Here is a 121,896-nt window from a genome sequence, read left to right as displayed (position 1 = left end):
CGGATGGAGCCCACCTGCTTGCTCAGTGTGCGTTCCCCACAATATAAACCGTTGACGTCACTGTAACGTCGGGGGAGATGAGCAGGAGAAATTACAGATCGGGGGGGGGGGGGGGTCAGGCAGAATATACAGTAGGGTTGAAAATCGGCAGTCGAAACTTTGCAAGTATTTAAACTTTATTACACGAAGATCGTCAATAATTCAAACACCATAAGTTATCCAGGATACAGTACAATTAAAACAGCGTTTAACATACACAAATGGTCGTACATTATTGTATGTAATGTAATGTAATGTAATGTAATGTAATGAAATGAACACATTTTTTTTTAGTGGGCGTTTCATCCGGCAATGACGTCATGCTACAGGAAGTACACAGCTCACAAGATGGGTCTTGTTCATTGAGAGATTGAAACAGTTTGGATGTTACTGTTGTTCAATTTTAAGTATACTAAGCATGCTGCAAGGTAAGCAATATCTATGTCGTTCTGACCAATTCAATGAAGGAACCACGTTATCGTTAGTTTATTTTTCGACCCCTGACAAATATTTCGTCATTTTGTTTCTTCGCCAGTGTTAACGTGAAAGGATATTACATTTAGATACATAACGGATTTCAAATCTAACGTGTAGCATCACAAGTGTAGATAAACGCGTCGCATATTTGCCCTGCTACACTACTACAATTGCAACGACTAGTTACATGTTAATATCAAAACGTTAACAATAAGCATAACACAATCCTCGTCTGTGTTCATGTGCGATTAAGTCTAATTTAAGCAACGAATAAGCTTAAATAGGCAATCGCTTTGCTAACTGTGGCATTCGATGTTCAAAACCGATTGATTATGGAATGCTAGTAATGCCGTGGAACTCAGAAGGATGGATGAGGGAGTGTATGTTCATGTGTTCTTCAAAAACTTTGTTTGAAAAATGGACTTGGAATTGACAAAAAAGTGACACCAGGAGATGTGAATTTATTCTCCTAGTATTTTTGACTTTTAAAATATATCTGGTTTTCTCACACAATATAAGATGGTAGAATGTTTCTTCTTTTCAGTGTGTGACCAATACCCATCTCATAGTGTCTCCCTCTTGTTTTTTAGGTCTGATGCATGATTGACAAGCATTCCTCAGTATGGCAGAGGTGCTGGGACAGAGGTGTTTATTGGGCCTTGGCGTACTGTTGGCTTGGCTTGTTCTTTTCCATCTGCTTGTTAACATCTGGCTGCTGTGCGTGTTCACCAGCCTGCTTGTGGTACTTGGGGGCTGGCTGGGCTCACAGGCCATCCTGGAATCCAACAGCGTGATTCACATGGAGAGGTTTTTCACTCTGGAACAGGTAAAAATAATCACTTAAATACTCCAAATAAGTAAGTGTGATACATTTGATTTGTTTTAAAGGTGACCTCAGCAATATATCCCATTGGCCCTCTTCTCTGATGAATCCCAATGCAAGTTAATAAAAAGCAAAACTGACAGTGAGTTTACATTACAAGCAAGGTTATACATTAAATGGACAGTGTATAGAATGTTTGATTCTGTACTGTTCATTCGTTTTAAAAACCCACAATTAAAATCAATAATATGCAAAAAAAAGTTCTATCACATCAATGTACATTTTTAAAAAATATCATTGTAGATCCAATAATTGCTAATTATATTACATGCACAGGAGGCTGACATGTTTTGCTGGCATCTCTCTGATGCCCAAAGGAGACAAATCACTCAGAAATTTGCTGGATCAATGATTACAGCATGTGTTGCAATGCACTTCATCAGTTGAGGGAATACCAGAAGACATATGTGATGACATTTTGCTTTCACTTCTGCTAAAGACATTGGTGGTAGGCTTGTGAAGTGTGCTCTCTGATGCACTGTCATGCACACGCTTTGAATTTAGGTTGTTGCATTCTGTTTGTTCACCACGAGATAGCATTAAAATATTCTGCACACTTAAATGCTGGTCAGGTAACCTCGGGTCAGTTGACAGGTCACAGGCCCCCTAAAATTCAACGACGCTTGCTTGAGTGGGCCAGTACAAATTTCATGAATAAATATGATGGAAGCAACAAGTTATTTTTGTCAATATTTAATATTCAATTCAGTTATGAAGGCATCAAACCTTCTGGAATGTGGCCAAAATATTCAGTTTGCTTTATGAGACCAATGAGACATTTTCCTCCTACATTCATTAGGGGGGGTGGGGGGGCATTTAACACAGTGTTTTTGTGATTTATACTCAGGCTTGGTTGTTTTTGTGAGATACTGTAAGGATTCTTTCAGGCCACTCTACTCAATCGTCCAAACACATTTGAATGTGAAGGAAGATTGTTGTTGGATGCGCTCAATGGCCAGAAAGACTGATGGCTTTGAAAAATTACACACCTCTTGTGCTGTGGAAGTCTTTTGCGGATCATGGCTGCCAATGACAAAAATGAAAAAAATAAATGATACTAGGGCATCTGATCTTTATTTGGGGTTAATCATAGGCAGTTTGAATGGTGCCATATTTGTGCTGACTCCCATTTAATGTGTTGATGTAATCAATTAGTTTTGAACATAGCCAGTAGCTCAGTTTAACAACATTTTTAGTGAAATGGGGTGCATCTAGTTTTTTTTTTATTTTTTTTATCTTGTGTGTGTTTTTTTAAAAATATATCACACAAACCTGTTTTGACACTTAAGGCCTTATATACTACACCTCCAATTTCTCTCACTTGTTGCTCATTTTCAGATTCTTTCCACTGAGGAGGATGAGCATCTCTTGGACCAAGAAATCCACAATTCAGTGAGGAAGATTATCAGGGACTTTGTTTCTTCTTGGTACAAGACTGTTTCCTCTGAGAGTGGCTTTGAAAATGAGGTTCAAGAGGCTATGATTTCTATGGGCATGGAGCTGAAGATCCGTGCAAAGCAATTAGACAGAAAGGTACTATCGGTATTTTGTGAGACAGTCACTATAGCTGGGTAATGGATATACTTGGCTTATATGCAAAAATGTTATACATATTGTGCAAACGTAATAAGAGTATGCATTTCTGCCATTTAATTTCACGCCTGTAACTCACCATAGTTCTGTCAAATGTAATCTAATACCCAAATACAGAATGCATTGAATTCTGTGGCAATAATATTGATGGCTATGAAACTGAAATGCACCATTTGTTTAATTTAGACTGTAAATTATTGTCTGTAGTTAACAATTATTTTGTAACTATAATTGTTAAGAAAACAACAACACCCAGGTGGCAACTAGCTGGTTGATAAATGGGATTGAAGATGTATGGCTAGATCAATAGGCCATTCACATTTATTGATCTTTTGTGTTGCTGCAGAGACTGAGCCAGAGGATCTTGGAAATGTTTGGCTGCCATCTGCAGGATTACCTTCGAGCCAAGGAGCTGGTTGCCCAGCGGCAGGGGTCTCCAACTACAAAAGTGAATAGTGAGAGGGAAAGGTTGTGGCAGGCCTATTCCAGGGTTACCACACCTCATTGTGTTATGACCAGCGAGACAGTGGAAGTCAATTACACAAGAACTCTGGTGGACTTATTGCTGCATGTTTTAGTACCCCCGCCTCACTTGGAAACAGGCACAGGACGATTTGTTGTTGGAGAACTCATCACCTGCAATGTCTTGCTCCCTCTTTTTGATAAAATGTCTGACCCCGACTGGTTGAATCTTTTCATGATAGACATATTTGGCAGTTCTAATAAATCAAGGGAGATGATTAGAGAAGAGACGCAGGATTTGTCAGTACCGCTTCCCTGTGCCGAATTAGAGCTCACTTTACCACAAGAGACTACTAACGCCCAGCAAAGCAATGCTGATGTCCCTCCTCCAAAAGCTCAAACAGAAAGGGAACATTCTGTAGACATGATCTTGCCTGAACTCTCTATGCACGATGGGACGGATTCAGAGGAGGTCTATTGTCAACAGAACAATATTGAAGATACAAGTCAGACCTTAAGAAATTCTTTGAGTGGAATCAACTCGAATTCCTTTTATCAAGAAAATGATTCCGACTTGGAATCTCCATTAGGCAACTACAAACTGAGTTCCATCGACTCCTTGGTCATGACAGAAGAGGATGCCTTGTGTGACCAACCTAAGGAATGTGGAATTGAAAGCAACAATGGTCAAGACTTGGAGGGTCTTTGTTCCAATCAATTAGATGTTTTCTGCCCAATAGTCTTGTTGAATTCAGACACATCAGAGCACTCAAATTGCTCATTGGAAAGAATGAAAAATCCCTCAGTCAGCAGGCTTCAGAACTTGGAAAGTGAAGGTAGCTTCTCTTTAGAAAGCCAAGCAAAGGAGCTTCCTCTGGGTGTTGAACCAATGAGGAACACCAATGAACCAACTGTCATAAGCCCATTGCATGGTTCGTCCCCCTTGCCTTCATTCAGTTTTGAGCCTCTAAGCAGCCCCGATGGACCGATCATTATCCAAAACCTTCGTATTACTGGCACAATCACAGCTAAGGAACACCGTGGGACTGGCTCACACCCGTACACACTTTACACCATCAAGGTAAGAACGGCATTTAAAACAGCAGCAGCAACAACAACAACACGTTGTCAGTGTTCAGATGTGATGAAATACAGTCTGTCATTCATTATGGTTTAATTGCAACAAACCTTTTTAGATGAAACATGTTGAGGAAAAAAAAAACAAGTCAAATTACCGGTAACTGCCAAATATTTACAAAGACTTATACATGATAGGAACAGATTGCCCTCCAGTGCAAATGTATTCTGCACTTACTGTATAACCTACATGGAGTTCCCAAAAGTACAAGGTGTGACAGAGACATTGCCAAAGTAATGAAGGCTGAATTCTGTCAGCCAGTCAAAAAGACACACAAGTTAAAACAAAAACAAAAAAAAACTCAAATTGCCCGTAACTGCCAAATATTTACAAAGACTGATAGGAACAGATTGCCCTCCAGTGTAGGTGTCGTCAGGACTTACTGTATAACCTACATGGAGGTCCCACAACTACAAGGTGTGACCAGAGACATTGCCAAAGTAATGAAGGCTGAATCCTGTCAGCCAGTCAAAATTTTAAAACATCAAGCCTGAAACACCTGAAGCGAAGCCAATGCACATATTTCACATCAGAAAATAATTCATGGCGTACCACATAGCAAAACAATTCAGAGAAAGTGAATAGCCGTATGTGTATGTGTCTGCGTGTGTGTATGTATATATATATATATGTATATATGTTCAATCTATCTATCTATCTATCTATCTATCTATCTATCTATCTATCTATCTATCTATCTATCTATCTATCTATCTATCTATCTATCTATCTATCTATCTATCTATCTATCTATCTATCTATCTATCTATCTATCTATCTATCTATCTATCTATCTATCTATCTATCTATCTATCTATCTATCTATCTATCTATCTATCTATCTATCTATCTATCTATCTATCTATCTCTATCTCTCTGCCCCTATCTATGTATGTTCAATCAATATATATATATATTAGAAAATAACTAAAACTAATCAGGAATACACTCTACACATTGTTAATGTGGTAAATTCTAACTGCAAACGTCTGGTTTTTAATGCAATATCTACGTACGTGTATAAAGGCTCATTTCCAGCAACCGTCCCTCCAGTGCTCCATTGTGTTTGCTAATTTGGTTAGAAGGCTAATGCATGATTAGGAAACCCTTGAAAACCCTTGTGCAATTGTGTTTTCACAGAAAACAAGACTAAATTGTCTGGGTGACCCTGAACTATACAGTATATAGATTTATGTCAAGCTGTATTTTTTATTGATGTCTTTCAGTATGAGACAGCGATGTGTTGTGATAACCCAGAGCGTATCCAGTCATTCTCAGAGGATGGAGACACATTGCACTCAAGTTTTGAAAGTCCATCTTCCATTCACCCAGTGGCCTACCATATGGTCAACAGACGATACAGTGAATTTCTTAACCTACAAGCACGCGTGGAAGAGAGAACAGAACTAAAGAAACTCATCAAAGGTAGGTTTAGAAGATTATTCGATTTTGAATTAGGCCTTCTAATCAAAATGTACAGTATGTGCCCACATGTATATTATTCCCTATTTATACTGTTTTGAAGGTGTAAAAGGTCCAAAGAAAATATTCCCGGACATGCCCTTTGGAAACATGGACAGTGACAAGATAGAGGCCAGAAAAGGAATGCTGGAAACCTTTCTAAAGGTGTGTTAGTCATTTATATTTCATTAAATCGAGCCCAATGTAATGCTTATTTGTTTTTCCTAAAAAAACAACAACAACTACATGTTTTGGATTTCCCCCAGCATCTTTGTACTATTCCCGAAATAGCCAACAGTGAACAGATGCAGGAGTTTCTGGCACTTAATACCGATGCCCGGATTGCCTTCGTCAAGAAACCTTTTATAGTTTCCCGCATTGACAAGGTTTGTTTGCATTGGCCTTAACTGAAGAGTTGCTGTGCACACTATAAAAATGCATGCAGTACACACATTAAGTTACACTCATTTAAAGATAATGTTCTGTAGTCTGGCTAGACCAGTGGTTCTTAACTGGGGGTGGGGGTGCGAGAATACTTCCTAGGGGGTGCGAGGATACCCTGGGGGAAATTTACAATTTTTCGGGGATAATGGTCGGGTAACCGAAAAAAGTGAAAAATTCTGGAAATCAAGAAGTCATTGTGTTAATTGGCATTAGGGATAATGCTAATTAAGCCTTATAGCTGTAAAGTAAACCAATTATTATTATAATAATCATTTAGGGTTAGGGTTAGGGGTGCGAGAACTGGTTGGTGAATTGAATGGGGTGCGAACAAGGAAAAAGGTTAAGAACCACTGGGAATAGACAGTCCAGTACTTCTTTGTAGGGTAGTAATGCTAATTACCGTACTTTTCGGACTATAAGCCGCACCAGCTAAAATTTGGGGATATTTCAGTTTTTTTTCTCATATGAGCCGCACCGGACTATAAGCCGCACGTGCGCACGAGTTATTTATAAAGAAAGACTGTACACAGAAAGCCTTTTTAAAGTTTTAATAACATACTTTAACATGTCTTTCTAAACGCTGCCTGTGACGCAGCAGTAGTACCGTAGCAACACGGAAGTGTGCACGCGAGTTATTTACAAAGAAAGACGGTACACAGAAAGCCTTTTTGAAGTTTTAATAACATACCTTAACATTTCTTTCCGAACACTGCCTGTGACGCGGCAGTAATACCGCAGCAACACAGAAGTAACACAGCACTAATAGGGCTGGATTAAAAAAAAAAAGATACCGGTAAAAGTCACTGAGACGCGGCGGTAATACAGCAGTAACATGGTAGCACAGCCCTAACAGGGCTGGTTAAAAAAACATACCAGTAAAAGTAAATAAAAGAGCCAGTAAAAGAGCCGTCTTCATTTTCCTCCTGTGCACTGAAACCATCAAAGTCTTCCTCCTCAGTGTCCGATTGGAATAGCGTTAGAGATCCTTCGCCACACACTTTCTCAGTCTCTCTTTCGTCGTCGCTTTTATGTATTTCTTCTAGCATTTTCCATGATGAGGGTCTGTTCATGCTAATTTTATTCATGCACGAAGCGCTAAGTTACATTAAACTAGCGAGCTACACGTATAGCGCCAGAGTAGATGTGGCTGGGAAATAAAGAAAAGGATGATGCAACACGATGTCATCAACAATGGGCCAAATCGACTGCCTTTAACTTAAAAGCTGGATAATATGGATTTCTTTTGTCCCCCATAATGACGGTTTGTATATTAAAGCTTCCTTTCAGTAATATCCGTCTTGATCTCGTTCTGTCTCTTCTTTGTGTGAATTATACGGCACTATTTGCCTGGCGGATGGACATGCGATCAACACACCACTTTTGTCCCCAGTGACCATGTCACATATCCCTCCGCCCAGCACAACAGCGGTCTACAGCCTTTTTACGAGTGTATAAAAGTGATCAAGTCATCACAAAAATAACGGAAAAAATCCATAGATAACCCAAACCGAACTATTAAGCTGCAGGGTTCAAAATTTGAGAAAAAAGTTGCAGCTTATAGTCCGAAAAGTACGGTAGTTGCCTTATTTTGCCATTGAAATAATTATCATTAGGTTGACTTGTCGTAGATGCAATATAAGGAGCTTGATGAATGCACATGCTGGAATGATTGCTTGTTTGTAATATTGTGTGTCGATGTAGATTGTGGTGAATGCAATCGTGGACACTCTGAGGACAGCGTTTCCTCGTTCAGAGCCTCAGAGCCCAACTGACGAAAATGAAGGCGACCTGGATGTGGGGAAACTTAATACTGATAAAAAGAGCAAGTATGTGATTTGAGAAAAAAATCCCAAAATAGAAAATGCCTTTAACATAACAAATGTAAATGTTGAGACGTGCATTATAAGATTTGCAACCTTCCTTCCCTGTACAGCAGTGTTTCCCAACCACTGCCGCGGCACACTGGTGTGCCGTGAGAGATATTCAGCTCTGCCATGGGAAATTGTTCAATATTAATTACGGTGCGCATTGTAAATAGGATCGCCAAACCACTGGTTAGTTAGCGTAAGGCGTGGTCAGCCGCTTGCTAATCGCGCATGCGTGGCTAATCGGAGGATCTTGAGATTTCATGTTGTGTCGGTCTGATTGTGCTGCATCGGCACATATGCATCCACTTTGTGGATGAAAGTCAAGCAATAACCCTAATGTTATTTTGCAATGACAAAATGCAGTTGCGGTTTTAATGGTAAGCGATAGTACCCCCACTTCTGAAGGAAGGTATGGCTTCCTTACCACAAGTGAGTTAGAGTATTGCTCTCAATCAGTGAAAGACAAAACCACAAACAGAAACGTGGCAGGGATTTGTCAATTGCTTGAAGCTAAATAAGTATTCAATCAGATCTACTATCCCCTCCCAAAGGTGAAGTCAAGCCCCAGATTTTCTGAACAATATGTTGTATGTTCACTCGACTAAACATGGCATTCTGATTAATATTGCGTTTGTGGAATATGAGTTAAGTAGCAGAATTCACCTGTGTTTATCCACCTCAGGGGTCAGCCGTTTTGCCACTTGCTGTTGACTGAAAATGACATCATAGTTGCCAGAGCCGTGATTGGTTGTGACCTGAGCACGGGCATATGTGATGTCATTTTCAGTCGATAGCAAGTGGCAAAGCGGCTGACCCCTGAGATGGATAAAAAAACTGATTTTAAGTGTTTAATTTATATTCTACAATTAGTTCAACTAGTTATGCTGCACAGGACATATTACAAAGAAACTTTTGGGGATGACTTCTTTAACTCTTCAGACTCTCTTTTTTTTCTGACAGTCTATTATCTCTGGTGTTGCTGTGATCTACAAGCATCATTTCTGTTATGCTCTACTGACATCATTTCACGTCTACCCATACCGCCACCTGCACTTTTTCTTTGAAGTAGTCCAGTAGTTTTTTGCTGCTACGTTTTTGTAGTTAGATAGAGATTACTTTATAGGTCATCTAGAGTTCTGCTCCAAATGAACCCAAATGAAATTACGGCGCAAACCAGCACAAACGATGCACAAACAAACAGCTTCACGCAGGTACAGTTCACTCATGAACGTGAACTTGACGACACTAATATTTACGTTGCTTTTTCAACTCATGAAACACGCAGTTTGATAGTTACATATGACTTTGAATTATTATTAATACTTACATAACACTAACAGTATACAATTTTGTGTACCTGTCAACATAAACTATTATAAGATGAAAAGGGATTTTCTTTTCCTCTTTTTAGGTCACGGCTGAAATTCTCCAGCAAAAGCATCCCATTTATGAATGGCTCTGATATAAGAGCACCTGTCCTGTTTAGCTTGGAACAAACTCATACAGTAAGCCACAAATTATTTTGACTTTTCCACAGTGGCATTTTATTGTTTTGGTAATGTTTTTTTATTTTTATTTGCTGTACACTCACAGGTGTTTAATGGGATGTCTTTGGAGGACCTGCAAAATTTTATCTGTCGAGAAGAGAATCTGTCTGCCACATCTTTGCCAAATTGCAGGGACAGTCCAATTGTTACACAATACAGACAGAACGACTGTACCATCAGGAAGCAAAGACAAGGACTTGGTAAGGGGGTGGGGCTCCCATTGCTAAACACACTGAGGCTTGGATAGGCGGGAGAAAGGATTTGACAACCCCAGTCACAGTCGCACGTGATGACAGACGCTCCATTTAATGAAAACCTATGTCACGCGAGGACCTCTTTGGACACACCTGGCAATGCCATTCCAAAGTACAGTCCATGGGACATTTATGGCCTGCCATTTGTTTGTGGCATGTGGCTGATGCTAAAAATGACATTTTACACACAACACAGCGCTATTTAAAAAAGTAAAAAATGCTTTAAAGATTTAAGTTTGCTTTCATTTTGATTTTGGCAATTTAGTTTGAAGTTTGCTTTTATTTTATTTTTTAAATTTGGTGATTCGGTTGCTGCTTAGTGCAGTGGTGGATCTAATTTAGTGGGCCACCCCAAAATTCAGAAAAATCCTAAAATATTTGCTACATTTAACAGACAGCTATGATGTTAATTTTTTTCTGAAGTAACTATAATATATATGAAAACAATACATCATTTCTTGATGTAGTTGTTTTAACTTGCTTCGATAAATTATTATTAAGGAGGTCAAAGTGATCCTCACATCCATCTATTTGTCTTCAGCACTTGGAGGAAAAGGTTTGAATATCCCTAAAATACATAATCCAGTTCCACAAAACACTATGGAACAATACTTCATCTCCAACGTTTAATCGTTGGAGATGAAGTATTGTAATTGTTACACTAGAGGGCAGTGTTATTGAAGAGATAAAGTAGAGAAACCAACGCTATGTCTGCTGCATGGTTGTAAGCCATCATGCATTGGCATGTTCAATATGAAGCAATGTTGTTATATTTGGATTAGATATCAATAATGGCAAATTATGTTTTGTATGCAGCGGGCACAGGTGCAGCTGAGATGGCATTGGCTGACGTCACTTTGAACATCCTGTGTCTGATCATGAGAGAGCAGTGGAGTTGGCTGTGCACTGAGAACATTCAAAGGACCATCAGGTTGCTGTTTGGGACCCTTATTAACAGGTGATATTAATTGAAGAAACTAATTTTGTAAGAAGCATATTTTTTTAAATCGAGAATAGTCAAACTATACTACCAACAAATAATATACTTGAGTTGCTTCAGCCAAATGAATAAAATAATAATAACCAGTTTCTTTATTTTAACATAACATAATGTACAATTTAGTGACATTAATAAATTGTGTCATCATTCACATCAGAGTTCCAATAAATCAAAAAAATCCACAGTGAGAGTGAGAGTGAGTGAGAGAAGCTAGGGGTTCAAGTGATATTTCTTTGGCTTTGGCTAATAAATTGTATTTGAAAAATGACATCAATTGAATGTGAAAGTAAATTAAAATAAATTGGATTTGAAAAATGACAATTCAATGTGAAAGTAAATGAACATTTTGAAAGTTGACTTGCCCACACTTAGATGTGTTTAGAGAATTATTTTGACTTATCTGCTACATTTATAGCAACTTCCATGCAGAAATTAAGGTTAATCACTGAAAGCAAAATGTTTAGCGTCTCAATGATTGTATATGTGGACAGAAACGTTTTTTTTTTTTTTTTTTTTTTTTTAAATGAGATTAACTCTGTGATACTAACACAGAAAATAACACTTTCAAGCAGGGATGAGCAACTTATAAACATTGGAAGATTCCGCAATATTTCACCAGTGCTTACTGGGCTGTCACATTGGACTTCCTAACCAGATGTATGACAAAAATGTAATTTTAATAAGAACAAAATATGTTTTGAACATTCCAGCTGGAATTTAGACTTGACTTTTACGTTGGATCACTCTTGGCTTTCAGTATAGATGTTTTTTCAAGTTTTTATTTTTTTCTTTCAGCAAAGAGAATTGCTGGAAACTACGTTTGAACTCAGACGGTAGATTTTGCCAGGTCGGGACCTGAAAAAACGTTTTTCCTAGTGGAGATTCCACAGAGAGGGAAGATGTTTACAAGCCAGAGAGACACAGCGGACATTATGGGTGTTGGGAGAGTTTATAGGGTTGATGAAAACTGAATTACTGGCCGCTGCAATGTTTTTCCAAAAATAAGCCAGGTTAGTGGAGGTTGCTTTGATTTTTGATATTTTTATGATCTTCCATTTTAGATTTGTTGTAAAATAAAAACTGCAATGAAACACTGTCTGTACATTACAGCACCAGTGACCTTGAACAAGTTGTCCCGTGATAAACTACCCAAACATTTGTTTCGATAGGTATGTCAAATAGCTGCCAGTAAACTAATATGCCGACAGTGCCGTCCACTTCTGGCCTTCTAGTCTAATAGTGTATGACCTGATGCTCCCTAGGGTGTCGGTACCAAAATATTGTTGCTTCATTTTGATACGGTGTCCGCTATTTTAAATAGTTCCAACGGCCAAGCATGACAGGCCTTGTGCTTTTATTTGACCTCGCCTATATTAGGCAGCAGTCTGTCAGCGCTTCAGTGACAGGTTTGTGTGGCAGGTTTTTCCTCTCATTTATCATATCGTTGGACAGCACACAGGAGCATCTTCTCCCCTACATTTAAGAATGGGTGGGATTTTTCTTCTTAGAATGCTATCAGGAAGGAACACTGGTTGCAGCTGTGGAGACAATCTGGCTTGTTGTTATGATCCTAATTTTACAATAAGGTTTTCAGAGTAACCCCTTTGGCATGGGCTGTGATTACTTAATACAGTTGCCTAAATCTGATTCCAAATCCTGGCACAAACATCAACAAACCTTAAAGTAGTTCACTGGGTTTCAACATGTTGTAGTGGTCCCCCCCCTTCCAATATTTGAGATCTAGTCAGCGATCTAGTTAATTCATAGTAAACTTATTTAGTGTTTCATTTCCAAGTTATGTAGGAAGTATATCAATTTACCCCTCTCTGGCTTTGTGTTGGAATGTGTGTTTGCTTCCTTTACAGTACAATATATTTATCCTCTCTGAAGTTCAAATGGTCCTGCAGTGCCCCCAGTCCTCTTCTGCACCTGTCTCTAAATGACTGAGTGATTCTTTATTTTTACTTCCTAAAATGGCATATTAATGCTCATATAAACACTTCAAATTGGACTGCGAGTCTTTGATGACAACTTGATATCCTAGGTGAGGATGAGTGGAGGATTCAAAGCCTGTCAGCAGTTGTCCTTTGGGAATGACCTCAATCCTTCAGTGCCCCCCCACACACACTGTTTGTGGAGGGATGTTTCTCTGGCATTGAGTTTTTGCTTGAGGTTCAATTGCTGTAAATGAATGTGACATCTTACTGTACTAAGGAGTCAATGACCATAACATTGTTTTTGAACTAAAAACCCCAAAACCCCGTTTCTGAGTATGTGGTTATTCGCCAACACGAGGTAGAAGGCCTATTTTTGTAAGGACTGTTCTATATATTAAGGCCATACAAACATGCGTTTTTTCTATAATTATAGGCAATGTCTAATTTGCTCATTATAGTAATTGGTTATGCTTACTTTTTACACGATGCAAAGGTTTATTCAATTGGGATGGTAAAAAGGTGCTTATTAATGGAGAAGAAAAAAGCAAGGTGTGATACTAATGACCTTAGACACAACACAACTGTGTCTCTTCTAATACCATGTTGACCAGATCAATTTGAAGTAACAGGTCGTTTACTGTTTAGTCAGCTGCAGACTTGGAAAAGTTGAGGAAAAGCCCAGATTCACCCAATTTACCACATCCAAAAATATTTATTACCATGTATCTGTTTTTGATTTACAGTATTAGCAGGCTTCCTAGTGTAGCCATTTGTGTTTGGGTTTGATGAGGCCTGATTTGTTACCTGTCAAATGACTAACGGTCTTCCAGACGGGATTTTAACAGCAGTAGTTCCAAGAGTCTATGATTTTGGACAGTGTTTCAACTGGCACTTCTTACTAAGAGAACCTTTTTTTTTCACCATACGCTAACTCAACATGCTTGTCAGTAAAATGGTAAGTTAAAGATGATTCCCTGGAAATCTGGTCTTTATTATTTGATGAGTTGGTTTTTGCAGTTCAGATGCCGTTTTTTTTTAGGTTTTGTCTCGTTCATTGGTTATATTGGGTCATTAATCTCAGTCCTAATGGCAGCAGGAATTCACTCCCTGGCAATTTTTGTCTGACCAGTAAGCTATACGTAACAAATGTGCAATTGATGACAAGATGCGACGAGAGAATTGGATAAAAAGATGGTTGTTACATAAGATGTGTGATCCATCAGCTTTGTTAGACTGAGGAGGTGTGACATCTCCGTACATGTTGTTCCTCGGCCATACCTAGACACTCTCCTCAATGTGGAAGCACGCTGTCTTTGTGGTTTGTGTCAGGTCAGAGTTAAAGCAATAATCACGAAAGGCATGCTGAGATGAGATTGCCAATTTTAGTCACATTGTACTGTCAGTTGTTTGAATCATACTATATAAATCCCAGATTATTTTAGACATAAACACATACGTAGTAGATTCCGTCAAGGTTTGTTTGAGTTATTGCTCATTATGTTTATAGCATTCTGGAGTCATTTCTTTATGCTGCAACTGATTATAAATATTCAGTGTACAAATTCAATTAGCTTGCTAGTATGTACTGCTGATGTTAGAATAAAGCAAAAATAATTATTTAAAGGCCAATTTATATGCTAGTAAGTGAATTCTTGTTAAGGTTATGAAATACACACAACGCTGTTGTCACAACATGTCACAACAAGTGAATACGACACCTAATTATCGTTAATCGAGTTACATGAAAAGCAAGTAGGACGTAACCAGACACCCCTTGGATGCTTGCAAAACGATCTTGATGAGGGATAAATACTGTGTTGTAAATAAAGACGGGAGCGTTATGAAGTCATGCAGCAGCTCATAGGCCCCCCTCTACTCTCTGGTGTCTGTTTTCGCTACGCACCTGAGTCGGGGCCCTGAGATGTGCCTTCGAAGTTATGGTTCATCTTCTGTCTCCAGAGACATACTTGTGCAATGACATTATGTGTTGGCTTATTTTAGCTCAAACAGAACTGCGTTTTACTTGTCTGTGTTTACCATAAATGGCAGAAGAAATCAAAGGAACAGTTGTTTGTCAGCTCGGCATATCTGTATACTGTAGAGTAGACCATTGGTGTCAAACTCCAGGCCCGGGGGCCAGATACGGCCCGCCACATCATGTTATGTGGCCCGCAAAGACAAATTTTGCATAGACTTTGTATCATTACTAACATTCCAAATTGTCTTCACTTAAAAAAAAAACCAGAGATATTGCTTGCAATTTTATTACTGTTTGTCTTTTTAAAATATTTGAACAGTTTTTACTAGTCTCTGATTTCAAAACTCGTTATTCATCAGTTTGTTTTGTAGCCTACACCATATATAGAAGACGTTGACAATCATAACGGCCCTCCGAGGGAAACTACGATTACGATGCGGCCCGTGACAAAAAATGAGTTTGACACCTCTGCGGACCTCCTTGCCTGAATTGTTGTCCAAACATCTGCCGTGATGGTGTTATGGAGTGTGGAGTTTGGGCAACATGTTTGTGGCTTAAGTGTGTTCCTTCTGTGCTGTGTATTTGTAACTGAGTGGTAAGACAGTTGCTATACCTAAAAATCTCATTTTTATGCAGTTTTGCAGGTCGATTGACAAGCTGTGGTATTTTTCTGTCCATTTTCTCGGCTTACAAATATTTATTTGACAGTTGAGCTGGAAAACCACTCTGGTGGGTTTTGCAGTAGCAATAACGCAGTAGAGACGACGACTCCACCAGACCGCAACATCTGATATAGCATTACTTGGCATTCGTTTGCTTTAATTGGCTGAAAACTGTGCGTGGATTTTCTTGGGCCAATGGGAAATGAATCCCCACAGTGATTGCAATAAGACTCAAGTGGGGATGATAGCACAAATTTAATTTGATGAATGTTATTGTAGTAATGGCAGAGATCTAGTAGCAGCTAGATATTTATAGTGTATATAGTCCATCCATCCATTATCTGTACCGCTTGTCCCCACGGGGGTCGCCGGTGTGCTGGAGCCTATCCCAGCAGTCATCGGGCAGTAGGCGGGGGACACCCTGAACTGGTTGCCAGCCAATCGCAGGGCACACAGAGACGAACAACCATTCACACTCGCACTCACACTCACACCTAGGGACAATTTGGAGTGCTCAATCGGCCTACCAAGCATGTTTTTGGGATGTGGGAGGAAACCGGAGTGCCCGGAGAAAACCCACGCGGGCCCGGGGAGAACATGCAAACTCCACACAGGGAGGGCCGGAGGTGGAATCGAACCCGCACCCTCCTAACTGTGAGGCGGACGTGCTACCCAGTGCGCCACCGAGCCACCCCCAGTGTATATAGTATTAATGTGATATGCCCTGAACCAAGACAGTGTTAATATAAATTTGTGTGTACCGTATGTGATGTTCTGGGCCACAACTTAGATGCCATGTTTATGATTTGAACTTCATGTGAATCAAGGCGCCATGACAGTCCCAATCAAACTGCATGTGTCCACATTCAAACCACAAATGAAATGGAAGGGGCATTTATGACTCAAGCTTTTCACCATGGCCTGATTAAAGGTGGCAATGGTGAACCAGACTGCCTGATTGAGCTGTATGCTTCGCTGGGAGCAGACATCACAGCGAGGTGAAAACCACTTCAGTAGGTGTTAAAGAGGAAGTTAACCCCAAAATGTTCTTTGTAATAATATGTTCCGTGCAGCACAACTAGCCAAAACACAATGTTCTGGTTAATGTTTTGTTTGTCAAATATGAATTTAACAGGCAAAATCAACCTATTTTTAATATCTCGGGAGACAGCCATTTTAACACTTGATATTGACTGGAAATTACATCAGAGTCGCCGGGTCTCAGGTCACAACCAATCACATCTCACTAGTTTTCTGAAGCTGACTCCCTGGTTGTAACCCATGACCTGGCGAAACTGTGATGTAATTTTCAGTCGACAGGAAGTGGCAAAATCTGTCACCGCTGAGATGGAAAAAACGGGTGAATTTTGCTACTTGACTCGTATTCCCAAAACGAAATGTTAATCACAATGCAGTGTTTCGACTAGTGGAGGAACATACAACATATTATAATAAAGACATTTTGGGGGTTTACTTCCCCCTTGAAACTGTTAGTCTTTCAACTGCATTGGCTGGTACGTTCAGTGGACTTTTTATTAGGTACACTTGAACAATCAAATACTTGTACAAGAAGTAGTACCGGTATATCACTAAATTGATGCAATTTACTTTTGAACCACAACAGAATAGCTCATTTGTCAAGCCAAACTGATTAATAATAGGTTATTAAATGTGTTATTTTGATAAAGATATTGTTCGGTCATATTTTATTTTAAATACAAGCCTAATTTTGTGGACAATGAGTCTATAAGTGATTACGCATACACCCTTTAAAATAGCTGTCAAAGTGGAACATTTAGGATGTATAGAAAGCTTGCAGTGCCTTGACTGACTTACAGCTGGCCAATTAACTTACACTTGGGCTTATTGACCGATATGACATTTTGTTTCCACCTTTAAGTAGAGTTGTTTTTACTCAGTACCTGGTGCTACATCTTTTTATTTTTGCCAAGAAAATTAGTGCAGTGTCAGGAGATTCTTTGCAGCTGTATCGCTTTGTTTCGTAGTGAATGCGTGTTTAATATTTTCCTCTCTACTGCATTAAGTATTGTGTCAGATTTAGGGTCTTTTTAGCAATTTAAGTCAATAGAAGTCGACATCAACAGGGTCAATTTTTCATTTTTCCACATAATTATTCTCCAAGCCTTTAAATCTGGAAAGTCAATAAATCTGAGCAAATTACAGCACATCTCACTGTTCTGAAGTGACTGGACGCCTTGCAGGTATGGAATGTTATTCCCATTGGCAAGTGTTTTTGGAGGAGAATTTTGTAACGTGACAGTGTTTTAAGAATGTATTCCAACAATCGTCTCTTTCCTCCATCCATCCATCCATCTTCTTCCGCTTATCCGGGGTCGGTTCGCGGGGGCAGAAGCTTCAGGAGGGACTCCCAGACTTCCCTCTCCCCAGCCACTTCATCCAGCTCAGCCCGGGGGATCCCAAGGCGTTCCCAGGCCAGCTGAGAGACAGTCTCTCCAGCGCGTCCTGGGTCGTCCCCGGGGTCAACTCCCGGTGGGACATGCCCGGAACACCTCCCCAGGGAGGCGTCCAGGAGGCATCCTGATGAGATGCCCGAGCCACCTCATCTGGCTCCTCTCAACGTGGAGGAGTAGCGACTCTACTCCGAGTCTCTCCCGGATGACCGAGCTTCTCACCCTATCTCTAAGGGAGAGCCCGGACACCCTGCGGAGAAAACTCATTTCGGGCGCTTGTATCTGGGATCTCGTTCTTTCGGTCACGACCCATAGCTCGTGACCATAGGTGACAATTTAGCTTGGTTGGGGTCAAGACATTGCATTGAACAATTTTGACCAATGGTAGATCGGAAAGTCACCAGGACCACCCCAACGAGAAGCACTTACTGCTTTGAGAACACAAGTGAGTGCTTCGGTTTGAGTAATCTTGCTGACACATTCGCCTGCTCACCTGGAAATGTCTAAAGGCACATCCATATAGTGCCACTGTGGACACAAACCATGGCGATCATGTCTGTCTGACTGCCCCAACAAGTAGCACTTTACTATTTTCAAATTCAAGCACGTGTTCGAGTTGGGTCAATGCAACGGACTTGGAGATTAGGTCTTGCCAGTTCCCTGATGGGACCAGACCTGCCACGTCAAACTTCTTCCTGCTTCCTTGGGTAGAGAAGTTGTGCAGTCTTCTTAAATACACATTTCAGCCATTGAAACTAAACTCCGCCTTTCACGCATATAAATGTCAAAGGGATGATGTGACGTCAGGAATGTATTGCGGTTAATGAATGGCTATAATCGTTGTCAATTCATGCAATAGCTGTCAGTGGGAACAGCTGTGTTGGATTTGGTGCACAATTTGGGAAGCGCGCGATCGCAGGATTTTTGTTATTTGACTCCATTCCTTCAGCTGTCTTCTGAGAAATTCACTGCCGAGACAACCCCAAAAGGAAGCACTTGTGAAAAGAAAAACATCGGTGTTTCGATTTGAGGTCATCACAAAGTGACTACGTGACTATTTTTCAGGAATGCCAAAGCAGCAGCAAATACCATCCAGGACATTAAATTGAACAATTGTGACCAATGGTACATTGGAAAGTCACCAGGACTACCCCAACGAGAAGCACTTACTGCTTTCAGAAGACAAGTTGAGTGCTTAGGTCTGAGTAATCTTGCTGACATATTAGCATGCTCAACTTGGCTGAGGGCAAGACATTAAATTGAACATTTGTGACCAGTGGTAGAAGGAAGAACTACCCTAACGAGAAGCTTTCAGAACACGGGTGAATGCTTAGGTTTGAGTAATCTTGCTGACAATTTAGCTTGGTTGGGGTCAAGACATTACATTGAACAATTTTACCCAATGGTAGATTGGAAAGTCACCAGGACTACCCCAACGAGAAGCACTTACTGCTTTCAGAACACAAGTGAGTGCTTCGGTTTGAGTAATCTTGCTGACAACTTAGCATGCTCAACTGGGAATTTCTAAAATACCGTTTTTTCCCCCTCATTCTATATGGTCCAGATCACATCCACATAGTGCCACAATGGACACAAATCATGGCGATCATGTCTGTCTGTCTGACTGCCCCAACAAGTAGCACTTACTATTTTCAAATTCAAGCCAGTGTTCGAGTTGGGTCAATGCAACGGACTTGGAGAGCAGGTCTTCCTTCCTATGAGCATTACCAGTTCCCTGATGGACATACCTGCCACGTCAAACTTCTTCGCGGTAGAGAAGTTGTGCAATCTTCTTAAATACAAATTTCAGCCATTGAAACTAAACTCCGCCTTTTGTTTAGTTGTGCAATGGTAGATTGGCAAGTCACCAAGACTACCCCAACAAGAAGCACTTACTGCTTTCAGAGCACGGGTGAATGCTTAGGTTTGAGTAATCTTGCTGACAGTTTAGCCTGCTTGGGGTCAAGACATTACATTGGACAATTTTGACAAATGGTAGATTGGAAAGTCAACAGGACTACCCCAACGAGAAGCACTTACTGATTTCAGAACACAAGTGAGTGCTTAGGTTTGAGTTATCTTGCTGACAATTTGGCTTGGTTGGGGTCAAGACATTGCATTGAAAATTTTTGACCGACGGTAGAAGGGAAAAACCAACAGAAGTACCCCAACGAGAAGCACTTACTGCTTTCAGAACACAGGTGAGTGCTTAGGTTTGAGTAATCTTGCTGACAATTTAGCTTGGTTGGGGTCAAGACACTGCATTGAGCAATTTTGACCAATGGTAGGTAGATTGGAACGTCACCAGGACTACCCCCAACGAGAAGCACTTACTGCTTTCAGAACACAAGGGAGTGCTTCGGTTTGAGTAATCTTGCTGACATATTAGCATGCTCACCTGGAAATTTCTAAAGGCACATCCATACAGTGCCACTATGGACACGAATCATGGCGATCATGTCTGTCTGACTGCCCCAACAAGCAGCACTTACTATTTCCAAATTCAAGCAAGTGTTCGAGTTGGGTCAATGCAACGGACTCGGAGTGCAGGTCTGCCTTCTTATGAGCATTGCCAGTTCCCTGATGGACCATACCTGCCACGTCAAACTTCCTCCTGCTTCCTTGGGTGGAGAAGTTGTGCAGTCTTCTTAAATACAAATTTCAGCCATTGAAACTGAACTCCGCCTTTCACGCATTTAAATGTCAAAGGGATGATGTGACGTCAGGAATGTATTGGGGTTAATGAATGGCTATAATCGTTGTCAATTCATGCGATCGTTATCAGTGGGAACAGCTGTTTTCTGAGAAATCCACTGCCGCGACAACCCCAAAAGGAAGCACTTGTGAAAAGAAAAACATTGGTGTTTCAATTTGAGGTCATCACAAAGTGACTACGTGAGTATTTTTCAGTAATGCAAAAGCAGCAAAAATCATCCAGGAATTGAGTTCCCACCATGTCCCAAGGGCCGGGAACTTGATGTTTGTGCAGCAACAATACCCCAACAAAAGCACTTACTGCAGTAAAAATCCCAGTCAGTACAATTGCTTGGGGTGTGTTAATGACCAAGAACGTCATGCTATTGCAAAGGAATGCTGAAACTCCCGAGAATAGGTTCTGGGACAGGAAGATCGTCAAGGCCTCCATTTGACATGGTCACGATTTGATATCATCAACTTTTTGAAAAGACAGTTTGGAAAGTTCAAAGACTACCCCAATGAGAAGCACTTACTGCTTTCAGAACACAAGCGAGTGCTTCGGTTTGAGTAATCTTGCTGACGTATTAGCATGCTCAACTTGGTTGAGGTCAAGACATTAAACTGAACAATCGTGGTAGAAGGCAGAACCAACAGAACTACCCCAACGAGAAGCACTTACCGCTTTCAGAACACAGGTGAGTGCTTAGGTTCGAGTAATCTTGCTGACAATTTAGCTTGGTTGGGGTCAAGACATTGCATTGAACTTGAATTTGGACCAATGGTAGCTTGGGAAGTCACCAAGACTGCCCCAACGAGAAGCACTTACAGCTTTCAGAAACCAGTTGAGTGCTTGAGTAATCTTGCTGACAATTTAGCTTGGTTGGGGTCAAGACATTGCATTGAACAATTTTGACCAATGGTAGGTAGATTGGAAAGTCACCAGGACTACCCCAACGAGAAGCACTTACTGCTTTGAGAACACAAGTGAGTGCTTAGGTTGAGTGAGTAATCTTGCTGACATATCAGCATGCTCAACTTGGTTGAGGTCAAGACATTAAAGTGACCAATTTTGACCAAGGGTAGAAGGAAAACCAACAGGACTACCCCAACGAGAAGCACTTACTGCTTTCAGAACACAGGTGAGTGCTTAGGTTTGAGTAATCTTGCTGACAATTCAGCTTGGTTGGGGTCAAGACATTGCATTGAACAATTCTGACCAATGGCAGATTGGAAAGTCACCAGGACGACGACCCCAACGAGAAGCACTTACTGCTTGGTTGGGGTCAAGACATTACGTTGATCAATTTTGACCAATGGTCGAAGGAAAAACCAACACAACTCCCCCAACGAGAAGCACTTAACTGCTTTCAGAACACAGGTGAGTGCTTAGGTTTGAGTCATTTTGCTGACTATTTAGCTTGGTTGGGGTCAAGACATTGCATTGAACAATTTTGACCAATGGTAGATCGGAAAGTCACCAGGACCACCCCAACGAGAAGCACTTACTGCTTTGAGAACACAAGTGAGTGCTTCGGTTTGAGTAATCTTGCTGACACATTCGCCTGCTCACCTGGAAATGTCTAAAGGCACATCCATATAGTGCCACTGTGGACACAAACCATGGCGATCATGTCTGTCTGACTGCCCCAACAAGTAGCACTTTACTATTTTCAAATTCAAGCACGTGTTCGAGTTGGGTCAATGCAACGGACTTGGAGATTAGGTCTTGCCAGTTCCCTGATGGGACCAGACCTGCCACGTCAAACTTCTTCCTGCTTCCTTGGGTAGAGAAGTTGTGCAGTCTTCTTAAATACACATTTCAGCCATTGAAACTAAACTCCGCCTTTCACGCATATAAATGTCAAAGGGATGATGTGACGTCAGGAATGTATTGCGGTTAATGAATGGCTATAATCGTTGTCAATTCATGCAATAGCTGTCAGTGGGAACAGCTGTGTTGGATTTGGTGCACAATTTGGGAAGCGCGCGATCGCAGGATTTTTGTTTTTTGACCCCATTCCTTCAGCTGTCTTCTGAGAAATTCACTGCCGAGACAACCCCAAAAGGAAGCACTTGTGAAAAGAAAAACATCGGTGTTTCGATTTGAGGTCATCACAAAGTGACTACGTGACTATTTTTCAGGAATGCCAAAGCAGCAGCAAATACCATCCAGGACATTAAATTGAACAATTGTGACCAATGGTACATTGGAAAGTCACCAGGACTACCCCAACGAGAAGCACTTACTGCTTTCAGAAGACAAGTTGAGTGCTTAGGTCTGAGTAATCTTGCTGACATATTAGCATGCTCAACTTGGCTGAGGGCAAGACATTAAATTGAACATTTGTGACCAGTGGTAGAAGGAAGAACTACCCTAACGAGAAGCTTTCAGAACACGGGTGAATGCTTAGGTTTGAGTAATCTTGCTGACAATTTAGCTTGGTTGGGGTCAAGACATTACATTGAACAATTTTACCCAATGGTAGATTGGAAAGTCACCAGGACTACCCCAAACGAGAAGCACTTACTGCTTTCAGAACACAAGTGAGTGCTTCGGTTTGAGTAATCTTGCTGACAACTTAGCATGCTCAACTGGGAATTTCTAAAATACCGTTTTTTCCCCCTCATTCTATATGGTCCAGATCACATCCACATAGTGCCACAATGGACACAAATCATGGCGATCATGTCTGTCTGTCTGACTGCCCCAACAAGTAGCACTTACTATTTTCAAATTCAAGCCAGTGTTCGAGTTGGGTCAATGCAACGGACTTGGAGAGCAGGTCTTCCTTCCTATGAGCATTACCAGTTCCCTGATGGACATACCTGCCACGTCAAACTTCTTCGCGGTAGAGAAGTTGTGCAATCTTCTTAAATACAAATTTCAGCCATTGAAACTAAACTCCGCCTTTTGTTTAGTTGTGCAATGGTAGATTGGCAAGTCACCAAGACTACCCCAACAAGAAGCACTTAAGTGCTCTGGTCATTTCGTCAAAGAAGGGATAATAGTCCTCTTCTCTTCTTGACTGACAATGAATGTGATAGTTTAATACAATCAGCAAATAACAAAATGCGTATTACAGGTAATATTTTATTTCACAACACTTTGCCATGTTCCTTTCGTCTCTGCTGTTCACTTCAAACACGCTCCATACGAACGCAATGCTCTCGTATCAGACGCTTGCTCGATCACCTGCTCGTTTGCTGTCACAATGTACCCTACACAAATCCGAAACATTTGTTGCGGCTCCGAGTCACGACGAGGGGCAAGTTTTGGTTTCCAAGGGTGTTTTTATTCCTCTTCAACGTCTCTCCCATACAGAGCCGCCTTTTTCACATGTCCGCACGTCACTTTCCTCTCTTTTCATCTGATCGCGGTGGTGCCTTTATGGGCAGTCGGAGAAATCAACGCCAACAAAAAAAAAATACATCCAGCCTAGTTAAGACCATACCAAAGACTATAAAAATGGGACCCATTGCCTCCCTGCGTGTGTGACGATCATTGGGACTTAAAAAAAAAAAAAAAAAAAAAAAAAAGCAAAAAAAAAAAAAAAAAATTGGGTGCGTATTATACATGGGTACAGGCTTTTTTCCAGCATCAACATGCCATTTTTAGGGTGCGTATTATACATGGGGGCGCATTATACACGGAAAAAAACGGTACTGCTGCTGACAGTTTAGCCTGCTTGGGGTCAAGACATTACATTGGACAATTTTGACAAATGGTAGATTGGAAAGTCAACAGGACTACCCCAACGAGAAGCACTTACTGATTTCAGAACACAAGTGAGTGCTTAGGTTTGAGTTATCTTGCTGACAATTTGGCTTGGTTGGGGTCAAGACATTGCATTGAAAATTTTTGACCGACGGTAGAAGGGAAAAACCAACAGAAGTACCCCAACGAGAAGCACTTACTGCTTTCAGAACACAGGTGAGTGCTTAGGTTTGAGTAATCTTGCTGACAATTTAGCTTGGTTGGGGTCAAGACACTGCATTGAGCAATTTTGACCAATGGTAGGTAGATTGGAACGTCACCAGGACTACCCCCAACGAGAAGCACTTACTGCTTTCAGAACACAAGGGAGTGCTTCGGTTTGAGTAATCTTGCTGACATATTAGCATGCTCACCTGGAAATTTCTAAAGGCACATCCATACAGTGCCACTATGGACACGAATCATGGCGATCATGTCTGTCTGACTGCCCCAACAAGCAGCACTTACTATTTCCAAATTCAAGCAAGTGTTCGAGTTGGGTCAATGCAACGGACTCGGAGTGCAGGTCTGCCTTCTTATGAGCATTGCCAGTTCCCTGATGGACCATACCTGCCACGTCAAACTTCCTCCTGCTTCCTTGGGTGGAGAAGTTGTGCAGTCTTCTTAAATACAAATTTCAGCCATTGAAACTGAACTCCGCCTTTCACGCATTTAAATGTCAAAGGGATGATGTGACGTCAGGAATGTATTGGGGTTAATGAATGGCTATAATCGTTGTCAATTCATGCGATCGTTATCAGTGGGAACAGCTGTTTTCTGAGAAATCCACTGCCGCGACAACCCCAAAAGGAAGCACTTGTGAAAAGAAAAACATTGGTGTTTCAATTTGAGGTCATCACAAAGTGACTACGTGAGTATTTTTCAGTAATGCAAAAGCAGCAAAAATCATCCAGGAATTGAGTTCCCACCATGTCCCAAGGGCCGGGAACTTGATGTTTGTGCAGCAACAATACCCCAACAAAAGCACTTACTGCAGTAAAAATCCCAGTCAGTACAATTGCTTGGGGTGTGTTAATGACCAAGAACGTCATGCTATTGCAAAGGAATGCTGAAACTCCCGAGAATAGGTTCTGGGACAGGAAGATCGTCAAGGCCTCCATTTGACATGGTCACGATTTGATATCATCAACTTTTTGAAAAGACAGTTTGGAAAGTTCAAAGACTACCCCAATGAGAAGCACTTACTGCTTTCAGAACACAAGCGAGTGCTTCGGTTTGAGTAATCTTGCTGACGTATTAGCATGCTCAACTTGGTTGAGGTCAAGACATTAAACTGAACAATCGTGGTAGAAGGCAGAACCAACAGAACTACCCCAACGAGAAGCACTTACCGCTTTCAGAACACAGGTGAGTGCTTAGGTTCGAGTAATCTTGCTGACAATTTAGCTTGGTTGGGGTCAAGACATTGCATTGAACTTGAATTTGGACCAATGGTAGCTTGGGAAGTCACCAAGACTGCCCCAACGAGAAGCACTTACAGCTTTCAGAAACCAGTTGAGTGCTTGAGTAATCTTGCTGACAATTTAGCTTGGTTGGGGTCAAGACATTGCATTGAACAATTTTGACCAATGGTAGGTAGATTGGAAAGTCACCAGGACTACCCCAACGAGAAGCACTTACTGCTTTGAGAACACAAGTGAGTGCTTAGGTTGAGTGAGTAATCTTGCTGACATATCAGCATGCTCAACTTGGTTGAGGTCAAGACATTAAAGTGACCAATTTTGACCAAGGGTAGAAGGAAAACCAACAGGACTACCCCAACGAGAAGCACTTACTGCTTTCAGAACACAGGTGAGTGCTTAGGTTTGAGTAATCTTGCTGACAATTCAGCTTGGTTGGGGTCAAGACATTGCATTGAACAATTCTGACCAATGGCAGATTGGAAAGTCACCAGGACGACGACCCCAACGAGAAGCACTTACTGCTTGGTTGGGGTCAAGACATTACGTTGATCAATTTTGACCAATGGTCGAAGGAAAAACCAACACAACTCCCCCAACGAGAAGCACTTAACTGCTTTCAGAACACAGGTGAGTGCTTAGGTTTGAGTCATTTTGCTGACTATCTAGCTTGGTTGGGGTCAAGACATTGCATTGAACAATTTTGACCAATGGTAGATCGGAAAGTCACCAGGACCACCCCAACGAGAAGCACTTACTGCTTTGAGAACACAAGTGAGTGCTTCGGTTTGAGTAATCTTGCTGACACATTCGCCTGCTCACCTGGAAATGTCTAAAGGCACATCCATATAGTGCCACTGTGGACACAAACCATGGCGATCATGTCTGTCTGACTGCCCCAACAAGTAGCACTTTACTATTTTCAAATTCAAGCACGTGTTCGAGTTGGGTCAATGCAACGGACTTGGAGATTAGGTCTTGCCAGTTCCCTGATGGGACCAGACCTGCCACGTCAAACTTCTTCCTGCTTCCTTGGGTAGAGAAGTTGTGCAGTCTTCTTAAATACACATTTCAGCCATTGAAACTAAACTCCGCCTTTCACGCATATAAATGTCAAAGGGATGATGTGACGTCAGGAATGTATTGCGGTTAATGAATGGCTATAATCGTTGTCAATTCATGCAATAGCTGTCAGTGGGAACAGCTGTGTTGGATTTGGTGCACAATTTGGGAAGCGCGCGATCGCAGGATTTTTGTTTTTTGACTCCATTCCTTCAGCTGTCTTCTGAGAAATTCACTGCCGAGACAACCCCAAAAGGAAGCACTTGTGAAAAGAAAAACATCGGTGTTTCGATTTGAGGTCATCACAAAGTGACTACGTGACTATTTTTCAGGAATGCCAAAGCAGCAGCAAATACCATCCAGGACATTAAATTGAACAATTGTGACCAATGGTACATTGGAAAGTCACCAGGACTACCCCAACGAGAAGCACTTACTGCTTTCAGAAGACAAGTTGAGTGCTTAGGTCTGAGTAATCTTGCTGACATATTAGCATGCTCAACTTGGCTGAGGGCAAGACATTAAATTGAACATTTGTGACCAGTGGTAGAAGGAAGAACTACCCTAACGAGAAGCTTTCAGAACACGGGTGAATGCTTAGGTTTGAGTAATCTTGCTGACAATTTAGCTTGGTTGGGGTCAAGACATTACATTGAACAATTTTACCCAATGGTAGATTGGAAAGTCACCAGGACTACCCCAACGAGAAGCACTTACTGCTTTCAGAACACAAGTGAGTGCTTCGGTTTGAGTAATCTTGCTGACAACTTAGCATGCTCAACTGGGAATTTCTAAAATACCGTTTTTTCCCCCTCATTCTATATGGTCCAGATCACATCCACATAGTGCCACAATGGACACAAATCATGGCGATCATGTCTGTCTGTCTGACTGCCCCAACAAGTAGCACTTACTATTTTCAAATTCAAGCCAGTGTTCGAGTTGGGTCAATGCAACGGACTTGGAGAGCAGGTCTTCCTTCCTATGAGCATTACCAGTTCCCTGATGGACATACCTGCCACGTCAAACTTCTTCGCGGTAGAGAAGTTGTGCAATCTTCTTAAATACAAATTTCAGCCATTGAAACTAAACTCCGCCTTTTGTTTAGTTGTGCAATGGTAGATTGGCAAGTCACCAAGACTACCCCAACAAGAAGCACTTACTGCTTTCAGAGCACGGGTGAATGCTTAGGTTTGAGTAATCTTGCTGACAGTTTAGCCTGCTTGGGGTCAAGACATTACATTGGACAATTTTGACAAATGGTAGATTGGAAAGTCAACAGGACTACCCCAACGAGAAGCACTTACTGATTTCAGAACACAAGTGAGTGCTTAGGTTTGAGTAATCTTGCTGACAATTTGGCTTGGTTGGGGTCAAGACATTGCATTGAAAATTTTTGACCGACGGTAGAAGGGAAAAACCAACAGAAGTACCCCAACGAGAAGCACTTACTGCTTTCAGAACACAGGTGAGTGCTTAGGTTTGAGTAATCTTGCTGACAATTTAGCTTGGTTGGGGTCAAGACACTGCATTGAGCAATTTTGACCAATGGTAGGTAGATTGGAACGTCACCAGGACTACCCCCAACGAGAAGCACTTACTGCTTTCAGAACACAAGGGAGTGCTTCGGTTTGAGTAATCTTGCTGACATATTAGCATGCTCACCTGGAAATTTCTAAAGGCACATCCATACAGTGCCACTATGGACACGAATCATGGCGATCATGTCTGTCTGACTGCCCCAACAAGCAGCACTTACTATTTCCAAATTCAAGCAAGTGTTCGAGTTGGGTCAATGCAACGGACTCGGAGTGCAGGTCTGCCTTCTTATGAGCATTGCCAGTTCCCTGATGGACCATACCTGCCACGTCAAACTTCCTCCTGCTTCCTTGGGTGGAGAAGTTGTGCAGTCTTCTTAAATACAAATTTCAGCCATTGAAACTGAACTCCGCCTTTCACGCATTTAAATGTCAAAGGGATGATGTGACGTCAGGAATGTATTGGGGTTAATGAATGGCTATAATCGTTGTCAATTCATGCGATCGTTATCAGTGGGAACAGCTGTTTTCTGAGAAATCCACTGCCGCGACAACCCCAAAAGGAAGCACTTGTGAAAAGAAAAACATTGGTGTTTCAATTTGAGGTCATCACAAAGTGACTACGTGAGTATTTTTCAGTAATGCAAAAGCAGCAAAAATCATCCAGGAATTGAGTTCCCACCATGTCCCAAGGGCCGGGAACTTGATGTTTGTGCAGCAACAATACCCCAACAAAAGCACTTACTGCAGTAAAAATCCCAGTCAGTACAATTGCTTGGGGTGTGTTAATGACCAAGAACGTCATGCTATTGCAAAGGAATGCTGAAACTCCCGAGAATAGGTTCTGGGACAGGAAGATCGTCAAGGCCTCCATTTGACATGGTCACGATTTGATATCATCAACTTTTTGAAAAGACAGTTTGGAAAGTTCAAAGACTACCCCAATGAGAAGCACTTACTGCTTTCAGAACACAAGCGAGTGCTTCGGTTTGAGTAATCTTGCTGACGTATTAGCATGCTCAACTTGGTTGAGGTCAAGACATTAAACTGAACAATCGTGGTAGAAGGCAGAACCAACAGAACTACCCCAACGAGAAGCACTTACCGCTTTCAGAACACAGGTGAGTGCTTAGGTTCGAGTAATCTTGCTGACAATTTAGCTTGGTTGGGGTCAAGACATTGCATTGAACTTGAATTTGGACCAATGGTAGCTTGGGAAGTCACCAAGACTGCCCCAACGAGAAGCACTTACAGCTTTCAGAAACCAGTTGAGTGCTTGAGTAATCTTGCTGACAATTTAGCTTGGTTGGGGTCAAGACATTGCATTGAACAATTTTGACCAATGGTAGGTAGATTGGAAAGTCACCAGGACTACCCCAACGAGAAGCACTTACTGCTTTGAGAACACAAGTGAGTGCTTAGGTTGAGTGAGTAATCTTGCTGACATATCAGCATGCTCAACTTGGTTGAGGTCAAGACAATAAAGTGACCAATTTTGACCAAGGGTAGAAGGAAAACCAACAGGACTACCCCAACGAGAAGCACTTACTGCTTTCAGAACACAGGTGAGTGCTTAGGTTTGAGTAATCTTGCTGACAATTCAGCTTGGTTGGGGTCAAGACATTGCATTGAACAATTCTGACCAATGGCAGATTGGAAAGTCACCAGGACGACGACCCCAACGAGAAGCACTTACTGCTTGGTTGGGGTCAAGACATTACGTTGATCAATTTTGACCAATGGTCGAAGGAAAAACCAACACAACTCCCCCAACGAGAAGCACTTAACTGCTTTCAGAACACAGGTGAGTGCTTAGGTTTGAGTCATTTTGCTGACTATTTAGCTTGGTTGGGGTCAAGACATTGCATTGAACAATTTTGACCAATGGTAGATCGGAAAGTCACCAGGACCACCCCAACGAGAAGCACTTACTGCTTTGAGAACACAAGTGAGTGCTTCGGTTTGAGTAATCTTGCTGACACATTCGCCTGCTCACCTGGAAATGTCTAAAGGCACATCCATATAGTGCCACTGTGGACACAAACCATGGCGATCATGTCTGTCTGACTGCCCCAACAAGTAGCACTTTACTATTTTCAAATTCAAGCACGTGTTCGAGTTGGGTCAATGCAACGGACTTGGAGATTAGGTCTTGCCAGTTCCCTGATGGGACCAGACCTGCCACGTCAAACTTCTTCCTGCTTCCTTGGGTAGAGAAGTTGTGCAGTCTTCTTAAATACACATTTCAGCCATTGAAACTAAACTCCGCCTTTCACGCATATAAATGTCAAAGGGATGATGTGACGTCAGGAATGTATTGCGGTTAATGAATGGCTATAATCGTTGTCAATTCATGCAATAGCTGTCAGTGGGAACAGCTGTGTTGGATTTGGTGCACAATTTGGGAAGCGCGCGATCGCAGGATTTTTGTTTTTTGACCCCATTCCTTCAGCTGTCTTCTGAGAAATTCACTGCCGAGACAACCCCAAAAGGAAGCACTTGTGAAAAGAAAAACATCGGTGTTTCGATTTGAGGTCATCACAAAGTGACTACGTGACTATTTTTCAGGAATGCCAAAGCAGCAGCAAATACCATCCAGGACATTAAATTGAACAATTGTGACCAATGGTACATTGGAAAGTCACCAGGACTACCCCAACGAGAAGCACTTACTGCTTTCAGAAGACAAGTTGAGTGCTTAGGTCTGAGTAATCTTGCTGACATATTAGCATGCTCAACTTGGCTGAGGGCAAGACATTAAATTGAACATTTGTGACCAGTGGTAGAAGGAAGAACTACCCTAACGAGAAGCTTTCAGAACACGGGTGAATGCTTAGGTTTGAGTAATCTTGCTGACAATTTAGCTTGGTTGGGGTCAAGACATTACATTGAACAATTTTACCCAATGGTAGATTGGAAAGTCACCAGGACTACCCCCAACGAGAAGCACTTACTGCTTTCAGAACACAAGTGAGTGCTTCGGTTTGAGTAATCTTGCTGACAACTTAGCATGCTCAACTGGGAATTTCTAAAATACCGTTTTTTCCCCCTCATTCTATATGGTCCAGATCACATCCACATAGTGCCACAATGGACACAAATCATGGCGATCATGTCTGTCTGTCTGACTGCCCCAACAAGTAGCACTTACTATTTTCAAATTCAAGCCAGTGTTCGAGTTGGGTCAATGCAACGGACTTGGAGAGCAGGTCTTCCTTCCTATGAGCATTACCAGTTCCCTGATGGACATACCTGCCACGTCAAACTTCTTCGCGGTAGAGAAGTTGTGCAATCTTCTTAAATACAAATTTCAGCCATTGAAACTAAACTCCGCCTTTTGTTTAGTTGTGCAATGGTAGATTGGCAAGTCACCAAGACTACCCCAACAAGAAGCACTTACTGCTTTCAGAGCACGGGTGAATGCTTAGGTTTGAGTAATCTTGCTGACAGTTTAGCCTGCTTGGGGTCAAGACATTACATTGGACAATTTTGACAAATGGTAGATTGGAAAGTCAACAGGACTACCCCAACGAGAAGCACTTACTGATTTCAGAACACAAGTGAGTGCTTAGGTTTGAGTAATCTTGCTGACAATTTGGCTTGGTTGGGGTCAAGACATTGCATTGAAAATTTTTGACCGACGGTAGAAGGGAAAAACCAACAGAAGTACCCCAACGAGAAGCACTTACTGCTTTCAGAACACAAGTGAGTGCTTAGGTTTGAGTAATCTTGCTGACAATTTAGCTTGGTTGGGGTCAAGACACTGCATTGAGCAATTTTGACCAATGGTAGGTAGATTGGAACGTCACCAGGACTACCCCCAACGAGAAGCACTTACTGCTTTCAGAACACAAGGGAGTGCTTCGGTTTGAGTAATCTTGCTGACATATTAGCATGCTCACCTGGAAATTTCTAAAGGCACATCCATACAGTGCCACTATGGACACGAATCATGGCGATCATGTCTGTCTGACTGCCCCAACAAGCAGCACTTACTATTTCCAAATTCAAGCAAGTGTTCGAGTTGGGTCAATGCAACGGACTCGGAGTGCAGGTCTGCCTTCTTATGAGCATTGCCAGTTCCCTGATGGACCATACCTGCCACGTCAAACTTCCTCCTGCTTCCTTGGGTGGAGAAGTTGTGCAGTCTTCTTAAATACAAATTTCAGCCATTGAAACTGAACTCCGCCTTTCACGCATTTAAATGTCAAAGGGATGATGTGACGTCAGGAATGTATTGGGGTTAATGAATGGCTATAATCGTTGTCAATTCATGCGATCGTTATCAGTGGGAACAGCTGTTTTCTGAGAAATCCACTGCCGCGACAACCCCAAAAGGAAGCACTTGTGAAAAGAAAAACATTGGTGTTTCAATTTGAGGTCATCACAAAGTGACTACGTGAGTATTTTTCAGTAATGCAAAAGCAGCAAAAATCATCCAGGAATTGAGTTCCCACCATGTCCCAAGGGCCGGGAACTTGATGTTTGTGCAGCAACAATACCCCAACAAAAGCACTTACTGCAGTAAAAATCCCAGTCAGTACAATTGCTTGGGGTGTGTTAATGACCAAGAACGTCATGCTATTGCAAAGGAATGCTGAAACTCCCGAGAATAGGTTCTGGGACAGGAAGATCGTCAAGGCCTCCATTTGACATGGTCACGATTTGATATCATCAACTTTTTGAAAAGACAGTTTGGAAAGTTCAAAGACTACCCCAATGAGAAGCACTTACTGCTTTCAGAACACAAGCGAGTGCTTCGGTTTGAGTAATCTTGCTGACGTATTAGCATGCTCAACTTGGTTGAGGTCAAGACATTAAACTGAACAATCGTGGTAGAAGGCAGAACCAACAGAACTACCCCAACGAGAAGCACTTACCGCTTTCAGAACACAGGTGAGTGCTTAGGTTCGAGTAATCTTGCTGACAATTTAGCTTGGTTGGGGTCAAGACATTGCATTGAACTTGAATTTGGACCAATGGTAGCTTGGGAAGTCACCAAGACTGCCCCAACGAGAAGCACTTACAGCTTTCAGAAACCAGTTGAGTGCTTGAGTAATCTTGCTGACAATTTAGCTTGGTTGGGGTCAAGACATTGCATTGAACAATTTTGACCAATGGTAGGTAGATTGGAAAGTCACCAGGACTACCCCAACGAGAAGCACTTACTGCTTTGAGAACACAAGTGAGTGCTTAGGTTGAGTGAGTAATCTTGCTGACATATCAGCATGCTCAACTTGGTTGAGGTCAAGACAATAAAGTGACCAATTTTGACCAAGGGTAGAAGGAAAACCAACAGGACTACCCCAACGAGAAGCACTTACTGCTTTCAGAACACAGGTGAGTGCTTAGGTTTGAGTAATCTTGCTGACAATTCAGCTTGGTTGGGGTCAAGACATTGCATTGAACAATTCTGACCAATGGCAGATTGGAAAGTCACCAGGACGACGACCCCAACGAGAAGCACTTACTGCTTGGTTGGGGTCAAGACATTACGTTGATCAATTTTGACCAATGGTCGAAGGAAAAACCAACACAACTCCCCCAACGAGAAGCACTTAACTGCTTTCAGAACACAGGTGAGTGCTTAGGTTTGAGTCATTTTGCTGACTATTTAGCTTGGTTGGGGTCAAGACATTGCATTGAACAATTTTGACCAATGGTAGATCGGAAAGTCACCAGGACCACCCCAACGAGAAGCACTTACTGCTTTGAGAACACAAGTGAGTGCTTCGGTTTGAGTAATCTTGCTGACACATTCGCCTGCTCACCTGGAAATGTCTAAAGGCACATCCATATAGTGCCACTGTGGACACAAACCATGGCGATCATGTCTGTCTGACTGCCCCAACAAGTAGCACTTTACTATTTTCAAATTCAAGCACGTGTTCGAGTTGGGTCAATGCAACGGACTTGGAGATTAGGTCTTGCCAGTTCCCTGATGGGACCAGACCTGCCACGTCAAACTTCTTCCTGCTTCCTTGGGTAGAGAAGTTGTGCAGTCTTCTTAAATACACATTTCAGCCATTGAAACTAAACTCCGCCTTTCACGCATATAAATGTCAAAGGGATGATGTGACGTCAGGAATGTATTGCGGTTAATGAATGGCTATAATCGTTGTCAATTCATGCAATAGCTGTCAGTGGGAACAGCTGTGTTGGATTTGGTGCACAATTTGGGAAGCGCGCGATCGCAGGATTTTTGTTTTTTGACCCCATTCCTTCAGCTGTCTTCTGAGAAATTCACTGCCGAGACAACCCCAAAAGGAAGCACTTGTGAAAAGAAAAACATCGGTGTTTCGATTTGAGGTCATCACAAAGTGACTACGTGACTATTTTTCAGGAATGCCAAAGCAGCAGCAAATACCATCCAGGACATTAAATTGAACAATTGTGACCAATGGTACATTGGAAAGTCACCAGGACTACCCCAACGAGAAGCACTTACTGCTTTCAGAAGACAAGTTGAGTGCTTAGGTCTGAGTAATCTTGCTGACATATTAGCATGCTCAACTTGGCTGAGGGCAAGACATTAAATTGAACATTTGTGACCAGTGGTAGAAGGAAGAACTACCCTAACGAGAAGCTTTCAGAACACGGGTGAATGCTTAGGTTTGAGTAATCTTGCTGACAATTTAGCTTGGTTGGGGTCAAGACATTACATTGAACAATTTTACCCAATGGTAGATTGGAAAGTCACCAGGACTACCCCCAACGAGAAGCACTTACTGCTTTCAGAACACAAGTGAGTGCTTCGGTTTGAGTAATCTTGCTGACAACTTAGCATGCTCAACTGGGAATTTCTAAAATACCGTTTTTTCCCCCTCATTCTATATGGTCCAGATCACATCCACATAGTGCCACAATGGACACAAATCATGGCGATCATGTCTGTCTGTCTGACTGCCCCAACAAGTAGCACTTACTATTTTCAAATTCAAGCCAGTGTTCGAGTTGGGTCAATGCAACGGACTTGGAGAGCAGGTCTTCCTTCCTATGAGCATTACCAGTTCCCTGATGGACATACCTGCCACGTCAAACTTCTTCGCGGTAGAGAAGTTGTGCAATCTTCTTAAATACAAATTTCAGCCATTGAAACTAAACTCCGCCTTTTGTTTAGTTGTGCAATGGTAGATTGGCAAGTCACCAAGACTACCCCAACAAGAAGCACTTACTGCTTTCAGAGCACGGGTGAATGCTTAGGTTTGAGTAATCTTGCTGACAGTTTAGCCTGCTTGGGGTCAAGACATTACATTGGACAATTTTGACAAATGGTAGATTGGAAAGTCAACAGGACTACCCCAACGAGAAGCACTTACTGATTTCAGAACACAAGTGAGTGCTTAGGTTTGAGTAATCTTGCTGACAATTTGGCTTGGTTGGGGTCAAGACATTGCATTGAAAATTTTTGACCGACGGTAGAAGGGAAAAACCAACAGAAGTACCCCAACGAGAAGCACTTACTGCTTTCAGAACACAGGTGAGTGCTTAGGTTTGAGTAATCTTGCTGACAATTTAGCTTGGTTGGGGTCAAGACACTGCATTGAGCAATTTTGACCAATGGTAGGTAGATTGGAACGTCACCAGGACTACCCCCAACGAGAAGCACTTACTGCTTTCAGAACACAAGGGAGTGCTTCGGTTTGAGTAATCTTGCTGACATATTAGCATGCTCACCTGGAAATTTCTAAAGGCACATCCATACAGTGCCACTATGGACACGAATCATGGCGATCATGTCTGTCTGACTGCCCCAACAAGCAGCACTTACTATTTCCAAATTCAAGCAAGTGTTCGAGTTGGGTCAATGCAACGGACTCGGAGTGCAGGTCTGCCTTCTTATGAGCATTGCCAGTTCCCTGATGGACCATACCTGCCACGTCAAACTTCCTCCTGCTTCCTTGGGTGGAGAAGTTGTGCAGTCTTCTTAAATACAAATTTCAGCCATTGAAACTGAACTCCGCCTTTCACGCATTTAAATGTCAAAGGGATGATGTGACGTCAGGAATGTATTGGGGTTAATGAATGGCTATAATCGTTGTCAATTCATGCGATCGTTATCAGTGGGAACAGCTGTTTTCTGAGAAATCCACTGCCGCGACAACCCCAAAAGGAAGCACTTGTGAAAAGAAAAACATTGGTGTTTCAATTTGAGGTCATCACAAAGTGACTACGTGAGTATTTTTCAGTAATGCAAAAGCAGCAAAAATCATCCAGGAATTGAGTTCCCACCATGTCCCAAGGGCCGGGAACTTGATGTTTGTGCAGCAACAATACCCCAACAAAAGCACTTACTGCAGTAAAAATCCCAGTCAGTACAATTGCTTGGGGTGTGTTAATGACCAAGAACGTCATGCTATTGCAAAGGAATGCTGAAACTCCCGAGAATAGGTTCTGGGACAGGAAGATCGTCAAGGCCTCCATTTGACATGGTCACGATTTGATATCATCAACTTTTTGAAAAGACAGTTTGGAAAGTTCAAAGACTACCCCAATGAGAAGCACTTACTGCTTTCAGAACACAAGCGAGTGCTTCGGTTTGAGTAATCTTGCTGACGTATTAGCATGCTCAACTTGGTTGAGGTCAAGACATTAAACTGAACAATCGTGGTAGAAGGCAGAACCAACAGAACTACCCCAACGAGAAGCACTTACCGCTTTCAGAACACAGGTGAGTGCTTAGGTTCGAGTAATCTTGCTGACAATTTAGCTTGGTTGGGGTCAAGACATTGCATTGAACTTGAATTTGGACCAATGGTAGCTTGGGAAGTCACCAAGACTGCCCCAACGAGAAGCACTTACAGCTTTCAGAAACCAGTTGAGTGCTTGAGTAATCTTGCTGACAATTTAGCTTGGTTGGGGTCAAGACATTGCATTGAACAATTTTGACCAATGGTAGGTAGATTGGAAAGTCACCAGGACTACCCCAACGAGAAGCACTTACTGCTTTGAGAACACAAGTGAGTGCTTAGGTTGAGTGAGTAATCTTGCTGACATATCAGCATGCTCAACTTGGTTGAGGTCAAGACAATAAAGTGACCAATTTTGACCAAGGGTAGAAGGAAAACCAACAGGACTACCCCAACGAGAAGCACTTACTGCTTTCAGAACACAGGTGAGTGCTTAGGTTTGAGTAATCTTGCTGACAATTCAGCTTGGTTGGGGTCAAGACATTGCATTGAACAATTCTGACCAATGGCAGATTGGAAAGTCACCAGGACGACGACCCCAACGAGAAGCACTTACTGCTTGGTTGGGGTCAAGACATTACGTTGATCAATTTTGACCAATGGTCGAAGGAAAAACCAACACAACTCCCCCAACGAGAAGCACTTAACTGCTTTCAGAACACAGGTGAGTGCTTAGGTTTGAGTCATTTTGCTGACTATTTAGCTTGGTTGGGGTCAAGACATTGCATTGAACAATTTTGACCAATGGTAGATCGGAAAGTCACCAGGACCACCCCAACGAGAAGCACTTACTGCTTTGAGAACACAAGTGAGTGCTTCGGTTTGAGTAATCTTGCTGACACATTCGCCTGCTCACCTGGAAATGTCTAAAGGCACATCCATATAGTGCCACTGTGGACACAAACCATGGCGATCATGTCTGTCTGACTGCCCCAACAAGTAGCACTTTACTATTTTCAAATTCAAGCACGTGTTCGAGTTGGGTCAATGCAACGGACTTGGAGATTAGGTCTTGCCAGTTCCCTGATGGGACCAGACCTGCCACGTCAAACTTCTTCCTGCTTCCTTGGGTAGAGAAGTTGTGCAGTCTTCTTAAATACACATTTCAGCCATTGAAACTAAACTCCGCCTTTCACGCATATAAATGTCAAAGGGATGATGTGACGTCAGGAATGTATTGCGGTTAATGAATGGCTATAATCGTTGTCAATTCATGCAATAGCTGTCAGTGGGAACAGCTGTGTTGGATTTGGTGCACAATTTGGGAAGCGCGCGATCGCAGGATTTTTGTTTTTTGACCCCATTCCTTCAGCTGTCTTCTGAGAAATTCACTGCCGAGACAACCCCAAAAGGAAGCACTTGTGAAAAGAAAAACATCGGTGTTTCGATTTGAGGTCATCACAAAGTGACTACGTGACTATTTTTCAGGAATGCCAAAGCAGCAGCAAATACCATCCAGGACATTAAATTGAACAATTGTGACCAATGGTACATTGGAAAGTCACCAGGACTACCCCAACGAGAAGCACTTACTGCTTTCAGAAGACAAGTTGAGTGCTTAGGTCTGAGTAATCTTGCTGACATATTAGCATGCTCAACTTGGCTGAGGGCAAGACATTAAATTGAACATTTGTGACCAGTGGTAGAAGGGAAGAACTACCCTAACGAGAAGCTTTCAGAACACGGGTGAATGCTTAGGTTTGAGTAATCTTGCTGACAATTTAGCTTGGTTGGGGTCAAGACATTACATTGAACAATTTTACCCAATGGTAGATTGGAAAGTCACCAGGACTACCCCCAACGAGAAGCACTTACTGCTTTCAGAACACAAGTGAGTGCTTCGGTTTGAGTAATCTTGCTGACAATTTAGCATGCTCAACTGGGAATTTCTAAAATACCGTTTTTTCCCCCTCATTCTATATGGTCCAGATCACATCCACATAGTGCCACAATGGACACAAATCATGGCGATCATGTCTGTCTGTCTGACTGCCCCAACAAGTAGCACTTACTATTTTCAAATTCAAGCCAGTGTTCGAGTTGGGTCAATGCAACGGACTTGGAGAGCAGGTCTTCCTTCCTATGAGCATTACCAGTTCCCTGATGGACATACCTGCCACGTCAAACTTCTTCGCGGTAGAGAAGTTGTGCAATCTTCTTAAATACAAATTTCAGCCATTGAAACTAAACTCCGCCTTTTGTTTAGTTGTGCAATGGTAGATTGGCAAGTCACCAAGACTACCCCAACAAGAAGCACTTACTGCTTTCAGAGCACGGGTGAATGCTTAGGTTTGAGTAATCTTGCTGACAGTTTAGCCTGCTTGGGGTCAAGACATTACATTGGACAATTTTGACAAATGGTAGATTGGAAAGTCAACAGGACTACCCCAACGAGAAGCACTTACTGATTTCAGAACACAAGTGAGTGCTTAGGTTTGAGTAATCTTGCTGACAATTTGGCTTGGTTGGGGTCAAGACATTGCATTGAAAATTTTTGACCGACGGTAGAAGGGAAAAACCAACAGAAGTACCCCAACGAGAAGCACTTACTGCTTTCAGAACACAAGTGAGTGCTTAGGTTTGAGTAATCTTGCTGACAATTTAGCTTGGTTGGGGTCAAGACACTGCATTGAGCAATTTTGACCAATGGTAGGTAGATTGGAACGTCACCAGGACTACCCCCAACGAGAAGCACTTACTGCTTTCAGAACACAAGGGAGTGCTTCGGTTTGAGTAATCTTGCTGACATATTAGCATGCTCACCTGGAAATTTCTAAAGGCACATCCATACAGTGCCACTATGGACACGAATCATGGCGATCATGTCTGTCTGACTGCCCCAACAAGCAGCACTTACTATTTCCAAATTCAAGCAAGTGTTCGAGTTGGGTCAATGCAACGGACTCGGAGTGCAGGTCTGCCTTCTTATGAGCATTGCCAGTTCCCTGATGGACCATACCTGCCACGTCAAACTTCCTCCTGCTTCCTTGGGTGGAGAAGTTGTGCAGTCTTCTTAAATACAAATTTCAGCCATTGAAACTGAACTCCGCCTTTCACGCATTTAAATGTCAAAGGGATGATGTGACGTCAGGAATGTATTGGGGTTAATGAATGGCTATAATCGTTGTCAATTCATGCGATCGTTATCAGTGGGAACAGCTGTTTTCTGAGAAATCCACTGCCGCGACAACCCCAAAAGGAAGCACTTGTGAAAAGAAAAACATTGGTGTTTCAATTTGAGGTCATCACAAAGTGACTACGTGAGTATTTTTCAGTAATGCAAAAGCAGCAAAAATCATCCAGGAATTGAGTTCCCACCATGTCCCAAGGGCCGGGAACTTGATGTTTGTGCAGCAACAATACCCCAACAAAAGCACTTACTGCAGTAAAAATCCCAGTCAGTACAATTGCTTGGGGTGTGTTAATGACCAAGAACGTCATGCTATTGCAAAGGAATGCTGAAACTCCCGAGAATAGGTTCTGGGACAGGAAGATCGTCAAGGCCTCCATTTGACATGGTCACGATTTGATATCATCAACTTTTTGAAAAGACAGTTTGGAAAGTTCAAAGACTACCCCAATGAGAAGCACTTACTGCTTTCAGAACACAAGCGAGTGCTTCGGTTTGAGTAATCTTGCTGACGTATTAGCATGCTCAACTTGGTTGAGGTCAAGACATTAAACTGAACAATCGTGGTAGAAGGCAGAACCAACAGAACTACCCCAACGAGAAGCACTTACCGCTTTCAGAACACAGGTGAGTGCTTAGGTTCGAGTAATCTTGCTGACAATTTAGCTTGGTTGGGGTCAAGACATTGCATTGAACTTGAATTTGGACCAATGGTAGCTTGGGAAGTCACCAAGACTGCCCCAACGAGAAGCACTTACAGCTTTCAGAAACCAGTTGAGTGCTTGAGTAATCTTGCTGACAATTTAGCTTGGTTGGGGTCAAGACATTGCATTGAACAATTTTGACCAATGGTAGGTAGATTGGAAAGTCACCAGGACTACCCCAACGAGAAGCACTTACTGCTTTGAGAACACAAGTGAGTGCTTAGGTTGAGTGAGTAATCTTGCTGACATATCAGCATGCTCAACTTGGTTGAGGTCAAGACATTAAAGTGACCAATTTTGACCAAGGGTAGAAGGAAAACCAACAGGACTACCCCAACGAGAAGCACTTACTGCTTTCAGAACACAGGTGAGTGCTTAGGTTTGAGTAATCTTGCTGACAATTCAGCTTGGTTGGGGTCAAGACATTGCATTGAACAATTCTGACCAATGGCAGATTGGAAAGTCACCAGGACGACGACCCCAACGAGAAGCACTTACTGCTTGGTTGGGGTCAAGACATTACGTTGATCAATTTTGACCAATGGTCGAAGGAAAAACCAACACAACTCCCCCAACGAGAAGCACTTAACTGCTTTCAGAACACAGGTGAGTGCTTAGGTTTGAGTCATTTTGCTGACTATCTAGCTTGGTTGGGGTCAAGACATTGCATTGAACAATTTTGACCAATGGTAGATCGGAAAGTCACCAGGACCACCCCAACGAGAAGCACTTACTGCTTTGAGAACACAAGTGAGTGCTTCGGTTTGAGTAATCTTGCTGACACATTCGCCTGCTCACCTGGAAATGTCTAAAGGCACATCCATATAGTGCCACTGTGGACACAAACCATGGCGATCATGTCTGTCTGACTGCCCCAACAAGTAGCACTTTACTATTTTCAAATTCAAGCACGTGTTCGAGTTGGGTCAATGCAACGGACTTGGAGATTAGGTCTTGCCAGTTCCCTGATGGGACCAGACCTGCCACGTCAAACTTCTTCCTGCTTCCTTGGGTAGAGAAGTTGTGCAGTCTTCTTAAATACACATTTCAGCCATTGAAACTAAACTCCGCCTTTCACGCATATAAATGTCAAAGGGATGATGTGACGTCAGGAATGTATTGCGGTTAATGAATGGCTATAATCGTTGTCAATTCATGCAATAGCTGTCAGTGGGAACAGCTGTGTTGGATTTGGTGCACAATTTGGGAAGCGCGCGATCGCAGGATTTTTGTTTTTTGACTCCATTCCTTCAGCTGTCTTCTGAGAAATTCACTGCCGAGACAACCCCAAAAGGAAGCACTTGTGAAAAGAAAAACATCGGTGTTTCGATTTGAGGTCATCACAAAGTGACTACGTGACTATTTTTCAGGAATGCCAAAGCAGCAGCAAATACCATCCAGGACATTAAATTGAACAATTGTGACCAATGGTACATTGGAAAGTCACCAGGACTACCCCAACGAGAAGCACTTACTGCTTTCAGAAGACAAGTTGAGTGCTTAGGTCTGAGTAATCTTGCTGACATATTAGCATGCTCAACTTGGCTGAGGGCAAGACATTAAATTGAACATTTGTGACCAGTGGTAGAAGGAAGAACTACCCTAACGAGAAGCTTTCAGAACACGGGTGAATGCTTAGGTTTGAGTAATCTTGCTGACAATTTAGCTTGGTTGGGGTCAAGACATTACATTGAACAATTTTACCCAATGGTAGATTGGAAAGTCACCAGGACTACCCCAAACGAGAAGCACTTACTGCTTTCAGAACACAAGTGAGTGCTTCGGTTTGAGTAATCTTGCTGACAACTTAGCATGCTCAACTGGGAATTTCTAAAATACCGTTTTTTTCCCCCTCATTCTATATGGTCCAGATCACATCCACATAGTGCCACAATGGACACAAATCATGGCGATCATGTCTGTCTGTCTGACTGCCCCAACAAGTAGCACTTACTATTTTCAAATTCAAGCCAGTGTTCGAGTTGGGTCAATGCAACGGACTTGGAGAGCAGGTCTTCCTTCCTATGAGCATTACCAGTTCCCTGATGGACATACCTGCCACGTCAAACTTCTTCGCGGTAGAGAAGTTGTGCAATCTTCTTAAATACAAATTTCAGCCATTGAAACTAAACTCCGCCTTTTGTTTAGTTGTGCAATGGTAGATTGGCAAGTCACCAAGACTACCCCAACAAGAAGCACTTACTGCTTTCAGAGCACGGGTGAATGCTTAGGTTTGAGTAATCTTGCTGACAGTTTAGCCTGCTTGGGGTCAAGACATTACATTGGACAATTTTGACAAATGGTAGATTGGAAAGTCAACAGGACTACCCCAACGAGAAGCACTTACTGATTTCAGAACACAAGTGAGTGCTTAGGTTTGAGTTATCTTGCTGACAATTTGGCTTGGTTGGGGTCAAGACATTGCATTGAAAATTTTTGACCGACGGTAGAAGGGAAAAACCAACAGAAGTACCCCAACGAGAAGCACTTACTGCTTTCAGAACACAGGTGAGTGCTTAGGTTTGAGTAATCTTGCTGACAATTTAGCTTGGTTGGGGTCAAGACACTGCATTGAGCAATTTTGACCAATGGTAGGTAGATTGGAACGTCACCAGGACTACCCCCAACGAGAAGCACTTACTGCTTTCAGAACACAAGGGAGTGCTTCGGTTTGAGTAATCTTGCTGACATATCAGCATGCTCAACTTGGTTGAGGTCAAGACATTAAAGTGACCAATTTTGACCAAGGGTAGAAGGAAAACCAACAGGACTACCCCAACGAGAAGCACTTACTGCTTTCAGAACACAGGTGAGTGCTTAGGTTTGAGTAATCTTGCTGACAATTCAGCTTGGTTGGGGTCAAGACATTGCATTGAACAATTCTGACCAATGGCAGATTGGAAAGTCACCAGGACGACGACCCCAACGAGAAGCACTTACTGCTTGGTTGGGGTCAAGACATTACGTTGATCAATTTTGACCAATGGTCGAAGGAAAAACCAACACAACTCCCCCAACGAGAAGCACTTAACTGCTTTCAGAACACAGGTGAGTGCTTAGGTTTGAGTCATTTTGCTGACTATCTAGCTTGGTTGGGGTCAAGACATTGCATTGAACAATTTTGACCAATGGTAGATCGGAAAGTCACCAGGACCACCCCAACGAGAAGCACTTACTGCTTTGAGAACACAAGTGAGTGCTTCGGTTTGAGTAATCTTGCTGACACATTCGCCTGCTCACCTGGAAATGTCTAAAGGCACATCCATATAGTGCCACTGTGGACACAAACCATGGCGATCATGTCTGTCTGACTGCCCCAACAAGTAGCACTTTAGCCAGTTCCCTGATGGGACCAGACCTGCCACGTCAAACTTCTTCCTGCTTCCTTGGGTAGAGAAGTTGTGCAGTCTTCTTAAATACACATTTCAGCCATTGAAACTAAACTCCGCCTTTCACGCATATAAATGTCAAAGGGATGATGTGACGTCAGGAATGTATTGCGGTTAATGAATGGCTATAATCGTTGTCAATTCATGCAATAGCTGTCAGTGGGAACAGCTGTGTTGGATTTGGTGCACAATTTGGGAAGCGCGCGATCGCAGGATTTTTGTTTTTTGACTCCATTCCTTCAGCTGTCTTCTGAGAAATTCACTGCCGAGACAACCCCAAAAGGAAGCACTTGTGAAAAGAAAAACATCGGTGTTTCGATTTGAGGTCATCACAAAGTGACTACGTGACTATTTTTCAGGAATGCCAAAGCAGCAGCAAATACCATCCAGGACATTAAATTGAACAATTGTGACCAATGGTACATTGGAAAGTCACCAGGACTACCCCAACGAGAAGCACTTACTGCTTTCAGAAGACAAGTTGAGTGCTTAGGTCTGAGTAATCTTGCTGAGGCAAGACATTAAATTGAACATTTGTGACCAGTGGTAGAAGGAAGAACTACCCTAACGAGAAGCTTTCAGAACACGGGTGAATGCTTAGGTTTGAGTAATCTTGCTGACAATTTAGCTTGGTTGGGGTCAAGACATTACATTGAACAATTTTACCCAATGGTAGATTGGAAAGTCACCAGGACTACCCCAAACGAGAAGCACTTACTGCTTTCAGAACACAAGTGAGTGCTTCGGTTTGAGTAATCTTGCTGACAACTTAGCATGCTCAACTGGGAATTTCTAAAATACCGTTTTTTCCCCCTCATTCTATATGGTCCAGATCACATCCACATAGTGCCACAATGGACACAAATCATGGCGATCATGTCTGTCTGTCTGACTGCCCCAACAAGTAGCACTTACTATTTTCAAATTCAAGCCAGTGTTCGAGTTGGGTCAATGCAACGGACTTGGAGAGCAGGTCTTCCTTCCTATGAGCATTACCAGTTCCCTGATGGACATACCTGCCACGTCAAACTTCTTCGCGGTAGAGAAGTTGTGCAATCTTCTTAAATACAAATTTCAGCCATTGAAACTAAACTCCGCCTTTTGTTTAGTTGTGCAATGGTAGATTGGCAAGTCACCAAGACTACCCCAACAAGAAGCACTTACTGCTTTCAGAGCACGGGTGAATGCTTAGGTTTGAGTAATCTTGCTGACAGTTTAGCCTGCTTGGGGTCAAGACATTACATTGGACAATTTTGACAAATGGTAGATTGGAAAGTCAACAGGACTACCCCAACGAGAAGCACTTACTGATTTCAGAACACAAGTGAGTGCTTAGGTTTGAGTTATCTTGCTGACAATTTGGCTTGGTTGGGGTCAAGACATTGCATTGAAAATTTTTGACCGACGGTAGAAGGGAAAAACCAACAGAAGTACCCCAACGAGAAGCACTTACTGCTTTCAGAACACAGGTGAGTGCTTAGGTTTGAGTAATCTTGCTGACAATTTAGCTTGGTTGGGGTCAAGACACTGCATTGAGCAATTTTGACCAATGGTAGGTAGATTGGAACGTCACCAGGACTACCCCCAACGAGAAGCACTTACTGCTTTCAGAACACAAGGGAGTGCTTCGGTTTGAGTAATCTTGCTGACATATTAGCATGCTCACCTGGAAATTTCTAAAGGCACATCCATACAGTGCCACTATGGACACGAATCATGGCGATCATGTCTGTCTGACTGCCCCAACAAGCAGCACTTACTATTTCCAAATTCAAGCAAGTGTTCGAGTTGGGTCAATGCAACGGACTCGGAGTGCAGGTCTGCCTTCTTATGAGCATTGCCAGTTCCCTGATGGACCATACCTGCCACGTCAAACTTCCTCCTGCTTCCTTGGGTGGAGAAGTTGTGCAGTCTTCTTAAATACAAATTTCAGCCATTGAAACTGAACTCCGCCTTTCACGCATTTAAATGTCAAAGGGATGATGTGACGTCAGGAATGTATTGGGGTTAATGAATGGCTATAATCGTTGTCAATTCATGCGATCGTTATCAGTGGGAACAGCTGTTTTCTGAGAAATCCACTGCCGCGACAACCCCAAAAGGAAGCACTTGTGAAAAGAAAAACATTGGTGTTTCAATTTGAGGTCATCACAAAGTGACTACGTGAGTATTTTTCAGTAATGCAAAAGCAGCAAAAATCATCCAGGAATTGAGTTCCCACCATGTCCCAAGGGCCGGGAACTTGATGTTTGTGCAGCAACAATACCCCAACAAAAGCACTTACTGCAGTAAAAATCCCAGTCAGTACAATTGCTTGGGGTGTGTTAATGACCAAGAACGTCATGCTATTGCAAAGGAATGCTGAAACTCCCGAGAATAGGTTCTGGGACAGGAAGATCGTCAAGGCCTCCATTTGACATGGTCACGATTTGATATCATCAACTTTTTGAAAAGACAGTTTGGAAAGTTCAAAGACTACCCCAATGAGAAGCACTTACTGCTTTCAGAACACAAGCGAGTGCTTCGGTTTGAGTAATCTTGCTGACGTATTAGCATGCTCAACTTGGTTGAGGTCAAGACATTAAACTGAACAATCGTGGTAGAAGGCAGAACCAACAGAACTACCCCAACGAGAAGCACTTACCGCTTTCAGAACACAGGTGAGTGCTTAGGTTCGAGTAATCTTGCTGACAATTTAGCTTGGTTGGGGTCAAGACATTGCATTGAACTTGAATTTGGACCAATGGTAGCTTGGGAAGTCACCAAGACTGCCCCAACGAGAAGCACTTACAGCTTTCAGAAACCAGTTGAGTGCTTGAGTAATCTTGGTGACAATTTAGCTTGGTTGGGGTCAAGACATTGCATTGAACAATTTTGACCAATGGTAGGTAGATTGGAAAGTCACCAGGACTACCCCAACGAGAAGCACTTACTGCTTTGAGAACACAAGTGAGTGCTTAGGTTGAGTGAGTAATCTTGCTGACATATCAGCATGCTCAACTTGGTTGAGGTCAAGACATTAAAGTGACCAATTTTGACCAAGGGTAGAAGGAAAACCAACAGGACTACCCCAACGAGAAGCACTTACTGCTTTCAGAACACAGGTGAGTGCTTAGGTTTGAGTAATCTTGCTGACAATTCAGCTTGGTTGGGGTCAAGACATTGCATTGAACAATTCTGACCAATGGCAGATTGGAAAGTCACCAGGACGACGACCCCAACGAGAAGCACTTACTGCTTGGTTGGGGTCAAGACATTACGTTGATCAATTTTGACCAATGGTCGAAGGAAAAACCAACACAACTCCCCCAACGAGAAGCACTTAACTGCTTTCAGAACACAGGTGAGTGCTTAGGTTTGAGTCATTTTGCTGACTATTTAGCTTGGTTGGGGTCAAGACATTGCATTGAACAATTTTGACCAATGGTAGATCGGAAAGTCACCAGGACCACCCCAACGAGAAGCACTTACTGCTTTGAGAACACAAGTGAGTGCTTCGGTTTGAGTAATCTTGCTGACACATTCGCCTGCTCACCTGGAAATGTCTAAAGGCACATCCATATAGTGCCACTGTGGACACAAACCATGGCGATCATGTCTGTCTGACTGCCCCAACAAGTAGCACTTTACTATTTTCAAATTCAAGCACGTGTTCGAGTTGGGTCAATGCAACGGACTTGGAGATTAGGTCTTGCCAGTTCCCTGATGGGACCAGACCTGCCACGTCAAACTTCTTCCTGCTTCCTTGGGTAGAGAAGTTGTGCAGTCTTCTTAAATACACATTTCAGCCATTGAAACTAAACTCCGCCTTTCACGCATATAAATGTCAAAGGGATGATGTGACGTCAGGAATGTATTGCGGTTAATGAATGGCTATAATCGTTGTCAATTCATGCAATAGCTGTCAGTGGGAACAGCTGTGTTGGATTTGGTGCACAATTTGGGAAGCGCGCGATCGCATGATTTTTGTTTTTTGACCCCATTCCTTCAGCTGTCTTCTGAGAAATTCACTGCCGAGACAACCCCAAAAGGAAGCACTTGTGAAAAGAAAAACATCGGTGTTTCGATTTGAGGTCATCACAAAGTGACTACGTGACTATTTTTCAGGAATGCCAAAGCAGCAGCAAATACCATCCAGGACATTAAATTGAACAATTGTGACCAATGGTACATTGGAAAGTCACCAGGACTACCCCAACGAGAAGCACTTACTGCTTTCAGAAGACAAGTTGAGTGCTTAGGTCTGAGTAATCTTGCTGACATATTAGCATGCTCAACTTGGCTGAGGGCAAGACATTAAATTGAACATTTGTGACCAGTGGTAGAAGGAAGAACTACCCTAACGAGAAGCTTTCAGAACACGGGTGAATGCTTAGGTTTGAGTAATCTTGCTGACAATTTAGCTTGGTTGGGGTCAAGACATTACATTGAACAATTTTACCCAATGGTAGATTGGAAAGTCACCAGGACTACCCCAAACGAGAAGCACTTACTGCTTTCAGAACACAAGTGAGTGCTTCGGTTTGAGTAATCTTGCTGACAACTTAGCATGCTCAACTGGGAATTTCTAAAATACCGTTTTTTCCCCCTCATTCTATATGGTCCAGATCACATCCACATAGTGCCACAATGGACACAAATCATGGCGATCATGTCTGTCTGTCTGACTGCCCCAACAAGTAGCACTTACTATTTTCAAATTCAAGCCAGTGTTCGAGTTGGGTCAATGCAACGGACTTGGAGAGCAGGTCTTCCTTCCTATGAGCATTACCAGTTCCCTGATGGACATACCTGCCACGTCAAACTTCTTCGCGGTAGAGAAGTTGTGCAATCTTCTTAAATACAAATTTCAGCCATTGAAACTAAACTCCGCCTTTTGTTTAGTTGTGCAATGGTAGATTGGCAAGTCACCAAGACTACCCCAACAAGAAGCACTTACTGCTTTCAGAGCACGGGTGAATGCTTAGGTTTGAGTAATCTTGCTGACAGTTTAGCCTGCTTGGGGTCAAGACATTACATTGGACAATTTTGACAAATGGTAGATTGGAAAGTCAACAGGACTACCCCAACGAGAAGCACTTACTGATTTCAGAACACAAGTGAGTGCTTAGGTTTGAGTTATCTTGCTGACAATTTGGCTTGGTTGGGGTCAAGACATTGCATTGAAAATTTTTGACCGACGGTAGAAGGGAAAAACCAACAGAAGTACCCCAACGAGAAGCACTTACTGCTTTCAGAACACAGGTGAGTGCTTAGGTTTGAGTAATCTTGCTGACAATTTAGCTTGGTTGGGGTCAAGACACTGCATTGAGCAATTTTGACCAATGGTAGGTAGATTGGAACGTCACCAGGACTACCCCCAACGAGAAGCACTTACTGCTTTCAGAACACAAGGGAGTGCTTCGGTTTGAGTAATCTTGCTGACATATTAGCATGCTCACCTGGAAATTTCTAAAGGCACATCCATACAGTGCCACTATGGACACGAATCATGGCGATCATGTCTGTCTGACTGCCCCAACAAGCAGCACTTACTATTTCCAAATTCAAGCAAGTGTTCGAGTTGGGTCAATGCAACGGACTCGGAGTGCAGGTCTGCCTTCTTATGAGCATTGCCAGTTCCCTGATGGACCATACCTGCCACGTCAAACTTCCTCCTGCTTCCTTGGGTGGAGAAGTTGTGCAGTCTTCTTAAATACAAATTTCAGCCATTGAAACTGAACTCCGCCTTTCACGCATTTAAATGTCAAAGGGATGATGTGACGTCAGGAATGTATTGGGGTTAATGAATGGCTATAATCGTTGTCAATTCATGCGATCGTTATCAGTGGGAACAGCTGTTTTCTGAGAAATCCACTGCCGCGACAACCCCAAAAGGAAGCACTTGTGAAAAGAAAAACATTGGTGTTTCAATTTGAGGTCATCACAAAGTGACTACGTGAGTATTTTTCAGTAATGCAAAAGCAGCAAAAATCATCCAGGAATTGAGTTCCCACCATGTCCCAAGGGCCGGGAACTTGATGTTTGTGCAGCAACAATACCCCAACAAAAGCACTTACTGCAGTAAAAATCCCAGTCAGTACAATTGCTTGGGGTGTGTTAATGACCAAGAACGTCATGCTATTGCAAAGGAATGCTGAAACTCCCGAGAATAGGTTCTGGGACAGGAAGATCGTCAAGGCCTCCATTTGACATGGTCACGATTTGATATCATCAACTTTTTGAAAAGACAGTTTGGAAAGTTCAAAGACTACCCCAATGAGAAGCACTTACTGCTTTCAGAACACAAGCGAGTGCTTCGGTTTGAGTAATCTTGCTGACGTATTAGCATGCTCAACTTGGTTGAGGTCAAGACATTAAACTGAACAATCGTGGTAGAAGGCAGAACCAACAGAACTACCCCAACGAGAAGCACTTACCGCTTTCAGAACACAGGTGAGTGCTTAGGTTCGAGTAATCTTGCTGACAATTTAGCTTGGTTGGGGTCAAGACATTGCATTGAACTTGAATTTGGACCAATGGTAGCTTGGGAAGTCACCAAGACTGCCCCAACGAGAAGCACTTACAGCTTTCAGAAACCAGTTGAGTGCTTGAGTAATCTTGCTGACAATTTAGCTTGGTTGGGGTCAAGACATTGCATTGAACAATTTTGACCAATGGTAGGTAGATTGGAAAGTCACCAGGACTACCCCAACGAGAAGCACTTACTGCTTTGAGAACACAAGTGAGTGCTTAGGTTGAGTGAGTAATCTTGCTGACATATCAGCATGCTCAACTTGGTTGAGGTCAAGACATTAAAGTGACCAATTTTGACCAAGGGTAGAAGGAAAACCAACAGGACTACCCCAACGAGAAGCACTTACTGCTTTCAGAACACAGGTGAGTGCTTAGGTTTGAGTAATCTTGCTGACAATTCAGCTTGGTTGGGGTCAAGACATTGCATTGAACAATTCTGACCAATGGCAGATTGGAAAGTCACCAGGACGACGACCCCAACGAGAAGCACTTACTGCTTGGTTGGGGTCAAGACATTACGTTGATCAATTTTGACCAATGGTCGAAGGAAAAACCAACACAACTCCCCCAACGAGAAGCACTTAACTGCTTTCAGAACACAGGTGAGTGCTTAGGTTTGAGTCATTTTGCTGACTATCTAGCTTGGTTGGGGTCAAGACATTGCATTGAACAATTTTGACCAATGGTAGATCGGAAAGTCACCAGGACCACCCCAACGAGAAGCACTTACTGCTTTGAGAACACAAGTGAGTGCTTCGGTTTGAGTAATCTTGCTGACACATTCGCCTGCTCACCTGGAAATGTCTAAAGGCACATCCATATAGTGCCACTGTGGACACAAACCATGGCGATCATGTCTGTCTGACTGCCCCAACAAGTCAAGACATTGCATTGAACAATTTTGACCAATGGCAGGTAGATTGGAAAGTCACCAGGACTATCCCAACGAGAAGCACTTACTGCTTTGAGAACACAAGTGAGTGCTTAGGTTTGAGTAATCTTGCTGACATATCAGCATGCTCACCTGGAAATTTCTAAAGGCACATCCATATAGTGCCACTATGGACATAAATCATGGCGATCTTGTCTGCCTGACTGCCCCAACAAGCAGCACTTACTATTTTCAAATTCAAGCAAGTGTTTGATTTGGGCAAATGCAACCGACTTAGAGTGCAGGTCTTCCTTCGTATGAGCATTGCCAGTTTTAGTTTGTCAAACTTCTTCCTGTTTCCTTGGGTAGAGAAGTTGTGCAGTCTTCCTAAATACAAATTTCAGCCATTGAAACTAAACTCAGCCTTTCACGCATATAAATGTAAAAGGGATGATGTGATGTCAGGAATGTATTGCTTTTAATGAATGGGCTATAATCGTTGTCAATTCATGCAATCGTTATCAGTGAGAACAGCTGTTTTCTGAGAAATGCACCGCCGCGACGACCCCAAAAGGAAGCACTTCTGGAAATAAAAACATTGGTGTTTCAATTTGAGGTCATCATAAAATGATAATGTGAATATTTTGATGCATGGAAAAGCAGCAAATATCATCCAGGAATTGAGTTCCCGCCATTTCCCAAAGGCCAGGAACTTCATGTTTGTGCAGCAACAATACCCCAACAAAAGCAATTACTGCAGATAAAATACCAGTCAGTACAATTGTTTGGGGTGTGTTAATGACCAAGAACGTCATGCTATTGCAATTGAATGCTGAAACTCCAGAGAATAGGTTTTGGAACAGGAGAATCGTCAAGGCCTCCATTTGATATGGTCATGATTTGATATCATCATCTTTTGAAAAGACTGTTTGGAAAGTCACCAAGACTACCCCAATGAGAAGCACTTACTGCTTTCAGAACACAAATGAGTGCTTAAGTTTGAGTAATCTTTCCTACATCTTAGCATGCTCAACTTGGTTGAGGTCCAAGACATTAAAGTGAACAATTTTGAACAATGGTAGAAGGAAAAACTAACAGAATTGCCCCAACGAGAAGTATTTACTGCTTTGAAAACACAGGTGAGTGCTTAGGTTCGAGTAATCTTGTTGACAATTTGGCTTGGTTGGGGTCAAAACATTGCATTGAACAATTTTGACCAATGGTAGATTGGATAGTCACCAGGACTAACCCAACGAGAAGCACTTACTGCTTTCAGAACACACGTGAATGCTTAGGTTTGACTAACCTTTCGATATATTAGCATGCTCACCTGGGAATTTATACAAATATATATATTTTTTCCTCATTTGATATGGTCTAGGTCACATCCATATAGTGCCAAGTGGGAACCCTGCCCTACTTAAAGTTTCATATCTGTATAGGGATGCAATTAGGCATTGGCCGCATTGCAAATGGATATCCTGGTCTGACATGATTGTTCAGTGTCGCTCAAGTCAGGCTCAATGACAAGGTCACAGCACAATGACCTCGATGACCGTTGTGTTAACCTGTCGTGACGGGAGTTCAACAGACTGGCGTTTGCATGATATCACTTTTTTTTTTTGTCTTTCTTAGCCTGAAAAAAAAAAAAAAAAATACAAATAAACGTATTATTATAAAATATGATTAACCTAAAATCCAGTTTTCTTCAATGTTTCAAACCTGAAACTCTTGTGTATTTTCAAATTTCAGATGGCTGGATGTGAGTGTAGCCAATCTGACCTGTACCAGATATTGGGTCCATTACCTTCAGGTCATCCAGGAGTCTGTATGGCCAGGAGGAGTTTTGCCTACCTCACCTCAAATAGAACGAAGTCAGCAGCAGAAGGACAACACCAAGAATCAAGCCTTGTATTGTCTTATGAATCTTCTGCCAGGTACACAATTTGAGTTTCACTATAGTGGAAGCGCTAAGGTTGAATGAAATCAATCCAAATACTACAAGATAACTGTTGCAACACTGTCTCTTGCATGTTTTCACAGCAATGATGTGTGGATGAGGCTTTTTTGCTTGGCTATGATTTTTATGATTTCATTTCAAGTTGTTTTGTTTACGTATAAACTGATTATTAGATGTGATATTTGGCATTTAGGCACATACCGTATTGGCCCGAATATATGACGGTGTTTTTTGCATTGAAATAAGACTAAAAAGTGGGGGTCGTCTTACATTCGGGTCTAGACGTTATACCCATTCACAATGCTAGATGGCGCCAAATATCTTTAAAGCGAATGCTGAACTTAATTCCCCAGGCCAAAGCGAATCCCTGTCATGAAGAATAAAAATAAAAATAGCAGTAGCACGAAGAAGAAAAATAAAAAATAGCGGTAAGCAGTGTTCCCTCTAATTTTTCAAGTGTCTGTGCAAACACACAAGGTCCCTGTGCACACTGTGGACCACTGTATGGATCACCAGATTAAATAATAAATAAATACATAAATAAATACCTACCTACATACTACATACACACATAGTAAATAAATAAAATATTGTCAATGCGAACTTTAACTTGCTCGGGGGGTCGGATTTTGTTTTGTGTGACAGCTCGTTCCTTTTCTGTCGGTCTTTTGCGCTCTCTTGCAATAATGTACCGATCCCCTGTCCCATCTTGAGTCTTTGTACAATTCCAACAGCTTTCAAATGACATTTCTGCTGAATGTGACGCTTGAGGTAGTCCAACTTCCATTCCTTCCATATTTTTCCCTCCGTAAACTCGCCCGCTACTTTGGCTTCACTCCATGTTTTGCAGAGGAGACCTTTCTCATTCGAAAAAATCTCACCCAGTTTCACCGTTTCCTCTTGTACTTGCACACACTCCGACAGCCATTCAATCTTACAAGAACTGCCGCTTCTCTTATTTATTTTGGCTTGGCCAGTGGATGTGTCGCTGCTCATTCGTTTCGCCACGATTAGCTAATTTAGCATTTGTAGCATAAGTAATTGCCCCTTAATGCCCTTTTTACAAAATGCCATTTTACAACATTTCTCAGACATTTTCAACATTCAAGAGCTTTCATAGATTTATTCTGGAGCTATTTTTGACCACTTTCGGACTAAAAGTCACTCCGGAATATAGGTCGCATTAGCCATAAAATGCACAATAACGTGAAAAAAAACATATATAAGTCGCTCCGGAGTATAAGTCGCATTTTGGGGGAAATTTATTCGACAAAATCCAACACCAATAACAGACATGAACGAGCAACAACAGGCTAAATGATAGGTATGCTAACATGACATAAACACAAACGAAGAGCTGAGAACGGGCCTGACGTAACATTCAGAGTTATTAAAAAAAACTATTACATAAATAACACGTTTATACAACCATCTGTGTCACTCCAATTCATTAAATCCATGGATCGTCCTTTATGTCAACATAAATGCGCGCCGCTGACGGCGGTTGCACTTCAAAATATTCCACAGGCCCATATAACGATATATAAATTATATATCAAATAACTATTATATAAGCAATAATGTTCTCAAACCATCTGTGTCACTCCAAATCATTAAATCCATCGATCGTCCTTTATGTCAACAATGCCGGCCGGGTGCGCGCAGCTGACGGCGCTTGCACTTCAAAATATTCCACAGGCCCATATAACGATATATAGATTAGATATCAAATAACTATTATATAAGCAATAATATTATCAAACCATCTGTGTCACTCCAAATCATTAATCCTTCGATCAAATTCCTCGTCCTATGTCAACAACGCCGCGCGTGCGCCCTGACATCAGCATCGTCGTTATTCCACAGATCTGGTAGATAACTATATTGTAGCGTTAACAAAGTACAAGGAAAGACGCGGGTTTGGTAAATGGCTCTTTATTTAACAAAACAAACTTCCAGGCGTGTGGCGGCGTGGACTTCCATCCCCGGAGGTGGCACTTCCAGCCACGGAGGTGGAAGAGAGCTCCATAGAATAGGACCGGGCGTGCGTAAAAGTCATGTCCGAGCCTCATCCACCGTCCCCGGACAGCCACCGGGCCGAGCACCGGCCCCCGACTTTCATCCACGGATGTGAAAGAGAGCTCCGTAGAGTAGGACCGGATCGCGTAAAAGCCATGTCCGAGCCCCATCCACCGTCCCCGGACAGTCACCCGGCCGAGCGCCAGCCCCCGACTTCCATCCATGGAGGTGAAAGATAAAAACAAAGATAAGTGAAATATCAACATCTGTTATTCTGAAAATTGCAAAACTTTATTTAATGTAAAAAGTGTTAGGGAGCTAATCATTTGATTCCAATTTTGACCTTCTGACCAGGAGGATACCATTTAACACTCGTGTCCAAAAAAGTGTCAAAGGGGGCATTTTCTCCCTTGCGTAACTTTGAATTGCGTTATTCAAACTTTCTTGCTGAAAAACTAATACACTGGTTCATGACCACTAGGCTTACTTTCGTGCTCTCTTAGTAGGCTGCTCCAGTATGTCTTTAGAAAAGATTCTTCATCTGGCATTGTTAAACGTGGTAAAAAGTTCATACGCAGTAATACACAAGTGAAGGAAATAAACAAGTCATTTAAAACAGCACACTTCCCCACCTTGTAAATCAATTGGTGATTGTTTTTTTATAACTTTGTGATCAGTGATAGACCACATAATTCCTGAATGTGTCAAATCTGTTTTAGTCAACACTGCTGTTTTTTTCATAGCCAAACCCAAATGTACACAAGGAACAGGTGCTTCCCATACTTTGATATGAAAATAATTTAGGCAGTAATTTTATTTCCTTTCCTCGCCTTTGTGTTCACAGACATAGTCACAGATTTGCTCAACTCCACGAAGTACAAACTCAGTTGGGAGTCTGTCTTTGATTCCTTCCAAAACCCCTACATTAACAGGTAAGTGTGGACCCGATGAACGCATCATGTGAATTAAAGTTTAATGATCTGATTCTAGTAATTCAGTAGTCAATTGCTGTTCCCATTACTAATTAAACTCCTGTGTTCTGTTTTGTTAGACATCTGGTTTACAGCATCTGTGACCTTTTAGTGGAGTTCCTGGTTCCTGAATTACCAGAGCAAAGCTTTCAAAGTAGTTTGCTGCAGAGCCTTTCCAAAAACCCGGAAAAACTCGTGGCATGAGAAGACAACCCAAATGAGCTGTTACACATCTTGCCCCCAAACCTTTCCAGTTCAAGATGCACACTAGAAATTCAATTCCTGCTCAGAACCCAAACCCACTCAAATATAACCATGTGCTGCCATAACGTCAACATATTCTTAAACCGATAATAAATGATCCAGCGAGCTTGAGCTATATTATAAGCATTTTGCCAAATTTGTGTGTGTTTACTTGACAATCAACGATGTAGTTTACACTATTTCACACTGACAGTTGCGCAGTAATAATAATAATAATAATAATAAATAACATCATAACTGAATCCGGTTTGTTGGGTTCCTGCTCCATAGGTTTGGTAAATCATACCCTCATACAAGGTCAAAGTCAGTGTTACACAAAAATAGCAACAATGTTCTTTCCAGAGAACAATAAAAAGTTCTTTCTGGTTAGTGTCAGGATGTTCTTTCTGATGAAGCGCTTTTTTCTTTTCCTTTTTTTGCCTTATAACTGCTGTGCAGAATCCTAATTTAAGTGAATCAAAGTGCCCATACCAAGCTAGTGACTACTGATCACGTGTTTGAATATAATAATGTTACATGGTGTCACTTTACATATTATTATTACATTATTTACATATTAACATAAAGAAAAACTGCAATTTATGACCAATGTTTCTAATTTCATCTAATCTCGCAGGAAGTAAGAACATGGAATACCCTGATTATAATAGCACAGCGTGTGATCATGTCGTTAAAGAATCAACTGAAGAGTTGAATGTTTATGTACATGTACAGGTGTGCACAACATTTCTGTCATAGCTTTGCTGCAGGTGATGCGATGTTTTGAATGCCAAAATGCACGCTTTTGTGTGCCATATATCCACTTTAATGTATTTATTCCACTTTGTCAAGATCATAGTGCAACATTAAATGGAATGTCACAGCTGTGTTTCATGCTTTAATTGTCAAACTGAACATTCACACATATGGGCAATTTAGAGCCTAAACTTAACCTAACGTGCATATGGGTGCCATGTCAACCGTTGTTTGCCAGATTTTCTCCCCAAATTACCACTATTGCCCACTGCTGTCCAAATCAAGATCTTCATCACATAGTCCCTTGGCCCTCAGAAGCCACAAGATGTGGCAAAACAATTTATTATGTTAGCTAACAACTAAAACGCTGAGATTAATTTTTCAGTAAACAAAAAAAATCTGCAAATGTAAATTAGCACTTTCACAGGAGTAATATAAACAACAACAATGAGATCAATGAAGATCTTCATCCATTTGTTCTCTTTGATTAACCAACCCAAACAGAACTAACAGCAGGCCACTAAATATGGGTGTGTCTAATTTGACAACAATTACAGAAAATGTTATTTGTTGCATCATAATACTGTTTGATGTGGAATTGACAAGGGCTTTAAAATTAGTTATGAGGTCAAGGTGTGTTTACCCACTTCGCCTAAAAGTCAGGGTCAGGTCTATCACCACAAAAAATATTCTGGGATAAGTACTCTCAATGAGTACAAACTCCAATTTATGACCCTTCGGAGTGAATAAACCAGTAATGCCAATTTTTGTGTTTTGATCTGATGTGTGAACATAAAAAGAAATTTCAAAACAATCAAAGACACATATCGAACCCTGCACTTTGGACAAGGTCACCTTTGCAGAAGAGGTTTAGTTTGGCAGGCGTACTGATTTGATTTGCTTCATCTGCTTCCATAATTATACATTAGCAAATGTTGCAAGTGGTCCTAATATAGACAAGAGAGAGCTGAAAAGAGCAACCATACCAGTAAAAGTCTCTCGGTGTGCACGTGATAAGCTCCGATTCCAGGAAGACTATTCATGGAGATGTGTCTGACAGGTCTGTCGCTGTGCTGTGATCCCATTGGGAATTGCTGTTTTCTCTCAGGGCTGCTGGAACTTAGGGCCTGTCTGATGTTACTTACGGTATATTCATTAATAACCTACGCTGTCTGGCATGCTTGGACAGAGATGTTATTTTAATATTCATTCCTGTGTTACACTTGTCTGTCCGCATCATCTATTGTACCTTTATGCAATCTTATTTGTGCAGTCAGTAAAAAATAGTGGCAAAGAACAAAAGAGAAAGACAGAGTTTATTTGACCTAATAAATACAGTCATTGCGAGTATTGCGTCATGCTGTTGAGCTGTCAAACATTATTTACATTTTAACACTTTGACTACATGTTTTGAATTGTTAGTCATGCTCGCAAAGATTATGAAATGTAAAGTAAAAAGCACTGGATGTTCATAACCTCTGTAGAATGTACAGGTGACACAATATGATAGGACCACAGACTACTTATTAAATGGAGCTGAGGTGTTGCCCAAATAAGATGAGTGCTTACTTTCAAATAAACTATTCTTCTCATCAGTGTCATTACATCATTATTAGCACGATGTGTAGTAAAACCTTTCAGAATCTTGTTTTTATAAAAGCTTCAGCCTGCACAGGGTGACTGATTTATATGGAAACCACATGTTCTTTATCCTCAACGGGTTATGCAATCCCTCACGTCGTGTCCTCCCCTCTCCACACACGCACACACACACGCACACACGCATACTGTCTGACATGCCTTGCTGTCTGGTTGTTTTCTGAAGAGCCACATCACTTTCATTCTGTTTTCCTGGCCTGAAGCTCAGACGACGTGCGTGTTTGTGCAAACTGCCCTTTGAGGACAACGCTTTAGGCACAAAGCCTTCAAAAAGTGTTTCCTGATGTCTGCAAGATGCAGAAATTAGAGAAATGAATCAGTGCAAATGCAAGAAGCAAGGCGCCGTGTCAATGATTACCAGGCTCAACATAAGCATCCCAAAGGGTTTTTCTGCTTTTCAAACTTTCTGCATTCCATTCTCTGAGGATGCCATCTGCTCTGCCCTCCACTCGGCCGTCACCCACCTGGAGAGAAGGGACTCGTATGTGAGATTGCTGTTTGTGGACTTCAGTTCTGCCTTCAACACCATTGTGCCACAACGACTCATCTGCAAACTCGACAAGCTGGGCCTCAGTACCTACCTCTGCAACTGGCGACTGGACTTCCTCTGTCAGAGGCCTCAGGTGGTACGTGTTGGCGACAAAATCTCCGCCAGCATCACGCTGAGCACGGGGGCCCCCCAAGGCTGCGTGCTCAGTCCGCTGCTCTTCACCCTGCTGACGCATGACTGCGCTGCAACCTACATCAACAACCGCATAGTGAAATTTGCTGACGGCACGACTCTGGTGGGTCTCATCACCAAGGGCGACGAGACTCACTACAGGTTGGAGGTTGACCTTCTGACCACGTGGTGCAGGGCCAACAACCTCCTGCTGAACGTCAACAAGACCAAGGAGATTGTTGTTGACTTCCGGAAGGGTCACACCCAACACCTGCCGCTGACCATCGACGGTGCTGTGGTGGAGAGAGTGAGCAGCACTAGGTTCCTGGGGGTGCACATCAGTGAGGATCTCTCCTGGTCCACCAACACCGCATCACTGGCGAAGAAGGCCCAGCGCCGCCTGTACTTCCTGCGGAAACTCAGGCGAGCAAGTGCTCCTCCAGCCGTCATGACTACATTCTACCGTGGCACCATTAAGAGCGTCCTCTCCAGTTGTATCGCTGTTTGGGGTGGTAGCTGCACTGAATACAACATGAAGGCCCTGCAGCGCATAGTGAACACGGCTGGTAAGATTATTGGTGCTTCACTCCCCTCCCTGAAGGACATTTACACCTCTCATCTCACCCGCAAGGCGACCGCGATTGTGAGTGATGTGAGTCACCCCGCTCACTCTTTGTTTGATCTTCTGCCCTCTGGGAAGAGGTACAGGAGCCTGCGCTCCCGCACCATCAGACTCACCAGCAGCTTCATACTCCAGGCTGTTCGGATCCTGAACTCTCTCCCCCCTTCTGCGTAGCGTCCTGTACTTTTGCGCTATATTCTGACTGTCTGCTGTTTGCACACTTGCTCCATTTTTGCTTCTCTTATTTGTTATGTTATTTGTTTATTTATTATTATTTATTCATCACTCTTATTTGTTCTTTGTTTGTGCCTTGTTTTCATTTTTTGTGTTGTTTACTTGTATGTATATTGTGTACTATGTCTTGTCACCGTGGGATAGTGGGAACGTAATTTCGATTTCTTTGTGTCTTGGCATGTGAAGAAATTGACAATAAAGCAGACTTTGACTTTGAAAATAATCTGCAAATTCTTCAAAATATCTGTTTACAATGCAATAGAAATTTAAATAAATCAACCATGATATGTGCAAAAAGTGTGTTGAGATGATGTTCTCAAGTTCAGTGAGCTCTACATAGGTAATAATTTGAATACGCAATGCACCCAATACGGTATATACATTGACTTAATAATAAACCGTCCGTGTATTAAAGCGATCCAGGCATGTTTTGCGCCACAGGGCCCTCTTGTGGTTACAATGAGAATGTGATTTAACTGAACGACCTCGTGGAAAAATCAATCCGCATTATTATTTATAATTAGACACTTTAAATACGCACTGCTCTCCAAACTCGTCTTGTATTTGTGGTTATTGTAATTTGCAATGCAGTAGAGCGGTATCATATTACAACAGCTCTTAATCGAGCGTTATTGTTTTTGTAAGGCATCATTTTTTTTGTACAGTAACATGCTTATAGCTCATCCAGTACATCTATTGAACTTGGATTTGGTTCACAGCGCAAACACTTGAATACGTTATTAATTGCAAAAAGAAAAAAAAAAAACGGACACAGCATTAGTACACTAAGTACACTAATGTGGAGCGGTGCAGTTTTTGGGGTTCCACAGTTCTACCACCAGGTGGCAATAACACCCAAGTGCTGATTCTGATTTTTCCTCTCACTCGCCACATGGAGGCGTTGACAATAAATAAACAGAGCGGAGAAAGGACATAATGCAGTGCAGTTCCATTCAATATCATTAACAGCACTACATACACAGTTGCATGTATCAGTCACAGTGGGAGTGAACATTGCACTCTGCCCTGTCTGAGTGATTTGGACCACTTTATTTTAGGGGAGACCGGAGACATTTAACATTTGCGTCTAACTTTAGGTTTTTCTTTTGTCCTTAGTTGTTTAAACTGCAATGCAAATTTGTTTCAAGTGTCTCCTAATAAACGGCATGGAAAATTGCCTCACCTCAAATACAATTTGGGAAATGTCAGATTTGACCCCCATGGTCCCTGGGTCAGCTGAATTTCTGTAGTTCTCCGTCAAAAATGACAATTCTGTTTGTTTGGTGTTTCAGAACAAAACACTAATTGCTGATATTTTGACAGTATCTACACAACAAACCCATAACTGAAACAATTTACATTTCTGCATCTTCTGCACTACCCATTTGAAATATTATCCTCATTCCTTCATTCATCTTCTGAATTGCTTTATCTACACGAGGGTTGTGGGCGTGCAGTTATTGAATAAAGGAATGTAATTTCAAACCTGTGTTTTTTAAATCCAATTCATCAATAACCCAACAAAACAATCAACAGATTACTCAGCTATTAAAACAATCATTAGTTGCAGCCCTACAAGTGTTACAATTTTCCCGGTCTCCCAGGCCGATACAGTAGGATAATGTGATTGGAGGTCTGCTTCTCAAATCTGAACATGTTGTATGAATGATGTCTGTAGAGAATTCAGTGAGTGGAGAAACCATAGCGAGTGGAAAGCATTCCCCACTGCAGCTATTCAACTAAACATTAAACAAATGTGCACAGCTGTTTTCAGAACCACAACCTGCCTTTTTTATTTGCACGTTATAATTGACTTCTGCTGTATTTATTATATTCATCTTCCTGAGAAATCTGTCTCCATTTGTCAAACAGCTCTAAAAATTGTGACTTTAATAGGACTGCTCATGTTGGAATGATGGTGTCGAGACTTTGATGCAGACAAGAATAAAACAGCATTAATCAAGCAGAGCAACAAATTAACACAAATGTTTACACATGCAGGCTACAATCTAGCTCTCAAAGTCTATGTTTATTTAAAGAGTGTTTGAGGATTGCACACACACTTTACTGCTATTACAAGCATGCCTGCATTTGGGCTGGGACTGATAGTCCCCCTCCCTTATACATACTTGAGTAATTTTAAAGTCTCTAATTGTTGATAATTCAGTAAATGATGGTAAAATTAATGTGTATAAATGATTATTAGATAATTATCATTATTAATCTGACAGAGCTGCTTTGTAGTACAGAAGAACCTAAAAATGCCTTGAAGGTCCAATAATTGGAAACGGGCCATAATTTACCGTATTGGCTCGAGTATAAGATGGTGTTTTTTGCATTGAAATAAGACTGAAAAAGTGGGGGGTCGTCTTACATTCGGGGTCTAGACATTATACCCATTCACAACGCTAGATGGCGCCAGATATCTTCAAAGCGAATGCTAATAAAATTTGAAATTTTAGTTCCTTGTCAAAGACAAGAGAGCAATCAGAATTATAGGAGCCGTAATTTTAACTCCATGACTGCAACTGCGCTATCTGAGTTACTGTCGCCGGCAACCGCCATATTTCCCGCATATATCGGCTCTATTGATAATCTTACAAATGAATTCAATGCGACATTGTTAAATGCCATTGACTCTGTGGCGCCGTTACGTTTGAAAACTCGCCGTAGATTGCCTACTCCGTGGTTCACAGATGAAACGCGTACGTATAAGCAATTATGTAGAAAGCATGAGCGCAGATGGCGATTAACCAAACTTGAGGTTTTCCATCAGGCATGGCAGGATAGCCTAAGATCCGCTTATCTTAGCAAAAACTCGGTATTTTTCGCAAGTTATTAATCTCAATAAAAACAACCCTAAACACCTATTTGATACAGTGGAAAAGCTGACTCTACGCCAGCCGACCCCCATAGTTCCTTCCACTCAGCTGACGAGTTCATGAAATTTTTTGCTCAAAAGATTGAATCCATTAGGGACGAGATCAAGAATACCATTCCAATCGCTCAGTCGAGACCGCCGTTTACCAGCGCTGATGATCATGCAATAACCCTCTCAAATTTTAAAAGCGTGTCCCTTGAAAGGCTTACACAATTTGTTAGTGCGGCTAAACAAACAACATGTTTACTCGACCCGCTTCCAGCCAAACTACTTAAAGAATTATTTCAAATTTTAGGACCATCCGTCTTAAATATAATCAATCTGTCTGTCTCCTCTGGGATAGTGCCAACAGCCTTTAAAACCACTATCATTAAACCGTTACTTAAGCGACCAAATCTTGACCCGGACTGTCTCAGTAATTATAGGCCAGTTTCAAACCTCCCATTCATAGCAAAACTTCTTGAAAAAGTAGTATCGCAGCAGCTTATTGATTACATGGTCGCCAATAATCGATATGACTCTTTTCAGTCTGGTTTTAGAGCTAATCATTCCACTGAGACAGCACTTGCTAAGTGACTAACGATCTCCTCATAGCTATGGATTCAAACACTTCATCTGTACTGTTACTACTCGATCTTAGTGCTGCCTTCGACACTGTAGACTTCGATATTTTATTAGGGCGTCTTAAAAGTTGTGTTGGTATTTCAGGGTCAGCACTAGGCTGGTTCCATTCCTATCTATCAGACAGGACGCACCGAGTGGTCCATGGCAATACGTCCTCGGAGCTCTATAATGTTACGTGTGGTGTCCCACAGGGATCGGTACTCGGACCAATTCTATTTAATATTTATATGATTCCGCTTGGGGACATAATACGTAAATATAATATTAGTTTTCAATGCTACGCGGATGACACCCAATTATATATGCCGTTATCGATGACAGATCCGCGGGATTGTTGTAATCTTGAGGCGTGCCTTGCGGAGATCAAGCAATGGATGTCTCTCAACTTCCTTCGTCTTAACCCAGATAAAACTGAGATGTTGATAATTGGTCCAACTCGTTATCAACACTTATTTAAGGAAACCACTATAACTATAGATAACCGTACTATCACTCAGAGCGATACTGTAACTAATCTCGGGGTAATATTTGACCAAACGCTCTCCTTTCAAAAGCACATTAAGAATATAACCAGAATTGCGTTTTTTCACCTTCGTAATATTGCAAAGATTCGTCCGATCCTCTCGACCGGTGATGCGGAAACTATTATACATGCGTTCGTCACGTCGCGCCTGGACTACTGTAATTTATTATTCTCTGGTCTTCCTAAGTCCCGCATCAAAAGTCTACAGTTAGTACAAAATGCTGCTGCAAGGCTGCTCTCACGGACAAGAAAATTTGATCACATTACCCCAATATTAGCCAACTTACACTGGCTCCCGGTCCATTTAAGATGTGACTTCAAGGTTCTTCTATTAACATATAAATCCCTGCATGGCTTAGCGCCTTCATATCTCGTCGACCTAGTTGTTCCTTATGTTCCGTCTCGTAACCTTCGTTCGCAAAACGGTACTCTTTTAGCGACACCGAGGGCCAAGAAAACGTCTGCAGGGTCTAGAGCAGGGGTCACCAACTCCGGTCCTCAAGGGCGCCAATCCAGCCTGTTTTAGATGTATCCCCCCTGCAACACAACTGATTCAAATAATCAGGATCGCTATCAGCCTTAATAGAGCTTGCTGATGAGCTGATCATTTGAATCAGGTGTGTTGTTGCAGGGCTGCACCTAAAACAGGCTGGATTGGCGCCCTTGAGGACCGGAGTTGGTGACCCCTGGTCTAGAGCATTTCCTATTCGGGCTCCAGAGCTTTGGAATGCCCTACCAATGGATATTAGAACTGCTACCGCAGTAGAAACATTTAAGACACGTTTAAAGACACATTTCTATGATATGGCCTTTAACTAACCTGTAGTGGCCGATTCGGCCGGAGTTTGTTTTCTCTCCCCCCCCCACCCTCCCCGGCCGGGGAGGTGGTTAGGTGGCACCCAAGCTGACAGCGGCTATCTGGATTCTCGTGGGCCAATTCAGGATGGGGGAACTGCAGCTCAACCTCCTCGAAGACACTGCCAGGATAATAGAGGGCTCCTCCGGCAGCCCTTCGCTCTGACTTGGACATCCACTTTTTTTTCATTGATTTTCATATTATGTATTATTTGTGCCCTCTCTGCATCCATTTCAACCTGGTGATCCTGAAAGGGGGATCCTTCCATCTGTGGTCCCTTCTCAAGGTTTCTCATTTTCCCCTGGCAGGGGTTTTTGAGTTTTTCCTTGCCCTTTTGGGAGCTTAAGATCAGGGGATGCTTTGAGAATAATTGTCAATTTTTGTCTATGTGAAGCCCTTTGAGACTGCTTGTGATTTAGGGCTATACAAATAAACTTGACTTGACTTGACTTGACTGAACTTAACTCCCCAGGCCAAAGCGAATCCCTGTCACGAAGAAGAAAAATAAAAATAGCGGTAGCAGTTTGCATTATTTTATTGCAATGTTTTCCTTATTCAGATTTGTTTCAAGACTAAAGTTACAGTTAGACTTTACTTTGATGGTTAATGCAGTTATTACAATTTTGTTGTTTTATCACAGTAGATTGGTTTATTTACATTTCAAAAACCAGAAGCCATTCATTTTCAAATGTGATTGCACTTTAGTTTACATATTTAAATATTCAGATATTAAGATGTGATAGACAGTTTTTGCATGATTTAAATGAGGCAAAATAACATGCTTTTTCTCGCAAATATATTGTTATAATCATTTGTTTCCGATGTACTGTAATTATTTTCTGTATAAAAATTAAATTTGGTGTTCAATACGTCTTTTTTCAAACTTGAGTCTTGAAAAAGAGGGGGTCGTCTTATAATCAGGGTCGTCTTATATTCGGGCCAATACGGTATGTGCACATCTCTACAGCAGTGGTTCTTAACCTTGTTAGAGGTACCGAACCCCACCAGTTTCAGATGCGCATTCACCAAACCCTTCTTTAGTGAAAATGAAAACTATTTTTTTCAAATTCAAGACATAGATGTTTTTTACTAGGGCACAAAATGAGCCGTGCATGAACATCACCTTGTTCAAAGAACAAAACCAACACAATGCATGAACTCAAAACAAATTACATACCTGCAAATCAGTGTGACTTCTGCTGTTGCCTTCGTGAGACCAGTTCAGATATGCGTCATCATGAATTTAAACGATAAATCAGGTGTGCTCAGACCTCCGCAGAGGAGGCTCTGCCGAACCCCTGAGACCGACCCACCGAACCCCAGGGTTTGATCGAACCAAGGTTAAGAACCACTTCTCAACAGTGGTTACCTTAACAATAAGTAAGCAATAATCATAATACAAGAAGAATGGCAGGTCCAATACACTGCAACTGGAGAAAAATGTTTTGTTTGGTTATTTCTGATTGTGTTATTATTTAATGTTTTGTGTCGAACGCTTTGGTACGGTTGCGGCCCTTGTGAAAGTGTAATATTAATAAACATGAGTTTAATGATTTGAGCTCTGTGTATTTCTGCCATTACTCTCCAATCAAAAAAAGTCAAATGCACATTCTATTGTTTAAACAACTCAAAGGTTTCATCCAGAAATGGATTATGATTGGCTGTGGAGGTTCCAGAAGAATTCTGTGCCACATTTAAAAGGAGTGAGAGGGGCCGGTTCGATTAGCAAACAATTAAGATGGCTGTGTTCATGCTCACATTGGCGCAAAACATCCTTTTTTAATCTGCCATGCTGTGCACACTGAGAAAATATCGACACAAGATAGACCCACCTCTGCGCAGATTTACATAGATTGTACCTTCCTCACACCAGACTTGTGCTGAGACCTATATATACAAAACAATATATACAAGAACAGTGGATGAATGGATAGAATTCTAATGGAATTGTGTTTAGCTAAAATTATTTCAATAGTCATTCTTTTGAATTCTTACATGAAAAGAAGAATAGCTTTCATTGTTTTTCACCTTTAAATGAGTCAAAAAGATAATCAAATATTCTAACCTGGGCACCACAAAACCACTAAAAATAAGAATAAACAATCAATGAAATAAATAAATAAATAAATAAATAAATAAATGAGGCGGCACTGGTTAGCACATCCGCCTCGCAGTTCAGAGGGTGCGGGTTTGATTCCACCTCTGGCCCTCCCTGTGCGAAGTTTGCATGTTCTCGAGGTGCCTGCGTGGGTTTTCTCCAGGTACTCCGGTTTCCTTCCACATCCCGAAAACATCCATGATAGGCTGATTGAGCACTCCAAATTGCCCGGAGGTATGAGTGCAAGTGCGGATCGTTGTTGGTCTCTGTGTGCCCTGCAATTGGCTGGCAACCGGTTCAGGGTGTCCCCTGCCTACTGCCCAATGACTGCTGGGATTGGCTCCAACACGCCCGCGACCCCCGTGGGGACAAGCGGTACTGAAAATGGATGGATGGACAAATAAATGCTTGAAGGAATAAATAAACAAATTTGTTAGACAATGAATGAATGAATAAAGGTACACAGGTAAATTGGGTGAAGAAAGAAAGAAAGAAAGAAAGAAAGAAAGAAAGAAAGAAAGAAAGAAAGAAAGAAAGAAAGAAAGAAAGAAAGAAAGAAAAAGCATTAGGCTTTCTTTCTCCAGGCTTTCTTTTAAGGACTCATTAAACCATCAGAGGTAATTGCAAGGGAAGGTTCACGGAGAAGGTGAATTTGGGGTTGACTGACAGTCATTTGGGCTCAAGGTCATGAAGTGTTCTGACCTGAGGAGGTCAGCTGCAATTCCCTCCACTGAACCAGATGAAAACAACACGAGTATTCATTTTAAGAAATTGTGTTTGTTTTTCAGACTGATGACTTTCACTCCCATAGCCCATATATCATGGATATGTAGGCACTCGGCCATGGACCGTTCCCGGTGGAAGAAAGCCATATCGAGAACCCAGTCCAACCCAGCTGCGCCTGGAAAGCGGACTGTAAACCGATGCTGATGATGATGTAACCTGTTATTGAGATACTGTAATTTTTGCCGTCTTTATTCGATTATTTTGAAATACCATGTTTTTTTGTTGTTGTTGATAATGTTAAATCTGAAGTTGTGTCACAGATTTGTGTGTTGGATTCACTGAAGACAATTTCACTGGTTTCCAGGATTTATTTGCTGAAAAATACATTACACCCCTCCGTGAGTCGTCACCTTATCGTGGTGGAGGGGTTTGCGTGCCCCTATGATCCTAGGAGCCATGTTGTCTGGGGCTTCATGCCCCTGGTAGGGTCACCCATGGCAAACGGGTCCTAGGTGAGGGGCCAGACAAAGCACGGCTCACATTAGCCCCTTATGATGAAAAAAATAAATGGATCTCGTTTTCCCTCGCCCGGACGCGGGTCACCGGGGCCCCCCTCTGGAGCCAGGCCTGGAGGCGGGGCTCGAAGGCGAGCGTCTGGTGGCCGGGCCTTCGCCCATGGGGCCCGGCCGGGCACAGCCCGAAAAGGAAACGTGGGTCCCCCTTCCCATGGGCTCACCACCTGTGGGAGGGGCCAAAGGGGTCGGGTGCAGTGCAAGCTGGGCGGCGGCCAAAGGCAGGGACCTTGGCGGTCTGATCCCCGGCTGCAGAAGCTGGCTCTTGGGACATGGAATGTCACCTCTCTGGCTGAAAAGGAGCCCGAGCTGGTGTGCGAGGCAGAAAAGTTCCGACTAGATATAGTCGGACTTGCCTCCACGCACAGTTTGGGTTCCGGTACAAGCCCTCTCGAGAGGGGCTGGACTCTCTTCCACTCTGGAGTTGCCCACGGTGAGAGGCGTCGAGCAGGTGTGGGTATACTTATTGCCCCCCGGCTGGGCGCCTGCACATTGGGGTTCACCCCGGTGAACGAGAGGGTAGCCTCCCTCCGCCTTCGGGTGCGGGGACGGGTCCTGACTGTTGTTTGTGTCTATGCACCAAACGGCAGCTCAGAGTACCCACCCTTCTTGGAGTCCCTGGAGGAAGTGCTGGAGAGCGCTCCTTCTGGGGACTCCATCGTTCTACTGGGTGACTTCAATGCTCACGTGGGCAATGACAGTGAGACCTGGAAGGGCGTGATTGGGAGGAACGGCACCCCCGATCTGAACCCGAGCGGTGTTCTATTATTGGACTTCTGTGCTCGACACGGATTTTCTATAATGAACACCATGTTCAAACATAAGGGTGTCCATGTGTGCACTTGGCACCAGGACACCCTAGGCCGCAGTTCGATGATCGACTTTGTAGTCGTGTCATCGGATTTGCGGCCGCATGTTTTGGACACTCGGGCGAAGAGAGGGGCGGAGCTGTCAACCGATGGTGGGGGAAGATGCCGGTCCGACCTGGCAGACCCAAACGCTCTGTGAGGGTCTGCTGGGAACGTCTGGCGGAATCCCCTGTCAGGAAGAGCTTCAACTCCCACCTCCGGCAGAGCTTTTCCCACGTCCTGGGGGAGGCGGGGGACATTGAGTCCGAGTGGACCTTGTTCCGCGCCTCCATTGTTGAGGCGGCCGACCGGAGCTGTGGCCGTAAGGTCATTGGTGCCTGTCGTGACGGCAATCCCCGAACCCGCTGGTGGACATCGGCGGTAAGGGATGCCGTCAAGCTGAAGAAGGAATCCTATCGGGCCGTTTTGGCCTGCGGGACTCCGGAGGCAGCTGACCAAGCGGCTGATGGCCAAGCGGAACGCGGCTTCGGCGGTTGCTGAGGCAAAAACCCGGGCGTGGGAGGAGTTTGGCGAGGCCATGGAGAATGACTTCCGGACGGCTTCGAGGAAATTCTGGTCCACCATCCGGCGTCTCAGGAGGGGGAAGCAGTGCAACGTCAACACTGTTTACAGTGGAGATGGCGTGTTGCTGACCTCGACTCGGGACGTCGTGTGTCGGTGGGGAAAATACTTCGAAGACCTCCTCAATTCCACCTACACGCCTTCCATTGTGGAAGCAGGGCCTGGGGACTCTGAGGCGGACTCTCCAATCTCTGGGGTCGAAGTCACTGAGGTAGTTAAAAAACTCCTCGGTGGCAAGGCCCCGGGGGTGGATGAGATCCGCCCGGATTTCTTAAGGGCTCTGGATGTTGTGGGGCTGTCATGGCTGACACGCCTCTACAACATTGCGTGGACATCGGGGACAGTGCCTCTGGATTGGCAGACTGGGGTGGTGGTTCCCCTCTTTAAGAAGGGGGACCGGAGGGTGTGTTCCAATTACAGGGGAATTACACTCCTCAGCCTCCCTGGTAAGGTCTATTCAGGGGTGCTGGAGAGGAGGGTCCATCGGGAGGTCGAACCTCGGATTCAGGAGGAACAGTGTGGCTTTCGTCCTGGCCGTGGAACAGTGGACCAGCTCTTCACCCTCAGCAGGATCCTCGAGGGTGCATGGGAGTTCGCCCAACCAGTCCACATGTGTTTTGTGGACTTGGAGAAGGCGTTCGACCGTGTCCCTCGGGAGGTTCTGTGGGGGGTGCTTCGGGAGTACGGGGTACCGAGCCAACTGATAAGGGCGGTTCGGTCCCTGTATCACCGATGCCAGAGTTTGGTCCGCATTTCCGGCAGTAAGTCGGATTCGTTCCCAGTGAGGGTTGGACTCCGCCAAGGCTGCCCTTTGTCACCGATTCTGTTCATAATTTTTATGGACAGAATTTCTAGACGCAGCCGAGGCGTTGAGGGTGTCCGGTTTGGGGACCTCAGCATCGCGTCTCTGCTTTTTGCAGACGACGTGGTGCTGTTGGCTTCTTCAGGCCGTGATCTCCAGCTCTCACTGGAGCGGTTCGCAGGCGAGTGTGAAACGGTCGGGATGAGGGTCAGCACCTCCAAATCCGAGTCCATGGTCCTCGATCGGAAAAGGGTGGAATGCCCTCTCCGGATCGGGGATGAGATCCTGCCCCAAGTGGAGGAGTTTAAGTATCTTGGGGTCTTGTTCACGAGTGAGGGGAGGATGGAGCGCGAGATCGACAGGCGGATCGGTGCAGCGTTGGCAGTAATGCGGACTCTGTACCGGTCCGTCGTGGTAAAGAGAGAGCTGAGCCAAAAGGCAAAGCTCTCAATTTACCGGTCGATTTACGCTCCTACCCTCACCTATGGTCACGAGCTATGGGTCGTGACCGAAAGAACGAGATCCCGGATACAAGCGGCCGAAACGAGTTTTCTCCGCAGGATGTCCGGGCTCTCCCTTAGAGATAGGGTGAGAAGTTCGGTCATCCGGGAGAGACTCGGAGTAGAGTCGCTACTCCTCCACGTTGAGAGGAGCCAGATGAGGTGGCTCGGGCATCATCAGGATGCCTCCTGGACGCCTCCCTGGGGAGGTGTTCCGGGCATGTCCCACCGGTAGGAGACCCCGGGGACGACCCAGGACGCGCTGGAGAGACTATGTCTCTCAGCTGGCCTGGGAACGCCTTGGGATCCCCCGGGATGAGCTAGATGAAGTGGCTGGGGAGAGGAAAGTCTGGGAGTCCCTCCTGAAGCTGCTGCCCCCACGACCCGACCACGGATAAGCGGAAGAAGATGGATGGAAATACAATACAGGATACACTTTGTCTTCTAGCATCGCTAATCTGCACTTCAACAATCAACATCACATTGTCAAAGTTCCCTTCCAACATGAACAGAATCTTTTGTAAAAAAAAAAAAAAAAAAAAAAGACAAATTATGTTAACTATATTGTTGCGATTGTTGTACAGGGTCTTTCAAGAAAACAGCATTTTGTAGATTTTATTTCAAACATCTTAAAAACAAGAACACATTAACGGGAAAATAATGACATCTATTGGCTCAAATGAGACAATTCACCGAGGGAGTATACAAAACTAACAGCAATAAAAATGTCAAGGAAAAACGATCCTGCACAAGACAATGCAGGACACAGTTTGTCTTCTGGCTTTGCTGATCTGCACTTCTGCTCCCTAAACATGCAAGATATTTTTATTTACAATATGGAATGAATACTTTTTTGGTCACGAAACAAAAGAATAGAATTTGTACCAAAATAGCAACCCTAAAAAGCTTCCATAAAGCTTCTGTTCCTGTTGATAATAATAACACAAAAGACCCCGATATCGGGATAACGTCACTATACATAGTATTTACCAACAGCATCAAAATACTACATGTCCCAATCCTTCAAGGAATTAATGCAACAAAGTAGGAACTCCCTCATATACGACTTACCGTTCAGCAATAAACATCGCATTGTGAGGGAAAAAGGAAGTTATTACAGAAACCCAACAAGCATGACTGAGGATACTCAGTAAATGTCCAAATATTAATAAAAACAAGACTGATCTCTCCATCAGATCTGTCCATCAGATCCGTCCGTCCGTCCGTCCGTCCGTCCGTCCGTCCGTCCGTCCGTCCGTCCGTCCATCCATCCATCCATCCATCCATCCATCCATCCATCCATCCATCCATCCATTTCCCCATATACCACAAAGCAAATGTTCATCAGAAACTTGTTTAATCAGCTGTATTCACAGCTATTTTGGAAACAAGATTGAATGAAGTGTATTTGCACATCAGCTTTTGGGAGTGTTGATAGCTCTTGCTGCTCGAATAATTCTGCCAAAAAAAAAAACTTCAGTGTGAACTAAACTAAAAAAAAGTCTGAACTGTGCACAAGCCCCTGGGGTGTACATCTTGTTGAGAACAACTACACTGAAAATAGATTCTTTCAAACTCATGATGGGTGTCTCATGTGCTTAAAGTGCATGGTCACAAATTTTGGGAGGGGATGACAGAAAATCCCTGGAGCCCAAAGAAGATCAAAACAGTGATTTAGGTTTCTTTATTGCTAGTTATTTCTCGAGACAACATTCACAAGCATCAAGAGCTTGCTCATTGCTGTGGAGATACTATATTGAAGTACGTACAGAAGCTGCTTGCCTTACCCTTTAATGCAACATTAGCATCAGCGCTAACAGTTTAAAGTTTTGTATGGCAGTCACAATATGTCTATAACAAACATGATTAATTGGAGGAGGGTGTTTTTTTCTAGTCCTGCAGCTCCTGTATTGTTAAGGTCCACTGCATGATGTGAATTTGCGGTGTTTGCAAATAATCATGGACCTCTTTGTGTGCGGTGGAATTCCCTGTCTCCTTGCACTTTAATAGCAATTTTCCAAATCCTGCTGGTTTTGTTCCCATTTACTGGTTCTCCTTCACTTATCAAAGCTGCACATCCGGAAATAGAGGACAATTCAAATCAATTAAGGTGACGGACTAATTTCTGCCAAATTTCTAATTTGCCTCCTCCTCAAGCCATAAAAATTTCGACTAATCGCCTCTACACTTATTGTGGAGTAGTAAAGTCTACAAGTCAAGTAGTCTGTTAAATGTCCAATTGTAGAATGCTAATCTCTGGATTAAAAAAAAAAGGTAGGAAAAGAATCCAAGCAAAACTTTTAAATGCTAAATTGTTCTTTCACTTCAAATATTACTTTAATGGTCATTTTCTTCTTGTGTCCAGTCATCAATAGAACCCGAAGGCTGTATTGAAGTATGATAAACGTCAAGGACCCATGAAGAGTATTTATGACGTTTTAAAGCACTGTTTCGGTCCATCATTTCTTTCTCAGAGCTGTGAAGGCCCCAAGAAAGGAAGAAAGTAAAATACTCAATTGCTAAACAGAATTGTTAAATGGCTGTTTTTAACTATATAGTGTAGAAGTGGTATGTGTTGGCATTAAACTAGCAGACTTTTCAGGCTGGTATGTGGTTCAGATTCGCATTGTCTTTGTTTGTTTTTTTGTTTAGTTTGACAGGAAACCTTTGTCGTAAAAGCTTCATCTTAGAATCCTCTTTTTAGAACATCTGTGGTGTCATGATCTAGTGCTTGTGTCTCAATTTTGTTGCGAGTAAATCGAAACACAAAATGGGCCATGTGGCGATCGATGTCTTGCATCTCATCTCAGGGCACTCGTAAATCAAGGAACCACTGTGCCCAATCATTGAGATGTATTTATTAAGTGAAAGAATTTTGCACATTCATCCGATTGCATATTTTATAATGTTAAAATGTAAGAACCAAACTTAACTCTCAAATTAAACTATACTTTCAACAGTAGAGAAACAGCACTTGTTCCCCATACATCTTATAAGTTATACATTTCCTATAAGTTATAAGTTTTCTATAAGTTTCTTATAATTTTTTTTAACTCACATATTTGTGTTACTTGTTATCCCAACTTTGAGTTTATTTTCTTTAACAACTTGTGCAAATTCACACTTTTTGTGTGTTTCTGGATTTTCACTTACTGCTATAACCGTAACCTTGGAATAGTCTTGGAATAGTTGCAATAGTTACATGGTTCCCATGGGGTTACAACATTCAGAAGTGATGGAGGAGTGGGAGGAGGCGTTAAATCAAAGCTCAGTCCTGTCACCTAAATTATTTTGGGTTTTGTTTACTTTTGAAGTTTTCATTGAATGACTGTATTCTCCTGTCAACATGCTATCAGCATTTATGCCTTGTGGCTGTATTTCATGTATTTGGTAATTCTATGCAAAAAACTCACTCGTTAGAATGGCTCATTTGCTACTTTTGTGCTTAGGCCAAAGTCTTGTCTAGAATAAAAATATTGCTTCAGCAACTTCATGTGGCTTCTTTGGGCCAAGGGACAATATTGAAGTGAGGGGGTGATGCCTATCTGAGTCAACTCAGGTTGGGAATCTCTGTTACAAGGCCAATTTGATACATGCAGTACCGTAATTTTCGGACTAAAAGTCACTCCGGAGTACAAGTCGCATCAGCCATAAAATGCCCAAAAAAGTGAAAAAAAACCATATATAAGTCACTCCGGAGTATAAGTCGCATTTTGGGGGGCAATTTATTCGACAAAATCCAACACCAAGAACAGACATGAACGAGTAACAACAGGCTAAACGATAGGTATGCTAACGTGACATAAACACAAACAAAGAGCTGAGAACGGGCCTGACGTAACATTAAGAGTTGTTAAAAAAAACTATTACATAATGAACACGTTTATAAAACCATCTGTGTCACTCCAATTCATTAAATCCATCGATCGTCCTTTGTCAACAATGGGTGCGCACCGCTGACGGCGCTTGCACTTCCAAATATTCCACAGGCCCATATAACGATATATAAATTAGATATCAAATAACTATTATATAAGCAGTAATATTATCAAACCATCTGTGCACTCTAAATCATTAAATCCATCGATCAAATTCCTCGTCCTTTGTCAACAACGCCGCGCGTGCGCCCTGACGTCAGCCTCGTCGTTATTCCACAGATCTAGTATATAACTAGATTGTAGCGTTAACAAAGTACAAGGAAAGACGTGGGTTTGGTAAACGGCTCTTTATTTAACAAAACAAACTTCCAGGAGTGTGGCGGCGTGGACTTCCAGCCACAGAGGTGGAAGAGAGATCCATAGAATAGGACCGGGCCCCATCCACCGTCCCCGGACAGCCACCCGGCCGAGCGCCGGCCCTCGACTTCCATCCACGGAGGTGAAAGAGAGCTCTGTAGAGTAGGACCGGGCGTGCGTAAAAGCCATGTCCGAGCCCCATCCACTGTCCCCGGACAGCCACTCGGCCGAGCGCCGGCCCCCGACTTCTATCCACGGAGGTGAAAGAGAGCTCCGTAGAGTAGGACCGGGCGTGCGTAAAAGCCATAATAGTTTTTCAAACCTTCTGTGTCACTCCAAATCCTTAAATCCTTCAAACTCTTCGTCCTCCTCAACAAAGCCGCTAATGATGCCGGTAGTACGTGGGGCCCTTTGTCATCTTCGTCATCCCGTGATCAATCTTTGTCCTTTTTGTAAACAATCGCCACGCCGCGTCGCGCTGCTGACGTCACTTGAAATTCAAATTACAGTAATCCCTTGCTACATCGCGGTTCGTTTATCGCGGTTTCACTTTTTTTTTTTTTAAATCTTTGAAAAAAACCCACATATAAGTCGCTCCTTATTATAAGTCGCCCCCCCACCCAAACTATGAAGAAAACCGCGACTTATAGTTCGAAAATTACGGTATATAGATTTGCGAATTCTGACGCAATTTAATAACAATATCTTGAAGGGCAGAATGGTTTGATATGATTTGGTTCACGTTGAAATGATGCAACTCGAGTCGATACAGTAGAGAAACAATGCGATGGTTCACATGTCATTTGTTGGCATAGCCTACATATAGCGACGGGTGACAGCCCACAATCTTGTTTTAAGAGATAAAAACTTGCACAACCGATTTCTATCCTTGAGATAGCCGGTCCTGGTGTCTGTTCCAGTATTTTTTCTGTTCCAGAGCTAAAGTGGGGCTTGACCAATACACACAAAATGCGAGAGACCCAAATACACAATCAGCAAAAAATTAGGAAGTCCGCCTCTACAGTATCATGTATGGTGTACTTGAGACCAACTCAGCACGCCACATACATAACAACATCACCACAGACAATTGTGAGGCTCCTCTCCCAAACCAGATGTCTGGCAGAGTGTACTAAGTGGCACCATGTGAAGGGCAGGATGGTGCCACAAGGCATCCAGATGGAAAGTAAAAAGAAGGCGAAAGAGAAGAAGAAGGATGAAAAGAAGCTAGACTCACTGTTGCTTTATCCGCTATGTATAGTATGTTGATGCAAGCTCTTCTAGTCAGCCTTACTATGATGAATGACTTGTGAGACATGTTAGACGAACACTCACCACAACCGTTTCCTGCTCCATTTGTTGCATTTTAGTAGGCTATTGTTCTGTTAAACGTCACAATCACGCAATCTGTGGTTTGGCCGACCAGTGTTGCCCACATCACACACAAACGGAATTTCGATTGTGAATACTGAATATGTTTACAGATGACAGTTCGGTGGGAAAATGAACTCTTCACACATCCCACACAAGAGGATAGTTGATCAGGATAATCTTTAAGAAACCTTTGCTGATTTTGATCGAAAGGAGGGAATGAGGCTTAATGTGTGTATGCTTTAGCTATCCTATCGAGCAGAAGTGTCAAACTTATTTTTTACTATTTACTATTATTATTTATTATTATTATTTATTATATTTATTTAAACTTTTGGTGGGAGCTGCGTTGTAGTTGGTGTTTTTTTTTTCAGAGGGCCTGAGCCAATTACACAAATGCACCTGCATATTGTTTTCACCAAATTTAAAATGACATCAACGTCATGGAAAATAATGGAACGGAAATATAGTATATAGGTATATATAGGTACAATTTATTCAATTAATGTTAGGGAAGAAATTGTGCTATTTTCATACAGATTTTCTGCCCAAAAGAAAAGAACAAACCAATTCAGCAAGAAACATATTAGTGAACCACATAAAATTATGCAGATTTGGTGCTATGACATCTGTTCTTTCGAAAATTTTCTTCGGTTACAATTTGCATTACAGCGTCTGTCATGGGTTTTTGCATGGCAACTGCTTGTCTTAAAAATCTTTTTTTTTCTTTTTCAAACAAGACACTATAGATAATTTAAACTATCTAGGATGTTTGCTGTCAATATGTTTTTTAGAAGCAGATGGCACACGCCTTATCAAGTTGGATGTGAATACAAAAGCACAGAGGACAATGTGGATTATACTACAATTTTCGAGCCACAGCTGGTTTCAGGTATTTCATCACAACTGGTAATCGCAATGGAGATGTGGGAGGAAGGGAAAGAAAGGGGAGTAAAGGAGAGTGGAAAAAAAGGGGAAAGCGAATGGGGACGGGAGACGCCGGAGCGAACGCAAACGGAACCCTCCTCCAAATCTTCAATGATGAATGACAGGTCTGAAAGTTGATTTAACAGCCAGTTGTATATTCAGACACCCAGCATGTCTGGTCTTTCCCAGACTCATGCTTATCAGCCGTCATTCATTTGCTTCCAGATCCATAACGTATTCGTTAAGGAATGTCATCCTGTAATATTTTTCACCAACTGTAAGCTATACTGTTGGTTGCCAAGCACACACTGCTCTGTTTATAAGGCCAGTTAAAATGATGAATATCATTCCAAGTCATACAGTTTCCTTTCCTAATTAATGGCTGACCTCAGTCTTTGGCCTCAGCTAAAAGCTTTCATCGCTACACTTTCAGTGTGCAGCGTGAAGCAGGATGGAGTTTTGCTCTGCGGTCTTTCAGGTCATAGTAGCAGCCTGAACACACTCAGGCAGCATTCGAAGCCGTGTTTGAATACATTCATTTTAAACACATATTGTTTAATTAACCATTTTAAATTATAACGGCCTCTTGATTCAATCTGCCTAAGCTCGGCGATCCATATCTGACCTCTGAAAAAAGTCCATCCATCCATTTCGTATACTGCTTATTCTCATCAGAAGAGGTGATCTGAAGCTTATCCCAGTTGGCTTTGGGTGAGAGGTGGGCTACATCCTGGACTGGTCGCCAGCCAGTTTTGGGCACATATACAGTACATACGATGTACAACCATGCACGCTCACATTCACACCAATGATCTATTTAGAGTCTTAGGGGGATAGGGCAGGAAGTCAAACATGCAAGCACAGAGAAAACACGAAATCTTTATAGGAACCGAGACTGGAACTGCGAACCTTTCCACTGTGACTATGCCACTAAAACTGTGCATATACACATATATATAAAAACTCATTCATTCATGGGCTCCATCTACCCAATGTATGTCTATTCCATCATTGGACACAGTTACATGGCAAATGAAATGTCACGGCTTGGGCGCTCGCATATCTGCTTCTGGACTGGGCTCCCTCCTCTTTTTTGATGTAAGTCATGATGGTGTAACAGCAGAATGAAGTCTGCAAAACATTTTGTCTAGCAATGCATCCAAATCAATGGGAAGAACCTTCATCATGCAACAAAATAATGACCCAAAACACACTGCCATAACAACAAAGGGCTTCATTAGGGGGTAAAAGAGGATGGAGCCAAACCTTAACCCAATAGAACATATATTTGACCTCCTTAATACACTGAAGGGAGAAACCCCCAGAAAGTAACAAGAACCAAAACAGGCTGCAGTTAAAGCCTGGAAAAGCATTCCAAATGAATAACATTCTTGTGAAGACAATGGTTCACATGCTTGATGTGGTAAGAGTTATGCCACAAAATGTTAAATGTTATTCACATTAAGCTAATATTGTTCGTTCCACTGCTTTTGCTCACTTGAAAAGTGGGAGGCTTCAAACAAAAGGTGTCATTCATCCTTTGATCTGAAACGCAAATGTATTAAGTAGGGATGGGAAAATGAAGCTTAAAATTTGCTTCATGAACCAGTTATTGCACTTTTTGACACTAGATGGCACTGTTGGTTTAAGGAATGGCAAGTTGATGTGCTTTCAGACAATGTTGATAATCCATAAATCTGTCAATCAATCAGTCACTCAATCAATCAATGAATCAATCAATTAATCAATCAGATGTATTGACATACTTAACAGGCTCCATTCACACAAGAAACATGAAACCATTGACCTGTCAGCATTCGCCATTACAGTGTGCCGAAATCTTAGCTGTAAAGAAAACACAAGGGAGGAGGAAGAAAAAAAAGGTTTGGTCTCAAATGTCTCTCCTTGATGTTCATCCTATGAGAGAAATTTACTAGTCTTCCCATGAGCTCTGCCCCTTGTCATGGCAAAGAAAGCTGCACTGGCATTGGCCTACAGTGGAGGAGGGCGAGATGGGCAATGGCTTTTTGGCATGAGGCAGAGCTGGTTTACTGTTTCAAGCTTGCCTCTAATTCTGCATGTACACTTTTACCAGTTATTACCTTTGCTATATCTATATTGACTCTTTTGGGAATATTCAATATCCATTTGTTGAAAATGTTTGTCCCCATTCAGTGAAGATCTGTGTCATTTTCAGAGTCAAGTTTTGAGCTTGGTGTGACACTTGTCTTTGCAGATCTACTTATTCTACTTGGACTGTTGCCCAATGGACTAAAAACAAATGTGCCCACTGGGACGGAAGCAGAATAAAGTTTTTCCCCCTCGCAAAATTCCTCTAAGAGAGGGGCATTTGATAATCAGCTGCACCTGTTGCAGTCTCTGGGACCACTTGATGGGAACACATCCACGTAAGCATTTGCACTCACGCATGCATGCACGCACTCTCACACACACACACACACACACACACACACACACACACACACACACACACACACACACACACACACACACACACACACACACACACACACACACACACACACACACATACACATACAGCAGTGGATGGTGGGAACATGTCTGTATGTTTAGTCAGCCTCTCTTGAGGTGGCCAAGGTCAGAGGCGAGTCTTTTGTGTCACGTTGTTATTATTTTGTTCACATCTCACTAGAAACAGAAACCAAGGGACTTTCCACTGCAGAACTCCAACGCAAAATGGTTTATGCATTGATGATGTCACCTTCCACTGTGTCACTGCACATTTGGAAGAAGTTAGTGGTTAATCTGTGCTATAGCCCGGTTTTAACACATGCTTACCATAGCTGCATTGCATTTTCTAAAGGCATATAGTTTCTAAACTGCCCCCCAAAAATTCCCCTGACCACAAATTAAATATCTAACTAATGCTTGAGCTCAATTAAGCCTACATGACAACAAGGCAGAGGAGGCATATGATTTTGACATAACAGCCAAACATTTGCTCATGCTCAAATTGACACAACTAATGCAAGGGAACCCTCTTTTGGCCCCTATTAATCCGATTATCTGATTGGTCATTGCAGTATTACTCATTTAAGATTAAAATTCCTCTTCTGTCTCATTCGATTGTCAGCACAGATTCTGAACAATAAGATGTCTTAAGGGCAAAGAAGTGTGAAGCTATGACACAGGAGTCCAAAGCAGAAGAAAACATTTGGCCCAAACAGTTCCATCAGTATTTAATTGTGAATAAAGATTAATAGTATGTAATAGCCTCTCTGAATTAGTAAAGACATTCATATTGAGCAGCAAAAGTGGCTCAATGTAATCTCTACAGTTATGTAATATGACAGATGACGGCACAAGCATCAATGAAACGCAATGAGCAATGTCATCTTACATTAGCACAGTGCATCGACCAAGCTTGTTCGGGGCATGCAGCACAGCTCAAAATTTATCCCAGAAAAACACATGACGTAATTGCCTATGTGAAAGCAAAAGAGTACAAACGAGTGGCACGAGTATAGCAACTATAAGGCTAGATACGTCAGAATTGTCATCGAAAATGAGAATGATGGTGTTAGTGCTCAGCGCATGACAAGGCAGCAAAATGAGCACATGGCTGCACTCCATGTGTGTCTTGTTAGTCTTGTTACTTGGAACGTGCAGCTCAAGAAACGGAGAGAGAGAAAAATGATGAGGGTAGGGAGGGGGTGAGAAAGGGGATTTTGGGCTACATTGACTGGGTGTGGTGCTTGGATGATGCTGTACGATCATTAAACTCACTTGAGCAATGCAGCTGTTAGCGTTGGCCAACATGCAGTGTGGCTAGTAACAAGTGTGCTGGTTCTGGTGTTAAGGGGAGGGGATTTCTCTTGTCCTCTGTCACTCATTTCCCTTTCATTCTGCGATAAACACTCCACCCATCACACACAGCCACACACACACAGCAACATGTGGAAATATGTAAATGAAAAGCAAGTCAAAATCTGAACATATCTAAAAATTACTCAGACGTCTGTGATCGTACCAAGACTATCCCAAACCCTAACTGAAAGGTCCAGCATCAGCTTACAATTATTCTTTTGAATGCAATACTTTCATTAACCATTGTGTTAAATTAATTATTTGACAAAACGTGTGCATGGAAACCTGGTTGAAATGATTAGAAGGTAAACATTTGGTCGCATACTACTCTTGTTTTACTATATTTTTTTGTCTGTCAGTCACTCACTCCACCTTAACGCATACACATGGTCTCTGGAATTTTGATTGGTGATGTGTTTTTAATAAAGGATGTTTCATGTTTCTTGCACTGCCATGTGGATGAGACACGGAGCATGCAATTAACTTGTATTTAGACAGCTGACTTAATTTCCACAGTCTTCTTTCTCCTTCTGCATGACATCATGTGGCTGGCTGATTGTGTTCAGAAGGTTTGTGTGCACTTCTTTGTTGTCGAGTTTGACAAGTGTTCTGTTTTATCAATGGTGTCATTGACCTTCCCATTACAGCTGCAATAAACACACCCCAGAATTATGCCTCATTAGAGCGTGCTAGTCTATATCATTGCTCCATGGGAGGCATTTTAATAATAATAGTAATTTCCTAGTACATTGCACAGATACTAAGACTTTCACGAGGGCAACTTTGTTTTTCCCAGTCTTAGTGCAGCCTCGCATTAAATTACATCATCCCTTTGATTCATCAGTGGATAAATTACTGTCTGAAAAAAGTCGGGTACGTTGTATGAAAAAACATTTACAGCTGTAGGCACTGTCTCACTTTATTGTATCGTGTTTAGAAAACTAAGCAATTTCAGAAAAACAATGGACTAGCCTGCCATTATCAGATACCAGATAGATGAGCGATGGTGTTTACGTAATGTTCAAATTACATGAGATTTGAATGTTTTAGCCACAGAGACTAACAAAATTATGCTGATCACCTAAAACCAATACATATAACTATGTTTGCACATATATGAAGATTCCAGTCAGTCAACAGGTGGTATTTAATGGACTGTGGCCACTGTCTCCTTATTCCATATCATTTTGTGATGTGTCTGAAAGTTCCTTTTGTGTCCGACACGTTCTGTGTCAGACTCATGGTCAGTTGCGCCAGTTGCGGGTTAGTGTGAAAATAACATGTGAAATTATATAATAATGTGTTAATAATTTCACACATTAGTCGCTCCTGAGTATAAGTCACACCCCCGGCCAAACAATGAAAACACTTCGACTTATAGTACCGAAAATACGGTACTTTTACATTTTAATAACGGTGCTAAATACAACAGCTTCTTTAATCGAAGAGATACACACCTCTAGCATGCGTGTTTATGCGCAATTGTGCTTCAGAATAATTATTCAGACAGCCGCTTAAAAATGGCTCTGGATCTTCATCGAGGTGGTCATGTAATGGGTGGAGAATATATGTGGGGGGTGGATATTATGTAAATTAGGCCCGCTGTTACGCAACAATGGAGTGGAAGTGAAGATCAGCTCTAATACACTCATTTTCAGATAAAGGCAAGATAAAGGTTATTTGATTTTACACTTGATGTCTGGGCATCCACTCACTATTATGTTTTAATTTGTAAACTAGCAATTGAAAAATAATTTAATAACCCTATAATATGTCATCTTATGGTGAGCAGGCTCAAGATGTGATTACAATATTATGTCTTCAAACTGAAATATTTGGTCTTCTTGAGGAATTTTGTTTTGTGATGTGTTCTGGCAGGGTGCAATCTGCCTTGAGCAATTATTTTCGATTCACAATTATAAATCATTTAAAAATACATTGTGAGGCTTTACATTTCTTCCACTGTCTGATGCCCAACCACATTGAGTAAAACCCCAGCGCTACAATACAATACAAAGGATGCCTTACACCAGGGGTGTCAAACTCATTTCACATTGTGGGCCACATACGGCCTTGTCAAGTGGGCCGGACCATTAAAATTATACCATACTATGCTATAAATAACCAAAATATCATGTCTTTCCATTTTTTTTGGTGTAAAGAAGCACAAGAACATGAGGAAAATTTGGAAATTTAATGAACATTCCTTTTACAATCATTAATAGCATTACATTAACATAACTTAAAACATTAACAGTAATGCACTTTAAGATTAAATGAGATTTATAAAGAAAGGAATTTTTAAACCATTTACACATATGTCCATATAAAATCTAAATTGAATCCCTGCCTACACCTTACAAACTAAGAACTAAGAGTGCTATTAAATGTGTAAAGAAGAAAGTATTCACATGTCCTGTAAATGTGGTAAATTTCATACATGAAACACACATACACATACAATACATATTGAACATTTATGGAGTTGCATGAACAGTAAAAATCCACCATACTTTTTTGAAGTGAAGTTGCTGACTAACATTAAACTGCACACTTTTTTAATCACCACAGTAAGGATTCATCTTCACAGAGCTGTATTTTTTCAATGCAAACAGTATTTAAGGCAGCATTTTTTTTTGTTACTGATACTTGGCATCTTTTGGCCTGTACAAGTGCATCAATACCATGTGCCATGCCCTGACTAGCTGTCGCTTTCAGAATGTCATTTAAGTGTTTGTTTGTGAGCCTTGAACACATTTTTGTTTTATTGATATTCATTACTGAGAAAATTTGTTCACAAAGGTCGGTTGTCCCAAATATGCACAAACTTTTAGCAGCCAGGGCTGTTAATTTGGGGTACCCTGATAGTAGATACTGATAAAATTTGTCCAGACCTACAGAGGCAAATTTGCCCTTCAAATCGGCATGTCTTCAGTTGTTGTGGTGTCCATCATTGGCACCAACTCAAGAAACTCTTCAGTAACAGTCAATGTCTCATCAACTATACGAATAAATAAGGCCAGTGGTGCCACGTCTGTGATGTCGGTGCTCTCGTCAATTGCAACGGAAATGCAATAAATGACTTGACTTGGCTGTCTAAATCTGCTGATAGGTCCGAAATCCTCTCTGCTATAGTATTTCTCGTCAGGCTAATATTAGCAAAAGCTTGTCGCTTCTCGGGACATATAAATTCAGCCGTCTTCTTCATGCATCGTTTAACAAAGTCACAATCGAATACGGCTTTCATGCTAATGCTATTTCGCTGGCAATTAGGTAGCTGGCTTTTACTGCTGCTTCACCGATTTGTCGGCTCTGGATGAAAGTTGACTGCTTTTTCCTCAGACCCGCCTGCAATTCGTTGATCTTATCTCGTCTTAGTTGCCCTCGCAAACCGTTATATTTTTCGCTGTGAAGAGTCTCGTAGTGGCGTCAAATATTATATTCCTTCAATACCGAATCTTGTTGCAAACGCACAAAGGTTTTCCGTGCATTTATATAAATAAATAGGACATTTTTCATTGAAAATTCTACGCTCCGTATGTACTTTTCTCCGTTTGGATAATGACATTTTGGCTAATGAAGGTGCAAGGGAGTAGAGACTAGGGTAGAAAAAACGTCATAAGCAGCAATTGGCGCATTGCTACCGTCTGCTGTGTTGGGTCTGTCTTCTCTGATCAAAACAATGTTGTCTTCTACTCTGATCAAAACAGTGTGCCCCATAGCGGATAATCCATGAATTGCATAATATTAGAAATATTAATTCCGTGTCTTTTATGCATTTTTTCACTTTTGAATTATCCTGCAGGCCTGATCGAAGCTCCTTGCGGGCCGGTTCCAGCCCGCGGGCCGTATGTTTGACACCACTGCCTTACACTCAAACCTTTAGACAGAAATTTTTTGAAAAAAAATAAGCCAATGGCCAGTATATTACAGTTCATACACACATTCTTTGTAATGTGTTCTCCACTTTTACTCCGTCTAACAACACATCTGTGACATAACGCTATTAGTGTTATATTGTCTGCTCCAGGGACATGTTTCCCCTCTGGTTAACATTTCTGTCGAGTGTTTCATGGGCTATGACATGAGAAAACTTTCGCCATATGTTGGACTGAAGTGGCCTCTAAAGTTGCACATCTCATTAAAAACATACCGGATGGGTGATGTCAGTTCAAGAAAAAAAAATGCTTGTGGCTATGCTTTGTTTTAACAAGGAAAGAGCACATGTTTGCCACTCTTGGGTGATGATATATCCTAGCATGGTTAACCCGAAGACAAATGATGATGAACGATAGTACGTGCAGACACTAAGGGTTTGATTAGTGGGCGCATGTTCACTCACTCGAACAGATTGCACACACTGTTGGCAACAGGTATAAAAGAGGTGGAGACCTCCATATTGAAGTCGTGGAACTGGAAGTGTTTGTGAAAGACCAACATGCATATTACTGAGTTACAGAAAATAAATTGACCACTGATCAGTTTGGGGAAGCCAGCGACCAATTAAAAGCCATGTTTGGGACAGCACAACCAACTGCTTTGGAAGTGACTACCACCAAATGTACGCATTAAGACCATACAGAAGCTCCAACATTGCATTGCTGAACAAGGATGTCAAAATAACTTAGGTTTCTGTCTGTTTTGGTGTTTGAAAAATGTTTGCATGAGAGGAAAAGATTTCCCCACCACCTCTTGTTTTGCCTGCTCTACTCTGGGACCGCTTTGCGTGCTGGTTTGCACCTGCAAGTAGATTATCTTCTTCAGCTTCATCAGTGAAAACCTTTAAGAAATCAGGTCAAAAAATGTGTACCAGACCACTTTAACATTTGGACAACATGGCAACATCACTGAACATCCTGAATAGTCTTAAATAGTAGTTAATAATTGTGGTATTATATCACGATGGAATTTTGACTCAAATATTTAGGCGAGTTAATGGCAAAAAAGATGCCCTCCGAACGCCAGCTGGTTCTTGTGTGCATGGTTTGATAGCACCGAGCTGTACAAAGGATCTGGAAACCATGGTAGCAAGCTGTGGAGTGTCTGAGAGCGACAGTCTTCACCGTAGTCTGTCTGTAATTTAGATGAGAAACTGGATCCACGTTCTCATCTAGAGATATATTTAAGTGATATCACTGAGTAGTATATGAAGGCAAAACTTGCTGTTGAAGCCCGGCTGAGCCACAGTAGCGACGGCTATATTGGATGGGGCAGGTTCCCGTTTAAGGCAGGAACCATCCAGGTCGGCCTGAGCAGGACAGGAAGTAATGTCAGCTTTGATGCTTTAATGTTGTTGTCTGTGAGCAGTGGAATTCAGAAGCCTGCAGCGCCCAATACGTGTGTATTGCATCAGGACTGACATGCCACTTTTTAAATGAGTTGAATCAACGATGTTCTGTGCGCATAAACCATAAGTACTACTATATGTCATCGTGTGGAACAACAGAGATACATGAATAAGGCTTACTCGTCAATATTTATCCTGCTCATATAGATACAGATACGTACATACATGTTTTGAAGATATTTCATTGTCATATTGCATGTTCATGATTGCATTTTTGTTCATTTAAAGGTGACTCAATTTGGTGCATACTGTACAACACAAAATTGCTTTCTATCGCCAAATCCCAACTGGATTTTGCTCGGGCCCCTTCTTGAACGTCTTCATAATTAATGGATGGATGGAACTAGATTAGGACTGCTTAACTCACCCTGACACGTTGCATGGCACCACAGGAAATACATCGTTTAAGGGTGTATTCAGACCTGACTGTTTGATCCACTTTAAAACGCCAGGATTTGATTCTAACGCTGGTCCGGACCTTTTATGCAGGTGTGAATACACACAAACAAATCCCTGTGCGGATTAAAGAACCGGCCCGAGACCTACTTTTTAAAGTGGTCTTGGTTCGCTTCCAAACGAACTCTGGTGCTGTTCGCTTCAGGTGTGAATAGTGTAGATCAAACCAATAGCACATACGTATATGCAGGGCAAGAATGCAGCATGAAGGATTCACATGTTTTTCTCCATTTCCAGGTCTGTGCTCTTTGTGCCGCCCTGGTCACCGCTGTTCAATGGGAGCACAGATCATCACAAGCGTGGATGTGTTTACAAAATATACTTCACTTGCAAAATGTCTGAATCGGAAGCGCGCCTAACGAAAATTAATAAGTCTGCTTTTGGCCTGGACCAAACAAGCGGACGAAAGGACTTTTCTGGTCTGAATACGCCCTAAATTATTAAAAAAACTACATGACCTTTTTGTGCTGGCAGATGAAATATAACGAGTCCACTGTTGTCTCCTAATCCACTGAAAGGTTTTCCTGGCAGAATTGCTTCAACTCAGCCATGCTAGAAGATATTCAAACATTAACTGCCTCTTTAAGGTCATGCCACAATATTTCAATTGGATTCAAGCACGAAACCTTTGCTTTGTGTTTTTTAAGTTGACTTTCTGGTGTGTCTCAGATTGTTGCCCTGACGTAGTCCCCAAGTGCGCTTCATTGTGAGGTCAGTGAGACTGATGGCTGAATTTTCCCATCGCTATTTCTGGTTGAGAACAGAAATCATGGTTCCATCCAGGTCCTGAAATAGCACAGTAGCCCCAGACCATCACACTACCACCACCATGTTTGACTGTTATTTTGTGTTTTTCTGAAATGTTCTGTAACATTTACGCCAGATCTGGTTTTTATTATTTGCCTATTTCACCGAATTAAAGGTTTGTAGCAAAGTGTGGGCAACTCTCTTTGTTTCTTACATTTATAGGTCCTATACATGTGCCTTGGTCCATGCATGACATGTATCTGAACATATAAGTGTGTCTGACCCCGTGAGAACGTGACGCTAATTTGGCATAAAATAACCTATTTCACAGTCTGTTAACTAAAGTTCACAAGAGTCAAAATGGCTCAACGGTCATGAAGATGATCTAAACTTTAAAAAAGAAAGCGGGGGCATAAATTCCTTGCTGATGTCATCAGCAGTCACGGGATTGTTTTTCTTCTGAAGCCGGGAGTAAGGGGGCAGGTGCATGCATGCATACGTGTGAAAAGCTGATGTCTTGCACATTTTGGACCCCCCACAGTACCGCTACCTTTGCCAGACAATATCTTTCAGCAGACTGAGACCTTGTTCTCTGCCAGGGATGCGGTCGTCTTGCCCCCATGCAAGGAGTTACCATGGTACTGAGATACACTGAAGCGAAACATTGTTGGTGTCTTCATAGTGTGGTGTTTGTACATTCCACAAATCACTTTGTCTCAGCCAGGGAATTAACTGAGTCAATATTGAGGAGAGGAAAGCCACCCATCACTACATGCTCCCACTAAGCTGTATTTGTCTAAATCTAAAGGTCTTTGACAAACAATATGTCCTTCACACTTACACTACCCCTGCTGACATGATGAAAAAACACTTGGAAAATATATACTAGCCCAAGGGGATACTTGCAAAGGTCGGTGTCTTCTTCTTCTATTTTTATGACTTGCACATTTCTTCTTTAAGCCTGGAAAACATTTCTTTCCAAGAATTGCCTGTATTTTCATTTTGTGGCGTAAGGTACCGTAATTTTCGGACTAAAAGTCGCTCCGGAATATAGGTCGCATTAGCCATAAAATGCACAATAACGTGAAAAAAAACATATATAAGTCACTCCGGAGTATAAGTCGCATTTTGGGGGGAAATTTATTCGACAAAATCAAACACCAAGAACAGACATGAACGAGCAACAACAGGCTAAACGATAGGTATGCTAACGTGACATAAACACAAACGAAGAGCTGAGAACGGGCCTGACGTAACATTCAGAGTTATTAAAAAAAAAACTATTTCATAAATAACACGTTTATAAAACCATCTGTGTCACTCCAATTCATTAAATCCATCGATTGTCCTTTGTCAACAATGGGTGCGCGCCGCTGACGGCGCTTGCACTTCAAAATATTCCACAGGCCCATATAACGATATATAAATTAGTAGATATCAAATAACTATTATATAAGCAATAATATTATCAAACCATCTGTGCACTCTAAATCATTAAATGCATCGATCAAATTCCTCGTCCTTTGTCAACAACGCCGCGCGTGCGCCCTGACGTCAGCCTCATCGTTATTCCACAGATCTAGTATATAACTAAATTGTAGCGTTAAAAAAGTACAAGGAAAGACGTGGGTTTGGTAAACGGCTCTTTATTTAACAAAACAAACTTCCAGGCGTGTGGCGGCGTGGACGTCCAGCCACGGAGGTGGAAGAGAGATCCATAGAATAGGACCGGGCGTGCGTAAAAGCCATGACCGAGCCCCATCCACCGTCCCCGGACAGCCACCCGGCCGAGCGCTGGCCCCCGACTTCTATCCACGGAGGTGAAAGAGAGCTCCGTAGAGTAGGACCGGGCGTGCGTAAAAGCCAAAATAGTTTTTCAAACCTTCTGTGTCACTCCAAATCCTTAAATCCTTCAAACTCTTCATCCTCCGTGTCACTTAGAAACAAAACAAAATGATGCCGGTAGTACGTGGGGCCCTTTGTCATCTTCGTCATCCCGTGATCAATCTTTGTCCTTTTTGTAAACAACCGCCACGCCGTGCCGCGCTGCTGACGTCACTTGAAATTCAAGTTACAGTAATCCCTTGCTACATCGCGGTTTGTTTATCGCGGTTTCACTTTTTTCAATTTTTGAAAAAATTCACATATAAGTCGCTCCTTATTATAAGTCGCCCCCCACCCAAACTATGAAAAAAAACGCGACTTATAGTCCGGAAATTACGGTAGATCTGCAAGAAACGTCAGCATGCAAGGGAAAACAAACAGTCAGACATAGAAGTCTTGACTTATGAGGTGTCAATCACTCGCGGGCACACTGGTGACCTGTTACATTGTTACCCCTAAAAAAGCACCTCATTCAGAACGGACTGTTTTATTGGTGACTGGCGAGTATTGATCCCAGATAACGGTATCAGGCCGATAGCGGCCTTTTTTGTCGATACCAGCCTAAGGCAAAGAAAAATCTGTAAATCTCATTTAGTAATAGTTGGTTAGTACTATACTGCGACAAATCATCATCCGTATAAAAAAGAAAGGTCTTTGTTAATATTTTTTGTCATTGTCATCAATTTTTGTGTAGAAAAAATACTGAAGGTTAGTTATTGGTGAGTCATGAGAAGTGAATATTAGTCTGGCAAAAAAGGTAGTAAAAACATTCCAAGTTGTTTGAAAATTGCAAAAAATAGAGTGAATAAATGTACTACTTTGCTTAGTATCAGATTTTAGCCATACATGAATATAGTGTGTATGGGTCATGTTGCATGTTGTTTGAGATGTCCGTCGTTGAGCAAGGAAAACAAAGATGTGGAGTAACAGTTGGTTCTTTATTGGAAAGATCTTGGGTTGTTTAATGGCGGCCAGTACACGAGGCACGGCAGCAGATGAAACAACAACCCCCATTTTCCAGGTCAGAAGGTTTTATACTATCCGGAAAAAGCGGAAAAGCGTCACCTGACCATTTGGTATCTAAGTGTATTGGAGAGTCACCGCCCTGTGTATGTGCGTGTGTGTGTGTGCGTGTGTGTGTTGTGTCCGCCATCCGTGCCCATGTGTATTGGAAGGCCACACAGCTCCGTGTGTTGCATCTGTGCTCCCGACCGAGCAGTCATGTCTATACAAAACAATAAGAGGATTTGCACATATATGAACATGAAAAAGCACGAGTTTGTCTAACTTAACAAAACATGTACACGTTGCTGTTTCTCCCACTTCAGTCAGGATTGTATTCTAAGCTTGGTGGAGGTGCACGCATTGGCCAAGATGAGGTTCATAACATTTTGAAGCAGAACATAATTTTTGTGTCATAAAGTAAAACATGCCACGAGTTCTCCCTCCCCTCTTTCATGTTTATGGAAGGTAAAGCTGTCCAAGTGGAACTCCCAGTGAAGAAACGGAAAACGGTGACTCAGGACAGACACCACGTGCATCTTTTTGGACCAAGTTCAGTGACTTTCTGTGAATGTCTGAAGTCTGTGATGAATGGAGAAAAGGTTGCCATTGTTTTCTTTTTCACAGAGGTGCTACTCAGTGGACTTGTTCACAAATTGTAATGACTGAGCAGCTTTCTGCACAACAGAAGGACAAAAGCATGGTTGTGTGGTCAAAACATGTTCTGCATGCAATGCTGTATATGTGTCACTTTCAAACTAACTCTTGGTGGATTCATTTTGTGTCCCTGACTTTCTGTCAAAATGTTTTGGGGTTTTTTCCCCTGTCAGTCTTGAAATATTTTACGCTCAGTTCAAATCTTTTTGAAAGTCAAGCCAAATACGTCAAACTGTTTTCACTGAGGAATGTCAACATGCCCCAGGACAGTTATAAATGATTCCTCCCATATTTTGTCACTGTTATGTTTGTGTTAGTTTTCCTATTCTGAAGGATTCATATAATATGTAACATTAAAAAAAGGACATTTTCACCAAACTGTTTTTTAGCAATAACTCAACAAAGCATTCTGTTCTGATGACAACCATGTCGTCAATGTACTGTATATACCTATATTTTAGAAAACATTTCAAGTTATGGAAGGCAAAGATCCTTAAGATGTGTCATTATTAAGAGTTTCCTTTCTTCCGGAACACAATGATTATTTTAGTCCTGCTGCAGTGTACCTCTTGCATGCTAAGCAAGTGCTAGCGTGATGCGCTTGATATTGACTAAATTAAAAAAATCATATCCTGACACATTGTATGACTCTAGTGTAAATGTTGCAAGCTGTGCATGCCATGCCCAATGGATTTGTAATTCAAATAACCTCCAAGATGTGTCGAACCAAACTATGTTTGATGCATGGAATGATGACTAAGTGCACTGAGTCCACTCTGGTTCTTATTATGATGTTATACAAAGAGTGGCCAACTCGTTCACAGCAGCATTCCATTGCATATTCAGCTCTCATCATTTTGCATCATAGTTTGTCTCTCACTTTACTAGTTTCAACCTTTATGGCAGGTAAAAATTACATTCATTTACTGCTTGTCAAAGCCCCACATTTATGTTACGTTTACATTGGTTATGTGCAAGGAGTTAAATTTGTCCCGTCCTGGCCTTTAGTCTCAGTACACTCGAATTCAATGTGGTTTACCTACCCCATTAAGATTGGCAAATTTGCCAGCTGACTATTTTAATTAATGGTGATATTCAGTAACAGACAGGAAGAATGATAGAGACTACATGACAGATCTGTCTTTTTGCCTGTGCACATGAAAATGAATCTGTTCCCATGTCTAATTGTTGCCATCCTGATTTTGAAACCTCCTATTGATGTAATAAATGAATAAATGAACACACATTTGGAAAAAGACCAGTGAAACTTCACAACCCATGACACATTTGAAGAAACTAAAGACTATAACTCCTTGTGGTTAATCTTGGTTCCATCAATATCTGTTTCAGAGTCACAATAATGCCAGTTTGTTACTGCACATGTGCAGTAAATCATGAATATAGTGTGCACATGTAAATCATGGGATTAAAATTATGATCATCTGCAAGTAAGTGCTTTACAAAGAATGTTTTATATAACAGCAGAGGAAGGATTTATTCTGTGTGGTGATAACCACATTGCACATGAAGATGATGAGGACATTTTGGAACCGCCACATACAGGATTATGAAATCCTAATCTGATTTACTGAACCATGTCATATATATGGTTTGATTTTCAAAGCCATACTTATGCAATAACTGTTCCACTGACTCACTGAGCTGGCAGGATTAGAATATACTTCTTGGAAAGGACTTCGCCCCACTATCTCAATACCCCAGTTAAATCTTGGGTTTACATTTACCCTCTGACTCACGAAGGCCAGCCACAAGATTATGATCACTTAGAAAATCTTTTAAACTCCGATAAAAAAGACCTTTACATACCTCAAATTGTTGAATTTTGATCAAAACTGTCAACGAGGTATTGGTTTCAAGATACATAGTATATGTATTATTGTGGCTCTATTGGAATCATGTAGAAGTGCACTGCATCATACCACCATCCATCCATTATAGATAAAATGCGTGTTGGGAAAATGTACAGATCTGGTGACAGAGTTTTTCCTCACTCTACCGCCTTGCAAGAACCACACTGTAGAGACAATATGCCCATTTTTACGCTTGCAAGCGGGGAGAGCCAGCATCACTTGATCACATCACAAAAATGCTTGAAAGCAACTCCGAACTCTGCTCCCGCAGCAATCGTATTTATTCTCAACAAGGAAGATGGGGTGTGCAGAACATGTCTTTATCTTGTGAAAGCTTTAGCTGGGGCTGTAAACTGGTTCCAGCAAGTTGCAGAAATGGTGTTTTCTCTATCTTCACTACGGTCAGTTAGCAGATGTTTACACTCCCAGGTGGAGCCCAACTCAAGTTTACAGCAAGCACTAGCAAAATTAACAGTTCTAAGTCACCACTTCAAAATAATCATAAAATCAAGATAAGTTGTCAACCCCATCATTTCCCTCCTGTATATTAAATGATTATTTTTCCCCAAGCATTAGCAAGACAACAAAAACAGTATACCGTTTTTTTCCATGTATAATGCGCAAAATTTAACTAATTTATTGTCCTAAAATCTGGGGTGCGCATTATACATGGGTACAATTTTTTAAAAAGTATTTTCTTTTTTTAATTTTTTTTTTTTTTTTTTTTGAAGAAGAAAACCATGGTACAACAATTTTTGAAGAAAATCTTGTCACGGATGGAGTGTGGAAAGGAAGAGGGCGACCAAGTGCAGCTTGAACCAGGGTTCATTGGAGGAACTCAAAACACAGACTTAACTAAACTAAACTAACATAACTCTAACAAAACCAACAGGACTGACCGACAAAGACGTGGAACAAAAAGACAGGGGGACATTACCAAAGACAGGAACAGAAACCTGTGTTATTGTCAAATATTGTTTGGTTTTTAATCTCCATCGCGGACTGGACGTCATACGGAGGCAGTATCACTGCGCATGCGCACTATGGATCCGATGCGAATAGTCCTCTTCTCTTCTTGACTGACAATGAATGTGATAGTTTAATACATACAATCAGCAAATAACAAAATACGTATTACAGGTAATATTTTATTTCACAACACTTTGCCTTGTTCCTTTCGTCTCTGCTGTTCACTTCAAACACGCTCCATACAAACGCAATGCTCTCGTATCAGACGCTTGCTCGATCACCTGCTCGTTTGCTGTCACAATGTACCCTACACAAATCCGAAACATTTGTTGCGGCTCCGAGTCATGACGAGGGGCAAGTTTTGGTTTCCAAGGGTGTTTTTATTCCTCTTCAACTTCTCTCCCATACAGAGCCACCTTTTTCACATGTCCGCACGTCACTTTCCTCTCTTTTCATTTTAACCTAACTGATCGCGGTGGTGCCTTTATGGGCAGTCGGAGAAATCAACGCCAACAAAAAAAATACATCCAGCCTAGTTAAGACCATACCAAAGACTATAAAAATGGGACCCATTGCCTCCCTGCTTGGCACTCAGCATTAAGGGTTGGAATTGGGGGGTTAGATCACCAAATGATTCCCGAGCGCGGCGCCGCTGCTGCTCACTGCTCCCCTCTCCCCCAGGGGATGGATCAAAATCACACGGGGATGGGTCAAATGCAGAGGACAAATTTCACCACACCCAGATGCGTGTGTGACGATCATTGGGACTTAAAAAAAAAAAAAAAAAAAAAAAAAAAAAAGTCAAAATTTGGGTGCGTATTATACATGGGTACAGGCTTTTTTCCAGCATTGACATGGCATTTTTAGGGTGCGTATTATACATGGGGGCGCATTATACATGGAAAAAAACGGTAACTTTATTCATCACTTAATTGGAAAGACTTCGGACCAATACTATTTAGTATTTATATGATTCCGCTTGGGGACATAATACGTAAATACAACATTAGTTTGAAATGTTACGCGGATGACACACAATTATATATGCCGTTATCGATGACAAATCCGCGGGACTGTTGAAATCTTGAGGCATGCCTTGCAGAGATTAAACAATGGATGTCTCTCAATTTCCTACACCTTAAACCAGATAAAACTGAGATGTTGATAATTGGTCCTGCTCGTTATCATCACTTGTTTAAGGAAACCACGATACAAATGGATAAATGTACTATCACTCATAGTGATACTGTAACTGATCTCGGGGTTATATTTGACCAAACGCTCTCTTTTGAAAATTACATAAAGAACATAACTAGAATTGCGTTTTTTCACCTCTGTAATATTGTTAAGATTCGTCCGATTCTTTCAACTAGTGATGCGGAACCTATTATACATGCGTTTATTATGTCGTGCCTTGATTACTGTAACGCATTATTCTCTGGCCTTCCTAAGTCCAGTAAGTCCCTGTAAGACCCAGACGTAGTAAAACATGTAAAAACAAAACAAAAAAACTTTCATATAGTGTTGTTAGAGCCCATTGGGCACCATAATCTAGTGTTTGCAAACTTGCCATGTTTTGGTACGGTTTTATGGACACGTAATGTTACAACGTTGGGTGGGATGGCTAGCAGAATTTCCTGTAGGCCTCGTTTGGTCCTACTCATTGTCTAGTCAAGATAAACTTATTTGCTCCTATGTTAGACAGCTAAGTTCATTTACACAGTATGTAACCTGAATAATGACAACATTTATCATATTTCTCGTGTTTTTATTTTTTATGAAGCAAAATAAAAACAGGATTACATGCACAATGCAAACAGGCTAGATACACTGGCTTGTAAGTCACGCTCAGTATACTAGGTGCATGCAGAATCAAGGCTAACACTACTTCAAATATCAAGCCACTTCATCTTTTCCTTCATTAGCAGTGATAATCCTAGAAACAGTTCCTGTCGTCTTTGAAGCAAAGGCGGACATCACACTTGTAGCACTGTGTGTCGGTGTATCCTGTAGGGCAGTGTCTGCAGCGCCCTCTCTTCTTCGTCTTCATTGGGAAATGACCAAGAAGGTCTTTACGCACATCCGGTGGTGGGTGTGGACATGTTTTTTTGGGTGGGACGCTGGTTGGATTCTCATTAGTCTTGATTGTGTCCTTCAGAATGAGAGAGGATGCTAGCTGTGCCTGGAACAGTCTCAGGTTCAGTGTCTCTTTCGGAGAGACCCCGAGAGCCTTGCAGTCCCGCTTGTAGATGAGCCAGGCGTTGACCACAGCAAGGGTGACGGTGTGCCAGAAGATGTACATGTATCAGCGGCGAGATTTCACGGGGAACTTGTATTTGGCTGTGAATGAATCCAGCAAATCCAAACCTCCCATGTATTTGTTATAGATGCCCACGATGTGAGGCCTTTCAACTTCTATGTAGGTCTTCTTGACTTTGTCCCAGCGTTGGATCTTCTCCACAGGCTCAGTTCCTCAAGGACAACCTCAGCTCAAAGGACAACACAAGTGTGACAGCTCGGTTGTCATACCATTTAACGGCACGATGTTGTGTTTCACCTCCACTCTGTGGTGAAAGGCTCCTCTCCCCTTCTTCTTCAAACTCTTGTCGTCTTCAAGGTTGCAGTTGGGTAGGAGCACCTGCCTGGCTGTTCCGACGTAATGTATTCCTCGATCAAAGAACTTCTCTACCAGTGGAACAGAGGTGAAGATGTTGTCTGCATAGAACTTGTAGTTGTGACCTTCTGGCAGTGTTGAAGCTAGCTTTGTCACAACATCACCAGACAAGCCAAGTTCTGATTTGGCTCGCAGTCCATTGTTGCTTCCTTGGTAGACATCAAAGTCACACATCACGCCAGCGACTCCAGTTCTCACCCATACTTTGAAGCCCCATGGGTGTGGCTTGCCTCGCATGTACTGTTTGATGCTGCTGAATCTCCGCTTGAAAGGAATCATCATCTCATCCACAGAGTTGTGCTCTTCTGGTATGGCGCCGTAAGTGGCTGCCTCCCAGCAGTGTTCTCTCTTTTCCTCTTTATTTCCTTCTTTTCTCCTTTTTCTTTCTGTCTTTTTGTCCATTCGGCGATGCTGGTGCCTTCTACCGCACCTCGGTATCTCTTCGGATCGGATGTTTTTTATTTATTTTTTTCTTCGTGGGACCGGGGTCATTGGTCGAGGCCGGCGTAACTCTACGACGGCTTCCTGCTTATCCGGCCAGTGATGACCGGATCCCTCGCCTTGGCCTTGCAGCCGCGACCCCTGTGGGGAGTCCGCTCCCTCGTGCTCGTCGGAACCAACGACTTTCGCCATGCTAGCCCCGTGGTGACCATCTGCACGTGCGCCCGACTGGGTGCCCAGGACGCTGCTCACACGCTTGCCTGCTTCGTGATATTTTTCACCGATTCACGACCACGGTCCATTGGGCGCCGTTGAACTGGACTGCCCTTACACCTGTCTATGGACCCCGTGGAGGCTATTTTGTGTGTTTTGGGTGTTCTCTTGTATTGAGGGGTGCTGGTTGGCCGCTGTTACTTTTTTTCCTTTGTCTTTTAGCTTTGTTTTTGCTTTGATGGCTTTTATCTTGTGCACTTTCTGACTTTCTTTGTGGCGCCGTTGTGTGGCAGCCTTATGAGAGCCTATTGAGTTGCGCTCATGCCATCTGTGTGTCTTTTGTGTACCCACTCTGTGGTATGGATACTGCTGGGGCCTGAATTTCCCCACCCCTGGGGATCAATAAATATTCAATCAATCAATCAACAAAACAAAAGGTGAGAACATCCAGACCAGTTCGCAAGCGGGTGCGGGTGTGGCCTGAGGGTGCCTCTGATGCGCTTCGTGACTGCTTTGGCTCTACTGACTGGGACGTGTTTAGGAGGGCTGCCACTTGCGACGGTCGGGCGGACATTGAGGAGTATACTGACTCTGTTTCCTCCTACATCAGGAAGTGCATTGATGATGTGACACACTCAATATCCGTCGTCACTCGGGCTAACCGGAAGCCATGGCTGACGGGCTGTCTTCAGGCTGCTGAGGGCCAGGGACAAAGCCTTCAGGGCGGGGGATGAGGCTGGCTTGAGGACTGCGAGGGCCGACCTGTCCCGGGGCATCAAAGAAGCGAAGAGAGCGTTCTCGTGCAAAATTACCGCCCACTTCAAGGACAGCAGGGACGCACGGAGCCTTTGGCAGGGCATTCAGACCATCACGGACTACAAGCCCGCGCCGCAGAGCTGTGAATGAGCTATCGACATCCGTAAGGCGGCGGGCCCGGACAACATCCCGGGTCGGGCGCTGAAGGACTGCGCTGGTGAGCTGACGGGTGTCTTCACGGACATCTTTAACACTTCCCTGCAGCAGGCCATCGTCCCGTCGTGTTTCAAAGCTGCCACCATCGTACCTGTGCCAAAGAAGCCTGCTCCGTCCTGCTTCAATGACTACCGCCCCGTGGCACTTACGCCCATCATCATGAAGTGCTTTGAGCGGCTTGTCATGGAGCACATCCGGTCAGTTCTCCCCCCCACCATTGACCCCTTTCAGTTTGCGTACCGAGCCAAACGGTCCTCTGAGGATGCCATCTGCTCTGCCCTCCACTCGGCCCTCACCCACCTGGAGGGGAGGGACTCGTATGTGAGGTTGCTGTTTGTGGACTTCAGTTCTGCCTTCAACACCATTGTGCCACAGCGTCTCATCAGCAAACTTGACAAGCTGGGCCTCAGTACCTGCCTCTGCAACTGGCTACTGGACTTCCTCTGTCAGAGGCCACAGGTGGTACGTGTTGGCGACAAGATCTCCGCCAGCATCACGCTGAGCACAGGGGCCCCCCAAGGCTGCGTGCTCAGTCCGCTGCTCTTCACCCTCCTGACGCATGACTGCGCTGCCACCTGCAGCGGCAACCGCATAGTGAAGTTTGCTGACGACACGACTCTGGTGGGTCTCATCACCAAGGGAGACGAGACTCAATACAGGCTGGAGGTTGACCTTCTGACCGCGTGGTGCAGGGACAACAACCTCCTGCTGAACGTCGACAAGACCAAGGAGATTGTTGTTGACTTCCGGAAGGGTCACGCCCAACACCTGCCGCTGACCATCGACGGTGCTGTGGTGGAGAGAGTGAGCAGCGCCAGGTTCCTGGGGGTGCACATCAGTGAGGATCTCTCCTGGTCCACCAACACCGCATCGCTGGCGAAGAAGGCCCAGCGCCGCCTGTACTTCCTTCGGAAACTCAGGCGAGCGGGGGCTCCTCCGGCCGTCATGACTACTTTTTACCGCGGCACCATTGAGAACGTCCTCTCCAGCTGTATTGCTGTCTGGGGTGGCAGCTGCACTGACTACGACTTGAAGGCCCTGCAGCGCATAGTGAAAACGGCTAGTAAGACTATTGGTGCTTCTCTCCCCTCCTTGAAGGACATTTACACCTCCCATCTCACCCGCAAGGCGACCAAGATTGTGAGTGATGTGAGTCACCCCGCTCACTCTTTGTTTGAACTTCTGCCCTCTGGGAAGTGGTACAGGAGCCTGCGCTCCCGCACCACCAGACTCTCCAACAGCTTCGTACTCCAGGCTGTTAGGATCCTGAACTCGCTCCCCCTTTCAGCGTAGCGTCCTGTTCTTGCTGTCTGCTGTATGCACACTGGCTCGGTTTTGCCCTCTTATTTAATGGGTTATTGGTCTATTATTTATTCATCGCTCATTTTATTTTATTTATTATTTATTATTTATGGTTTGTGCCTTCTTGTTTTTGTTTTGTGTCGCTTACTTGTATGTCTCGTCACCGTGGGATGGAGGAAACGGAATTTCGGTTTCTTTGTGTGTCTTGACATATGAAGGGATTGACAATAAAGCTGACTTTGACTTTGACGTGCAGGCAGTTCTCTCTGAATGAATCAAGCCAAGGTCTGATCTTCCACAGTTTGTCCTTCTTTTCAGTCTCTGGTACTGTCAAGTTGTTGACGAAATGTAAGGCTGTCAACAAAGACTGGAATCTGTTCCGTGGCATCACGTCACCAACAGGAGGGTGTCGTGTGTCTTCCTCCCAGTACATATGGGTACCAGCCATTTGTACTAGGCCCATCTTCAGGTACATGCCCAACATTTTCTCAATTTCCTTGGAATTGGTGTTCACACGTTCCCTTTGTTTGAAAGCTGTAATCATTTGTGTTTGTCCTCAGAGACTGAATCATTTCTTTAGAAACAAACTGGTTGAAGTACTCCGGTGGTGTGTGGAGAGAAATCACATTCCTGAACATTAACACCTGTTCAATTTACGACCACCCTTCACATTCCTGAACATGGACAAAGAGGTTAATAAACTGAGTTTACTTGGATTTATCCTCTACACCCTTGTTTACAAATACACACAATGTGTAAATATATTAGAAGATAATATAAACTAGAAACTAAACTAAACTATCCATGCTGATTTACACTACAATTATGCAGGTCACAATTAGGGCCTTTTTTGCTACCACGCTCTCCCAGTGTTGCAAATCTGCAACACATACTATACTACATGCACTAATTTATATTTGGGGTATATACTTAACAAAATAAGCATATGCACATGTTCTAGACATTCTAATGAGCACCAAAAAATATATAAAAGCATTTTACTTAACGTATTTTCCGCACTATTAGGCGCACTTAAAAACTTAAATTTTACTCAAAAAAACACAGTGCGCCTTATAATGCAGAGCGCCTTATATATGGATCAATTGATGAATTTGTTGATCCATACTGGTTGTACACAGTGCTCTGCCAAAATGTTTCAGTACGTTTTAGTACGACTAGTAAATTACAAGGTCGCATCGCTTCCCAACATTACGGCAACTGTGGTCAGGGGGCGTCACCGAATAGCTGTTGTACCCGCAAGGCTATTTCATTTCAAAATAGGCTGCTCCGTTAATGTTTTGAGTAAATTTACGGATTGATATGGAAGGGAAACATAGGTAAGCAGTACCAATGTGTTAGATCAAACTTTAGTCAGTTCCGATCATTTTATAGGAGATCGTTTGAGAAACGCGATTGTTTACACTTTGCTGAGGCTCATGGGGGTCTGTGAGCTGAGGCTCATGGGAGTTTGCGGGTGGCTAATGCTATAATAATAGCTGCTATACGCACAAGGCTATTTCATGTCAAAATAGGCTGCTCTGTTAATGTTTCGAGTAAATTTACGGATCGATATGGAAGGGAAACATAGGTAAGCAGTACCAGTGTTAGATCGAACTTTAGTCAGTTCTGATCATTTTATAGGAGATTGTTTGAGAAACGCGATTGTTTACAGAGGGCTCATTGGTTATTGGCTAGTGGATGCATACGGCAACCCTAGTCAACCTCAGTTTGTTGCAGTATAGCTTCTATTTTATGCGCCTTTTAATCCGGTGCGCCGTATATATGAAATAATTTCTAAAATAAAAAATTCAATGAGGGTGCGCCTTATAATCCAGTGCGCCTTTTGGTGCGAAAAATACGGTACTTTTCTTTGATTAATCCAGTCTAGTGTAACAAAGAGATGTGTCCTTCACGCTGTCCGGCGAGGTGTGAGCTGAACGACTTGTGGATAGGGCTTAAATAACAATGTTCTAGCCAATAGCAGAGAGGGTTAATGAGCAATAGGACTAGCTGACTCATGTTTATGTGAAAAAAAAAAAAAAACACTATTTTTAATAGTTTTAAAAAAATGTTGCAGATCTGCCACGGTGGGTAAAAGTCTACAGTTAGTACAAAATGCTGCGGCGAGACTGCTCACACGGATGATAAAATTTGATCACATTACCCCAATATTAGCCAACTTACATTGGCTCCCGGTCCATTTAAGATGTGACTTCAAGGTTCTTCTAAGAACCTATAAATCACTGCATGGCTAAGCGCCTTCGTATCTCATCAACCTAGTTGTTCCTTACGTTCCGTCCCGTAACCTCCGTTCGCAAAACGCTCGTCTTTTAGTGACCCAGAGGGCCAAAAAGAAGTCTGCAGGGACTAGAGCATTTTCTATTCAGGCTCCAGAGCTTTGGAATGCCCTACCGATAGATATCAGAACTGCTACCTCAGTAGAAACATTTAAGACACGATTAAAGACACATTGTTATGCCATTTAATTAACCTGTGGTGGCGGTTGGGGAGTAGGTTAGGTGATACCCAAACTGATAACGGCTGTCTAAATTTCTCGTTGACAATCGGGATGAGGGAACTGCGGCGGATTACCACCTTCATAGACACTGCCAGGACAATTGAGGTCACCTCCCGCAGCTTTGAATTGGATATCCACTTTTTCTTTGGATTGTTTTATATTATGTGTTCTAGGTGCCCTCTCTGCATCCATTGTAGCCTGGTCATCCTGGAAGGGGGATCCTCCCATCTGTGGTCTTTTCTCAAGATTTCTCATTTTACCCCTAGTAAGGTTTTTTGAGTTTTTCCTTGCCTTCCTGGGAGTTTAAGATCAGGGGATGTTTGAGAATAATTGTCAATTTTTTCTTTCCCTTTGAGACTTTCTTGTGATTTAGGGCTATACAAATAAACTTGACTTGACTTCGGATGGTCAATGATTTGACTTGAAATGTTCCTCTAATGCAGGTTTGTTTACACAGCATCCTCACATTCACCGCAAACTTCTTTCTGCAGAGGGATATAGTCGTCACTTTTGACATGCCTAATGTGTTGTATTTATACTTGTGACAAGGAAGAGGTTACAGACCTTGTTAAAGAAGACTTTAACACACTTACTGGGATTTTTACTGCAGTAAGTGGTTTAGTTGGGGTATTGTTGCTCAACAAACATTAAGTTCCTGGCCCTTGGGAAATAATGGGAACTCAATTCCTGGATGATTTTTGCTGCTTTTGCATTACTGAACAATATTCACGTAGTCACTTTGTGATGACATTAAATCGAAACACTGATGTTTTTCTTTACACAAGTGCTTCCTTTTGGGGTTGTCGTGGCAGTGAATTTCTCAGAGAACAGCTGTTCCCATTGATAACGATTGCATGAATTGACAACGATTATAGCCCATTCATTAACTGCAATACATTCCACATAATTCCTTTGACTTTTATATATGTGAAAGACAAAGTTTAGTTTCAATGGCTGAAATTTGTATTGAAGAAGATTGCACAACTTCTCTACCCAAGGATGCAGGAAGAAGTTTGACGTGGCAGGTATGGTCCATCAGGGAACTGGCAATGCTCATAAGAAAGAAGACCTGCACTCCAAGTCCGTTGCATTGACCCAACTCGAACACTTGCTTGAATTTGAGAATAGTAAGTGCTGCTTGTTGGGGCAATCAGACAGACATAATTGCCATGATTTGTGTCCATAGTGGCACGATATGGATGTGACCAGGACCATATCAAATGAGGAAAAAAACCTGCATTTTTAGAAATTTCCAGTTGAGCAAGCACTCACTTGTGTTCTGAAAGCAGTAAGTGCTTCTCGTTGGGGGTAGTCCTGGTGACTTTCCAATCTACCATTTGTCAAAATTGTTCAATGCAATGTCTATTTATAGCATTTTAGAAATGCGCTCGTCATACATCAGTATGTAATATGCATGGGTGTGTGAGAACATTCATGTCAATGTATAGGCACTATATTGCATGAAGCATACGATGTACCCTTTTATGGAGTAATACCAAGTGCCTGCCTTGGCAGCACTGAGGCACTGTGCTGCAGCTGTGGAAACCTCTGCCAATTGCTCTGCAAGCCATCAATCATGCAGCCTGAGCAAGCCAACAGCTGACCACGCACCTAGGAGCACCATGCACACATGCACATTGAAAACTGACAAAACAGTGATGTCATTAAATTTGACGGAACATGCTTTAACAGCTAAATTGGCCTAGTGCACTTCTGCGGTGGGTGTTAAGCCCACTTGTCTACTGTGGGTTCTTTAAACATGCAAAGCAATAAGAAGAAAACATAAATTTAAATTTATGACACAAGTTAAGCATACATCACAACATGTGTGCCGTAATGCTTTCCAAATCACTATTTGCCATGGTAACATTGTAACTCCAACAACCTTGGCATCATTTTGTATGACATCATCGGCCAACTAAAAAAGTGATTTAAAACATGAATATGTTGTGTGCGCTTACATTTTCTGAACACCTGAAACAACCCTAATCCACACAGCTAAATACTCATGCTGGTACTGAACTAACTCAGGTGACCATCAACAATTGTGACAGACTGGTGGCCAGCATGAGGAAGATGTGCCAAGCTGTTGTGGCTACATATGGATCTTCCACACTCTGCTGAGGTAAAATTGATAAAGGGCAACAATGATTTCCCTCTATTGTAGGAGAGTGTATTCATTCATTAGACAACTCAAAACTGTTTGAATACCAGCACAAACATATGTGATTGGTTTTGGCACATTGATAATTAACACTATGCCAATTGGAGTTATTGAAGGAGAGAAATATTTTTTGAAAGATTTACATTAGGCTCCTTTATGAGCCATTACATTTTTATCGTGGGGGGGTTTGTATTTCCCAGTAATCCTAGGAGCTTGGTTTTCTGGAGCTTCATGGAAAAATCCCGTATGATGACATCCGGACATGGGTTCCCTTGTCCCAGAGGTAGGTCACCGAGCCCATGTCCAAATGCACATTCCATTTGGAGAAGGCCCCGGGGACGACCAGGGACAAGCTGGACAGACTATGTTTTCTGGCTGGCCTAGAAACATCTAAAGATCACCTCGAAAGAACTGGATGAACAGCCGGAGAGAGGGAAGGCCCCAACGAGACTTGCACTGCCACGAAAAGGAAGTTATGTCAATTTTTGCGTGAACAGTGCCAGTCAATCAAAATATGGCCTTTGTCTCTGAGAACCTTTGACTGATGTGCCGTGTCACTTTGATCATCTCTCTAAGAAGAAAGTTGAACATTTTCATTTTAAATGCAATCTTAAGGATTTAAAATCCCCCTTTCTTAATCCTGAATCTGGCTCACAATTGCAGGAAACAGCTGGATAACTGCCAGTTATTTGAATCATATTTTATTTTTAAGCACACACAAGTGTGCTTAAGATGTGTGGCTTTATGATTCAATGCATTTTTTGGGGCTGCCATGATACATACCCGCAATGGGCTGAAGATATTGTTTAGGTCACTTGACCCATGTACACTGTGCAGAATCAGTAGGCAATTACCGTCTTTTTCCATGTATAATGCGCAAAATCTTACTAATTTATTGCCCTAAAATCTGGGGTGCGCATTATACAAGGAGGATGAGGAGAGCCCACCTGCCCCCACCCATCATGAGGACGTTCTACCGAAGCACCATAGAGAGCATTCTGACAAGCTGTCTCTCGGTGTGGTGTGGAGGTTGCAGCGCCTCCGATTGGAAGAACCTGAGGAGAGTGGTGAGGACAGCAGAGAGGATCATCGGGGCTCCTCTTCCCTCCATTCAGGACTTGTCATCCCAGCGCTGCGTGTCCCGAGCCCGTAATATTATCAGTGACCCATCACACCCCCACCATGGACTGTTCTCCCTGCTGCCCTCTGGGAAGAGGTTTCGCAGCATCCGCTGCAGGTCCACCAGGTTCTGCAATAGTTTTTTCCCTGCTGTCGTCAGACTGTTGAACATTCAAACGTAGCATTCCTCTGCACACTTGTAAATACTGCTTTTGTCTCCTGCACTGTTTACATACTTTATCACTGCTGCACTTTGTACTTTATCCATCCATCTTCTGTACCGCTTAGTCCCCACGAGGGTCGCGGGCGTGCTGGAGCCTATCCCAGCTGTCACCGGGCAGTAGGCGGGGGACACCCTGAACTGGTTGCCAGCCAATCGCAGGGCACACAGAGACAAACAACCATTCGCACTCGCACTCACACCTAGGGACAATTTGGAGTCTTCAATCGGCCTACCAAGCATGTTTTTGGGATGTGGGAGGAAACCGGAGTGCCCGGAGAAAGCCCACGCGGGCCCGGGGAGAACATGCAAACTCCACACAGGGAGGGCCGGAGGTGGAATCGAACCCGCACCCTCCTAACTGTGAGGCGGACGTGCTACCCAGTGCCCCACCGAGCCTCCACTTTGTACTTTATAATTATCTTATTTCATATTTTTATATAGAATGTCACTTTTTAACCAGCCGAAATACCACTACATTGTTGAAGGCCGTATGCAACGAAATTTCGTTTTGTGTACACCTAGTGTTGACAAAATTACAATAAAGTTTGTCTAAGTCTAAGTCTACATGGGAATTTTTTATTTTTATTTTTTTAAGAAAATCTCCCTCGAAATAAAACTTGAAATCTCCTTTCTTCTTCTTTGTTGTCAATCGCGCATCGCATTCAGCCATCCTGCCCAACACACTTAGTCAGTAAAATTCATAATTGACGACACATCGTTTGATGCGATGGTGCAATCCTTGATGGTGTGTTATTGTAAAATATTGTTTGTTTTTTAATCTCCATCGCAAACCGGATATCATACGGAGGCCGCCATTACAGATGCGCAGAACGGATGCGCAAGACACGTCAGCTATATACTAAAGAGCGAAGTTCAGTTCTAAACCTAAATGCGTATTACAGGTAATATTTTATTTCACAACACTTTGCCTTGTTCCTTTCGTCTCTGCTGTTCACTTCAAACACGCTCCATACGAACACAATGCTCTCGTATCAGACGCTTGCTCGATCACCTGCTCGTTTGCTGTCACAATGTACCCTACACAAATCCGAAACATTTCTTCGCTATCGAGTTTGCTAGCGCATGCGCAGTGATACTGACCGGCAGAATAACATCCGGTTGTTCCCAAAGATGATCTTTTTTCTGAAATAATTTTACGTTTACGGACTTAAGTAGGAGTCAAAATTTGGGTGCGTATTATACATGGGTACAGGCTTTTTTCCAGCATCGACATGCCATTTTTAGGGTGCGTATTATACATGGAAAATTACGGTAGTATGTTTGAGGATTATTTTCATTTTTGAACCACTACAGTGCTCTTGGCCAACCAAAATGTTAGTAAACCTTAAACTTGGATATTTATCAGATTAAAGTGAGATTCTTGCTTTCTTGGGAGAAATTCTATGTGTGCACAATTATTAGGCAACTATTAGTGTGCACAATTATTTTGCAACTAAAGTAAAAATGGAAATTTTCCCATCTCACTTGTTTATTTTCATTTGTTAAAGTGAGTATAATAAACAAACAACTCAAAATGGACAAACTGACATGAATAAAAAAAATTGTAACGAATATAGTCACCTTTCTTTTTAATAGGAGTTATAAGTCTTAAATCTATGGAGTCTGTCAGCTTCTTGATCTGTTAATGATTAACTTTTGTGCAGCAACAACCAGAGCCTCCCAGACATTGTTCACAGAGCTGTACTGTTTTCTTTCAGCATAGAGCTTCCATTTAGGAAGGGGCTACAAGTTCTCAATCAAGTTTCGGTCTTTATTCTATCATCTTTAAGGCCTTTACCAGCAAGCCACACAGTGGAGAACTTTGTCCTGCATAAAAATAATGGTCTTCTTGAAAGATGCACACTTTTTCCTGTACTACTGCTTGAAGAAAGTGTCTTCATAACACTGGCAGTAGGTTAATTTAAAGGTCATTTTTGTTTTGGAGTTCCTTTTATATCAATATTTATCCATACATATCACTTGAAAGACTTGTATCGAGTAAGCATTCAAGCTTGTACACCATGGAGTTGGAAAATATGCATAAAACTGATCATGTGGTCAAAATACGCACTTGCCTAATAATTCTGCACATAGTTGAGGACAGGGGTCAGCAATCCAAAATGCATTGCATTTTCTTCTTGATTTTTTCAGAAGCCCTGAAGTGCCCAGGACACAAGTAAAGGGAGATCATATTTATTAGAACTCCAGAGCGAAGGATCTGAATGGAGATTCAAAATTTTGAATCTTCCAGAAGTACTATTTACTCACACTGAGATAGCATCAATGAACATAGTTGGTAATTTCACAAAGTTCCATCGGTGTTGAGCTATTTTGCTCAGAGCGCAACAACCTCATATCAATTACCTCTCTACTTCATGCAAAAAGCTTTGCACCTGCCTTGCAAAGAGCACCTCTCCTTATGTGTCCCTCTAAGTCTTAGAGTCTAAGACAACATTTATCAAGCTACTCTGTCATTTCCACTGAGGATAGTTACTGGTTTTCAAAGAGATAAATTGAAGTACTGATCCGTGGTTTTGACAGTACATCCAATCTCAGGTAACAAATCTATGACCTTTTGCAACAGGCCTTACTTAAAGGTTATTTGTTGTTGTCAACTGTCTTTAATTTATCTTTTGTTTTTTAACAAAGATTTCGTATGTGCACATTCCATGCCAGAGTTTGCATTATTCAACTTTACATAAAAACAATATGCCATTTCTCAAAATTGCGGATAAATAAAAACAACACGAGTTACATTGTTATTATGAAAGGCAACAAATTAATTTAGACCTGATAGACAGTACCTAAATGGCATCCAATAATGCCCACAATGGGCTCTGAGCAGTATAGGAGTGAAATAAGCACAACCTTATTTGACACTTAGTAACTGCTTGGTGTGGCATTTTAGTGTCTCATCTTAACTACTATATTTCCAATGTTTGTTTGTTACTTCTCTCAATTTGTTAAATTCTGTATTTTGACAGAAATTGGAGCGCTGATGTTTCCATATTCTCCCAAAAAAAAGATTATAAATTGTCCAGAATGACGCTACAGGTTTTGTCCTTGAATTCGTTTAATACTAATACACAACTGAAGAAATATAGTGACACGACATAAATTAAATTTCTTTAAAGAACTTGAGCATACCTAACATCAGATCTGATAATGAATGCTTTGACAAAAAATGTAGGGAAAGCAAAAATGGCATATATAATATCTCCTCCAGATGGACTTGTGACTATTTTTTCCCACAAATTCATTGAAGAGTCGAGTAAGAATTGCATACCTAACATTTCATACTTTTTTTGCCGAAATTCCTTTTGCGTAAGCACTTAATAATACATAATTAAAATGTATTGACAGAAAAGCAATCGGTGTGCCAGAAACCTCGTGAGAACAATTCCATGCATTCCCTGAGATTGTTTTCATTCAAGATTTTATCTCTTGTGTTTAGGGGTTCCTGAAGCCCCTCATGACAAATAGGCCTTTACATGTCTGAGTGGAGTTGCTCATGGATGTGCTGCTGTGTCACCAATCGAGTCAGCTTGCAAGTTGAGAGTTGCCTTACTTTTGATGGACAGCTAGGAGCTGAAGCCAGACAACATTTTTTTCTTTCATACATAGTCTGTGTGTTCTCTGTAAGTTCCTAACTTACTAACTCATTGATAGAGAAAGAGAGAGAGGAAGAGAGAGAGAGAGAGAGAGAGAGAGAGACAGAGAGAGAGACAGAGAGACAGAGAGAGAGAGCGCGAGAGAGAGAGAGAGAGAGAGAGAGAGAGAGAGAGAGAGAGAGAGAGAGAGAGAGATGTTCTTGTTCTGACAAGATGTTGAGCAAGACTCACAACAAGCAGTCTACCTCTGGCTTGTACAAGGACAGGTGTTACTTGTAAAAATCTACTGCCAAGCGCCCCCCCCGCAGTTTACTAGCCCAGCAGGTCAGTCCAGACATGAGTCTCCCGTTAATTTTACGTCAAATTTTCAAATGTATTTAATTTATACCAAGTGCTCTCACTAATTTACTCGACTGCATAAAATTAAGTGCCACTTGTCCAGCACAGCCACTATGAAATAAAACCGATGTATTACAGACAAAAATGCATGCAGCCTGTGTCTGGCTGGATCAGTCTGGTCTGTACTTCAGGGAACTTACACTTGTAGGTTAGTTACACTGTATTTACGAACAGCAATTAAGTAAATTCAACGTGTTTAACAGTGTGAACAGCTATTCATCTGAAGAAATATTTGTCATACCTGTCTTTTATTTGAACACTTTATTAAACAATTAAAGTCTTGTCACAGGAAAATAAATGACTTATACTCCTGCTAAATTTGTTTGCAAGTAAAATGAAGCTTCAAAATCGTGAAATTCAAGTCATTCTCTACCTTGTCAAACACTGAATTCACTGCAACCACTCCCTGCACAACTATCAATAAAAATAAAAAACAACTCAAGGCCAATGACAAGGAGCACTAAAGCAGCCACCCAAGTGAAAGGAAAAACGCATTTTTATCATGATGCCTAACAATTGTAACGGTTGTCGAAAAGCATCAAAACGTGGGCTGATTGTTTACAACAACTTGTGTGAGTTGCGCACCACAAAGTACTACAAAGATCAAGATACCTTGCAGACGGAACAAGAACATGTGCAGGTAGAATGGGGTAACCTGATGGTGATTACAAGACGAGATATTGGGATTCCAAAAAAAAAAAAGTAAACCTGGGGTCATATTTGGAATTTTAAAAACTTGATTAAGGGCAAGCGGCTCGGTGGCGCACTGGGTAGCACGTCCGCCTCACAGTTAGGAGGGTGCGGGTTCGATTCCACCTCCGCCCTCCCTGTGTGGAGTTTGCATGTTCTCCCCGGGCCCGCGTGGGTTTTCTCCGGGCACTCCGGTTTCCTCCCACATCCCAAAAACATGCTTGGTAGGCCGATTGAGCACTCCAAATTGTCCCTAGGTGTGAGTGCGAGTGCGTATGGTTGTTTGTCTCTGTGTGCCCTGCGATTGGCTGGCAACCGGTTCAGGGTGTCCCCCGCCTACTGCCCGATGACGGCTGGGATAGGCTCCAGCACGCCCGCGACCCCCGTGGGGACTAAACGGTACAGAAAATGGATGGATGGATGATTAAGGGCATATTTGGATTTCTGTGCGCGTTTACATGGATTTGTGGTTTTAAAAAGAGTGCATGTAAACTTAGTCTGTGGTGGACGTTTAGTTTTTTTTAATCATGCTTTTTTTTGCTCCTTGTCAATTTTGGTTTCAGCAGGGATTGGCTTCCTGCACGACCCAAAACGCACAAGTTGCCTCTAAACCTGTCAGTCTGCTCATGGGTTCAAATATTCTGTGTTGCTTGTTCCAACCATGAGAACAAGGGTTTTATGGATGGCAAATTTCATGGTATAGTTTTTATATGTTTTTTTTCTTGTTCTAGTGACTTTTTTTTTCATTCATTTATTCTAGGTTTTATAATTTTATGAAGAACCACAAGTCTAAACTCAGCTGGTGTTTTACCACTCATTGGCTCGTGTCTCACAGGGTGACTCACTGCAATAAAAGACAGTAACAGAAAAAACAGATTGGTCAGGATGAAGGTGGAAGAGTGTTGTTGATGGAGAAAAAGAATGGTGGTTTAACATTCTCAAGGAGGATGAATGGGACACCCACGCCAAGTGAACTGTGGACAACGGCCATCCAGGCTGACTGCAGCCTGCTGATATCACTCTAAGCCACATGCCTAAAGGTTACACAATACACAAATGTACTACAGTGTGTGTGCGCGTGCGTGTGTGTGTGTGCGTGTGTGTGTGTGACATTGTCTAGATTGATATTATACAACACTGTACATGTTGTCTTTACTACAAACATTTAACAACATTTTGCAGTGGAGGGAACAATATATACTGTACAAATAAACTGATTTCCAATCTTGGTCATGGACCCAATTAAACTCCTAAGTAAAAGTGCCACTGTTTTGGTTTAATTCAGGGGTCGGCAACCGAAAATGGTCAAAGAGCCATATTGGCCCAAAAAACAAAAACCATACCTGTCTGGAGCTGAAAATATCTAAAAGCCTTTTATAAGGCAACATAGACTGTCAATACATAAGGTGTATGCCTACTATTAAAATAATAAAAAATATTAATAGTGGTATCAATTCGATCATTTCTTCTTGTGGCCCATTAGAGTTCACTTACCTGCATAGCAGAGCTGTCTGTTCGATATCGGTCAAGTCACACGACTCATCACAGGCAATTGAGAAAGCTGGAGCTGAATTGATGTTCTTGATTTGCTGATCGGTGATATTGATTGCCATTTTAATTACCTTGTCCTTCACTGTTTTTCTTGCGGAGAGAGGCTTTAATGACGCAATTTTGCTATTTGGCGCCATTCTGAAATTTGGTATTTTTTAATATATTTACAACTACGTACATTTTACAGCATAAGAATGTTTGTGTCGTGATTACCATCTAAAAAAGAAATTAAAAAAAACTAACAACAATAAACAAAATTTTTCCATTTTCACGCATTTTTGCAAAAGCTCCAGGGAGCCGCGAGGCAGTGCTAAAGAGCGGCATGCGGCCCTGGAGCCGCGGGTTTCCGAGCCCTGGTTGAATTGTTGTGCCTCTGGTTTAATCATAATTCCAAAACAAAATCAACAGAAAAAACTCTAAAATCAACATAACAGGTTTCTTTAAAAAGTGAATGTGTCACCTCAGATTTTACAATTGACAGCAGTTATCCTGTTCATTTATGTGATATTTTCAGTACAAAGTTATTTATTGTTTTTATGATTATTTGTCCAAAAGTTTTGCAAAGAGGTTCTAGCCAAGCAGTAAGACCGTGGCAATAAAAAATAAATAAAATGTTTGAGTGTGTGGCAGCTCGGTGATGCACTGGTTAGCATGTCCGCCTTACAGTTAGGAGAGTGTGGAATCGCTTACACCTCCGGCCCTCCCTGTGTGGAGTTTGAATGTTCTCCCCGTGCCTGCGTGGGTTTTCTCCGGGCACTCCAGTCCATCCTAAAAACATGCATGGTAGGCTGATTGAGCACTCCAAATTGCCCGTAGGCGTAAGTGCGAGTGCGGATGGTTGTTCGTCTCTGTGTGCCCTGCGATTGGCTGTCACGGATCAGAATGGAGCAGGGCGACCAAGTGCAGCTTGGACCAGAGTTTATTGACGAACACAAACTAACAGACTCGGTAAACTGACATGACTCACTAACAAAACCAACAACAGAAACTGAACAGAAACGTGAAACAAAAAGACAGAGTGACATTGACAATGATCCGACAGGGAGTGACACACAGACAGGACATAAATACAAGACAGGTAACAAGAGGCAGGTGACTGTGATTAGAATGTTGATTGTGAGTTGACACAGGAAGGGAGGGGCGAGTACACAGACGCGGACAGAAACTATGACAACCTACATATAAAACAACCAGGGACGAGTCGTGACAGAACCCCCCCCCCCACAAGGGACGGCTCCCGACGTCCCAAAAAACCAAGCCCCCACGGGGCACGCGGTGGGGAAGCGCACCAGTCCAGACGACCCCACTGGTCTGTGATAAAGTCTGAACCGCGCTCGGCGGCGACTGGGGAAACAACCGCTCTTGGCGGCAACTCGGGGAAACAGAACCGCAATCGGCGGCAACTCGGGGAAACAGAACCGCAATCGGCGGCTATTCGGGGACAGAACCGCAATTGGCGGACTCTCGGCGGCAACCCGGGGACAGAACCACAATCGGCGGCAACTCGGGGACACAGAACCGCAATCGGCGGCTATTCGGGGACAGAACCGCACACGGCGGAAACTCTGGGACAGAACCGCTCTCGGCGGCAACTCGGGGAAACAGAACTCCAATTGGCGGCAACTCGGGGAAACAGAACCGCAATCGGTGGCATACGAAAGTCAGCGCAGCAATCGGCGGCATTTGAAAGTCCAGACCGCGATCAGTGGCATTCAGAAGGCGGAGCTGTGGCAGCAGCAAGAGCCACCACGCGCCGCAGCAGTGGGAGTGGGGCCAGGGATGATCGCGGGTCCGGCGCAGCTGGCTTGGAATCTGGTGACGCCCGCGGGTCCTGCAACGCTGGAGCCCGGTGGCGGCCGCGAGTCTGATGCCGCCGGGAGGCACACCGATGGCAGCCGCGGGTCCGGCGTCGCGGCAGCGAAGTCCGATGACGGTCGCGGAGCCGATGGCGCCGGGAGGAACTCCGATGGCGACCGCGAGTCCGGCGTCGCTGGAGCAAGGTCCGATGGCGGCAGCGAAGCCCATGGCGCTGGAACATGCTCGGACGACGGACGTGGATCGGGCGTCGCAGATGGAGGAAGGTCCAAGCGCTGGTCGCTGTGATGGTCGGATCATTCTGTCACGAATCGGAGCGGAAATGGAGCAGGGCGACCAAGTGCCGCTTGGACCAGGGTTTATTGACGAACACAAACTAACAGACTCGGTAAACTGACATGACTCACTAACAAAACCAACAACAGAAACTGAACAGAGACGTGAAACAAAAAGACAGAGTGACATTGACAATGATCCGACAGAGAGTGACACACAGACAGGACTTAAATACAAGACAGGTAACAAGAGGCAGGTGACTGTGATTAGAACGTTGATTGTGAGTTGACACAGGAAGGGAGGGGCGAGTACACAGACGCGGACAGAAACAATGACAACCTACGTACATATAAAACAACCAGAGACGAGTCGTAACATTGGCTGGCAACCGGTTCAGGGTGTCCCCCGCCGACTGCCCGATGACCGCTGGCATAGGCTTGTCCATGGGGACAAACGGTATAGAAAATGGATGAATGTTTGGGTGAAAAAATAAAGTTCAATTTAAAATAGGCCTGCTAAATCAATTCAGATTATCATTTGTAATTGACAGTTTTTGTTAATCCCTCTTCTCGCCTTTGTTGAAACACCTCCACTAGTTTCTCTGGCACTCACTCAAAGAGAAAACATGAAAAGTCTTTATTTCAATTGATATGTGGTATTTAATTCCTCATCTGTCTGTCGGACTAACCTTACAGTACCTTTAACGTCAATGGATTTCAGTACACAAGCAACCTGTTACCATCCCTTTAATTGCTATGTTCAGTTTTGCCACAATCATGCAAAAACACTTCACTGAACTCGTCCACATGTGTACAAAGAACTCATCTCCAGATTACTATCCTTTTCTGCTTCACTGATGTTTTATCAACATGTGTATTTAATAGGATAAACGTGCGTTTCTCAATGACTCAAATTTTGAACTGAATTTCAGTGCTGGTGCTGCTTACTTAGTATGCTTACTTCTGTGCTTTACATACACAGAAGTGATTTGATATATTCTGTTCACACAAAACTACGTTGATATGGTATTTATTTACTGGAGTTTCAACATTGTCTTTCAAAGAATAACCTGACTACCAAACACACAAAAATTGGCATCCTTAAGTATTTGAACAGTTCCTTTATTTTTGCTGCCGACTGATAACTCTTGTGTTTGACATGAAAAGGTAAAACTGAGACACTTTCATCTTCAGGTATTAACATTAGGGTAAGAGACACAATTTAGAAGATAGCATCATATATACCCCATTTTTGGGTGATACATGTGTTGGCATGGGTCATATGACCGGATCCACTTACAAGTGGCATGTGGAAATTCATTGGCTTGGTGACAAAGATGACAAGGTGAGCCTCCACAAATGAAAATGCAATCCATGCTTTCAAACCACAGACACCCACCCACCTGCTCTGCGTGGTGATCGGTGATAGAAAAAAAATACGAGACTCGTGTCATTCATGTCGTGTCTGTGGAATACAACTCTTTTTTATTTTTTCTATTTACAGTGATCCCTCGCCACTTCGCACTTGACCAGGCAGGTGATTGGCTTTGACTGTAAGAGCAGTTCTAACCACGCTTTATCTCAGCCTCCCGCAGTCGCACTCTTCCACTTTGTTCACGTCTGCAGAATCAGCAGCATCTCTGATTTCCACTTCGTTTAGTCATGAACGAGGCAGGACAGCCAAATGCAAGACGGGCTCACACAAAGTTTAAAGGAGAGAAGGAGGGCTGGAATGCCGGCAGAGCAGGACAACAAGGCAAGCTGATGCGCCGGTCAGCGAGAGCAGCCAGCACAGCGAGAGCAGAGTGGAGCCGTGACACGTTTACACTTTAAAATTTAAAAAAGAATGTTTAAAAATACAATAAAGTGTTTAAAAATACAATTATTAGAGTCTTGTGCGGATGCCCTCGCCCTGGTCCGTGGGGACGTGTCCGCCGGCCAGCACAGCGAGAGCAGAGCGGAGCCGTGACACGTTTACACGTTAAAGTGTTTAAAACGTGTTTAAAAATACAATAAAGTGTTTAAAAATAAAATCATAAGAGTTGTGCGAATACTGGTTAGCACGTCCGCCTCACAGTAAGGAGGGTGCGGGTTCGATTCCACCTCCGGCCCTCCCCGCATGTTTGGAGTTTGCATGTTCTTCCCGTGTCCGCGTGGGTTTTCTCCGGGTACCCCGGTCTCCTTCCACATCCCAAAAACATGCTTGGTAGGCCGATTGAGCGCTCCAAATTGCCCCTAGGTGTGAGTGCGAGTGCGGATGGTTGTTCGTCTCTGTGTGCCCTGCGATAGGCTGGTAACCAGTTCAGGGTGTCCCCCGCCTACTGCCCGATGACAGCTGGGATAGGCTCCAGCATGCCCGTGATGGATGGATGGATGGATGGATGGATGGATGGATGGATGGATGGATGGATGGATGGATGGATGGATGGATGGATGGATGGATGGATGGATGGATGGATGGATGGATGGATGGATGAGTTGGACTAGTTTGGACTCCATAGAGGTTGTGGGTGAGAGGAGGATGTTAGTTAAGCTGAAATCCATCATGGGCAACACCTCTCACCCCCTCTATGACATTGTGCGGTCCCTTAGCAGCTCCTTCAGCAGCAGACTATTACATCCACGGTGTAGAAAGGAGAGGTTCTGCAGGTCCTTCATTCCCACTGCTGTCAGACACGTGCGGCACCTGATCATGTGTTGGTTTCCTTCTGTTTTGTCTCTACCGCTACTAGTGGCACTTGTCTTTGTCCTTGTTTGTCTGTTATTTATCAATTTTTACATTTGGCACTTGTTTCTTGTATTCTTGCACTCTTGTACGCTGCTGTGACAAGAAAATTTCCCCACTGTGGGATAAATAAAGTTCAATCAATCAATCAATCAATCAATCAATCAATCAATCAATCAATCAATCAAGTTGTGTGAATACCCTCGCGCTGGGCTGCGGGGGCGTGTCAACACGCCAGCACGTAAGAGCAGAGCGGAGCCGTGACACCCTTACGCTTTAAAATGTTTAAAGTGTTTAAAAATACAAGAACGTTTTAAAAAGTACAATTAAGTGTTTAAAAATAAAATTATAAAAGGCTTGTGCGGATGCCCTCGCACTGGGCTGCTGGGGTGCATCAGCCGGCCAGCACGGCAAGAGCAGAGCTGGGCCGCGTGGGCGCGTCAGCCGTCAAGAGCAGAGCGGAGCCGTGACAAGTTTATATATACCTCATAAAAGGTTATATATATTTACTCTTATTTACTTTTATATTTTCTTATTTAAATAAATAATGTTTTTTTTAAAAATGTTTCTGAAAGTCAGTTTGACTTTAAAATGTTTACAAAAGTGTTTAAAAAAATTTTTTTTAAACAATAAAGTCTTAATACAATACAATAAAGGTTCATAAAAGTCTTGTGTGGATATTGTAACAATATATTTCCTCTTTTTTTCTTTATTTTCTTATTTATTTAAATAAATAAGAATCTTTCTGAAAGTCCGTTTGACTTGAAAATGTTCATGTGTTTAAAAATACAAAAAAGCATTTAAAAATACAATAAAATGTTTAGAACTACACAATAAAGGTTTCTAACAGTCTTGTGTGTATATTGTAACAATATATTTTCTCTACATCGAGGACTTCACCTATCGCGAGTGGTCTTGGAACCAATTATCCGCAATAAACGATGGATCACTCAGAGGCGTAGCCAAGCCGGGGCGAGCCGGGGCGGCGCCCCGGTTAGGACTCCCTGCGCCCCGGTTGAAAAAAATAGAGCTTTTTCGATTCTTCATTTTCATGCTGTTTTTTTCTTTCGGTCTTGCGCGAATGTGCTTGCGCTATTCTATGTGCGCGATGTTATCCATTCACCGTTTGCCTCCCGGACCCGGATGTTGTTTTAGCGATCAGCGAACGGTGTGGGTGATGTTCGATTTTTTTTCCTGTGGGCGTGCGCCCCTACTGGAAAAATTCCTGGCTACGCCTCTGGGATCACTGTATTTGGCTGCATGTCAAGTGTGCGTATGCCGTGGGACTGGTAGGTCCGTTTTATGCAATGCACGCCCGAGTGTGGGTTTAATAAAGTTCTGACATCAGAGCAAACAGCATGTGTGAATGCAGAACCACATAGAAAATGTATTTGCTTGCACACAGCAACAATGTCTTCCTGTTTTGCGCATAAGTGTCGACTGTCGAAAGAGCCTGGGGATTTTAATCTGTTGCTCATTCCAGTGATGTTGGACTTTGCGTCAGCACATACTGCCAGATGGCAAGGGGCTGAACATTCTGTGAGAGGAGTTGAAGGGAGTGGGATCCAGTTCGATTGGACATTTGTCTTGGTAAATCCTGAAAGCAGGAGAGATTCCGTTCTGGATTCCAAAATTCTCAAAATGGAGAGCTAATAATTACATATACAGTACGTACTTGGTCTCTTTTGCTGCTGAAAAATAATGCCCAAAAACTTTCAAAAAAAATTGCATAATTGCAATTCCTACACTCCTTTGATTACTTACCTTGTACTTGGTTAAAAGCAACATGTATATTATCTGAGTACATAACTGTTGCTCTCTGTTGTGTTGTTCTGACGTGAGTTGGAGTGGTGCAAGAGCCTAATGATCAGACAAGACCAACAAATGTGAACTGTACTGCACCCTAGGGTAGACTAACGCAGTGGTCCCCAACCTTTTTTGCGCCACGGGCCGGTTACATGTCAGAAATATTTTCGCGGATCGGCATTTATATAAATAAGTAATACATTTATATAAATAAATAAATAATACATTTATAATAAATATATAAATACGATGAAATAAAATGATACGACTGACATAAAAACAAGTACAAATGACAAAAATAAAACTCACCATTACGTTGAATTAGTGGGAGCACTGAGTTTGTTTCTCAGAAACGAGCCGGTCCCATCTAGACGTAATCGGAGACAATGACACCTGAAGTGATTAAGGTTTGTCTTTTATTGCAGGATGCTTGGTCTCCATGTGTTGAAGCAGTTTTGAATGCTTCATTGCCTGGTTAGTTAGCCTGTCGCCACATATTAGCTTTGCGGGCTCGACTGGGGAAACATGTCACGTGACCGGGACGAGTGTCTTGACCTGAATTAATTGATCGTCGATAATTTTTTTTTTTTTCTGTGCGGCTTGGCGGCCCGGTACCAAGTGACCCACGGACCGGTACCGGTCCGCGGCCCGGTGGTTGGGGACCACTGGACTAACGTACCTAATTTAAACTTTAGATGTGGGTAATTTACCAGATTTGTCCGTCTTTCATTTGTGACCTGGGCACCTTTCTGTTATCGTCCTTCCATCCTTATTCATAATATAATCCGTCTGTCCATCCGTTGTCATTATTTGAAAACTGCTTCCATCATTGGGTTGCTGTCCAAATACGTATACACCAGGGGTGGGCAAACTTTTTGCCTTGCAGGCCGAATTGGGTTCTAAATTTTGACCGGGGGGCCGAACCAGGAGCAGATGGATGTAGTGTTTGTGTGAAGTAATATAAATGACATGTAAAGGTCATTGCATCAAAGGTTTTTACTTTTAGTAGATACTAAAGCATGGATATTAAAAAAAAGCTTTTTGAAAACAAATGCATTTATTAACAGCATTAAAAAAATATTTCACCAAAAAACTACTATCAGTGATTCTTATTAAATACGACACTGTTATGATGAATAGCATTTTCCATCACTTCAGCGCCTGCAGGTTAGATTTATGAAATATGTTTATCTAATGAGGCGAAATCACATCCAACGGCAAACATTCTGACCAAATTCATCATCTTGAAGAATCAGTGAAAGAATACATCTAAATAAAGTAATAAAGAAATCAATAGTATTGTTGGTTTCCCTTTTTTGCTAGTGCATCATAGTCTGGAGTAAAATTTGTTGTGGTAATTCTTAGGATAGAGCCGAGGTGTCGGTCCGTTAACCTAGATCTGTGACGGGCTTTGTTGACGTTCATGTGGCTGAACGTCTTCTCACACACGTAGGTCGAGCCAAATTGTCCACTCTTTTTTAACATTCGCCACTCAGTGTCCACCTTTCTTTTCTTCGGGCCACTCATTTTAATGGAAGGATTCCAGGGGAAGGTTTGTGGGTGGCATTAGCGTAAAACTGTATCTGAAAACTCAGCGCGCGCGAATTACGAGAATATTGACGTCACAGCCGACACTCGAAATTCGGCACTGATAGATGAAATTACTACGTACTACTGAGTACGCACACGCACTTGTGAGTGTGCACCAAGCTTTCTGACACGGCTCCCGGGAGTAAATGCGCGGACATTATACTCTTTCATCACAGCAACATCTTCAGTACAAATCAAACAGACACACTTTCTGTTGATTTCTTTGAAGAAATACTCATTTTCCCAACGTGTTTGAAATATTCTACACTCACTTGCTATTTTGCGTTTCTTCGGTGCAGCCATTTCTGGGGACTCGCGGTAAAAGTTTTTCTTCGCTTGATTTCATTTGTGTGGCGGGCTCCATCTAGTGTTGAAACCGACAAGTGCAACAGAGTTGAGCTCAAGCTTC

The 121,896-nt window shown here is 42.5% G+C and overlaps 1 protein-coding gene and 1 long non-coding RNA gene across 4 annotated transcripts in view; both read left to right on the top strand.

Annotated features, from left to right (window-relative positions):
- The first annotated feature begins 355 nt into the window (after positions 1-355).
- Positions 356-58,023, top strand: LOC119132179 (sorting nexin-19-like). 3 transcript variants are annotated; one of them, XM_037267204.1, is made up of 14 exons: positions 356-467; positions 1,107-1,342; positions 2,738-2,932; positions 3,339-4,535; positions 5,819-6,017; positions 6,118-6,218; positions 6,320-6,439; positions 8,199-8,323; positions 9,777-9,870; positions 9,959-10,112; positions 10,992-11,124; positions 53,700-53,884; positions 56,771-56,858; positions 56,978-58,023. In XM_037267204.1, the coding sequence occupies exons 2-14, from the start codon at positions 1,139-1,141 to the stop codon at positions 57,099-57,101; spliced, it is 2,919 nt and encodes a 972-aa protein (XP_037123099.1). In that variant the 5' UTR covers positions 356-467; positions 1,107-1,138; the 3' UTR covers positions 57,102-58,023. The 3 variants fall into 3 exon arrangements, with proteins under 3 accessions (XP_037123099.1, XP_037123097.1, XP_037123100.1); XM_037267202.1 differs by having other exon boundaries at positions 10,983-11,124; XM_037267205.1 differs by lacking the exons at positions 53,700-53,884; positions 56,771-56,858; positions 56,978-58,023 and adding an exon at positions 11,962-14,296 and having other exon boundaries at positions 10,983-11,124.
- Positions 58,024-119,909: 61,886 nt separating this feature from the next.
- The window catches only part of LOC119132933, a 16,754-nt gene continuing 14,767 nt past the window's right edge, over positions 119,910-121,896 (top strand). Inside the window, exon 1 of the long non-coding RNA XR_005100013.1 lies at positions 119,910-119,920. This is a non-coding gene — a long non-coding RNA (uncharacterized LOC119132933). The remainder of the gene's footprint in view (positions 119,921-121,896) is intronic.

Source organism: Syngnathus acus, chromosome 13 (assembly GCF_901709675.1).
Source record: "Syngnathus acus chromosome 13, fSynAcu1.2, whole genome shotgun sequence".
Classification (NCBI taxonomy): domain Eukaryota; kingdom Metazoa; phylum Chordata; class Actinopteri; order Syngnathiformes; family Syngnathidae; genus Syngnathus; species Syngnathus acus.
Note: the sequence above shows the minus strand (reverse complement) of the source record. Positions and strands in the feature narration are given on the sequence as shown.

Coding starts and splice junctions, on each gene's coding strand:
- LOC119132179 (XM_037267202.1), top strand. CDS start 1,139: ATGGCAGAGGTGCTGGGACAGAGGTGTTTATTGGGCCTTGGCGTACTG. Junction 11,125..53,699: donor TTTGGGACCCTTATTAACAG/GTGATATTAATT, acceptor TTCAAATTTCAG/ATGGCTGGATGTGAGTGTAG. Junction 53,885..56,770: donor TCTTATGAATCTTCTGCCAG/GTACACAATTTG, acceptor TTGTGTTCACAG/ACATAGTCACAGATTTGCTC.